The 144,179-nt window shown below is 38.7% G+C and overlaps 1 protein-coding gene and 2 long non-coding RNA genes across 3 annotated transcripts; all 3 read right to left on the bottom strand.

Moving 5' to 3' along the window:
- Positions 1-3,536: 3,536 nt before the first annotated feature.
- Positions 3,537-4,566, bottom strand: LOC124167503. The gene is made up of 3 exons (XR_006866700.1): positions 4,510-4,566; positions 4,028-4,090; positions 3,537-3,631 (listed from the first exon to the last, which is right to left on the bottom strand). It is a non-coding gene; the product is annotated as an uncharacterized LOC124167503 (long non-coding RNA).
- A 14,542-nt stretch (positions 4,567-19,108) lies between these two features.
- On the bottom strand, positions 19,109-20,256 carry LOC124168544. Its single transcript, XR_006866969.1, has 3 exons — positions 19,677-20,256; positions 19,293-19,349; positions 19,109-19,186 (listed from the first exon to the last, which is right to left on the bottom strand). It is a non-coding gene; the product is annotated as an uncharacterized LOC124168544 (long non-coding RNA).
- A 6,045-nt stretch (positions 20,257-26,301) lies between these two features.
- Positions 26,302-90,245, bottom strand: LOC124168165 (transcription factor SOX-1-like). The gene is made up of 5 exons (XM_046546288.1): positions 89,858-90,245; positions 67,449-67,643; positions 37,303-37,553; positions 33,694-34,288; positions 26,302-30,755 (listed from the first exon to the last, which is right to left on the bottom strand). The coding sequence occupies exons 1-5, from the start codon at positions 90,120-90,122 to the stop codon at positions 30,520-30,522; spliced, it is 1,542 nt and encodes a 513-aa protein (XP_046402244.1). The 5' UTR covers positions 90,123-90,245; the 3' UTR covers positions 26,302-30,519.
- Positions 90,246-144,179: the final 53,934 nt, after the last annotated feature.

Consider the following 144,179-nt stretch of genomic DNA (forward strand, 5'->3'; position numbering starts at 1 on the left):
CAAATGTTTACGTGGTACCGGTAAGGACCCACTTCCTCCAAGTCGTCTATGGAAACTGAAAACAGAAAAGGAAGTTCATGATTAGAATGCGCGAATATTAAATCCATTTCTTTTCACTTTGACGTTACCAAAAACTAATAATCTAATGAAATCTCTAATGATTTGTCTCTGATAATTTCTATTAAGGATGTCGAAGCAAGTTTTATGCTCAATTTGTAGTGCCTTTATTTTATTTCGACTTACTTAATACATTCGCTGGACCCACGTTTTGAGTTTAAATCACAGGCATTTATTTTATTTTTCACTCTTAAAGCATCAATATGATGTCCGCTAGTCTCGTTTATGTTAAACTTATTTACTTCGCTTGAAAGTATATTCTACTTACATAAAATCTTCCCCATCGTCCTCGGATGAATATATCACGGTAGTTTCCTGGAAAATTTTTAGGCCACACTCAAGCAGATATCTGCTGTCACACAATCTGTCACACTGGTGATGATATGGTAGACGTACTCAGGAAGATATCCCTATCACAGCCAGGAAGATATTCCAGCCTTTATTTGGAGGCTATCCAAATCCTACCCGGGAAGATATCCCGTTAAAACTCAGGAAGACATCCAAGTCTCAGTTCGCAGCGTTTTCAGCGGTGTATCCTTGTTTCTTTCTTGAGAATTCAGTGAAGCAGGGGTTAGTCGTCAAGTAGACTTAGCAGTATATCTGATTGCACCTCAAAATCACAAGATTTCACTAAAAAATCCTCGCAGTAATTCGCAACGCGTCAATTCTCTAGATCAAGAGCTAACTCTTTCGATGTAAGTGCACCCATGACAACGACAACAATGAGTCTGAGCGAGCCGCGCAAATGAATATCTAAAATCAGTGCTGAAATGATATACCCACGAGTTTGGACTAGATTATCATAATATCGCAAAGTGACTTAGGAAACTAATCACCGAATAATTGTCCTTGTTTAATTAAGTATTATTTTTGATGATATGATTGATTTAGAAACGCATTCCACCCATTTTCGCCCACCGTAGCTGTAAGGTAACATCCTGCAATTCTAATAATAAGCGGCTCTTGAAGTAAACCCGCACTTCATGTTGCTACCGATTGTCAAAAATACCTTTTTGAAGCATGCAGAAACATAAATTAAGCAAATAGTTTATATTTGTATGCGGTAGAATTAAACTCACTCACGGTAATAGAAACGATAAATCAACCTCGACGCATACTTTTCTGTAAGTGTCATTAGAGAAAACAGGATGTGACGTTGCCTAGATTTCTGCAACTTTAGTTCATTAGAATAATATGTTGGCCCTTAATATTCAGCCTTTCTATAAAGGTCTCTCGTATAAAATTAATGATATTCTCAAACACAGTACTAGTGTTTATGGGGCTGTATTTTCGAGCGAAGTGCCAACTTGGGTAACCTAAAACTCGTATCTCTCATTTCTTGGAACAAATTTTTGTAATTATTCAGATCGACATATTTGCCATAGATGCTACATTTTTTTATTTACCAGGTATCTTTATTTCAAAACAGTGGTTATTTACTGAGTCAAATATTGGTGTAGTGTAAATACGGTGGCGTTGTAATATGTATCCTCAGAATTTTAGATTCTAAGGCTTCATTGAATTAGAAGGCAGCAAGTCATTTAAACCCATTATAACCCAATGTTGTTTCTAAGAAAAATAAAAAAATGTTTATTTCCAACTCTATTTATCAGGAGAGATTAAACTACGAGTCATTTTTTGTGCTGTAAAGTTTAGTGGCGAAATATTAGCTGCTACCTTAATTATGAATCGTAGAAAATTTCTACATTTTTAAATGAGAAGAATTGAAATTTAATTTCTCCTAGAAGCTTCTCTTCGTTAATTATGGTTAATTTGAGTCAATTGATATCCATTCTGGCCGAAGGAAGCGTTTTCGGCAGGCCCGCCTTGACTAGAAGTGAGAATAATCCTCGTAGTGATTTCGACTTTCCCCGCTCCTAGTTTTCTGTGGTGGTGCAATCTGCAACGACCGTGGCAAACGCTGATATGATATACCCAGAATTTACAGTTAATTAAAGAGGTTTGTCGGATGAATAAACTCACTGCGGTCAGTATAACTGTCAGACGGTAAGAATAAAATACACATGTTCACTTTAAAAGTTAGGCTGCCGCGGTAAAAACTAATCACTGCACTATCTCGGCTTCAGAGTGAAGCTACGTCGAGATGTCACAACTGCCATACCTGGCCGACGTTTCGGAGGCGGTGCAGCGCTCCACCCTAAGGGCACACAAAGCGATCAACTGATTATACATTTGCGACAAGTGATACCGGAAGATGGTGCGCTGCATCACCTCCGAAACGAGGGCAAGGATTGTGAACAGTGAAAACTGGACGCGGGTTCACCTCGATGACTGAGACAATGCAGTGGCACATGTTGACGTTATGAACAAAATCATTTTAATGTGCTGGGGGAAAATGAATTACAATGCCGGCGAAAAAATCATGGATGTGACCTCTCACTTTTGTTTAGCTCGCATGGGAATGTTAGCGCCAAATTGAATCGTCACACAGCCATCCATGCATTATCCATATATGGTTTAGTAAGTACAGTATTTACGGGAGAAGTGCGAGTTGAAAGGTCTTTCGTATTTACTAACTCTTTTCTTTTTTGGTTTTGCAGTAATATCTGTACCCACTTAACAGCCATCTTTAACCTTACCCTCGCCCACAATTCAGTCCCTCATCGCAATTTTTCCAGGTTTTTTCCCGCCATAATGTTAAAATGTGTCTATTTCAGCATATCGCGTATCCCAAGCGTGATAGGCGATATGGAAAAAATAATATTTTCTCACTGGTACAGCTGTATTAATCGGAATGAATACGCCATTCTAACGCGAATAGTTTTAGAACAAATTTAGGGCTCTTAAATATTTTTCTTGACTTTTAAAATACCTGTGTGTTTAAAATGCCCTCGAAAACCGTAACTTCTATTACAAAAAGAAATTAAATAAAACACAATGAATTGAATTTTAACTCTCCAAAGAGACTAAATGTTCAGTATTTAATGAATTTGAGCACAGCTGTCTCTCCGCTGTCAAGTTACGAAGAATTAAAACATGTACATAAAAGTTACAAATTTGCACATGTCCACTCATACACGTATCTCCGCATTTTAAATGCGTGTTCTGATGTTAGACAACAGTAACATTTTTGACAAAAAAATTAAATGAATCACAATGAATTTGAACTCTCTAAAGAGCTTGAACTAATGTTTAAGACCATTATATACATCTCCAACTATCAATTTAAGCACAGCAGTCTCTTCGCTGTCAAGCTATGAAAAATTTAAAATGTGAACATATAATTTACAAAATTACACATCTCCACTCATTCAAACGTATGCAAATGTTAAATTCGTATCACGATCCTCTGCAAAGATTCAATTTAACATGTTGAGGTATCTCCTTCATAGATGAATTCCGATGGTGTCATATCAGAGGTACAGTTGTCATTCAGCTCTGTAGACGATCCCAAGACGTCTGCTCTGTAATATAGTTGTCATTCAGCTTCGTCACACGAAGGGCTCGGCTGAACTCTATACAGATGTTTCCTTGCCAATCGGTATGACGTCCCCTGAAAATGCAAAAATATAAATTTTAAGTATTGAGTGGGAGATATCTCTGGAATAATTTGCATTCAACTTCACAATGTTAATGAAAATAAGTTGGAAATATTTGAATTTTAGATTTATGTTGCATGAACGTGAAAATATGTATGAGAAAATCTCCTGAAATTGCAAGAATACATTTTTTTAGGTATGAGAGGGAGATAATTCTCTGATAAATTGCATAAAACTTCTAACTGTAACTGTCAGCAAGTTGGGAATTGGAATTCTAGATTCATTCAATGGATGAGTAGTGATGACGGACGGATTTATGAAAAAAATTTCTAATATTTAAACTTAACAATTATTGATTAGCATGAATAAAATCAGTAATTATCTTACGTATAATGAGAAAGAATAATTACGTGAAATTTCCGGCCATGTCCCAAAACTACTTGCACTGTGCTTCAGAATGGAGCGGAGAGGCACTGTGAATAAAGAAAGATATCGTGGATAAGCTTCAATGTTATCTCTCTGATGAATCAGATGGTACAAGTGTACAATAAAACTCACACTACTCGATAACCAATTAATTTTTGAAATACGAATTTTCATCATAATCATATTTTTTTAATGCACGTATTACGTCTAAATAGCAAAACATATTTCTGTAAGAAGAGTCACTAATAATAATGCAAAAACATCTAATATACGAGAACAGGTATAATCAAGTGAGCGGACCATAATGCGTTGCGTAGAGAAAATTGAAAATATCAAATACGTTTGACAACTAAATGGAAAATCTCAGAACCAAGAAAGAATAAACGTTATATTTAAAAGAAACATTATGAAAGGGGTATCCTACAGGACGTATTTTCAAAGTTTTGAACGTTGAATAAGGCTTTACCTGCTGGCTTCACTTCTATCACTTCAGGCTCTCTTCTGTGGAGAAAACAGAATGCCGATCGCATCCAGGCCATCAGTCTCCAACTTGAACTTTGATGTGCCCTATTCAGGTGAAAAATAGTAAAAGACGGGAATTAGGAATCGTCAAAAAGAATTACATAATATACTTTGGCATTTCATGCTCAAGCATAGAACTTCCGTATTGATTTAATGCTTTAATATTACTACTGAGGTAAAGAAGATATTCTTTTGGTAATATTGTTTTTTGTCGAATTATTCAGTTCTATTTTTACGAACTCTTGCTATAAGCCTTTATTCAGTACACTAAGCAAGGTTTCAAGGTCGCCCTAAGCTTCGATTCATCCACGTGCCGCTTCAGGTTTGAAGTTTAATTCACTTCCAACCTGTGGTTGCCAAAAGCAACACCGGCCTAAAAGCCGTCATGAATATGAATCGATGCGGAGGAAAACCCGGAAACATTTCTACGCCTTCTACACCACTTCGCGGAAGCTTTCATCGAAGAGGGTTTATTTAAAAAATATTACATAGGTAATTGCTCGACGATGTAAAGTAAACGATGCACTTACTTTTTATCAACATTTCTAGGCACTGCTATGGGTTGTTCCTTTCGTTCGCCTGTGAAAAAGATAGTTTCGCTCATTAGCTATTTTAGGATTTGGTGTTGTGGGTGATTTTCTAAAGAGGCTTTTGTTAATGAATTTTATCAAGAAGCTTTACTTACGCCAAATGTTTACGTGGTACCGGTAAGGACCCACTTCCTCCAAGTCGTCTATGGAAACTGAAAACAGAAAAGGAAGTTCATGATTAGAATGCGCGAATATTAAATCCATTTCTTTTCACTTTGACGTTACCAAAAACTAATAATCTAATGAAATCTCTAATGATTTGTCTCTGATAATTTCTATTAAGGATGTCGAAGCAAGTTTTATGCTCAATTTGTAGTGCCTTTATTTTATTTCGACTTACTTAATACATTCGCTGGACCCACGTTTTGAGTTTAAATCACAGGCATTTATTTTATTTTTCACTCTTAAAGCATCAATATGATGTCCGCTAGTCTCGTTTATGTTAAACTTATTTACTTCGCTTGAAAGTATATTCTACTTACATAAAATCTTCCCCATCGTCCTCGGATGAATATATCACGGTAGTTTCCTGGAAAATTTTTAGGCCACACTCAAGCAGATATCTGCTGTCACACAATCTGTCACACTGGTGATGATATGGTAGACGTACTCAGGAAGATATCCCTATCACAGCCAGGAAGATATTCCAGCCTTTATTTGGAGGCTATCCAAATCCTACCCGGGAAGATATCCCGTTAAAACTCAGGAAGACATCCAAGTCTCAGTTCGCAGCGTTTTCAGCGGTGTATCCTTGTTTCTTTCTTGAGAATTCAGTGAAGCAGGGGTTAGTCGTCAAGTAGACTTAGCAGTATATCTGATTGCACCTCAAAATCACAAGATTTCACTAAAAAATCCTCGCAGTAATTCGCAACGCGTCAATTCTCTAGATCAAGAGCTAACTCTTTCGATGTAAGTGCACCCATGACAACGACAACAATGAGTCTGAGCGAGCCGCGCAAATGAATATCTAAAATCAGTGCTGAAATGATATACCCACGAGTTTGGACTAGATTATCATAATATCGCAAAGTGACTTAGGAAACTAATCACCGAATAATTGTCCTTGTTTAATTAAGTATTATTTTTGATGATATGATTGATTTAGAAACGCATTCCACCCATTTTCGCCCACCGTAGCTGTAAGGTAACATCCTGCAATTCTAATAATAAGAGGCTCTTGAAGTAAACCCGCACTTCATGTTGCTACCGATTGTCAAAAATACCTTTTTGAAGCATGCAGAAACATAAATTAAGCAAATAGTTTATATTTGTATGCGGTAGAATTAAACTCACTCACGGTAATAGAAACGATAAATCAACCTCGACGCATACTTTTCTGTAAGTGTCATTAGAGAAAACAGGATGTGACGTTGCCTAGATTTCTGCAACTTTAGTTCATTAGAATAATATGTTGGCCCTTAATATTCAGCCTTTCTATAAAGGTCTCTCGTATAAAATTAATGATATTCTCAAACACAGTACTAGTGTTTATGGGGCTGTATTTTCGAGCGAAGTGCCAACTTGGGTAACCTAAAACTCGTATCTCTCATTTCTTGGAACAAATTTTTGTAATTATTCAGATCGACATATTTGCCATAGATGCTACATTTTTTTATTTACCAGGTATCTTTATTTCAAAACAGTGGTTATTTACTGAGTCAAATATTGGTGTAGTGTAAATACGGTGGCGTTGTAATATGTATCCTCAGAATTTTAGATTCTAAGGCTTCATTGAATTAGAAGGCAGCAAGTCATTTAAACCCATTATAACCCAATGTTGTTTCTAAGAAAAATAAAAAAATGTTTATTTCCAACTCTATTTATCAGGAGAGATTAAACTACGAGTCATTTTTTGTGCTGTAAAGTTTAGTGGCGAAATATTAGCTGCTACCTTAATTATGAATCGTAGAAAATTTCTACATTTTTAAATGAGAAGAATTGAAATTTAATTTCTCCTAGAAGCTTCTCTTCGTTAATTATGGTTAATTTGAGTCAATTGATATCCATTCTGGCCGAAGGAAGCGTTTTCGGCAGGCCCGCCTTGACTAGAAGTGAGAATAATCCTCGTAGTGATTTCGACTTTCCCCGCTCCTAGTTTTCTGTGGTGGTGCAATCTGCAACGACCGTGGCAAACGCTGATATGATATACCCAGAATTTACAGTTAATTAAAGAGGTTTGTCGGATGAATAAACTCACTGCGGTCAGTATAACTGTCAGACGGTAAGAATAAAATACACATGTTCACTTTAAAAGTTAGGCTGCCGCGGTAAAAACTAATCACTGCACTATCTCGGCTTCAGAGTGAAGCTACGTCGAGATGTCACAACTGCCATACCTGGCCGATGTTTCGGAGGCGGTGCGGCGCTCCACCCTAGGGGCACTCAAAGCAATCAACTGATTATACATTTGCGACAAGTGATACCGGAAGATGGTGCGCTGCATCGCCTCCGAAACGAGGGCAAGGATTGTGAACAGTGAAAACTGGACGCGGGTTCACCTCGATGACTGAGATAGTGCAGTGGCACATGTGATGTTATGAACATAATCATTTTAGTATTGCTGGGGGAAAATGAATTACAATGCCGGCGAAAAAATCATGGATGTGACTTCTCACTTTTGTTTAGCTCGCATGGGAATGTTAGCGCCAAATTGAATCGTCACACAGCCATCCATGCATTATCCATATATGGTTTAGTAAGTACAGTATTTACGGGAGAAGTGCGAGTTGAAAGGTCTTTCGTATTTACTAACTCTTTTCTTTTTTGGTTTTGCAGTAATATCTGTACCCACGGAACAGCCATCTTTAACCTTACCCTCGCCCACAATTCAGTCCCTAATCGCAATTTTTCCAGGTTTTTTTCCCGCCATAATGTTAAAATGTTTCTATTTCAGCATATCGCGTATCCCAAGCGTGATAGGCGATATGGAAAAAATAATATTTTCTCACTGGTACAGTTGTATTAATCGTAATGAATACGCCATTTTAACGAGATTAGTTTTAGAATAAATTTAGGGCTCTTAAATATTTTTCTAGACTTTTAAAATACTCTCGAAAACCGTAACTTCTTTAGCAAAAAGGAATTAAATAAAACACAATGAATTGAATTTTAACTCTCCAAAGAGACTAAATGTTCAGTATTTAATGAATTTGAGCACAGCTCTCTCTCCGCTGTCAAGCTAAAAAAACATTTAAAATGTGAACATAAAATTTACAAATTTACACATCTCCACTCATTCAAACGTATGCAAATGTTAAATTCGTATCACGATCCTCTGCAAGGATTCAATTTAACATGTTGAGGTATCTCCTTCATAGATGAATTCCGATGGTGTCATATCAGAGGTAAAGTTGTCATTCAGCTCTGTAGACGATTCCCAAGACGTCTGATCTGTAATATAGTTGTCATTCAGCTTCGTCACACGAAGGCCTCGGCTTAACTCTATACAGATGTTTCCTTGCCAATCGGTATGACGTCCCCTGAAAGTGCAAAAATATAAATTTTAAGTATTGAGTGGGAGATATCTCTGGAATAATTTGCATTAAAATTCACAATGTTAATGAAAATAAGTTGGGAATATTTGAATTCTAGATTTATGTTTTAAGAACGTGAAAATATGTATGAGAAAATCTGCTGAAATTGCAAGAATTAATTTTTTTTAGATATGAGAGGGAGATAATTCTCTGATAAAATGCATAAAACTTCCTACTGTAACCGTCAGCAAGTTGGGAATTGGAATTCCAGATTCATTCAATGGATGAGTGGTGATGACGGATAGATATTTATGAAAAAATTTTCAGTATTTATCTTACGTATATTGAGAAAGAATAATTACGTGAAATTTCCGGCCATGTCCCGAAACTACTTGCACTGTGCTTTAGAATGGAGCGGAGAGGCACTGTGAATAAAGAAAGGTATCGTTGATAAGCTTCAATGTTTTCTCTCTGGTGAATCAGAAGGTACAAGTATACAAAAAAACTCACACTACTCGATAACCAATTAAAATTTGAAATGCGAATTTTCATCATAAACATATTTTTTTAATGCACGTATTACTTCTAAATAGCAAAGCATATTTCTGTAAGGAGGGTCACTAATAATAATGCAAAAACATGTAATACACGAGAACAGGTACAATCACGTGAACGGACCATAATGCATTGCGTAGAGAAAATTGAAAATGATCAAATACGTTTGGCAACTAAATGGGAAATCTCAGAACCAAGAAAGAATAAACATCAAATTTAAAAGAAACATTATGAAAGGGGTATCCTACAGGACGTATTTTCAAAGTTTTGAACATTGAATAAGGCTTTACCTGCTGGCTTCACTTCTATCACTTCAGATTCTCTTCTGTTGAGAAAACAGAATGCCGATCGCATCCAGGCCATCAGTCTCCAACTTGAACTTTGATGCGCCCTATTCAGGTGAAAAATAGTAAAAGATGGTAATTAGGAATCGTCAAAAAGAATTACATAATATACTTAGGCATTTCATGCTCAAGTGTAGACCTTCCTTTTTGATTTAATGCTTTAATAGTACTACTAAGATAAAGAAGATATTCTTTTGGTAATATTGTTTTTTGTCGAAATATTTAGTTCTATTTTTACGAAGTCTTACTATAAGCCTTTATTCAGTACACTCAGCAAGGTTTCAAGGTCGCCCTAAGTTACGATTCATCCACGTGCCGCTTCAGGTTTGAAGTTTAATTCACTTCCAACCGGTGGTCGCCAAAAGCAACACCGGCCTAACAGTCGTCATGAAGATGAATCGATGCGGAGGAAAACCCGGAAACCTTTCTCCGCCTACTACACCACTTCGCGGAAGCTTTCATCGACAAGGGTTTATTTAAAAAATTACACATGGATAACTGCTCGACGATGTGAAGTAAATGATGCACTTACTTTTTATCAAGATTTATAGGCACCGCTTCGGGTTGTTCCTTTCGTTCGCCTGTGAAAAAGAGAGTTTCGCTCATTAGCTAGTTTAGGAGTTGGTGTTGTGGGCGATTTTCTAAAGAGGCTTTTGTTATTGAATGATATCAAGAAGCTTTACTTACGCCAAATGTTTACGTGGTATCGGTAAGGACCCACTTCCTCCAAGTCGTCAATGGAAACTAAAAACAGAAAAGGAAGATCATGATTAGAATGCGCGAATATTAAATCCATTTCTTTTCTCTTTGACGTTACCAAAACTATTAATCTAATGAACTCTCTAATGGTTTATCTCTGATCTTTTCTAATAAGGATGTAGAGGCAAGTTTTATGTGCAATTTGTGGTGCCTTTATTTTATTTCTACTCACTCGACATTCACTCGACCCACATTTTGAGTTTAAATCACAAGAATTGATTTTATCATTCACACTTAATGTATCATTTTGATTTCCTACAGTCTCGTTTATGTTAAACTTATTTACTTCGCTTGAAAGTATATTCTACTTACATAAAATCTTTCCCATCGTTTTCAGCTGAAGATATCCCAGTAGTTTCCTAGAGAATGTTAAGGGCACACTCAAGCAGATGTCTGCTGTCACCCAATCTGTCACACTGGGGATGATATGGTAGACGTACTCGGGAAGATAACCCTGTCTCAGCCAGGAAGATATTCAGCCCTTAATTTGGAGGATATACCAATCCTACTCGGGATGATATCCAGTCAAACTCAGGTAGGCCGCCAAGTCACAGCGTTTTCAGCGGCGAATCCCGGTCTCTGTCTTGGAACTTCAGTGAAGAAGTCGTTATTCTTCGAGTAGACTTCGAATTATATCTGATTGCACCTCAAAATCGCTTAATTTAACTCAAAAATACTAGTAGAAATTCGCAAATCGTCTTCAGATGAAGGTATCCCAGTAATTTCCTGGAGAATGTTGATGAGAAAACTCAAGCAGATATCTGCTGTCTCACAGTCAGTCACACTGAGGAGGATAATATGCTCTGCGTTCTTAGATATCCCTGCCTCAGCTGGAAGATGTCCCAGCACTTCCCGGGAAGATATCCCGTTAAAACTCAGGAAGACATCCAAGTCTCAGTTCGCAGCGTTTTCAGCGGCGTATCCTTGTTTCTTTCTTTAGAAGTCAGTGAAGCAGGCGTTATTCTTCAAGTATACTTAGCAGTATATCTGATTGCAACTCAAAATCGCTAGATTTCAATCAAAAACCCACGCAGCAATTCGCAAACGCGTCAATTCTCTCGATCAAGAGCTAACTCTTTCCGTTCAAGTGCACCCATGACAACGACAACAATGGGTCTGTGCGAGCCGCGCATATGAATAAGTAAAATCAGTGCTGAAATTATATGCCTACGAGTTTGGACTAGATTATAATAATATCGAAATAGGACTTAGGAAAACTAATCACGGAATAATTGTTCTTTTTTAATTAAGAGTTATTTTTAATAACATGATTGATTTAGAAACGCATTCAACCCATTTTTCTCACCGTAGCATTAGGGTCGGATTCTATCATTCGGAGTATAAGAGGCTCTTGAAGTAAAACCACGCTCCATTTTTTGTCAAATGTCAAAACTACGGTTTTGAAGCATCCAGAAACTTAAATTAAGTAAATATTTTATATTTGTATATGGTAGAAATAAACCCACTCATGGAAATAGAAACAAAAAAAACAGTATCGACGCATAATTTCTGTAAATTATATGTAAGTATCATGAGAGAAAACAGGAAGTGACGCTGCCTAGATTTCTGCAACTTTACTTCATTAGAATAATATGTTTGCCCTTAACATTAAGCCTTTCTGTATAAGTCTCTCGTATAGAATGATACTAGATTCTGCTCAAACACAGTACCAGTGTTTATGGTGCTGTTGGAGCGAAGTGCCAACTTGGTTAACCTAAAACTCGGATCTCTTAATTGTTGGAACAAAGTTTTATAATTATGCAGATCGACATATTTGCTATAGATTCTATATTTTTTTATTAACCAGGTATCTTTATCTCAGAACAGTTGTTATTTACTGAGTCAGTTATTGGTTTAGTGTAAATAAGGTGGCCGTGTAATATGTTTCCTCAGAATTTTATATTCTAATACTTTATTGGATATGAAGGCATCAAGCGATTTAAACCCATTATAACCTAATATTGCTTCTAATATAATAAAAAAAATTGTGTATTTCCAACTCAATCTATCAGGAGATATTAATAACGACTCTATTTTCATACTTTGTCATTACATCTCCGTTTATAGCGTACTTTAGGAGGGTTCAAGACTAAGGTGTTAGCGATATTCAATAGTTATTAGATAACTACTATGGTAAGAATAAGCATAGAAATTTGCAACGTTACTTCATCCGAATACATATATGCTTTCCCTGTAGATCCATCGTTTGTATAAAAGGTCATTCGTTGAAATAGAATACTATTAGATTATAACATTGTAACCACCCAGATGGTTGCGGGTCTGACTGAAGAAACTCGTTGAATTATGATCAGCTTATTTCACTGGATAACAGTGACCATAGGAGCAGGGAAACTAAATGTCTTCATAATAGTAAGCAGGATGTATTGTGAGTGGAAGTGGGGTTGAAGAGTTTACGGTTCTAACGAAAAAAGTACCGGTGTTTTTGTGGATGCTGGAGCGAAGTGCCAACTTTGATAAACCTTAGCTTGGATCTCTAAATTATGGAAACCAATTTTTATTTCCATCCAAATGAACATCTTTGCTATAAAAACTACCTTCTTCATTTACCAAGTATCTTTTGCTCCAAAGAGTGGTTATCAATTGAGTCAAATAGAATTTAGTATAGTAGAACTGATGTGTAGAATAAGCCTTTCTTACAGTCTTTATTAATGGCGTTGCTAATTCATGTAGCATTACATTTTAACATAGTTCTAATATACATAGTTTTTGGGTTCATGACGGGTCATTTTGTCTCAATTGAAGGATATGGATTATAACACCAAGGTAATATATTTTTGTTTATGAATTGATGAAATGCGTACTCAATCTCAACTTAATTAATTAATAGTAATGATCGAGGGTATTTCTATGCAAGCCTAAATTTTGCATCAGTTGTAAAAAAAAGTTGGCTCTCGAATGCTTCCTGGCATCAAAAATAAAATTATTTTGTCTTCTTATTTTCATGTTTTAGCGTAAGAGACCAAACCGGTAGTAATTTTTAAATAAATTGTGGAAGTAAGGAAATGTCTTTCATTTCTAATATTTCTCCTTTCGTTTCAAAATCACACCTTGTAAATGAGCTAGTATTATTTATTCATCCCGCGCAACGACGAAGGCAATGGTTCTGGTTTAGTTATACCAAGAATGGAGCAATTTTTGAGGTTATAAATTAAGAGGGAAAGCTTTCAGGATTGCTTTACCATTTTGGAATAAAAAATATCTCCCAAAATTAGCGGAGATTATGTTTGAGGAGTTATTGAATGAAAATTCAGAGAAAGAGTAAGAGAGCGCGTAGCTTGTTTTAAACGTAATAATACCAACTCCAACTTCGCAAAAATTCCTGATAGACTAAGGCCACATTCGCGATTTTTCTTTGGAAATCTTAAATCTTTTCTTGGAAATAGGTAAAGGCCCCCAGGCTGGATGCTCTGGAGCAAGTTGAAATTTTAAAATATGTTAAATCAAATAGGGTGGTTTCCTATTATTTTTTTATTTGCCGAAATTGAAAGATTATTACTCCTGGAGTACGTATTTCACGCTTTTAGATTTTTAAATGACGATATCTATTTTTCGCGATTAAATGAAAAGTGAAAAATTTCAAGCGCGCGAAAACGCGACGCGTAAGTAGGAATGGTGGGAAAAAGTCCGTGCGACGCATTTCTGGTTCCCCCTCCCGCCTTGTGAGGTGACCTTGATCGAGGCTCTGAGCGCTGATAGGACGCAGGCCGCTGGCGGGTAGCTGAGTACCTTGCTGGCTGGTAGCGCTTGGCTTAAAAAAGGTTTATTAATACCTTATCAAACGAAGAAAACTTTCCGACCTTAGCCAGTTTTAATAGGTGATTATTAAGACATGTTTCCCTGAGCTCTGTGCCTCATGCATGCATTGGTAACCTCAGACGATGTATAACTCCTATCCTCTCGTGTAGAAACTAGGTCCCTGTGACGTCATGTGGAGTGGAATCGCATGGGCGCCAATCTGGCCTTTTTCAAATGAGGATAAAATTTGACCCTTGCCATTCGTCTAAACCGGTATTTCAAAAACCAAATAATTTGTGCATTATGAATACACTAATGGTGGGTAACGAATCGCAATCAATGCCTTTCGTTTTCTTTGATGAAGGACTCTACTCTATTGTGATATTGTTAATGACCTTCTGTATACCTGCCGCTCCCCACTCCTCAATCTCTCACTTTTCCATTAACCCCATACCTTCGCACATTAGAGGTTTCCCTTTCCCCTTTTCCTTCAACCGTCACCCACCTCCACTTATGCTCTTAAACATGGAAAATTTTGTACTCAGTTAATGTCCTATTGTATTATTCCCGCTCTCCCCTGCCTCTCACTCTTTTCCCACCTTTCACTGTAGTTAGTCAGCTCGGGTGCATCGACCATACCTACCTCCCCATCCTCTCAAATCCCCTTGGCTTTTACAACCAGTGGAAAACCCAACCCCTCCACCTCCTCCCTCCCAACCGCCCCTACCTATACAGTTTCCACCCCCCACTCCTTCTGATTTATAGGTTCAGGTATTAAAGACGATCCTTCAAAGTGCTCCTCGCCTGAGTATGACGCAGTGCATCGAAACCGCGGTCGAATGGTCGAATAAATATTTACGTGGATAATCAAAGTTTCATTTTCATTCGATATGAATAAATTCTACAAAGTAATGCCTCAAACCATCACCTTGAGGAGTTATGTTTCAGAGAAACATGGAATTTCGTAAACAAAGTATACTATAAGAAATGGAAATAAATAATGGCGATAAATACTTTTTCTGAAGATTTTATGAAACTTTTAGTAGTATATTAAGTTGGTTTTTTTGTATTTGTCTAATCACAAATACGAATGTTATGAAATTATTCCCAGTTGACTTAAATGCGGAACTAAGGTAATATTTCTCTGTGATACGTTGAAGAACATTAAGAAGCTAATAAAAAATTGGACTATTGTAAGTAAAATTCAATAAAATCTGGAATTAAAATTTAACAAGAGTTTAATTAGAACCTAGCCAGTTATAGTCAAATCTATGTAGTTTTTTTTTGAAAAATATAACATTTAAGTATTTCGTTGAACACTCAACCAACTTACACCTCTTCCAAAAACTAATTTGGCCGCCGAAAAATTTCAAACCAAGAATGTTTTCATGTTGTCTTATGTTTCTCGTTCTTTCATCCGTACTTGGATACCAGAATTAATACATCAGAAAACTTATAAGGCATTATTTATTTTAGTATTATATTCTACTGAGTTTTAAATTTGTTCGTTTCTTTTGCATTGAATTAAATTCGTATTCGTCAATGACCGACTAGTTTAATTCATTTGCATATTTCAATATCAATTTAATTTAAATATGAGCCGTCAATTTTTATATTCTCATTAGCATAGTTTTGAAGTTGAATGAGGGAGAAAAATGGTGTAAGTGCGAAAAATCGGGAATCAAGTGTAAAGGTGCACCAATATTTCCTCGATTTTAGGCCAATGATTGTTTTTTCTTGTGGTATGCTTCCATTTTTTTATTTCTCATTTTTTCTTACGTAATTGGTTATCACAATTATATCAGAAAACTTAGATAGCGTTATTTATTTTAGTATTTACTTTATTAAGTTTTAAATTTCTGCGATTCTTTTTCTTTGAATAAAGTTCGTATTTTTCACCTACCAACTAGTTTCGTTAATTTGCATATTTCGATATCTATTTAATATAAATACGAGTCGTTAATTTTGTTCCGTGCTCATTAGCATTTAATTAACCTTAAATAATTGAGAGACTTTGTATGTGAACAAATAATTTGGATTTGGAGAAATATTCCCATTTTCTCAAATCTCGGAGTGCACCAAAATTTCCTCGATTTTCTGGTTGCTACTAGTGAACGTATAAAATGGTTCAGGCTTGGCGTGTTGGAAATGCGATATTTCCTTGGTAAAATATGAAACAAATGGCAATTTTTTCTCTATAATTTATAACTCTACCTACTGTAATCGAAACTCTATTTCATGGTTTTTAGGTTGAAAACGACCCAGAGTGTGGAAACCATAGTCGGTGGTGGAGTAACATATTAAATCGTGGAAATTTACCATTTGTTGTTTATATTTTATATTGGCAATTAATAAAGTTCACAAGTACATGAGAACTTCAAATATTCGATGAAAGTTGCTTTGATTTCGGGGAATTGGATTATTTTCCATGACCTTATCATATACTAAATGGCACCGGAGTGGGATACCCGATATGGAAAAATTAATATTATCTATTTTGTACAGTTGTTGGATTAATCGGAATGAATTCGCCCTTCTCGCGGGAATAGGTTTTTGCATAAAGTTAAAACCTATTTCCTTTAATTTACAAAACGTAAATTTAACTACATGTCGTATATTTTTCCTTTTCTTAAGCAATAAGTTTGTGGTGTCTTAGACAAGCATGAAATTTTTAATGAAAAGAAGTGAAATGAAACACAATGAATTTTATGTAACTCTCCGAAGAGACTAAATGTTCAGTATTTAATCAATTTCTGCACAGCTGTTTCTTAGCTGTCAAGTAATGAAGAATCAAATTTTTTAGATATAAGTTACAATTTTATACGTGTCCACTCATTCATACATCCCCGCATTAAAATGCGTGTTCTAATGTTAGAACACCTTAACATTTTTGACATAAAGAAATTAAATGAATCACAATGAATTTGAACTCTCTGAAGAGTTTAAACAATGTTTCAGATTTTAATCTCCAACTGTCAATTTGCGCGCAGCTCTCTTTCCGCCTTCATATTATGAAGAATTTAAAAAGTCAACATAATATTTATACAGTTACACATCTTCACTCGTATGCAAATGTTAAATTCACATAACAATCCTCGGCAAGGACTCAATTTTACATGTCATATATTGAGCCATCTCCTTCATAGATGAATTGCGAGGGTGTCATATCGGTAGTTGTCATTGAGCTTTGTAGATGATTCCCAGGTCGTCTCGTCCGTAATATAGTCGTGATTCAGCTGCGTTAAACAAAGCCCTCAGCTGAACTCTAAACGGACGTTTCCTTGGCAATCGGTTTGACGTCCCCTGGAATTGCAAAAGTATAAATTTAAATTATTTTGAGGGAGATATCTTTGGGATAACTTGCATTAAACTTCACAGTTTTAATGACAATAAGTTGGGAATTTGAATTCTAGATTCATAAAGTGATAACATGCAAATATTTATGAGAAAATCATCTGAATTTTACGCACAGTAATTATTGATAGCTATTAATCATTTGAATATTAATCAAATGTATGAAAAAAGAGCTTAATTACGTGAAATTTCCTGCCATGTTGCATATCTGCTTCGGCTATGCTTCAGGATGGAGCGGAGAGGCACTGTGAATAGAGAAAGGAATCCTTGATAAGACTCAATGTTATCTAAGGGTTGAATTGGTCATTATTCAACATTATTTTTTATAATTCATTGTATTGAGGACAGCGACTCTTACATGATGCATGGAAGGAAATCTGTAAAAGTTGGCTATGACTTTCTTATTTCAAATTTATTTCAAAGTGTGAGTATTGAGAAACCATATCGATGGCTAAGTTCTAACAACACGTATCTCAAAAATAGCAACTTTTCAGGAGAGCAAAAGAAACGATTTTTATTTTCAATGGTACACAGAAAACCAAAAATTTATAAAACTGAAGAAGAAACATACATTTGCAAACAAGGAGTTGTTTTTTGCTTGAATTTTAAATTTTAAATATCATTACACTTTGTTTAAGATACCTGTCTCAAAACGGCCTAATTTTGAGATACGTGTTGTTAGAACTTAGCCATTATTATTAAAAATGTTTAAAACGCCCTTATACAGCGGCCTTTAAATTTGAATAGCCCTTAAAGCCTTACAATTTTAGCTTTTTTTGCGGGGAAGGTACCATATGCAATGTACAAGTATGCTATTGTACTCACACTTTTAGAGAACTAGAGAATTTTTTAAATGCATATTTTTATTATATAAATATATAATATTGATCCAAAGTTTTCGTCCATATAGTTCAATATGCTACCTGCTTAAAATAATGCCAAAGCATGTAAAGATACGAGACCGCACCAATGCTGTAGGATGCGGGAACACGTACTTTTATGTGAGCATGCCATAATGTGTCACGTAGAGAAAATTAAAAATGATCAAATGCGATTGGAAAGTCAATGAAAAACCGCAGAAAAAGAATGAATAAACGTTATAATATAAGAAACATTAGGAAAAAGTTATAGTAGTAGACTTATTTTCAAGAGTTTGAACATTGGATAGGGCTTTACCTGCTGGCTTCACTTCTATCACTTCAGGTTCTCTTCTCTGGTGAAGACAGAATGCCGATCGCATCCAGGCCATCAGACTCCAACTTAATCTCTTAGGTTTCCTACTCAAATGAAAAATAGTAAAAGATGGGAATTAGAAATCGTTAAAAAGATTCATATAATATGATTAGTCAATTCATGCTCAAGTTTAGCCCTTCTATATTGAATTAATGCTTGAATATTACTACTAAGCTTAAGAATACTTTATTTGGTAATTTTTTTGTTGAGTAATTTAATATTATTTTTACGAAGTCTTACTACAAGACTTTCTTCAGTAGGCTCAGCAAGGTTTCCGAGTTGCCGATTCGTCCACTTGACACATTAGATTTGAAGTGAAGTTCAAACCTGAGGTCGCCTAATGGATCTCCGACGAATCTGTCGTCATGAAGATGATTCGACGCGGAGGTCACTCGGAAACCTAGCAATGCCTATTGAACCACTCCGCAGAAACCTCCATCTACAAGGGTTTATTTAATATTATTACGTAGGTTGTTGCACGGCGATGTGAAGTAAATGATGCACTTACTTTTTATCCAGATTTCTAGGCAGTGCTTCGGGTTGTTCCTTTCGTTCGCCTGTGAAAAAGAGGGTTTCGCTCATTAGCTGGTTTATGATTTGGTGTTGTGGGTGATTTTCTGAAGGGGCTTTAATTATTGTATTATTACAAAAAGCTTTACTTACGCCAAATGTTTACATGGTACCGGTAAGGTCCCACTTCCTCCAAATCGTCTATGGAAACTGGAAATAGAAAAGGAGGTTTATGATTAGAATGCTTGAATTTTGAACCCATTTTTTTCACTTGAACGTTACCATTAACTAGTAATGCAACTAACTCTTCCGTTGATTTATTTCGTGGGCTAATTTTTAAAGATGTACTTATTAGTATTATGCTTCATGAGTGGTGGTTTAGTATTTTTTCCAATTAATACATTAGTTTGACCCACATTTTGAGTTTAAATCACAAGAATTGATTTTTATTTTTAACTCTTAATGTATCAATATGATGTCTGCTAGTCTCGTTTATGTTTAACGTATTTACTTCATATGAAAGTATATTCTACTTACATAAAATCTTTCCCATCGTCCTCAGATGAAGATATCCCAGTGGTTTCCTGGAGAATGTTTAGGGCACACTTAAGCAGATAACTGCTGTCTCACAGTCAGTCACACTGGTGATGATATGGTAGACGTACTCAGGAAGATATCCCTGTCTCAGCCAGGAAGATATTCTGGCCTTAATTTGGAGGATATACCAATCCTACCCGGGAAGATATCCCAGTCAAACTCAGGAAGGCAGCCAAGTCTCAAGTCACAGCGTTTTCAGCGACGAATACCGGTCTCTGTCTTGAAACTCCAGTGAAGTAGGCGTTAGTCTTCAAGTAGGCTTGGAATTATATCTGATTGCACCTCAAAATCGCTTAATTTAACTCAAAAAGACTCTGGAAAATTGGCAAATCGTCTTCAAATGAAGATATCCCTGTAGTTTCTAGGAGAATGTTGATGAGAAAACTCAAGCAGATATCTGCTGTCTCACAGTCAGTCACACTGAGGAGGATAATATGCTCTGCGTTCTTAGATATCCCTGCCTCAGCTGGAAGATGTCCCAGCACTTCCGGGAAGGTATCCCGTTAAAATTCAGGGAGATATCCAAGTCTAAGTTCGCAGCGTTTTCAGCGGCGTATTCTTGTTTTTTTCTTGAGAATTCAGTGAAGCAGGTGTTAGTCTTCAAGTAGACTTAGCAGTATATATGATTGCACCTCAAAATCGCTAGATTTCACTCAAAACTCCTTGCAGTAATTCGCAAACGCGTCAATACTCTCGATCAAGAGCTAACTCTTTCCGTGCGGGTGCACCCATGGTAACGACAACAATGGGTCTGAGCGAGCTGCGCTTATGAATATCTGAAATCAGTGCTGAAATTATGTACCCACGAGTTTGGACAAGATTTTCATAAAATGGAAAAGGGACTTAGGAAAACTAATCATGGAATTATTTTCCTTTTTCAATTAAAAATTATTTTTAATAAAATGATTGATTTAGAAACGCATTCAACCCATTCAACGCATTCATTTAGTTATTGAAACCAACTATTACTTCCATCCAGATGTTGGTCTTTGGTTGGACTTTGCTACAAATACTACCTCCTTCATTTACAAAGTATTTTTTTTCAAAAGACAGCTTATCATTTGAGCCACGTACTGGTATTGTAGAATTGATGTGTGGAAGAGGTCTTCCCCTGAGGCTTTTTTGGTGGCGCTTATAATTAATGCAACATTTCATTCACCATAGTTCTAATTGATATGGTATTTGAGTCCACGGGGTGACATACTGTCTCAACTTAAGCGTATTGGCTGTAACAATAAGAAAATATATTTATGTTTATGAATGGATGAAATGCGTACTCTACCTCAACTTAATCAATCCATCCTAAAGACCGAGGGTATTTATATGCATGGCTTAATGGTATATCAGTTTTCCAAAAAAGTAGCTGCTGCGTTGTTACTGGTTTGAAGTTTCAAAAAAAAAAATTTTGTCTTAATTTTTCACGTTTTATCGGAAAATATTAGCGGTAAATTGTTCCTCAATAATTTTTTTGCACTCAAAAAACACTGAAATTAAATTACCTGTTCCTGTTTTTATCTAATAATTATCATAAGTTGGACACCTCAGTCGCAAAATTTGTCATCTAAGTCAGTAAATTTGATAGTCGCATCCGCGAGGTCTGTCATCTTGATATCCTTTACGTTTACAACTGCTGCATTATTAATGCTAATATTTAAGGCATTTCTGAGCCATTTTCCAACATCTCTATACGTAAAGCAGCATTTCAATGCTAAGGTCACATATGATGAGGAGAAGCTAGTAATTGCAGGCTAAGGTAGAGCTAAATGTGCCTGCAGTTAAGTTGATGGACCGCGATATTTCGTAGCGAACTTTGCTATGCCAGTTATTTGGTTCTAATTGTAATTGGGAACTCTGCTGTAATAAATTGGTGATAAATAGAATAAATACATGTAAGTAGAGTACTTTAATGCATCTGCTAATTTTAACTCTCAATATTTTGTAATGTATTTACCTATAATTATGTGAGATCACATTAACGAAAACGCAACACGCGTTTCATTTTCCTTTGCAGAAAGAAACGTTTTCACGAAATGTCCAGCAAAAAACGTTCAATCGAAGTAATACATTTATAACTTTAAAACACCAGAGATGAAAGCATGGTCTACAGTTTACAGGACTAAAGCTATGATTTTTATGTTGAAATACTATTTGCAATGTTTTGCGAAGGCCGTCGACAACGAAATCGCTGAGAGAAGCTATTGCGCTTTTTGCACTCATGACTTAAAAAGCTCCTTTGTAAATAAGAAATTAATTTAAGAACCCACACAGGCGCTGTGGCTTTCATGGCAGAACAGTATTTTCTGAATGCATTGTTACTATTTCTTCTGTCGTTTCAAAATCATAACTGGAAAATGAGCTAAAAATTCGTATAACCTCGCAACTAAAGATGAAATGGTCCTATAACAGTTAACCCGTAAATGGATTAATATTTAAGGCTATAACATAAGAACGAAAGCTCAGGAATGCTTTACTCTTTTGGAATAAAAAATAATTGCTCTCAACTCAATCCTCCCTGGTGGAGATTATATGCGGGGAGATATGTGTTAAGAATATTGGATTTCGTCAACAAAGAACTCTCTAATAATAACTGTTTCTGGTGAGTAAGGGCGATAATTACTTCTCCTTGACCTTTGATAAAAATTTGAAAGAAGCTTTATCTACATACCTAATTACAACTTTAAGCAAATTGATGAAATTTTACTTTGTTCAATTCAATACTAAACTAAGGTATTAATTCTTTTTGCTGCTTAGATAAAAATAAAAAAAAAAGCTTTTTCAATACATCTAATTACAACACTATCCAATATTATGAGATTTTGCGTTTTTGACTTAGATACTAAACTAAGACTGTAGTTCTCTTTATTGCGTTGATGAACCTTTAGATGTTGGTGAGGAAATTGGACTAATGAACGTTATATTAAATAAATTCTGAAACTGAATTTTTGAGTTTCATTCGAAACAGGCAAGTATTTGTTTTGCTCGACTCCACCTAATTTTTTGCGCAAATTTAATAATATTTTACTTAAACTCTCTATCAGCTTTTGTTTCTTGCAAAGAGTAATTTACGAGACGATGATTTTATGGCAATGAATATTTTATATTGTCGTATATTCAAATTTTTATTTCTCTCGTTTTTTTCATCCTTGATTGGATATCAGTATTAAGTATTAAGTTATATTTTGCTCTACTGAGCTTTACATTTTTGCGTTTCTTTAGGTTGAATAAGGCCTGATTAATTTCAATTATTTACTTACATCAAAATCATTTTCATTTGAATATAAGTCGTCAATTTTGTTTTGAGCTCATTCGCATAATATTGAATTTGCTTGAATATTGAATTTGTAGAAAGAAGGAAATTGGTATTAGAGCAAATTATATTTTTGCATTTCTAGCAGATGTCATAAAAATTGGCAAGGAAACATCCGTATAGAGTTCAGCTGAGGGCTTCGAAAACTATGAGAACGGCGAAACGGTCGTCTTCTTAATCTTTTCACGCGCAAAATATTTGATTGGTGCATTTCAATGTATTTTTTTTAGAGAGAATAACTTCTTAGCATTACAAATAGCTTTTAAAAATAAAATTTTACCCATTCTCAATTCAGCCTTACCTTTTCCTATCCAAGTTCAGACCGAGTTGAATTATTTAAATTTTGACCTACTAACTCTTTGGCAGTTCATTATTTAGCAGAAAATGACGTGGTATTTGTTTGTATATTTTAACATGCTGCGTATTTATTTGCATCCCCGTAGAATCTCAACGGGTACCCACGTAAGTATACAATTAAGTACCGCTGTTTCAACCTTGCACTGTACCATATTATTAATTGATATATTAGTATTTGATCTCATGAGGCGTGATTTTATCTCAACTGAAGGATTTGGGCCTTATTATATTTATGTATATAAATAGATAAAATGCATGCTCACCTTCGACCTGAAGTAGAATTCTTGAAATACAAACGAAATTGCAAATCTCTGTATGGAATTCTTTACTTATTTCATCAGATTTAAAATTGTGTCATTCAAATTGATTTTTTTCCATTTCGAGACAAAATATATCTATAAGCCGCCTGCTGTTTGTTAAAGAAAGAATGAAAGTTTTGTTGCGATTTTTTTATTATTCTTTTCCGGCTCTCGCGAACTACGGAAACCTCTATCCTTTCAGATTACAGGATTCACGGGCGAGCCTGTTGGTTTCAATTACGGTGGTAGTAGGTGCTGGTACTGGAAATGCGCCTTTACCACTGAAACGGAATATCATATGAATATCCATTTGTAATCGTAATACGTTTTCAATCGTTTCATGGCCACTAATCGCTCTTATCTTTCTCGACAGAATGTTTTAAAAATTAACGAGAATTTATAATTCATTACTTGGCCCTTTTTAAACACGTTTTGCATGCATATTTAACCCAGCCATCCAGGGTAGAGGAGGCTGCACCCGCATTCCGCATATTTATGACCGCCAAAACGGATGTTTTTCCGAGCGGGTATGAAGGCTGTGCGTGGGATATTCCTCCTAGGTGCAAGGTGTGCCAGGTGTTAGGTGTATGACATGGTGCGAAGTCGTGATTTTGTAGTATTGCTGTTCTACTGCTGTACTAAACTTCACTGAAACATGGCAGTGAAATTTAATTTAGGTTTTTGGTTTGGTCAGCAAAGTCCATTGTATGCCTCGAACAGCTAACAAACAATTTTTTTTGCAAAATTTTCTAGATATTTTCTGCCAATAGGTACCAGAGTCCCGGACATATAATATCTATGTACTTACCTTGGATACGAGAGACGATCTTTTGTCGTTGGCATAACAGCAACGTGAGAAGTTTGGTTGCTCGCGATCAGGACAGTTGGGTTAGGGGTAGTATGCGGAATTCGGACAGTCACGGTAGAAGCAGCTTTGGGCACTGTGCGGAAAAGGGACCAATTCTCTCTCTTTACTTTACTTCGAATTACTCTCTTTTTATTTTTAATTATTGCTTATCTGAATTTAAAAACCTAGAATATTTATTTAGCCCTCCCTACCAGGGAATTAGTGTTTCATGCAAAAGAAACTGCTCTCAGGCTATAAATCTCAAATTTACTTTACTTATGACATAATATTTTTAGGAAAAATAATTTTTATCATAAAATATTTATTTTCAACCTAAATTGTACCATGGTTTTCATTTAATGGGCTCAAAATCTGAACTTATGGTTATCCTATACGATTCCGATGCAAAGCTGATACATCATGGTTGCCAGGGAAATTTGCTTTTGTTGATAAACAATAAATTGCATTACGTAGAGTGCTATTTCCACGAAATTTGGTGAAAATAATTGTGTATAGTTAAATCGTAAAGATTTGTAGTGCGGCCGTAGTTTTCGTCATGTTGGAGAAAGTATTAACTCTCGACCGCAATGGAAGCTGTCAAAATGATCAATGTTGCGAGCCTCAGAATACATTCGATGCTTTATGATTGATAATCAAATAATACTTTCTTTCAATTCAAGCAACTCTTATTCTGAGTGATAATGTATCTATCTATGGACCATGTGATGCATGCTTAGAAACAAGGGTGAAAATAATTTGCTTGCAATCCATTAAATTATTTTTTCGGGTTTGGCTAGCATAGAAAACCTCTTTCCAGACGGATTTTAATCCTATCATGCTATTTATAGACATAAATAGCATGATAGGATTAAAATATTCTTGATCTTTCTGGGTAAGCTCCATCATCGTGTTCTTGAATCGGGTATGGCGTGGGCGCAATAGGATGGGCCTATAAGTAGGATTAAAGACATGCTTCCTGAGCATCTTCGCGCTTAATAGAATTTATGAAGACAGCTGGTCTTCTAAACAAGGTCTAAGTATACATGCCGCCATGCATAAATTTTTCTTTTATATATTTCCATGTTGATTAAATCAAGAATATCCGGATTTCTCGAGTTTAATCGATCTTCACAAAATTTTAACATAAGTGACGGTGCGGTGCAAAGTGACCTCAAATGCCGATACACCCTTAAAAAAATACTACTACTCGTGTATGTGTCAAATGTATTGGCAAGCACACAAAATGAACGATTAGAGTTCAAAATTATCATCTTTAAATTGGAAATAAAAGCTCATCGCACATAATCATTGGTTAATCTCGTATAAATATCGTTCAGCAAACAAAATCCTTCTCTAGAAATTAGTTTGACCACCCAATGGATAGCTTAAATGACAAATATAGAAATAAAAAAAATAATTTTATATTTTATTAATTGGCATCAATTATTACAACATCAAATTTCATATGTTCTCTTTACGCCTCGGTTGATTGGCATACTTTGTGAGGGCTCAAGACCAATAGCCGTAAAGACTAAGTAAATACAATCATCCGTTTAAAAGTGATTTTGATTGCGCAGTTTTTTCTCTTAGGTTAGTTAAGATACTTACCAGTAGGTAACCGTTCCATTCTCCAATTTCCGTGACCTTATCACCATAGTATAATATAAAAATTTCCATGTGACTCTGTGTTTACTAGAGATAGGTTCTTAGTTATGATAGATATAAGGGAAGGAAAATAATGATAAGCCACAGGGGTTAATGTTATTAAATTTTTATTGAAAACCAATGCCAACATGAGCATTCGTACCTAAGGAATAGCATTTACTGAAGGAACTCGAAGGCAAAATATAGAAATATATTATTTTAGAAATGGAGATAAACAACAGAACGAAGTAACACTACTATCTCTTTTTGATCCGCATAACACTACTTGAAAACTACGTGATAGGAACGTAAACGTAATATTTGGGTGGGTCATGGCCAATGCAATGAAAATTTTCGTAAGAATTCATAGTTTCACAACATTCCGGAGTGAAATGAGGTGCTAATAAAGTGACGTCATCAGCTTTTTAGAGACGTCAGGCACGCCGATGAACGAGTCCTTGTTATAATGTTGGTCCATTGAATAAATTTGGACGTGATGGATGCTATGACGACGACGGTATTTGTGCAGATTAAATCCCTTTAACAATAAAAGCCGTTATGGCCAACGAGAGCAATAAGTGTTTTTTATATAAAACCTCTTATTATTCTGCCACAATTGCTCAAGGCATTTAATGCTACGAAAAGAAATTGGATATTTCCTCCTTCAAATGTTTCTGGTATTGGAAGGAGCTCGCTGATGGTTAAGTATTACTAATTTTGGAAGCAGTCGGTAATCTGAGTGAGTTTATTTTTACCATTGAAGCCCCGATTCACTAAAAGGTCAAAATAATTTTCCAAATTCATTCGTAGCTCAAACCGTGTCGTCTCAGCATCTTTTGTTTAGTATTTCTCCATCAACTCACTTCTGAGAACGCTTTATCGCATGATAGATTTCACAAAGGTGGGTGTGGGGAATTATACATGGGATACACAATACTCAGATATCTTGCTTAAATTTATGGATGAGTGTTCGCTGATTTGCTTTCACGTTGATCGGTATTTACAATTTTACATTTATATTTATACATGAATAAGCCATGCCTTTTAAATTTATTACAACATTTCTCTTCGAAGATAATAGTTACTTATGAAGCCAGAATCAGCATTCAGTACTTCAATTTCCGTATCTTGCTAGTGACACGGTTATGGGTGGGATAAAATGGCGGCAATTGCGAAGAACAGTCGCTAAGCAATGGGAAAAAATAATATTATTCCTAACTTGCATCGAAAACAACTCAAGTATTATTTGAGGTCAATGGAATGCAACACGTGAATAAACAAGTTCAACTCCTATAAAATGCATGGGGACAGTTGAATCACAACAGCTGCATTTTAGTTCGGCACGGACTTAACCATCACTACATTAACGTAGTACCTACTTACATGTACATCTTATACACCACCTCACGTTACGTTCGTACAAAAGGGTGGATATTTCACACGAGAAAACAAACTGCTTTGCGTCTTTGATCCATCAGCAAATTGAGGAGAACTTTCGTTCGCACGTCTTTTACTGAAGACGTAAATATATCACTTCATTTTTTAAACTTGAACGTCAAATAGCTTGCGTGTCTATGAGTTCATGTAGGTCTCCTTTTAGGAGGATTTTTATGGAATTCGTCACTCATCTGCACACTTTTATACACTCTCTCTTGAAGAGTGTTCAATTCACGAAGTGGTTAATACTATGATACCACTACTCTTCAATTGCCTGTTACCGTAGCAGCCCCAAATTTTTTTTCTTGTGTTCGGGGACTTTACATGCTCTTTCCGAGTTTTTAATGTTTTCATTCCAAATATATAGTTGTTCCGAGGGGACTCTGGCATAGATTTTCTTGTAGTATCTTCCTACACATCAAGAAAATTCTGTAAATATGAGTCTTGTGATGAAGATGAGGTCACGTTATGCCGGGCCGGAAATGGGCGGTTGTTTTAATAATGCAGTAACTTGTGTAACGAAAATTAAAATACGATTTTGATGTCATTCGAAAGTACTCGAAAGTAAATTTAAATTTTTGCTTCCTTTTCCGAGTGTAAAGTGGATGTCAATTTATTTGTTGATAGTTTTGGGAATTTCTAGGTTTTATCATTCGCAAAATATGTCATCTTATTGCAAATAATATATTTAATAAATGAATTTTCGCTGTTATACTCGAATTTGATGATTTACGATTGAGGGGGAAACTTAAATTCGAATGAAGTTTTTTACGTCAGTTGCAAACTATAAAAACAGTTGTCTTATGGTCGCAATAGCTACATTTTTTCAGGAGAATCGCTCAGAAAATTCCTACGTTATGTAATGACAGAAAAAGTGAAGAGTTCACTGCAAATTAAAAAAAAAAACTTTTGCTTTAACTTTTCGGCTGTATGAATCCTACCCGGTCATGAATGAGTCAATGAAGCCTTGCCGTAGCAGAAGATTTGCAACGCCCGCAGTTTAACATTTCCATTGGTGGGTGGAATTAATATTTTTTCCTTCAGTATTATCGCTGCCCTTAACCGCTCCTTTAAATTCTGTGGGATACACTTTCAGGGTATAATATCTGCTCATTTTAAAAAAGTATTTGTATTTTAACCACCCACATGGCATTATCATTTTCTTATACATGATGAACGACAAGTCAAATTTCAGTATGCATGATATTTCACTTTTATATCTGTGAATCTAACCTAGAGTGCCATGTCTTTTACGATAGCTTACATACTATCGTCAATGCGTTTATGAATTGGTCGCATTAACTTGTGCATTGTTTCTGGATCTTAACTAAATCAGAAATGATCAGATTCGCGCAAGCCTTTTCGTTAGGTATTACTATTTATATACGCTGCCAGATTGGTAATTTAAGCATTTGGTTTCCGGAAGTGTATCTGAAGACGAAGTTTCAATGCTTGAATTATGCTTGATATTGCGAAGCTTTCGTCAGTCAACATCTGTTTTTGACAATCTTAATTAAGTCGAATATCTTTTTCCAACCATACCTCTGCCCGGGTCTTCAACGCAACCAATAATCTCGCCTCTGTAATTTCTTATTACTTTTCTCCAGCCTTTAGTTGTGGAACGCTCTGTATATAATCCCGCATAAGCCTTCGAGGATACAGACACACCTACCACTGTGCGAGGAAGTTGGGAAAAAACGGAAAGAACCTTCCTTGGGTCGCAGTTTTGTTCTTCCTCACTGGAGTATGGCGAGCTTATTCCTATTTTAACGTTCAAGGACCGGAAAAGGTACCTGTCATAAAGTGTATAACTTAGGTAAGTGTAGTCAGTGGAGAAGATATTGTTTACGTAAGTATTACCTTGTCACGATAGTGTGGTGAGTTTATCTCAGTTTCAACTTTACGTAACATCTACAAACCCGCCAGTCCCAATGCCTAAGAGAAGAGAAATCAATGGGAGAACGTAGTCCAATGTTTGCCTCCTCTCACAGATGAGTAACAACTTATGTTAGCGTGGGTGAAACAAGTCCCTTCTTATGCATTTCGCAGCGGTTCACAGACGTCGCTGTCACTTGGTGTCAGCTTTTTTTCATCTCACAGGAGTGTGGCAATTATATCCCCACGTCAACATTCACGAGCCGAAATATCCAGAGAGAAGCGGAGTCAGAGGCCAGAATGTTGCTTAGGTGATGGACCCAAACGTTTACTGGCGTCATCGGTGAACTATATTCAGCAACCGCTCCGAATCACCTTGCATCTCACAAGAAGCGAGCGGCCCACTTTCTTCGTACCCTAAATTTGAGGTCCCAGCAGCTGTCGTCGTTCCAACGTTCACGATTCGAAAAATCCATCTTATCTAAAACTTATAGAGTGATCGAATCAATGGAGGAACGATACTCTGATCTCATTTTGTCCCACGTCGCTGCTACGCCACTGTTTCACGTAGTGGTATCGGCTTGACTGAGCCAGAACGACACAAGCCCTCAGCCTTCTAGCTTCTGGTCCTCTCCTCTGAGTCTCACGAGAATCTCAGCGCGAGCCACTGTCATCACTTTTCACATGCGGTCCCTGTAGTTTCAACGTTCAAGAACAGAAAATTCCACCTCATTCGAAACTCAAAAAGTAGCTAGATCATTGAATCTTATTTTTGTTCCACGTCGCAGATGCGCCACTATTTCAGGTATTTCACCCTGAGTGAGCCATCTTGAGTCGACACAAGCCGCCAGTCTTCTTGCTTCAGGTCCTCTCACGAGAATCTCAGCGCGCGGGCCACTGTCGCCTTCACCAATTTCACTTGTGGTCCCTGTTATCGTCTTCGGGCGTCGCCTCCTCCTCGTCGTCGGCCTGGGGAGGCCTCGGGGAGGCGACCCTCGGGACTCAGTCCCTGTCGGGTCAGAAGATGACGGTGAGCGGGCGTCGGAACTCGGCGCCTCCGCCGCCGCTCCCGCCTCCGGCCACGCCTCCGGTCGCCCCGGCACCGGCGCCCCCCGAGACGCCCCCGACGTCCCCTCCGCCGCCACCGCTGCCCCCGCCGCCTCCGCTCCCGCCTCCGGAGAGCTGGTGGTGGTGCAGGTGGGAATAGGCCGCCGCGGCGGCCGCGTATTGCGACATCAGAGCGCTTCCTCCGCCTGTGAATGAAAAATGGGTTTTTAGGTAATTATTAATCTATATCTAATTCCTAACCCACAAGCCGCATAAATAAGGCATTGGCGTGTGGGATGTTATTCAACTCAACAATCGTTTATTCCAAGAGTAACAACAGATATAAAATATAACTCACTGTAACAAAGTTACAAAATTTATGTACTTGTGGAGCTGTTTAGCATAGCGCCACATCAGCATTACCGGGGTTAAACACTGGTGGGGGAGTGGTATTGGCCCGGCATTCGCAGAAGGACGGCGGAAAACCCCTGAAAGCACCGTCAGACCACCGCGGTGCAATAAACTATATGTACAACAACTCTTTATACATACAAAGCAAAATATTGAACGAAATTACCACCAGCAATTATTAACTTCCTTTATTGTTCTTCAAAAAAAACCAATTGCCGTACTAATCCGTTCAGCAAAATTTCTCTCTTAACACGCTGACTGCCATGTTGTTTCAATACGTATATCCAGTGACGCCATCAGTCTTTTTTCATCAGTTACGAATTTTTGATTCATCTCACGTAGAAGTATCATTATAATGAATGTGAAATGAATTTCGCTCTATTTCGAAGTAATTTTGGCCATAGTGACCACTTCAATTACGGTTCCTGCCAAAACAATCCCTCCCGTTACCCCTTAGCTAAAGGAATACCCTGGGATTCAGTCACTTTGTGACCAGTCACCATGACCGTCACGGCGGTTAATGTGTTAATAGATCCTTTCAATATATTCTATGGAAATATATTGGGGTTCTGATGAGATGTTTTTAGTACTGCTCTTAAATATATCTATTCTTAATTGCTCAAGCAATCAAAGCCCAGCGCTATTAAATGATAACGTGACGGGAATACTTTAGTGGCACATTTTATGATGCTGGTAAAAATGCGTTTGGTTTCGCGGTCATGTTGTTAAGGTCCTCACTCTTTGCGAATGACGAACGAGCATATAATATTATCTCATTTCACGATATAGAGAAAAATTTTGGACAATCACTTCAAAATAATTTTTGTTTCCATAGGATCATTTAATCTCTTGGTACGTTATTCATACCTTATTAGTTATTTATTATCATGGACATTAATGAAATTACTATCTCACTATTACCGAGTCTAATCCAAGAAAGGCCTTGCCGCTTGCGGTTATATGACCACACTGTCAGAAAATTTCATGCTGGAAATTTCATTGCCCTTTTTGTATAGTTCCTAAATTTTATCTCAATTATGTTTCATTAAAAGTTGCACTTATCTATTGCAAAATTTTAAGCAGTGAAATTCGCCTTTTTATTCGATGCTGTCGTATTGCAATGGTTTTTCCCTTGTTAGACCACTCTAGCAACTATTAGGTTGAATTAAGTTCATCCAGTATAATTATTTATTATGAGACTACGAAGGTTTGCATGATATTAACATTCCAATTTCTTCATTTCCCAGTGACAACCGCGTCGGTTACTTTGTGGGGACATCAGTTACCCTGGCACTATCGCAAGCGTATTCAGGTCGAAGGTGATCAGGATGAAGACGCTAGCTATAGTGCCAGTGAATCGGTTATCGTCACATTGCAACCGATGTAGTAGTAACCGGAAGATGGAGAATTTAGTTATAATTTTACTGTGCATTATACTTTTGGATATTCTTTTCTTTGGAGCGAAAGATCTGTTAAAAAGCGAAATATAGGCGTTTCATATGGTGTTACGGGAGAATCTGATAGACTTCAGGAGGTGGTAGGGGGGACATTTTTCAGCACTTTTGGTCCACAAATAGGCAGTTATAATCGCACATTTGCGTCCAATCTTAATTATTTAATGCCCTTAAAAATCCAGAGTAATATATAAAATATCGCAAAGGCTGGATAAACAAGAAAAACCATTTTCATCGTAACTGCAAAGTAGAGGTGCACCCAACAAAGTTTTTACGTTACGGTACCAAGGATTGCGATCTCATGTTTAGGGCAAATAATGCATAGAAATGTCTCCCCTACGACCTCTTAGAGTGCTGCAGATTCCTCCTGAAACGTTCTGTATAGGTGTGATCTTAGGTTTTCCCGGCAGAAAGGTGCAAATTTTTTTTCGGGTTTTCCACCGGTTAATTTTTTCCGTGTCTCCCGACGTTTCGAGCAGTGACTTGCTGTTCTTGCTCAGAAGATCACCTGAAGATGAACAGCAAGTCGTTCCTCGAAACGTCGGGAGACATGGAGAACATTAAACCTTCGTAAGTCACGTCACATTTTGGAACGCAATTTGTCGCGCGGCGTCTCACACTATTTAGTAATGGTTAAAAAGAATACATGCCAGTAGAAATAACTGTTTTAACTACAAAAAATCATTCATATAATATTCAATTTCATGCATGGGCATCACATATATGAATAATCATGATGGAGATATTCATATTAATTAAATAATTAATACACTTTTTTACAGCAATGATATTTTCATTCATGTGATATATTGAATAGAATCATAAATGTGTCGCAAAAGGTTGCGTGCCCCAAATTAAATGCTTTAAATTTTAAAATTTAAAAATTAAAATAAAATTTAAAAAATAGTTGTTAATAATGTATGTTTAAATTAGCCGACGCATTTAAAACTTTGCAATGAATATCGCGAAGGAATTAGTATGTAACGTATTGTACCTCAAGTTGTCGCGAGGCGTCTATCAGACGCTAAAAGCAAAACAAAATATTCTCATTAATTCTAGAAATGCGACGAAATATGAAATCATATTGGTGACTAATTCAGAAGCATAAAATAATGACATACCAATAAGGACAGTTTTAGAACTTTGAAAACACGATATGGGTAAAGAAAAGAAAATGGACGGAGGGTTAGCCGGTGGAAAACCCGGGAAACCTTTCTCTCCTGTACATGTGTTATTGATATAACACGTAATTTCTGCGTTCGATCCGGGACAAACTCACCTGAGGCTCCCCCGGGGGTCACGCCACCCCCACCGCCGCCGACCGCCTGCTGCAGGGCCGCCACCGCCGCCGGATAATAGCCGGCGAGCCCCTGTCCTCCGTCCGAGGCCTTCTGCTCGGCCCCCGGCGAGGGCGACCTCGCTGACGAGGGATGGTGCAGGTCCAGACCCGCGTATCCTCCGCCGTACGCCTTCGTGTCGAAGTAGGCCTTGGTGATGGCCGGGTCCAGGTAGCTCGTCCTGCCCTGGTGGTGGTGGTGGTGGTCCAGGTGGTGGGTGGCCGCGTGGTGGTGCGCCAGGGAAGGGGGCGGCGGGGGCAGGTGGTGCGGAGGCTGGTGGTAGGATGGCGTGGAGGCGGTGGAGGTCTGCCCCTTGAGTCCGGTCGGGGACGCCGGCGAAGCGGAGGAGGAGGATGGCGAGGCGGAGGAGGAGGCGGAGGAGTGGTGGTCGCCCGAGGAGGAGTGGTGGGGGCCGATGGAGGTGGTGTAGGGCGTGGAGGAGGACGTGGAGGTGTGCGGAGTGACGGAGGAGGGCGTGGTGGAGGTGGGGGGCAGGGGGGCGTACGGCGAGCGATAGTCCATCGAGTGGCCCACGACCTGCAATGCAAAGGAGGAACATCTTCTTAGTGTTTTAGTAAAGACCTTCCTCAATATCACATGGCAGAGAGCAATCCATAGAGAAATATGAGTTGATGCTTTCCCAGCGAATAATGTGGGTAAAATCTTCTCGGGATTCCCACCGGGTTAATTTTTTTATATTAGCCAACGTTTCAAGCTCCAACTCGGGACTCATCCTCAGGCTAAGATCATGAGTTTAACTTAACGTTCATCGGAAGTAATTTGCTTTTCCATGCCTTTCAGATATCCTCAAGTTAAGGTTACAACGATATTATATTGCGGTTAACGCTAAACTTACATTATAAAACCAGTCCTTTGAATTAACATTGGATAATGAGGATAAATTAACTGTTGTGGGTATCCCGAGAAGGTTTTACCCACAATTCATAGTTTTTTCCTTGCTGATAGCTTTAGTTCACCTGGACACTCACGTGGACAGACCGATCATCAGACCCATAGGACCGGTTTAATGATGTACAGTTAACATATTTCGTATAATGAAAATTATAGCAAATGAATTACTCCCTTCAAGATCCTGAGTTTAACTCATTCATCGGAAGTAATTTGCTTTTCCATGCCTTTCAGATATCCTCAAGTTAAGTTTACAATGATATTATATTGCGGTTAACGCTAAACTTACATTATAAAACCAGTCCTTTGAATTAACGTTGGATAATGAGGATAAATTAACTGTAGTGGGTATCCCGAGAAGGTTTTACCCACAATTCATAGTTTTTTCCTTGCTGATAGCTTTAGTTCACCTGGACACTCACGTGGACAGACCGATCTTCAGACCCATAGGACCGGTTTTATGATGTACAGTTAACATATTTCGTATAATGAAAATTATAGCAAATGAATTACTCCCTTCCAGATCCTGAGTTTAACTCATTCATCGGAAATAATTTGCTTTTCCAAGTCTTTCAAATATCCTCAAGTTAAGGTAACAGCTGTATTATATTACGGTTAATGCTTATCCGACATTATAACACCGGCCCATATAGTGAATTGATGTCGGAGATAAAGCGAGTATACCAAGGGAGTCCGGATCAGAATTATTTACTCTGTCTAAGAATCCCAGGAATACTAACAGCATTGCACAGCGCGCCGTCCTGGCACTGGTTAACAAAAGACATAACAGTAAAATAACACTGTTATTAATTTTGCTGCCTCAAAATTCTTAATATTTACATTCGTTACCAAAACAAAAAATGTTATAAAATATAAACAATTACTTGTGATAAAACAACACACAGACTAATATTTCACTTCTAATAAGAGTTTTTTATTTATTTTTATTTTATTATATTCTCAAACCACCGGATACAGCTCTTATTGGCCATTTTATACCGGGGTATTCAACTAATGTAACAAGTAAACGTACACAAACAACAATACCCTGGACCGGGGAACCCTACCCAGGCGGGACTCGAACCCGCGACCTCTTGTTTGGCAGGCGAGAACGTTACCCCGCCGCCACCGTTAAGGAAAGAGTGTTCCAGCACTGTTAATTTTGCCATGACGTCACTGCAAACATTCTCACAAGTGTTCATTCACGCGTTCATGCATTTTCATTTAAACATTAACTGGTACGGATTAGTGCATCATGTGATCAGGCCGTTAGATCACTGAATCTTATGGAAAAACGGGAGAGCTCTAGTTAGTTAGCTGTAAACGTTGAAACCAGTTGAACGAATAAAATTACTACTGCTGTTTGTATCTTATTACGCACAATGAATTTCCAGAAAGTGAACTCGTCAAGAATCGATCTGCAGGGCTATTCAGAAACTGTTCACGCGGTCGCGAAGTCGAAAGGTCTCGCGACTTTGATGCGAATATCACATTGTTGCTATTCTCTGAGACATGTCGAGTTATATGCTTCAGTTTACGTGCCGAAGGTAGGCAACGAAAATTCAGTTTCGGCCACCTGAACAGCAGACGAAGATGTCACATAGTGTAATATATGTTATACGAGGCGTGTTTTTAAAGTAAGTACCGTTTTGACATAAAAATCAACAAGTAAATTTTTTCCAAAAAAAATTTATTCACGTGAAAGGCCATACTTTACTCTACTTTTCTACATAATTCCCATTACTATTGAGGAATTTATCGTATTTTGGAACCAGCTTTTGTATGCCATCGTCAAAGAAGCTTGCCGCCTGATTAGACAACCACTGCTTCACATTCATCACCAAATCAGTGAAGTGTATGGTGAAAACATTATGAGTGATGGAATGGTGCGGAAATGGGTTAGGGCCTTTAAAGATGGCCGCACAAACATTCATGACGAGGAACGAAGTGGGAGACCTTCAGTCATTACCGATGAACTGATTCAAAAAGTGGACTGTAAAGTGAAAGAGAACAGACGATTCACCATTTCGTCCTTCGCTGAAAAGTTTCCTGCTGTCACAAGAAGTGTTCTTTACGAAATTGTGTCCGAACGGTTAAATTATCGGAAATTGTGTTCACGCTGAGTGCCAAAAATGACGAAGTGAAAACGACCGTGACCGTACTTGTTGTTTTTTTTATGTCAAAACGGAACTTACTTTAAAAACACGCCTCGTATATTTCCACTGCGGTGTAAACACTGGTGTTCATTGATTAAAAATAACTCACATTCGGGTGTACGCCGCGTGTCGTAGTGGAGATTGCCCCGACGTTTCGCGACCGACCTCTCGTCACTTTTTCAAGGGAATAATCTTTTAATTTTAATCGTTTATTCCCTTGAAAAAGTGACCAGCAGTCGGTCGCGAAACGTCGGGGCAATCTCCACTACGACACGCGGCGTACACCCGAATGTGAGTTATTTTTAATCATCATGAGCCGCGAAAGATTCAATGAAGAAACTGGTGCTCATTGTAGTTGTGGACATATTTTCATTTCATGTAAGTAATATTGATGCATACTAAGCCGTTTATTTCATGTGATTTACACATCGTCTCATAAATGCTTCTCATACTCATATTTCGGAATATTCCCAAAATTCCTCTCACCTGGTGGTGGTTGTTGAGCTGGTGGGCCGCAGCGGCTGCGGCGGCTGCGGCTGCAGCCATGCTAGCCGCGCTGAGGGATCCGTAGGCGTAGTAACCTCCCATGCCGCTCCCGAGACCGGCGGCCGCACCCACGCCACCCGCTCCCATGCCAGCCGCACCCAGGCCGCCCATCCCGCCCATGCTCGCCATTTGGTGGTGCGAGTGGTGCGGGGAGTGGTGGTGCTGCGCGTGGTGCATGCTGCTGGCCATTCCTGCGAGGAAAATGTAGAACGCAAGCCATGAGTATGATGCAAATTTAAGTAGTCGCGTCGGGTCTATATGATTATATGATGGTTTTTTATCCATTTAAGCCTTAGTATTTGTTCATTTGCGCCGGTTTCATAGTTCTTTTAAATTTACATGTAAATTTATTTTTATGGGTTTTCGGGGGATTCTTTTCCTTAATTGACCCGTGACGTAGTTTAAAGTACTTGAGCGACTTCATATGCCGCCATACTCCCTGACATAAATAATGGAAACCGTTCGATACCTCCACTGCAAAACGCTCAACAATCGCCCATCGAATCAAATCCGCTCAGCAGCCAACAATACGAATCCGCTCAGCGGGCAATAGCAGAAGCATAAACGCTCACCTCCGATTCCCAAAGCTTTCGAGGTGAGCCTTTATGCTCCGGATACTGCCCTGGTAAAAATCTAACGCTTGCCTGAGCGTAGAGGTAGCGTCAACGGAGAGTTCCACACGTTCCGTGTGGCTTCATTGACTCCCGGTTCACTCTCCGAGACTACTCAAAACGCTCATCTCCGACGCTTGGAGAATTGGAGGTGAGCGTTTATGCTCCGGACACTGCCAGCTGAGTGGATTCGTATTGTTGGTCTACTATATGAGCTGATTTGATTCGGTGGGCGGTTGTTGAGCGTTTGTGCAGTGAAGTTATCGCGTTGTAATTGGCATATTGCTCCATAACATGTTGATCGAGGTATTATAAGCGCATTAATTTCGTGAAGTAATTGAGAAAACCTACAGTTTTACACCACCCTGTAATTAAGTACTCTCTCTTCTCATACACTGTGATGCCTTATACGAGGCGATGGCTCTGTGAGCCGAAACACGTCGTATATAATGAAATGATTGTGGATAAGTGCAATGACCTTTTATTTCAATGTATCAAACTTCCACTACATCTCGCTTGAATTGGTTGAATTTAAACTTCATTTAATCGTTCTTAGTAGGAGGTTCTTTGAGAGCACTACAGTCGACAAAATGCCATCTCACTGTAAAGATGCGTTTTTACTAACGCGTGTGGCTATTGGTCGAAGAGCTACATATCTTGCAACCATGAAAATGAGCAATGAGTGATGATTTAGCTCCATTCCTTCTAGAGTTAGTTCACCGATACGCAATTTTTTGGGGAAAATAAAAGGAGGTAACTGTTGCAATATTTCCGAGTGGAAATAAATTCAAACTCCTTATCTCATAAATTGCTGGGCGTGGAAAATTTCGGGAGAAACATAAATGTATGTTATTTACTAGTACTATGGAGGTAGTAGTTTCAGTCAATCATTCTTGTCCGTATAGAACATGTTAGTTTTTAATTGTTGCTACTAATGCTGTTGGGTGAGATATTTGTTCAGAGTTCTACTCTGCCATGTGTTCAAGGTACTAACTGAATACTGACTGACCTAAAACGACCCATTGCCATTTGCTGGTGGATTTATGGTGAGGAGGAAATAGCCTAGTGGAACCTTATTACAAGGCTAGTTTACCTTTGTAAATTTGCATATCTAATCTCATCTAGCTTCTCCCACTGTTAACCATCACTTTCCTAGCCAATAATGAAGTCCAATACTCTTCAATCTCTGGCTCACATTTTCAGGGCATGTATTAGCGAGGAATATAAAAATTGCCTAGGTGACAATATTTTTGGCAAGAGAAAAATGCGTTACCATTCCATCACCTTCCTGTACGCCATGTGGGCGAGTGATAGTAGAATTTGGGATGCTTTTCTTTAAGTTTTCTTACGAATAGTGAGCGAAATTCACCTTCTCCTCCTCCAGAACTTACACGATTTATTTTGGAAAAAGAGACAATATTTCTTTTTTTCATAGCTAAACATAAGAGGCCAACTTGCAGATATCTGTGTATAGATTGGTGTAATGAATGCTCTCCAACAGGATAAAACTCCCGAGATTTTGTTAGTAAAAAGATGTAACTGTTGCTATTATGCCGCGTGGAAATAAATCCCTCCTCCTTTTTTCTTAACATGGATGACGTGAAAAAGTCCGGGAGTCCGAGAAATGCATGCTATTTACCAGTGGCGTAACTATGGGGGGGATGAGGGGATATATTCCCCCCCTAAAGCCTCAGAGAAATAAAACAATTATTTAAAACTTTTGCCTAGTTTTGACTCTTAACAAATGCAACTGCTTAAAGTTAAATTTTTAGTGCCAAAATTGTGTAAAATGTATTTCCAGGTATGTCATTTTTCAAAAATTTTCCCGGACCCCCCAACTTTTCCGTGGGGAGGGCCCACCCCTGGCCATTCCATCCCCCCAAAGCATCTCCTTAGTTACGCCACTGCTGTTTATTTACACTGAGGCTTGGTCGTACCCAGCGAGGGACAGAAGGGGGAAGCTGCCCCCCCCCAGAAGCTAAAATCGCAAATATCTTTAAAGAAAATAATACTTTTTCAAGCAAATTATTTTAAAAACTAATAAAGAGCCGTTACAGTTTCCTTAAAATGTTGACTTCATTCACCTTTTCCATGCTTAAATTTAACTTACAACTTGAACTATCATGGCTTGCCTCACCCCCCTAGTTTTGATCCTGGGTACGCCCTTGCACTGAGGAGGTAGTAGTTTCAGTTAACCATTCTTGTCCGTAGTGAGCAGGCTAGCTTTTAAGACTTGCTACTGTTGGACGAGGAGCTATCATTATGCGTCACTATTTTAAAATTTGGTATTCCACTCTATTATTTCCTCACCTTCCCGTTGGCCACGTGGGCGAGCGGTAGTAAGGATTTGGGATGCTTCTCATTCAGAGGGACCGGTTTAGGAGAGGAAAATTCAGATTTTGTCATGTTTATTAGGAATTCCAGCCGTCGGAGGCCGCCGCTTGGCGGGTTCCAGTAGCACCCGGGACATATCCCCTATGATCACCCGGCGTAATCAAAAAAACAAAAGACACGAACCGCGCTATTCCTAGTGATTTATTTCAATGGGAGAATAGGCTCGTTAGGCCAGCTGCACGTGGTGGGTCAACCCAAGTTGAAGGGTGGGTGGATATATATTTAGGAAAAAAAGGAAAGAAATCCGACGACATATCTACGCTCGCAACGGAAGAAAAAAAGCTGTCGTTAGGCATACTCGGAGTCGGAGTCCGGATGTCAGACGGTTGAGAGATACCGCCTTTTCGATACCGCATGAACAACCCTTCTCCGTCGACCGCGGGACATGGTGGTGGTGGTTTAGCTCCTATCCTCGCCGCCACACCTTTCACAAGCCCTACCTCACCTGAAGAAAACCCCACCCCCGACCCATCTCATCTTTCTTACGTTCCCCAAGAGACCCCTCCCTGCTTCGTGGTAACCCCTCCACCTCTTTTTAGGCCGTAGACTTATTACTTAATTTATGCCCTCTTCTGATTTACGCCGCCGCGACGCTCCGTGCTGCCCTCCCCCGCTGTGAGATGGAAGCTCCACTTCTTCCCTCTCGCACACGAACCGGCCCGACACTACAACAAACCCCTTTTTCATAGTCTTCTTATTCGTATTCCTCCGCTCCTCTTTCCGCTAGGAGACATTCAGACTCGACCTCCTAGTCTGCAGGACGCCGATCTCGGAATTTCTCACCGTTTTCGTCGCCGAAAGAATTTTCGGCGTGAGACGAGGAGTGTTTGGAAGCAGACATATGTATTCGAGAATCCAGCCAAGAGATACGCCAACTATCGGACGAATCCGGAAGTAACGCTCCGAGAATACCAAGCAAAGAGAAATAAGATACGGAAGAATAACCAATGACAGCAATGTCAAAATTCAATTCGTACCAAATCGATGCTTAGAATATGTTGTTTCATAAAAAATACAATAACAATTGTTATAATTGTGAAAAACGCATTCAACTTAAGATTAATGCTATAAGAGAATTGCTCAACATCATATATAATTTTGGCAGAGTTATTATTCGGCGTTTGCCGTTGGCCAATGTTTAAAATTGATATTTACTTGAAAAGGCTTAATAAACCGGTACTTTTTTAGTTTATGCTCTAATACCTGTATTTATCTAGTAAAACATTTTCAACGATATTTATCGACACGAAATATAACAAGAAAAGAAAAGGTACCAAAATCAAAAAAATATCTTTTGCTATTAAGCAATCACAACGTCGCAAGTAATATATTTTATGCATGCATATTTATATATGTAGCCTTTCAGTTGTCATTCATTGCTACAATCCATTATTTACTGTGAAGGTGGTTTTTAGATTGATGGCGTTTAAGGTAACCAGCTTATGACACTTTTTCTTTTCCACCCTGCTAAGAATAGTGTTTATAGTTGAATTAACAATTTATGGTCATGAGTAATCGCCGTGAGCAAGTATTAGATATTTCAGCTATAAGTTAATAATCCCTGAATCTTTGTTGCTATTTGTCGTTGTCCCTAAGTATCTAAATACCTCCTCAAAACCAGGAAAAATATTCCTTGACATTTTTACTTTATTTTTCGAAGTGGCTCGACGATTCATCTCTTTTTATCTATCCCAGAAACACATGTACAAGGAGATGGTATGCTGGGCCTGCGAAGAATTTGGTAATGCCATTATTCCTTGTGATCGCTGGAAGAGTATCCTAAAAACGGAAAAATAATTAATAAAAAGAGATCAAACATATCGATTTAGTTTTTGTGTTCGGGAATTGCATTGTTTAAAAGTGGAATTTATTTTGTTCTAATTCAAAGTTAAAATAAGACAGAATTGGTACAATCGTCAACCAAGTCCATAAATGTGCGTTCTTGTAATCGCAGGAAGAATATCCCAAAAAAGGGATGCTATTTATTAAGAGAACAAACATTTCGATTCATTTTTTTGTGTGCGGGATTGTATTGTTTAAAGGCGGAATTTATTTATTCGAATTCAACGGTAAAATGTTCTAAATAGTACAACCATCAACCAAGGTTTGAATATGCGTCGAAATATAAGTTTTTAATAGGACGGTGTGACGTGCGAATGTTAAAAGATAGTGAAAAGGAAGGAAGATTTCAAGGAAGCTATTTTCGGCACCACCGCTATCTGCATTCCATCGGAAAACGCCTACGGTTGGGCTCGCGAAGAATTTAGTAATGCCATCAGTCACGTCGTAAATAGTTTGGACTTTTTCATTAATGACTACAGTGGGGGGGGACCACAAATGACCCTTAAAGCGGGTGCCACGCAATTAATCGTGCGAGGAGGCATCTTTTCTTTCTGCCTGTCGGGCTTCCAACTCTAGCGCTTGATTAAAATTTGTTTTGTCTCTCGATTCGCCTACATGAGAGAGGATTGGAAGGCGCCATTATTTTTGCGGGCCGTCTCTCTCACTCACATTCATTCCCTTATCTTTTCGACTTTCTTCGTCCCCATCCTCTCATTCTCCCTTCTTCAATAATATGTATTGTTGCAGGGAGGTCTTTTTCTTTCATTCCGTGTATGCTCCGTTAATACAGCACCTATAGTGATAAATGAGGCATCATTTTAAACGTCAAATCACCAGCTTTTGACGAAAAATACAATCTCAATCTCATATTTTACTATTTACCCATTAATTTTTGACTTAAAAGTTTCGATTTTTCCATATCGATTGCCTACTCACTCGAGGTACATCGATTTCATGCATTTTTTTATTCTTAACTTCAAAAAAAGGTTTAAAAATCCGTTAAATCCTTAACTAAACCAGGCAGAATACCGGGTGTTTCTTAATGAATATCGGGGTTTTCATGCTTTATAATATTTATTACAGTAACTTAAAGCTATAAAGTATACATCAAATAAAAGAACAACTCAAACGGTATTGTTTGTTAGCAACAATGTGCATGTGCACTCAGTTTTTCTGTCGCCCTCTGCTAGAAAGCGCCAGTGGCGAAGATGGCGACTCATGAACAGTAAGATTTTTGGGTGTTACAGTTTGCAAAGATGGAATCTTTAGTTATTGTGTGGCGAGAGTTCCATACTAAGTTTGGTTATGATTCTCCAGGTGATAATAAAATCCGTGCCTCCACTGCAAGCTGACCATTCGGTATTCATGCAACATGATTGAAGGAGCTGTTGCAATAATTACTGGAGAGACGTTTGGGAGGAACTCGCATTTCGTCTTGATGTGTGCCATATGACGAATAGAGCACACATTAAACATTCGTTAGCTATCATAGAAAACTTTTTGAGTAGGTCTTTCATTTGATGTATGATTTGTGGCTGTAAGTTAAGTTTAAAAATTGTTAGAAAACGTGAAAATCACGATATTCATTTAGAAACACCCGGTATTATAACTAGAATCTTAGAAGTGTGGGAAAAAAGTATATAGAAAGTACTTTATGATACACCTCCTTCTCCATTAAAAACCCAATTACACCGTTACCTTAATATACTTATTCCCTTGATAGCTTGAAAGTGCGAAATTTTCGCATAATAGGTTACCAAGTCTTTCTTATTCTCCCTTAACCTCCATCCCATTTCTTCACTCCTTTTCTCTGGACATTCGGCTTAACCCTACTAATATTTTTGCGTCCCGTCTCTCTCACTCACATTCATTCCCTTATCTTTTCGACTTTCTTCGTCCTCATCTTCCTCGGTCAGTATCCACGCCTTTCACGCAGGAGACTGGTGTTCGACTCCCGAGGAGAACTTTTTCAATATCCCTAGGTTTTTACCACGTTTATTCACATCTTTTAACACTTGGTAAATGTAACTTTGAATTTTGTTTGTTGATTCTTAAAAGCGTACTTCCATTTCTCTCTGTAATTTCTCTGCATGTAATTTCATGAGCAACTTGACAATGTATTTAACTGCATATATTTCATGTTTGACGAGGGGTTAGATGGCAGATGGGACTTTCTAGTCCCAATCTCGCCCAATAAAGATGTTTATTATTATTATTACCATAGTTGACTTCATGTAATTTCAAGAGTAACTTGGCTACGTATTAAACTGCAAATATTTAATGTATGACGATAGGTTAGATGGAAGATGGGACATTTTTAGTCCTATGTCACCCTATAAAGTCGAGTTAAGTTATTATAATGAATATTAACTCCCCGCTTCTGAATCTCCCTTCTTCCATCTTCCCTATTCTCCCACACACTATATCCTCTGTCCTCCCTTTCTCTTTAAATTCGTCTTAATCCCTCTATTATTTGTACAGCCTGTATCTCCCACTTACATTTATTCGCTTATATTTACGACTTTTTCATCTCCTCTTTCTTCTTTCTCCATTCTTTCCTATTTTCCCACACACTACATCCTCTGTCCTCCCTTTCTCTTTACATTCGTCTCAACTGTTGTCCCGGGTTGGTTTCAAGGATAGAAATTAATGAATAACTTGAACCTAAAAAGCACATGTATTGTATATTAAAAGATACGAAAAACTGAAACTTATATTTTTTTAAATCAGAAACAACAATGCACATGGTAACTCAGAGAAATAAACATTGAAATTGCATTCACATATATTCCAACATTAACCCCTTTATTATTTTTACTGCCCGTCTCTCCCACTCACATTTACTCGCTTATATTTACTAATTTCTTCATCCTCATCTTCCCTTTTTTCTTTCTTCAATCTTTCCTATTTTCCTACACACTACATCCTCTGTCATCCTTTTCTCTTGACAGTCGTTTTAACCACGCTTTTATTTTTGCGTCCCTTCTTTCTCTCACACATTTATTCCCTTATTTTTAGACATTCTTTGCCCTCATCTTCTCTTTCTCCCTTCTTCAATCTTTCTTATTTTCTATCCATTTTCCTCCCTTTCTCTTGACAGCCGTCTTAACTTCGCAATTATTTTGAGGCCGGTCTCTCTCATAACATTTATTCGCTTATGGTATGCTATTTGGAGGAGGCGACCGACAGCTGAGGTCATTTTCACCATGAAAGAAGGACGTAGGGAAACCCGGCGCCTGCATTAGTCTGCTCTTAAGGAAAGGCTTCAAGGGGACCACGGCTTAACGTCCCATCCGACGGACGGAGTGTTGCGCTTGAAATATTCTCCACACAAAATTCAAGCAGGGATCGGGCAGTCTCTGAAAATTCTCCTCCACCACCGGGATTTCAACCCAAGCCTACGATATGTAAAGCCAACACTCTGGCCATCACACCTTCCCGATCCCCATTATACGCCTACCTTTTCGACTTTCTTCTTCTTCACCTTTTCTTTCTCCCTTCCTCAATCTTTCTTATTCTCTCTCTCACACTCCTTCTCTTTCTCCTGACAGTCCTCTTAACCCTTTCCTCAGCGACTCCCTCTCTCTTCCTGACGTTCGTTTTATGAGACTCGAATGAATAGTCGGTCGCCCCCACCCTTCCCACCCCCAACTTCCCCCGACACCCGCGTGATGGCAGCACCTGGTGCGGGAGGTAGGTCTCGGGTGACGTCACCGTCACGCCGCGCGGTCCGCGGTGCGTGGTTGTTTGCCGCAGCCATTACTCATGCGATAGAGACAGCCGAAAAGAAATGGGAAGTGCGGTTTGGAGGGAAGGGGAAGCAGGGAGAAGAGTTAGCCGTAATGTATTGGTTGAGGTTTCTCCGAGAGAGACTATGAGACGTAAAGACAAACGACTTTATTTCAGGGTGAAATTATGGACTTAAAGTCCTCTCTCCGTCACTCACCTTCACACATCGCATATTAGGGAACGACCACAGTTACTCTCACACTTTGTCCCACGGATAGATAAGTCCTTCCGCAAATAATGGCATCAATAAATTTGATGAAAGCCTGGCTCGAGATTAATCGGGCTTAGTGACGGACAATTTTCGTCGCCGAATAAATCCAAATGACTTACAAAGAGTATATCAATGGCTACGTTCTAACAACACGTATCACAAAATTTGGCTGGTCTGAGTCAACGCTGCTAATACTGTTAATAAAAAATAAAATGCAAGCAAAAAACAACTCTTTGTTGAAAAATGTATGCTTCTTTTTCAGTTTAATGTATTTTTGGTTGTTAATTTTAATTAAAATTATATACAATTAATAAATAGAAGTCTAGAAGTTCTCTAGAAGTGTGAGTTCAATTGTGCACCTGTACCTTCCCCGCTAAAATGCAAAAAATGTAAGGCTTCAAGGGCTATTCAAATTTAAAGGGCGCTGTACCAAGACGTTTTAAAAACCTACTATATCGATGGTTAAGTTCTAACGACCCGTGTCTCAAAATCAGGCCGGTTTGAGACAGGTATCTCAAACGAAGTGTACTGACATTTAAAAAAATAAAATTCAAGCAAAAAATATCTCTTTGATGGCAAATGCATGTTTCTTTTTCAGCTTTATGAATTTTTGGTTTTTAGCACGAATACAAGGATCAAGAACTTTGCTATTTCCACATAATATTTTATTAGCACCGACCATGGTTTCGTTACAGAGTAACATTATCAAGGTGAAGATTTAGGTAAATTGACGGTATATATATAGCAGGAGTCGTTGGTTAGGAGGAGGTAAGGGTTGGGGTTGGAGCTGGGTTTGGCGTCACCGTAGGTGGGGTGGGTGGAGGGGTGGATGAGTAAGGGGGAAAGTGGAGGAGGGGGGAGCGAGAAGGGTAAAGGTGGTTTTGGTTTTTAATTTCTGTGTACCATTGAAAATAAAAATCGTTTCTTCTGCTAACCTAACTAAATTTTCTATTTTTGAGATACGTGTTGTTAGAACTTAGCCATCGATATAGCAATTGGCCGAAATTTTTTTTCGGGTCGAGTGTTTGAATGGTTCAAAGTAAATCTCTTATTTCTGTGCGTCCACCATGATGGCCATTTAGAAATGACAGTGATGTGTTTGTAGTATCGAGCTGAGAAGAAATTTCACCCGTAATTACATGTAGAAATAAAATTATCATTCGATAGTACGCATTGGTACAATTAATCTTTGGAGAATCATGGCCCCCTAAAATACTCAAGTTTAATATAAAAAAATAATTTTTTTAGTTATTTAAATTTGTGCTCCAATATTATGGAACGACCACAGTTATTCCCAAAATTTGTACCACGGATAGGTAAGTCCTTCCGCAAATAATGTCATCTATAAATTTGATGAAAACCAGGCTAAATATTAATCTGGCTTAGTGACGGACAATTGTCGACGTCGAATAAATGCACATGACTTACAAAGAGTATATAGCAATTGGCAGAATTTTTTTTGGTGTGAAGTCTTTGAATGGTTTAAAAGTAAATCTCTTATCCCCATGCATCCACACTTGCCCGCTTAGAACTGACATTGATGTGTTTTAAGTATTGAGTTGAGAAGAAATTTCATGTGCGAATAAAATTATCAATTGATAGTACGTAGAGGCTTTCTCAATCGTTAGAGAATGTTGGAGCGCTTAAGTACCCGGATTTAATGGGCGTATTTTTCCACTTTTTTAAGTTCACTGTTTTTTTAACTCAACTTTTCTTTCGATACCAATTACCCATACCCCAGCAATCAGCATGACGAGAAATCGAATTTCCAACTAATGGATCCATCTTTGAGAAATAGTTCAAAGATATCTCAGTGAAATAGGCTTAGCGTACGCTAGTTGCTTTGACTTGATGAATACTAGAAAGAGCGTTTAGCAAAAATGGAGACTCGAAGGATCAACAATGGTGATTGTTAGGAGAAAATGACTTTTTGGTGGGTCCGTGGCAGAAAAATGTTTTTCAAAAATCATTATATGCAAATTTTCTCGATAAATTAAAATATGCCGGCATACTTTCTCTATCCCTCGCAGTATTTCTGTAATTTCATTTTTTAAGACTATCTTTCGCGGAACTGTATTATTGTGGCGGAAAATAAAAAGTGGCATGCTGGCCATCAATGACGGACAATTGTCGCCGCCGAATAAATCCACATGACTTACAAAGAGAGAATTTTTTTTTTGCTTTTGTTTTTTTTCATTTGTTTTTTTTAGAGGTTTATCTTTTTGTTAAAAAAGGCCAAAGAGCGATTTTTCAAAAGACGGATAGCGCTATTTCAAAAATCGAAGGATTTCACGCGGCGTGATAATAATCCCAAAGCAAAGTGTTAAAAAATTCTGGGGTAGTTGGAAAATATTGGATTGTTTTGAATTGAGCACATTAGGTTACTTTACGAAAGCGATAAACCTGTACATGTTCCACTATCGTTTTTATCAGTGAACTAATCAGATTATGTAGCCGAGGATAGTGCATGTATGCTAATGTCGAACAGAGTTTAAAACCGCCATTCATTTGGCATCTCTCGTTCGCAGCAGGTCAAAAACGCTGACGGCAGATATTCTCCACTCCTTCCCCTTATACTTTACACTTCCTTCTCGCCCTGGTCTGAAGCGCCGATTCGTGCGGAACAGCCTGGAATTAAATTGATGAAGCCGAATGGAAAACCCGCCATCTGAAGGACCGATGGTCGTCCGGTGGATACTTAGTATACAAGAGAAAAAAAAGTTCCTCCTATTTTTATCTACCCCGACCGGTTTGAAAAATGCCCGTCCCAATCAGCGTCCTCCCCAAAAGTGCCCCTCCCAAAAAAAAAAGAAAAATAAAAGCATCTGGAACGCAGGGAGGAATCGGAAAATAGTGAATTGTGTTCCGATGTTTGAGAGTGGTCAAGGGGAGAGAAGAGGAAGCTAAGTGAGTGAGAGAATTGAGAAGAGATGGGTCATGCTATGATCCAGTGGCGTAATTATGGGGGGAATGAGGGGATAGATTCCCCCTCAGAGCCTCTGAGAAATAAATATTATTTCTCAGAGGCTCTGAGGTATAGAGGCTCTTATAAGTTATCAATAATTATTGTCTGATTTTTAACTTCAATTACAGCATGTGGTTAAAGCTAAATTTCTAGTGCCAAAATTATGTAAAACAGTGGCGTAACTAGAAAAATGTTTTGGGGGGGGGGATGAAGGGGCTTTGGGAGGGGGGACGAGTGGGGTATACCTCTCAGGAAACGTATTAAAGTTCAGGAAATATTTTGAAAAATAACATGTATTTTGAAAATGCATTTTGCATCATTTTGGCACTCTAAATTTAACGTTAAGCAGATGCAGTTATTATACATCAAGTCCAGACAAGAATTTAAAATAATTTTTTGATTTCTCTGAGGTTTTGGGGGAGAATACATCCCATACCCACATATTTACACCCCCAAACTGTGACTTTTTGAGGACTTAAAATAATTAAGGTTGGAAGTAATTGTGCGATTATGATTGTCTTTTTGGAATGAATTCCTGATTTAATGAAAAACTGCCATCATCTCTCGTTATCATTAAATTCATTTGCCTTATGAGTTCATTAAATATCGGGAATTGTGAGAAAATTTTACAGAAAAAATTCATTCCCTTTGACCTGAATTCGAACCCGATTCTCCTGATTTCCGACCCTGTGCTTTATCCAGTGAAGCTACTGAGGCTTCATTATCCTTTGTGTAACTTTTTGGAATATACCGGACAAGATGGTGTGGACTGTTGCGCAATTACGTGACTAGCAGGCCAGGGCGTTGATTCTCGTTCTCCCTTCGCCCGGGTCTTCGCTTCGCCAAGGCAACTCGAATCAAAGCGAAAATTTTCTCCGCGATTATTCTCGTTATTTGAGCACGTAGATGTAAACGCTGGGTTCAAATGTCTCGCCGGTGAAGCTAATGGGTTAGTATTTTAAATTTTAACCTAACCCAGATGGCACAAATTAAGGGAGTTATCTATTTCTTATGGTTTTCTTGCGGAAGAAAATAATAAGTAGCTTATCGTAAGCTCAGGAACTTATTTAAGGCAAGGATGAGATTTTAGGGAAGACTAGGTACGGAGTGCAGTTAAATATTCTCATATTATCATAATTTACTTGTGTTGGATGAACGCTAAAGGCGGCAGAACAGCGTACCGCACATCCTATGCTGCCTAGAGCCTTGCCAAACATGAATTTAAGGCCTACTGGTGAAATTCAGTGAGGCTTTATAAGAGCTGAACAACTGATTAGAGATTTTCCTGTAAGTATAAAATATTTTGACAACTTCAGGTGACACATCTTTTCGACAAATCGCATTGGCTATAGCCAGAAAGAACCAGAATTAGGCCCCAGGTCGTGCGAAGAGCAAAGCCCAAACTTTGAACCCTGGAGGTGTTCACTCTATTCATATTCTATTGGCAAAAAATCTTTAATACACTCCCCCTTACCACCTCCTACAATATTTAAAATGATTCCTGGAAGATCCTCTACAAATGAAATTTGATATAATTGTGCCTGTGATGGGTTATTTCTATTGAAAGCATTCTGGATTGCTGAGCGTATTGCGACCCTGATTTAATTTTAATCACGGAGATTACTTTACGGAGTCACTTGCAATGCATAAATTGTGCGATGATTCCGCAGAGAAATATATCATTTACCTTGACCAGGATTCGATTCCGGATTCCCTATGCCATGGCCATAAAGCTCCACATCTCAGATACCGTCACTGCGCTGGTTAACCCTTTCTAACCCAGAGCTGTTTCTTGGAGTAATAAAATTTCAAGATTTTTCATTTTGAAAACTAGAAAATTTTACACTCAATGATAATTATCCTAGCAGATAAATATTTCGTCATTAATATTTACACTACAAAATAATATTTAGTTTAGATACCTCCTAAATATAGCTGAAAGTTTAAACATTTTTGATGTTGCTTAGAGGCAACATTGGGTTATAAAGGGTTAAAAGTTATCATGTTAAGAGAGCTAGCAGTGGGCCAAAAGGCATAGGCGGTAGAGTTAGAGCGATAGAGAATTGTAAGTTTAGAAGTGAATGGGAGAATGAAGTGTTGGCGTGGTGGCAAGGGAGAGATTCGATATGAAGGACCCCACCGCCGCCGACGATGCGTTGTTAGCGGTCGCATTGTTGCTGGATGGCTGTCGGTTAGGGTTGGGGGAAGGGCAAGAGGAGAGGGGGGTGGGGAAACGTAAATAATTATCGACTTCTCTCTCTCTTCCTCCAAACCAGGCATCTGCCACTTGTGGGCGTGGAGGTTTGGAGGTAGGGTAGGGTGGTTATCGGGACGTCTTGTGTCGATTCACCGCCTCTGGTTCGGTGGGAATGGAAGGCAGGAATGGGCCTTTTGCAGTCTTTGAGCCGAAGAGGATAGGAATCAACCTGATTATTCGGTTAAGCATGAAGCGAACTGCGTGAAGAGTTCTTTGAATCGCCACTGGGACATGAAATGCATTTCTGCCGACGTTTCGATGTCCGATTCGGCCATCGTCCTCAGGGCTAAGAGTATCGAGTATTCGTGCGTTAGTCTACGAATAAGATGCCATTGGGATCATTAAAATATATCGGTGGATAATTTATAACAACTCGTATCTCAAAATTTGGCCGGTATGCGTTAACACTACTAATACTGTGAATAAAAAATAAAATTCATTAAAAAAAACCACTCTTTGTTTGCAATTGTGTGCTTCTTTTTTCAATTTAATGTATTTTTTGTTTTTAATTTAAATTAAAATTATATACTATTAAAAAAATAAATCATTTTCTTTTGCTCTCCTGAAATGTTGCTATTTTTGAGATACGTGTTGTTAGATGTATGATCTTAGGTTTTCCCGGCGTATCAGTTACAGAAAAGTTTCTCGGGTTTTCCACCGGTTGATGTCGTCCATGTCTCCCGACGTTTCGATCCGCGAATTGCTGATAATCCTCAGGGGATCTTAAGAAAATTAGTTTTTTTTTCGGAAGTTTTCGGAAGATCCCCTGAGGATGATCAGCAAGTCGCGGATCGAAACGTCGGGAGACATGGACGACATCAACCGGTGGAAAACCCGAGAAACTTTTCTGCGTGTCGTTAGAACTTAGCCATCGATATACTGAGCAATGGTTCAGCTGTCCGTGAGTATATAAACTACCTCTTCATCGGTTTTGATTGTGCTTTTAATGAACAGAAAGGCGACAATGACCTAAGAAGTTAAAGGTACCAGAATTCCCTTTCCTGCTTAAGTGAAGGATATGGGTTTAAAGTAAGAATTTTTGACCTGCTCACAGAGAGTCTACGGTGGTCAGGTGACTCTTGATTGGCCACGGTCAACGGCGCGCTCCGACTTTCTGTCGTAATGCTCCGACTTTGTTACGATGCCATGACGACGTTTTTTACCTTTCACGCGGTCTATTCGCCGGGAAAGCACCAAATATTTCTTCATGAAGCGAACTACCTTTGTAACTGAAGGGGTTGGGAGAGAGTTTGAAGGAGGTTTGGATTGAGGATCATTGGCCACCCACTTCGTTGGTCCGAGTTCAGATATCGGCGGTGGCTGATAAATTTCAGTGATAGCTTTATTTATTTTATTTAATTTTATTCTCAAACCACCGGATACAGCTCATATTGGCCATTTTACACCGGGGTGTTCAACAAATTTAACAAGTAAACGTACACAAACAACCATGCCCTGGACCGGGGTAACTTACCCAGGCGGGACTCGAACCCGCGACCTCTTGTTTGGCAGGCGAGAACGTTACCCCGCCGCCACCGAGGCCGGCAAATATCCGTGCTTAAATTGCTTTCGTGAGACCAGTCCACACCGTTCACCGGGTTGATAACCCGGGAAAGGGCGCGCGGGGTTTTTGACACACCAAGGTTTTTTCATCCAATTTTACGTACATCGTAGTGTCTACAGTGTTTTAGTCTCGGCTTCCGGGCGTTCCTACGCGTTGAGTTGTCTATAGGTGACGACAGTTTCCTTAGCCAACCTGCTGGCGTCTTAAGGTCAGATGTAGCGATGCATAAATTTGGCCGTCTTAAATAGGTGCTTTGGGGATCAGAGGTCGGTTCTGATTGGTAATTGATTTTGAAGACCCTTTTGCATGTGTTGGCTAATGTGTAGCCACCTGAGATCCAGCCAATCAGAACCAACAGCTGATCCCCAAAGAACCTCTATAGGACGGCCAAATTTATGCATCGCTACTTCTGGCCTGATAGCAGGATGGCTGGAGAAACTGTCGTCACCTATGGACAACTCAACGCGGAGGAACGCCCGGATGCCGAGACTCATATGAAGAAACGCCGCGGAAACCTCAGATCAAACTTGTCTACAGTGTTGTAAGTTCTTATACCATAAAGTCTCATACATTTTGACAAAATCAGCGAGCATCCCATAAAATTTTCATTCCGCTTCGGGATCGGAACGAGTTAAAGTGTCCTGAGGTGCCACCTACACCCCACGCGACCTTCCTCGTTCCTCCTCCGAGCCATCAAAACCTCCCCCGAGCTTTTTTCTTTCATTGGAGCTAATTATTATTTTTTCTCTTTTAGCATGTAGAACATTACATTCAGCATTTAAAAAAATATATTTCACGCCTTTAAACCAAAAGTTATAAAGTAAAATCAGATATGTTACCGAATATCAAATAACCTACGTACAAAAACTTCAGTTGAATATTTTTCTCCCTTTATCAATTATATGGTAATAATGCAAAAGTAAATAGTTTGTATCAATTTAGTTCTTGTGGACCTATTCAAAAAATAAGAAGGCATAATTATATCATTACAAGGAAAGAGAAAAAAAATTCTTTGCGGTGTCGATGACACACCACGCGCCTTCTAACATTACATTTTGCCGTGCGCCATCTCCCGGGTTAAGCCGTCCCTTGTCGTTTGGTGCCTTATGCTGAGGCCACGGTAATGCCGACGCCGGGTTTCTCTCCACCCTTCCTTCTCTTCCCTACGGCGTGAATGATACGATTGGTCGGTCGTCTCCTCCAAATACCTACCTACCTTGCGGGGTGGAGTAATTTCCGTTTGAATCCGCAGTTTAGGGAAGCATAACATGTTACTCTCGCGAAGAAATAACTGCTTATTTTCGTAGGTGATCAGATAGGTGAGAAGGTAGTTCAGATAGTTGATGATAGAGCGCGCCCCGGAAGCTACAGGCGGATGAAGATCAAGCTGGTTAGGATAGCCAATTTCTTTCCCTTCGGGGCTGCGCTCGACATTTTTCGGAATTGTTGTGATCTGTTATAATTCCGAACGGTTGGTTCCGGTTGGAATTAATTGTCCTTGAAAATTTTTATTCCCACAACTGAGTGGGAGGACTCATTCCGACGTTGAATTGAAACTTATGAAGAAAAAAAATCCGTTCGCGTTGCAGACCAATCGGAATCAACCAATCGGAATGAGAAGCTATCGGAAGAATTCCGAACAATGTAAAGCACACCTCACGAGAGGGCCATTCGAAAATTTGGTTCACCTCGTACATCGAATATTTTATTTTGGTGTCCGAAGGTCTTGCCCGTGGCTCTTCGATTAGTAGTCAAACACTCTATCCAATTATTGACCATGCTTACCTTGTTGATTAAGCAATAATTATATGATTACTTATGGAATTATCAGGTTTTAAGCATTTTCTCTTGTTAAATATGCTCTGGAAATAATCTCCTGCGGAAAGATTTATATTTTTCGACAACGGCCGGTAATGCTCCATAAGGTAGTTTTAGCAATTCAATGAAATGTCAAACATTTATACCTAATAATTTCTCCAAGTATTCGCTCAAAAATAGAAGTAGGTTATAACTGCACTTATGGGATTACCGGCTCAAATTCATGTGTCCATTTACACCAAGTTTGCTTCAAAAATCGAGTACGATACAGTGAAAAGAATCTTGTCGTCTCCAACATTATCACATCAATAAAATAACGTAAATCAACGATAAAATAGCAACTGCATCTTATATTCGTAATTTATGTTTTGATAGGAGAGCATTAAGCCTTTATATTTGCAAAATGTCATGACGGGTTGATTTCTCCGCGCAAGGTTTTCATTTTCCCGGCCTATTTTAATGTAAGACCAGTGGTGTCATGATTCCGGAACGCGCAAGAACGCTGTTCCGGCACTGGTAAACAAAAGACATAATAGCCAAATAACACTTTTATTAATTTTGTTGCCTCAAAATTTCTAATAATCAAATCCATAACCAAAACAAAAAACTTGTAATAAAATGTCAATAATAACTTGTAATAAAAAAAACACGCAGAGTATTATTTCACTTCATAAAAAGTTAATTTTTTTAGAAGTGAAATAATACTCTGCGTGTTTTTTTTTATTACAAGTTATGAGAGTAATTTTGCTATGACGTCACTGTGGAAGACCCTTCGAGAAAGTCCATTCCTGATCACAATTAGGTTTCCCTAATCATATCCTCTTACAGTCCTTTGATTAGCGCTTCATTTTTTTTCTCCTATATTCCTTTGAATCCTTACCCTCCAACTCCTAACCATGCTGCCTACACTTCTGCTCCCTTCCCGCTTGTTTTCCTGTGTGACACAAATACCAAAGGGTTTTCCACAATAGAATAACTCTTAATTACGCTCCACGTATTAGCATGATACCCGTCACTATTGAATAAAAGGATTGCACTCTCGCCGCCTTAAAAATAATGAAAGGGAAAAAAATAAATAAAATACGGGCATCGGAGCTTTCTATCCTTTTACCAAGAGGGCACGGCACAGAACCTGATGGGGAGGAAGAAATATGTGTACTCACTCTCTCACACAAAACAGTACGCGTTCGTGCACACAAGCTCGCGGGGCGCATCTATAAATAAAAATTTAAAAAAACTGAAGGAAGCAGCGCGCCGCGCTCGCTTCAGTCTCTTTGCTGGCTGGAGAGTCGAGGACATAAAAGAACAGTTGGGGATGCGGAGGAGGGGGGTGAGGGGAGAAGGGGGGGTGTATGTAGAAGTGGGATGGGGGGTCTGGATGGAGTGGAAGTCGGACAAAAGGAGGAAGAAATAGTTGCCACTCTGGCCAGGTGTGGTGGGCCTTTGAATTCTTCTTCTCCACACTCCTCCTCCTCTAAGCCTCACACCACTTCGATGTTACAGCAGAGAGCGAAGACGATGGATAAGGGGGGTAGAGGTTTCCACCTCTCCTTCACGTTCGCGGCGGCCTTCGACGTTTTGTACTGCGTGTGGGCCGCCTCCTTCGAGGTATAAGTAAGAGTTCGAGCCGTGTACGAGGGGGTAAAGGTGTGGGAAGGTCTCCCTGTGAGCGGCAGGATGGGGTTGAAGTTCCAGGGGCTTTTTTTTCCATGTGGTGTGGGGGGTTTCTGTCATATCCATCCTCAAGCTGTCCCTCGTTATTGTTCCTTCCCGCCTATTCTTCCTTCATCGCCTTACGACGTCTCGTTTCCCGCCTATCTCTTTATCCTTTCTCATTTCCAGGTCTTCGAAGTGTTTATCTTTGATTGTGACTGATAAGTTAAGATTGTGTGGTGCGTTCATTCTTGAGGCTATCCTAAGTACTTTGGCGGCTCTAGAAGACATATCCTCTCTGGTCAGTTAGGTTCTCGATCGTTCTAATGCAAAGTCTAAGATCACATGTTTAGCATTATATATGAGGGTAATGTAGGAAATACATAAGGCCATTTTATGTACTATAACCTAAGAAGAAAGCGTCTACGAATGTTCAATCAAGTGATTTGATTGCCGACATGTTGATTGAATATTTAAGTCACAGAAGTACTTTAGAATGCATTTAAATGTTTAGTGTTTGGATGTTTGCGTTTAGGCTGCTTACGAAATACATAATATTTTCAGAGGTCGTTACCCTAATAACAAATTAATTGATTGGCATGACATTAATGAGCCGGTTTCTGTGATGTCATCATATTATTTTGAACTGTTCCCAAAAGACAATATAGCATCAAGAATATAAGATATTTCCTCGAGGTTATCCTATCGATATTATGTTATATTACACATTCATAGGTCTAATTACGTCAGAATGTTAAACATTTAAATGTGTAATGCTTGCCTATTTCTGTTGGGCTGCATACCGTATGCTTAATCTTTTCTGAGGTTGTTACCATAATTAATAATAAATTATTCAATGTAAAATTAAATGAACCGATTTCTGTAATTTCATTATGTGATAACGAACTGTTCCCCAATTACAATATAACTAGAAACATTATAGAAGATACGCAGTTGCATGTTCCACCAAAGTTTAATTGACCGACCCAGGTTTCGGCATGTACACTAAGTCATTCTCAAAGATCTTTGAAAATGACAGTGTACATGTCGAAATCTGGATCGGTCATTTCAACTTTTGTGAAACATACAACTCAGTGTATCTTTTTTATCTGTCCTGTCACCAGGTTCCACCAAATATCGCCATCCAGCATTTACTTGAAAGACATGGCTTTGAATGGAGAAAATCATCCTGTTAGGTAAACGAGGGGGAAGTAGGAAAATAACAGGATTTTTAGAAAGAATGAACGGGAGTAGGGCTGATTGTGAATCGAAGAGGAATGCGCATGCAAGGGGAGGCTCCCGGAATTCTTCTTAAGTACTTACTCCATGGAAACCTACCTTGATCGGTAAAATACTTGTTTGTTAGCGGGAGGTTGTTTGTTATGTGAGTGCAGGAATAAACGTTGAATGCAATAAATTTCATTATATTTTAACTTCAATAACGCCAATATTCTACATGATGGCACCTTTTTTACTTGTTTTTTTCATAGCATATTAGCCAATGTACAGTTACAATAGCAAAATATAAACGATTCCAGCCATTTCGCACAAAATCAATATAAAAACCTAAATGTTGCCTACAATGTATTTCAAAATTATGCAAAACAAGATATAATATCATTTAAAAAATATCCACGGTGCTGAATCACAGGGAAGACTAAAACACCGCATATAATTTATGAATTATAAATGGGGTACCTGAGATACCGCATAGATTCGTTCGCGTAAGTTTTCTAGGCACAGTCACGGAAGGGTTAAGGGATGTGGGGGTTGACACAGAGAAAGGATAGAGAGAGGGAGGGAAAGGGGATGTTCTCTTCTCCTCTTTTTTTAAGGGGTGAGTCGAGGCTGTGGCAGACATGGTGTCGGAGGCGACGGCACGGAGCACGGTGGGAATTTGTGCGGGTTTGTAGTTGGGCGATGAAGAAGGATTGCCAACTGAGGGAAATTTATACTTGATTTCTTCCCTGTGAGCTTGGAAGTTCTGATATTTGTAAACGACTGCTGAAATCTGTGAATACCATCAATATTCATTTTTCTCATAAATTAGCAGCACTAGAATCAGCGTTCGAGATGTGTGCTTGGCGAAGAATGGAGAAGATGAAGTGGACGGAGAGGATGAGGAACGACGAAGTGCTGGACATGGTGGGCGAGGAAAGGTAGCTTCTAGATGAGATACGGAGGAGACAGATGGTATGGATAGGGCGGGGAGGGAATAATGAAAACAGTGGTAGTGGGTAGAATGTTGGGTAAACGAAGGAGAGGAAGTAAGAGAAAGTTTTTTTTTTATAGAATGAAAGAGAGTAGGCCTTATTGTGAATAGAATAGGGAAGTCAATGAAGGAATGGGCGACTGACAGTGTGCTTCTTAAGTACTCCAAGTGAAAATCAAAAGTAATAAAATAGTTGAAAGTGGATTGTATTGAGTTCCTGGGGGACCTAGATTAATCCACCTTAGGATCCTCTACACTTCCAAACACATTCTCGCTGAGCACGAACCTTTTAGTGTACTATTGAAAGAAAGTTATGTTTCATGAATTCACGCAGTGAACAAGTGCACTTCATCTGATAAATTATGTGCACGTGGAGAGTGCCACCCTCATACAACTTTTTATTTACCATGGATGACTTCAAGACCTCCTATTCATCTTATTAATATTTATTTAGTATTTTTTGATAGAATTTGCGATTTTGAAGTGCTGAAATTAAAATTTTCATTTTGAATGTGTTTTTCCCTTGGCCCTGTTAACTTAATTTAAAAAATCATGTATATAATAGATGAAATTCGGAATGTCAGTTTACGCATAAGCTTCATGACCGTGACTGGCGAATGAAACACGGCCATGGTTTTTCCTTGAATTTTGAAGGAAATGTTCCAAATCGCAATCCGCGTATGCCCCACGGAATGGAATATCTAATTAAAACTTCATGCTAGGGATGTGCGAATAATCGAAAATTCGAGTTGAGTCGAGTAGTTGGTACTCGAGTCGAATGTTTCGAGTAGTATTACGAATGTCGAGTCGAGTAGTTTCTGTTATATAGCTGTCGAGGCCAGTGTGCCAGGGATTAACTTACTTGTACAACCTTTTTATACTATTGTGCAAAAGCCTTTGCTCAGGGCTCTTCCAAGCCGTTTGGATACATATATTAATTAAATTTTGGACGTATTATTAGGGATAATTCATTTAAACTATGCTTCAACTGTTTAAGATACATTTATTTCTATTCATCTCCTAATACTGACACAATAGGGTGGTTTCCTATTATTTTTTTATTGCTTTAATCGAAAGATTATTACTCATGGAGTACGTATTTCACGCTTTTAGATTTTTAAATGACAACATCTATTTTTCGCGATTAAATGAAAAGTGAAAATTTTCAAGCGCGCGAAAACGCGACGATTAAGTATGAATGCCGGGAAATATCTCCGTACGTCGTATTTCTGGTTCCCCCTCCCGCCCGGTGAGGTGACCTTGAGGCGAGGCTTAGCGCTGATAAGTCGCAGGATGCTAGCGGATAGCTGAGTACCTTGCTGGATGGTAGCGCTTGGCTTAAAAAAGGTTTATTAACACCTTATCAAACGAAGAAAACTTTCCGAACTTAGCCAGTTTTAATAGGTGATTATTAAGACATGTTTCCCTGAGCTCTGTGCCTCATGCATGCATTGGTAACCTCAGACGATGTATAACTCCTATCCTCTCGTGTAGAAACTAGGTCCCTGTGACGTCATGCGGAGTGGAATCGCATGGGCGCCAATCTGGCCTTTTTCAAATGAGGATAAAATTTGACCCTTGCCATTCGTCTAAACCGGTATTTCAAAAACCAAATAATTTGTGTATTACGAATACACTATTGGTGGGTAACGAATCGCAATCAATGCCTTTCGTTTTCTTTGATGAAGGGAACTACCCTATTATCATCAACGTCCCTTTTTATTTTTCCTTTTTACATTAGGATAAGGATTCAGAATAGAAAATGTAGTAGAGGATTGGATAAAAGATAATTTGTTGGAACTTGCATGGTTGTATTGCCTGGTCCAGAAATTAACATACTCGACTTGACTCGATACTCGCGAGTAGTTTACAACTCGACTCGAGATCATAAAGTACTACTCGCACATCCCTATTGCATGATCACGCCCGTTAAATCCACGAATAAACTGACTAAGTGTGTGAGTATCTTCTGGAGTTAAGGCATTTTTTCAAATGAATCAACATCACTGGTCAAAAATCCTAAGATTGGTTTGACGCAGCCATTGGCGTAGCCAGGAATTTCGTTCGGGGGGGGGGGGGGGGGGGGGGGGGTTAAAGACCAGGGGGGGAAATTTTTGAAAAACAGTTTACCAATTAATGGGTTTTAAACTATTTTAAACACTTTTCATAATCGAAAAAACTTCATTTGTCAATGAAATATTTTTTGATTCATGATTTTTCAATATTTTGTTTTCTTTTACGAAGGAAAAAAATTGTGTTTTAATATTTCGGGGGAGAGGGGGTCCGGACCCCACGGACTCTTTCTCCTCTTTCACTTATATTTTTCTTCTCTTATTTTTATATTCTTCTATTATTTTTCTTCTATTATTCTTCTTCTTCTATTTTTCTACTCATTCACATCCTTCTTTACCTGTTCCATTTATTATTTTCGAGGTCTTCGTTATGCGTTCTTGCCATCTACTTGTCCCTTGACAATTGTCTTCATTAGGCCATCATTTTTTTCGAATTACCTGCGTTAAAAAAATATTAACGCTCGGTCTTTAAATTCAGGTGAAAAACATGCTTACATCCTTCCCTCTGCGTGTTCGGCATATCATGAGAAGCACCCGCTAATAGCTTATTTACCGTAGTGGTGCTCATTTCCAAGGTATACAACATTTCGAAAGCGCAATGTCACGGTGTTGTGAACACCTTTAAGCCGTAGCAGCAGGCCGGCAGAAGCAGTTTGTCCCAAAATGTTACCCTTCAGGAAAAAGTACGCTCAATTTCTTGCGGTGCCACTTGGTTCATTTTTTATCCACCGATTTTCACACCGGGTAACTTTAATTGCTGAGCTAAAATGGTCGAGAACGAAGGGATGAGATTGGGGTGCAATAAAGATAAAAAAATAATATTTTTTCACTCTGTTAACTGCGGTGGAATGCCGCTTCGGCCTTTTACCCTACCTCGGTAGCGGCAGTGAGTCCATGAAATATTTGCCAGTGTTCCTTTGTGAGACTATAAGAGAACGAAATGATAAATGCAACAGGGTGTAATGGCGATCAGATGTGGAAGTATTGGAGAAGTAGAAAATTATAGTAAAAGGCAAGTTAACCAATTTCTTAAACCCCACATAAAATTAAATGCTGACGTCATGAGCTTATGCGGAACTGGTCACCAGGTGTAAAAAAATTATAGCATAAGGCAGGCTTACCAATTTTTTGAACCCCATCGAAGATAAGTTGCTGACGTCATGAGCTAATGCAGAACTGGTCACCAGGTGTAGAAAATTATAGCAAAGGGCGAGTTTACCAATTTTTTTTAACCTAATCGAAGGTAAGACGCTGACCTCATGAGCTTATGTGGAAACGGTCACCAGGTGTAGAACAAAGGGCAATTTTACAAATTTTATTAGAACCTATCGAAGATAATTTGCTGAGCTAAAATATTGGAGAACGAAGGGATGTGATTAGGGTGTAACAGAGATTTAAGAAATGATTTTTGTCGTTCTGTTAACTGCGTTGGAATGCCGCTTCAGCCTTTTACCCTACCTCGGTAGCGGCGGTGAGCCCATGAAATATTTGCCAGTGTTCCTTAGTGAGACTATAAGAGAGCGAAATGAAAATTGCAACAGGGTGTGATGGCGATCAGAAGTGAAAGTATTGGTGAACTATTTGTAGAAAATTAAGGCAAAAGGCAAGTTTACCAATTTTTAAACTCCATCGAAAATTAGTTGCTTACGTCACGAGCTTATGCAGAACTGGTCACCAGGTGCAGAAAATTATAGTAAATGGAAGATTTAACATTTTTTTCATTAAATAACTGTGGGAAAGATCAACTACCCATTATTTGAATCCCTCAGTGAAGGTTAATCCCTGAAAAAAAAAAACAGAAATCGTTACCATCTCCTGAAGAGTAAGAGCTTACTTTCGAGTTTTCTTATTTTAAGTTGCGGCAGAATGGCTGAATCGGGAGATTTTTTTCTCGTTGTTACTCATCATTTACTTCCGAACTACTTACTTTCGAGTCATTTACTTTCTGCCGAATTCTCTCACTGAATTACGGTTTCGGGACTGAGTTAATGGCTCCATCATTCTGCGATTTTGTGCAGATAAAAGTGGAACTACGCTCTAAAACCTTCTATTAATTGGACTTAGTTGACTCAATGGGCGATTAAAATTACTTGCTCGGGTTAAGGCACGCAGGTGCAGCATTTGAGGGGGTAATAGTTAATTGATACCTGGCAGTGAATCGCTGCAGATATTTCTTAATTACAATGAACAAGTTGTCGAATTAATGCATAGAAATATGAAGCACATCCAGTCATTCGATTGTAGGTATTTCTTGAGCAAGAAATCTGACAATGAGTGTAACTTTGGCGTACCTGCAAGTTTTTCCTAGCGTGTCTGAAACCTGGTGAAATGCCCTTTTAGGCATCCTACAAGACATATAGAGCAGTAGATAAAAGTGCCCAATAATGTTTATACTAATTATGACATATATACATAGCTGAATCCCGGAGTCCATTCCTTCCAATGAGGTCCTCTGAATTCTATTAAAATTCCCTCATTAGATGTAGCTACAATTCAGCGGCCAATTGATACTGATGCTACATTATTACTAGGATGAGCCTATGACGTAAACTGTAACTTGATATTTTAGGTTTGGTTTAATTCTCGATAATGTATTTTTGAGTCACTTCAAAATTTTAAAAATCGAGGTTGTCTCAGGAATTTTTTGGTAGAATTTGCCATTCATATTGAAAATGAAAAGCGTGCACTTAGTAATTTCACATACATTTATAAAAATCAATAGGGGTTTATTGAATTTATTATGAAGTCCTGGCTTTTAATTTTCAACAAAAAATTAAAATAGGTGAAACGCATGCCAAAGATTATAATTTTTGAAGGAATATAATGTTTTGGTCTACAGAAATATGATCAATTCTCCTAACCATGGAGTACCTAACTCTATGTTCTAACATGTGACTTTATGCGCCATTAGCATTGCATATCTTAAGCTTTCGCTTTGCTAATGGAACACAAAACCTTAGAATGGACTTTGAGTTGAATGTATGCTTCCTTGTTCCTTTCGATTGCATCCCGTTATGGGTTAGCAAATGACCGTACCATTACTTCACAATGCCCTTCCACGTTCCTTCGCAGTTCTATTCATAACTTGTCAGCCGCAATACTTAGAGCGCGCAGATGTTCACATCTCCCGCTATGATTAATCGACCTGGGCGACGTTCGTAATATTAACTATTATTAATATGAAAATATTTTGCTTGTTCTCTTTGAATGACCTTTTGAGAGTAATGTTATTTTGCATCATATTTTTTTATTTTTCAGGTAAAGTTAAAGGTTCAGTTTTTGTGCATGAAGAAATATGTATTGCCAATGATTAAGAGCTTAATTTCATCTAATTTACGCTCAGTTACCTACGAAATAATGCATTTGTACTAAGTAAGGGTAGAAGATTTCATTCAATTCACTTTAACATTGCCATGGGGATTGTTCACTTGACATTCTGATGCCTAGCAGTAAAAATTAAATTCAAGATTTGTCAATCCGTTTACAATATCACATTGGTTATTGATTCCAGAATCTCGGAAAATATATGGAATTTTGATGTCACAATACGATGAAAATATAGATATACGTTGCTTTAACGAGATCACTAGTGAAATTTTTAGTTTCGTCTCAAGCATTTGAAAGCACTGAATATACTTTCACGTTGTCACGGTGATTTATTGCATTCAGTCAGAATTCAACATGATATTATTGATCTTTGTTGACTTCAGAGAGGAATGTTTATTTTCTGACCACTGAAATGAACATTTGAATAAAGCCCTAAATATGCTGCCAAGTTGTTACGGAGCCTTGTTACAACGAGTCGAAATATTATTGATCTTTGTAGACTTCGTAGTGGATTGTTATTTTTCTGATCACTGAAATAATTATTAAACCCAATAGAAAATTTATCGCCCGGCCCTTTCGGCCGTCATGTGCGCGTAGAATATCCTCTGGCTCAGAACGAAAATGGTATCCATAAAGGTGCGACGTCTTCCTAAGTCGTAACCTTTTAACTGCCGACCCATGAATGGCACGTATTTTGATTTTTGAGAAATTCTCCGGGTGGCTGGGATCCATAAAATAGTCACTTTGAGCAGGTAGAAAAAAGGTTGGATGGGATTCTGCGGTATGGAGAGGAGAGAAAATGTAGTAGCTGGCATCTGAGAGGAAAAAGAGATGCTATGTAGGATCTTTACGACCCAGGGATAAGAATCTTTCCTCCTCCCATCTCCTCGGGTGGGCTAGAACAAAAGGTGCCGAACCATTATCAATCATTATCCGTCCTTGCTTGACATCGGATGGGACCAAGATATTCCCTCGCGTCGGCGTGCACGGGCCGGAGAGCTTCCTAGACGGTCTCAAGCGCCTTAAACGTGTTGGCCACAAACCGATTACAGTGTGATAATGTCGGTGGTCGTAAAAACGAGCCCTTGAAGATATTTTTCACCCGCTAAGAAATACGAGGGTGACAGACGCTCGAATGGTTGTGGAAAATAGGGGATGACTGATGCTTCAAGATGTTTTCACGGGTAGACCATCGGGTCAGGGCGTCCATTCATGCAGACGTTTCGAACATCGACTCGAAATCTCCTTAATTTTGCCTAGAAAATGACACTTTCGATTGCATAAATAATCCGAACCATCCAACGCTGAAAACAAAGTCATCGCTATAGTTTTTGATTGTAACGATAGAGAAATTCCTAACTCCTTGTCTTTCAATCCAGAATAGTTCCAACGCTTTTGAAGAGTGCCATCACTAAGTGAGGAGTGGCTTATAAAATTTGTGTGCTGTAATATCTCTGGTACAAAACCTTTCGAATGTTTGCAGTTATAATTCGTAGTCAGGTCTTGCACTAAATCTCAACAAAGAAATAGAGCTAGCTCTAAACCTTCAGAGGGAATAGTAAAGAGCCCTATTTTCGGGTAAAATGTGAAGTTAGTGCTGCGTATAAAATCCGATGAAAGCAACTAATTTTTAATTTTTGTCATTGATCTTGGTACGTCGGCAAATCTTGTATGTAGCTTACATTACGATATTGCAGAGTTAAACATAACACTTGTGGTAGCCGCTTCTGTTTCTAAAATAGTCTCATGTCTTGTTTGCGAAAGATAGAAGAAGCTACTGCGAATGAGAATGGGAACATATATGGCCATTTATTCATATAGTATGATTTATTGGATATTTAGAAATTGGATATATTTGATATTTAGAAAAAAATCTGAAACAAAATACATGGTCGCTCCTTTATAAAAAACAAAGTCTTAAATACTCAGGACCGTGAGCCTAAATTATGATGTTCATAGCGTAAGACGATGAGTAGTCATCAACCATATTTGATTCTCGTGGCGAAAGGAGATAAGCTATAATCCACCATGCTCACGTTTGATGAGATGATAATTCTGTGTACCCGCTTTAAAAATTTCTATATCATAACATAATTTTTAGAAGAGTTATATCTCGCTAAAAAAAATGCCATCGACCGAGCAGGAATGATGCAACCCATTACAGTAGAACCTAGATAATTCGAACTTCTTAAATTCGAAATATTCTTTTAATTCGAATATTTCTCTTGGTTCCTAGCATTATGTACTCAAATAATGCAAAAAAATTGTGGATAATTCGAATTTTTGGTGTGTCAAACAAAGGTATAAATTATCTTTTATAACAACCGAGAGACTTAATTCGAGGAAACAGGCAAAAATATCACCCTTTTTTGAAAAGCAATAGGCTTTGTTTTATGGTTGCCATTCGAGGAGCTTTATGTTTATTTTTCAATATTCTGTTAGTCAATAAAGTACGTATTCAATGCTTTTAATCTCGTTGGTTATTATGATTCTATTTTAGTGCATTATGCTATGACATCTTGCATAAACGTATACGATGACGAGATAAGTTGGTAGTGCGCAGCAGTTCAGATGTTGCTGAGGATATTTTAAGGTTAGGATAAAAATAATTCTTTACTTCGTAGTTTGTTGAAATAAATATCCCTGTTTTGAGGTTACTTTAATCTTATTAATGGGCGTTAATCAAAGTAAGTTCAACAGATTCAGGCTTCAATTGATGGAAGTTAGACATATTTAAATAAATACAAGATTGTAGCACTTTTCCAAAACTTTTTTTACTGCGTTTCGGCTCACAGAGCCATCATCTGGGTCCTGTACCAGATGTTGGCTCTTTGAGCTGAAACGTGTTGCTCGAAGTAAAAACATTTTGTGGAAGAGTGCTACAAATTTTTATTTATTTAAATAGTTAATCAAAGTATTTATATTTCAAGATTGTCAATTTAATATTCATATTTATTTAAGTATATTTAAGTATTTATATAACACACGGTCTCCGGCGTTACTTTATGGAACTGCTTCATCATACAATAAAAATACCTTGTTCCATTCCACACTTTATTTTAAATATTACGACTCGAGTTTCTACATATCATGCTAACATCAGGATCGTACTATTTTTAAATAAAGTGTGGAATAGACCAAAGTATTTTTATTTTATGGTTAAGTATTTATATTTAATAAATATAAAGTTTCTTATTTTGGACCTATTTATCAAGGACTTCTTTAATTCGAAGTTTTTAAATGATCTCTTGATGTTCGAATTATCCAAGTTCCACTGAAATAATATTTTGTGAGAAAGCACTGAGTCCAGCTTATGAACATAACCCCGAACCCTGAATTCCTGGATATTTAGCCTTTAGAGGCAAGCTCACCTGCCCTGAGTGCGTCCATGGGTACCGATGGGTAGGGTATGGAGTAAGGGTATCCCTCTTTCCTCAGCGTCTTGGGCTTCCGCCTGGGTCTGTACTTGTAGTCCGGGTGCTCTTTCATGTGCATCGCCCGCAGTCTCTTGGCCTCGTCGATGAACGGCCTCTTCTCGTCCTCCGTTAACAGCTTCCACTCCGCACCTGGAATACATTAACGAAACATGCTAACACGTTGCATACCGGGATATTTAAATAGGGTAGTTTCCTACGTCAGAGAAAACGAAAGGCATTGATTGCGATTCGTTTCTCACCATTAGTGTATTCATAATTTTCAAATTATTTGGTTTTATAATTCCCAGTTTAGACGAATGATAATGGTCAATTTTAACCGCATTTGAAAAAGGCCAGATTGGCGCCCATGCGATGCCACTCCACGTGACGTCAAAGGGACCTTGTTTCTATAAGTTTTACATCATCTGAGATTACCAATGCATGCACGAGGCACTGAGCTCAGGGAAACATGTCTTAATAATCACTTATTAAAATTGCCTATGGCCGGAAAGTTTCCTTCGTTTGATGGGGTAATAATAATCCTTATTTAAGCCAAGCGCAACGTGCTAGCTGGGTACTTTGCTACCTGCTAGCAGCCTGCATCGTAGCGGCTCTCAAAGCCTCGCCCCAAGGTAACCTCACACGACGGCAGCGAGAACCATAATGATCGAATTAGGCAATAAAAAATAATAGGAAACCACCCTATTCCTTTTAGCGGTATGTTCTGGCGGTTTTTTTAATCTCCGTCACCAAGCAAACCTCGCGTCAGGAAAAAAATGACAAAACTTCGACCTCCTGCTTAATATGTGTGTGCCAAAATATGTAACAATTTGGGCAAACTGCCTTTGGTTTAAACATAAGTTGATGTTTAAAATATATAACTTTACCTAATCAAAAATTACGATACGTCCATTCACAATAAGTAATGGACAACAAATGGAAACGTAATACCAAATGCCTATAGTACGCTTTAAAATGTTTTAAAAGTTGAAGCGCCCGAATGACGAGAATCTTCGTCAGCCGTCCCGAACGCTCGGGAAAAAAATACGATAAATCTAGCCATCCATACGCAGCGTGTTAATTGCTCATGCATATTTGATACCAACTCAAACTATCCCTTATTTTATATAATTTTTATTTTCGGGCGTAACTTCATGGACGTATTGAATAGCAAAGCTTTATAACTCCACATAAATTCAATACTGTACAACCTATGTTTCAACTTGGCACCTTGTCATCTGGTACATTAATGAGACGAGCAAAATCGTAAACGCAGCAGCGATCAGACGCGGAAGCCTATATAAGCAATTAGCCCATGAAATATTTGCGAGTGTTTCTTTGTGAGACGATAGGAGAGGAAAATGATAAATGTAGAAGCAATCAGAGGTGAAAGTATGAGAACTTAGTATGGGAAAATACACCAGAGGGAAAGTTTACCATTTTTTAATACCCTAACGAAGATAAGTTGCCGACGTAACAAGATTATGCGGAACTGGTTACCACTTCTCATCAACAATTTTTTTCCCCGCATCGGCCTCACGTGGTCCGTAGCTCTTTACAATTTTCTAAGCGTTCCCTCCCCACAATGAAGTTCAACCGATTCAGGCGTGATGTGCAGGAAGTTCGTAAAATTTAAATAATAGGTAGCTATTTTTTCAATAATTATTGTAATGCATACGACGCGTTACGGTTCACATAGCCATCATCTGGTACAATAACAGAATCGCTTTCTGTAGTGAAAAGAGCTACAAACAACGCGAAGCCGATATGCGAAAGAAAGATGTTGATGAGGAGTGGTAATTGGTTCCGCATAATCTCATGACGTCAGCAACTTATCTTCGATACAGCATACAACTTTGGTAAAACATGCCTATGTTGGGTTTAAAAAGATAAAGTTCTCCATTCCTTCCACGATTTATATCAGTACGGCACCTTGTCATCTGGTACATTTGCATTGCAGACGGAGAATGAATTATCACACCCAAATTCATTTCAAATGTTTTTTTATTAAAAAAATTGAATTTGTGTGTGACTGTTTATTCGATGTCTTTGATGCAAATGTAGGTACCAGGTGACAAGGTGTCATGTCGAAATTTATGTTTTACAGTATTATATTTATGTGGAATCATAGAGTTTTTGCATTTCATTACGCCATTTTCCTATCTACAACATATCGTCAGCCTAGGAAGTGTTCCGGAGCTCAGAGCGTTAGAGGAGTCCTGCAAAGGCAAACTGAATTATTTGATGGACACGAGAGAAATATTTTGCGCTTTTGAAAGCCCTGTGACGCTACCAACGATTCGACTCATGAAAAGGACAATACCTCCTTGGAAAATCTTACATCTACGTCTACGAAGAAACCTGCCAGCCACCACCAGGGTATATGGCATGGAGTGACTCCAATACCAGGCATGCAGCACTCATCGTAGCCTTAATCAGAAACGCGCTCGCTTTCCGGACACTAGACAAGCATCTTAGACAATAATCGCAACGAGACGGGACTGCCCCCGCAAGATTATCGCCAGCCTATTTACTATCAAATACGATTAAATCTTACCATTAAAATATCCTCGCCAAAATATCATCCTGCAGAAATATAAATGCAATGTAGGGAGTACTGTTTACCATTCAACCAACCTTAACCAGTAGACAACCACTATTAAGAAAATAATTTCTAGCTGCACAGCACAAGAAAAGCAAAAACTCATGCTAGGAGGACATTAAGGCTCAAAATAAAATATGCATCTGTCGAATCATGAGCAGATGAGCACCAGTCAACGTTTCCTAGGTGCATCGAACCCTTCATCAATGAAGCTGAAACATTAGTATCATAATTTAAGTGAGTAGAATGGGAACTACAAGAAATATGAAAGAATAATTAACAAAGAATTGAGGAGGTCTTATTTTGAAAAAATCTTTGGATGTGTTGTGAATTTTTGGTGCCCGTCCAAAATTGATGTAGGAGGTGATTCTGCGAGAGTGATCATGTGATTGATACAACGAAAATAAAATAATGTAAACTTACGGAGCAATTGAGAAGACATTCTGGAAAACCAAGAATGTAAATTGGGTTCAGACCAACTAATTAGAGAAAAGATTGTCTCAAAGACATTACAGCTTTCCCTCATTACCATGATGATTTGAAATTTGAATGTGGCTCCATGTATAAGAGCTGTGATGGCGACAAGATATGAAGTGATTTTATCCTAGAAGAAATGCCTTTTATTTCCCTTGATCCAGGAAAAGAAACTTGTAAACTTGTTCTCTTCCTGCCAAAACTGCTACGAACGAAAAGCGATCGTTACTCAATTTCTGCATGGATTAGATTCGGGGCTACTCAAGGTTGAGAGGCTACATGCTAAGCTTACATACTTTATGCAATTGAGAGCAGATCAGATAGAGTTTCTCGCGTTTTCCACCGGTTAATGTTCTTCATGTCTCCTGACGTTTCGAGCAGCAACTTGCTGTTCATTCTCAGGGGATCTTCTGAATGAAGGATGAACAGCAAGTCGCTGCTCGATCATCATCAGGCCTTCATTCAGACGTTATCATGAGGAATAACAGCAAGCCGCTGCTCGAAACATCGGGAACATGAAGAGAATTAACCGGTTAAAAACCCGAGAAACTATTTGGTGCTGATACGCGTGGAAAACCTAAGATCATACAAGACCAGATCAATTTCAGAATATCGTGGAGAAAATCACCGTTGGATCGCATTATATATCCAGGTCGAAAAAAAAGATAATACAACATAGACACCTGCCGGACAGATAAATATGGTTATTGGTAATTTCCCTAAAACATAAAAACACAATTATTTTCCTTCTTAAAAGAAATTAAAATATTGAAAAATCATGAATTTACAAAGTATTTCTTTAACAAATGAAGTTTTTTCGATTATGAAAAGTCTTAAAATTAGTTTAAAACCATGTACCTAGTATCCTGTTTTAGAAAAATTTTCACTTGGTTTTGGACCACCCCCCCCAAAACCGAACGAAATTCTTGGCTACGCCACTGCCCTTGAGGGTACGCGACGATTTAGTCGGGAGTACGCCGAAAATAATCGGTAATGGTAGACGCCAGGAAATATGAATCTCTTAACCAGGAAATAAGTATATATATTATATGGGGTGATTAAGTTTATATCCATACAAATAATTGTAACTAAAAGTGTCACCTACCCGTTGTGAAATTATGTAATAAAATGTGCTCGTAAAATTTTTGGAGGCACAATATTAGTATTAAACATATAGAGGGGTACGGGAGGAAAAATAGGTTGGAACCGCTGAGGGAGTGGCGCGTAGCGAGGGGTGGGGGTTTGGGGGATAAAACCCCCCTCAGAGCTCAGAGAAATTTTTAAGTTTAATCCATTGTACTTAATTGGATTGATATTACTAATAGAATAATAAAATATCCCTCACAAAGCCGTAAAACTCACCATTTTGAACTATTTATCTTAAAATTCCGCAAATTAATAGTCTTATCCTGGTGGGTATTACATACCCCACACACGCCGGAATTAGTTGCACCTAAACCCCCTCCAGCCTTAATTCCTAGCTGCGCCCCGCGCTGTGGTATACCTATGCGTCACTATAGCACGTAAATGAGAAACTTTCAAGAGCACTTTCGAACGAGTCAAGGAGACGCTACGAGTTGTTAGGCTCATCCCCGCTTTCTTCCCCCCCCAGTCATGCCAAAGTTCTGGTGAGGAAGATTAGAGGGGGGATAAGGGAGTGGATATAAGAAGAGGAGAGATAGAAGGATGAAAAATGGAAAAATTCCTCGAGACACTTCACCGCCATTGGCTTTCTTCACTGGCCAATCCGGATACTCCATCTCCCCTCCTCCCCCCTCTCCACTTTAACACACTCACTCACTCCACCTCTCCCCCTCCCCCTTTCTCGTTCCTCCGCCCACTATCCCCCCTCCCCCTCCGTTCCACCCCACCCCAGGGTCCTCCTGTTTTTGTGCGTGTCGGCTTCAGTGGAGTGGCTTCCTCTCGTGTGTCGTGGGAGGGAGCCTAAGTGGCTTGTGGTAGAGGGGTAGGGGACTTGGCCTTGCTCTCTCACGCGCAGTGTGTGTTCGCCTGCTGCCGTAACTTCCAGCGCTCACAAGGCACACACTCGCCTATGATATCTTCTCGTCTCTCATCACGAATGTTATTTTTCAAAATTTGTACTGAACTCCCCGTTTCCTGGGAATAAAGCTAAAACAAGGAGGGAATACATGCAGTGGCGTAGCCAGGGGGGTGGGGGGGTTCGGGGGGTCCGGACCCTCTCCGAAATATAAAAACACAATAATTTTCCTTCATAAAAGACAAAAAATATTGAAAATTCATGAATTTAAAAATATTTCTTTAACAAATGAAGTTTTTTCGGTTATCATAAATAAGTTTCAAACCCATTACTTAGTACCCTGTTTTTCAAAAATTCCCCCTCCCTGGTTTTGGACCCCCCCCGAACGAGATTCCTGGCTCCGCCACTGAATATATGCTTGCCTCCTTTTTATTTAAACTTTTCAATTGTAAACAGCCTGAATATATCATGCAATTTTTTCAGTCTAAAGAAGAAAATCGAAATGTTACAACTCGAATGTCACCAGATTTTTTAATTGTTCCACAACATCGAACCGCTGCATTTAATAAATCCTTTTCTGTTGTTGTGGAAAGGATATGGAATAGTTCTCCAAAACTAATTAAAAAATCCAAATCATTGATGTCTTTCAAAAATATACTTTTCAATAAAATGCTAATATTTGACAAAAATTAATTTTAACAATATGCTAGTATTTTCTGTTACCATCATTATATCAATTATTGCTTTATCCAATTTCTCTGTGTAATCGAGCTCTGATACCAGTGTATACTTTTTTATGTTCTTAGTGGACCAAGAGTCCAAGAACAATGAACATTTCTTTATCTTTATCACCCGAACCACGAATGTGACAATAGAGGATTCCTCAGTACGCCATAAAATTATATTCATTCATTTGTTTAACACCAAAAATGCGCACAAGGCTTGTATATTGGATTACCTCAATAAATAAATAACAACTTAAAGATAAAAAAGTAAATATTATACAAAATATCTAGAGGAAACATAAGAAGGGGATTATGGGTTAGAGAAGTGGCGTACCTAAGGGGTGATGGGATGTGTCCCCCCTAAAATCTCAGAGAAATCAAAAATTTTTTTTTAAATCGTCTGGATTTGATATATAATAACTGCATCTGCTTAATTTTAAATTTTAAGGACCAAAATGATGTAAAAGGCATTTTCAGGCATGCTATTTTTCTAAATGTTTACTGAACTCCCGGTCCACTGGGGGGGGGGGAGGTAGCCCCCACTAATATTCCTCATTCCGCCTCCAAAGCCCCCTCATCTCCCACAAAGCACATATGTACCTAGTTACGCCACTGGGTTAGAGAGTGGTGAATTGTACAGGTGACATTCTAAGGAGGATAGTGAATGAGGAAAAGAGACCTAGGGAAGGATATTTTGAAGCCAGAGATTTAAAAAAAAGAGAGGTTTCGATGGAAAAGTGAGGGATGCAAAGACCGATTCGGGAAATGTAGAGCAGAGATTTATTACGTAAAGGACGAGGAGGAACATGGAAACGGGTAAGAGTGAGAATTTCGTTGATTCGGAGAAAACCATTGATGATTCTGTGCAGGAACTGAAGATAATACACGGCGGTGACTTACGAAGGAAATCCGAAGGAGGAAAGGATGTTGAATATAATGTTTGAGTGTATACATTGGATAAATGTTTTTCTACCCATCTCGTATTTAAATGGGTTTAAAAAAAGTCGGCACTCAGGTGGCTGACAGACTTATCCGAATTTGGCAGAGAAATAAGCTATATATAGGCGGCAGACCGTCATATGTATACGTGATGTTGTGATAAATCAATTCAATAATTTTTTGTGTTTTTTATTAAACTTTAACTTAAAATTAAAATTCTTTTCTTCCTTCACTTTTAATTTGTTATTTTATTTCTTGAAGTAATACATTCAAATTTTAAGAAGTAATGAAGTAATAACGTTAATCTCTAATGCCTCCAAAAGGTTAAAGCAGTTGGCCACATTGTCATACGTAGAAAATAGAAAATTTATTGTTTCGACAGTTTTTCGAAGGTGCTGCGGACGATTTTTGAGGGGGTCGATTCTATGACTTTTTGACGTATCTCGTCTCGTCCACCACAAAGATTTGTATGAGTGAGTTAGTGATCGGAAGTGGCTTTTATTGTATAGAGAGGAGTTTTCAGGTCCTTATTCATGTATGAATAAAGCAACGGTATTATGCGTACCTATTCCCAAATACAAGGACATTAGGCTGGCAATCGGGAAGAATTTACGCCAAGAAAGGCTTTTCATTATTTAATTCTTACTGATTTCGGTGGGAGAACCATCACAGTTGGTTTTGAAATGAACAATTAGGGAAAGCAAGGCTTTAAGGGAAATAGATATAAAAGGAGAGGAAAAAATCGCTGAAGTAATGCTACAGCTTGTTCAACCCGGTGAGTTGGCAACCCTAGAATTGCGCAACACCTATTATAATATTGCGTTATAATAGATTTGCTTTCTTCAATAGCAGTGATGTTTCTGTATTAAATGACTTAAATTTGTTTCTTTCTCTCACTATTTCAGACTCTATTGGAACCTGCGAAAACTAACTCAGTGCCTTAAAATGAAGACCCATCATCAGCCTGGCAATTGCAACCGTTGGAAATTCCTTGCAGTTTTCACTGACGATTGGAGGCCAAATGATACCAAGGTAATTGTAATTCAAATCAAGTACTACAAGCAGTTTAAATTCCTTGAAGGGAAGTGGAAAATGAGAGGGGAAAAATAGTCTGTACTTATTAGGTGTCAAGCGAATTTGAAGTGCATTGGATGAAGTTACGTTACCCATACGGGATGCGTCACCTAGATTCTTTTTTTGCCATTCTCACCACAAAGAGAACTGGCGGAAGCTATGAAAGAAGAAATGAAATAATAAGCTGCGAGAGAAATGGGTAACTTATGCTGAAATCATTGTCTCAAAACAGCATCAAAAAGCCTGATTTCGCTAATTCCTAAACCCGTGTTATTATAACAGTGGATTGCCTATGCTTGAAAGACAGCCGATGACTAATTAAAGAAATAGCCCATCAAAATTTTGACATCCGCAACCGTGTTGTAGAAAAAGAATTGGAACACGCCTTGACGGTTTATTAATTACTAAATTACTATATTCAATAATATTGTCATTAGGTTATTTGGTACAAACTGATGGTTGTTGGTCGAATTAAAATCTAAATTCTACTGATTACAAGCTATTTTGTCAATTAAGATACGCACTGGAAGAGCAAGCTTTTCACATCCAGGGGCTAATTGCATGTCTTTTTTCCACCAGTCATCTTAATTAAGAGTTTGTTATTATGGAACAGCTGAAATACTCTTCTGAAGCGATTGACCGTGTCACAACTGGCTTTCGTCTCCATATCATCAGTGATATTAAGATGAGATATTATTCACATTGAGCCTTATACTGAGATAAGATCTCATAGAAATAAAAACCATGCCATACGTATTTGCTAGCAAGTTCTGAGCAAGATTGCAATTTATCTCTTTTCCCTCATTAAAGTGGGTTTTTAAATTGACTTACAACGACCTTCTCTAAAAAAAATCCTTTCGTTTTCACCAAATGAAAATTTTGAAGGCTACATTGTAATATATTTTTTTAAATCTCAAGAATTATGCTGGATATTACATTAAACTAGCTGTATTCCTTTTCCCGCCGGTAAAGTAGATGAATTATATATAATTCCCAGTGTTCTATTACTTGATATAAAATTTCTTTGGAACATGCGCAAAAACTTATCTTGTGAACTTTAACCCATTTAACTTCTAAGTACGTCAATATGAGAGAACCCTTGATCCTTACTCTAATCGTGGAAAATTAAACACGTGTACGAGTACGCTGTACGAGTTCTGATACATAACAAGCATTACCTTATGATTACATAGATAGAGCAAAGTTAGCGTCATATTAAAGAAAGCGTTGAGCAGAAGTTGTCAAATCTGGTTTTCCTCATCGCTCAGTGAATATAGCAACCTAAGTCGATAATATTCGACAGAGTATGGAGTATACTATTATAGTTTACGAATGTAGTACTGGAGTAATATTTTAGTGACATAGCTTCTGGCAATAGCTATGTGGATGAATTGTAATAGATACGACTTAAATGTGGCTAGTCATGGTCCTTTGATTACAGATCAGAGAAAAAAATTGGGCTGTAGTTTGGGCGAAATGATACCTTTACGGCCATTATTAATGTTTATATCATTTTCGAAACTAATTGTAAGCATATTGTTTCTCTGCTTAATTCTATCAATTTATATTTTTGATATTTTGCCAATAGGAATTCAATGTTAGTACCTTAAAATCCTGATTTTACCTTAACTTCCTGATTTTCACTCGAAACGTGAAAGTCATCATGCATCGGCGCCGTGATTTGCGTACAATTAAAAAAAATAAAGATGTGCAGACATCTTCAAATATGTAGTTCATTACTTGCTTAACCTGGGAACTGTCAAAAAACGATAAATGCACAGTAAATATTTTGACAAAAAACTTGAAATAAAAAGAAATGATTTCCTGGCTGGGTAATTAATCACTTTCCGACGTACAGATCGAGGGATTTTGTCCCGCATGGATAGGTAATTCCAATCCACGGCGCGGGTGTTTGTAGTCCCTGTAGTAAGCCCTGCTTAAACTAGCAACAATGCACGTAAGGTGCTCTATTGCTCTTTTCATGGAGAATAAAATATACAAAACAAGGCGTGAGCCTTCGCGACAGAAGAAATCGCTGGCGAGGTGTGAATGGATAGTAACTGGCATGTAGAGGGCCCTCTATTTCTTTGATAGCGCTGCAGGATTGATAGGTTGCTTGACCAATTAAGAACAAACACCTTACGCAGCGACACGGAGAACATCACCTTTTCAAAGGTCATTTTACACGGGGCACGTAATTGCGCAAGTTAGAACTGCATTATGGCGTGCAATTCAGCGAATGTACGAATGAAATTAGAACGGGCTATTTTGCCATCTCACGTCTATACATTCTCGCATGTCTCCTAGTAATTTATTTACTTTTTATTTATTTATTTAAGGAATCGCTCACATACAGCATTTCTGCCAATTTATAGTGACGCAGTAACAAACATAGAATTTTAACATAAAAAAATTGAACAGAGAGCAGTGGCTTAAGATAGTAAAGAACAAAATAGAAGGCACGAGGAAAAAATTCACCTCTTTACACGATGTAATTTTGTCTGTGCTTTCTAGCATCCATCTGATTGTACGATTACGTTCCCCGTTTAAAACAGCCTATGTGTATAACCTCATAATGGGTATATCCGGGTGTGACAAAATCTATAAAATTGGAGAAATGTTTTGCGGAACGGATAGAGGAACTCATTTTTCCCACAACTGGTGGAGGTGGATTAATTCTGTTATTTGGGAAGCAGGATCACTAGTAACAGGGGAAGCAAGAAAGAAATTTTCAGCAGAATAGCCCAGGCGAAGAGAGCATTCCACGAAAAGAGAGACCTGCTTACAGCGGGAAATTTAAATATAGAAGTAAAAAGAAACAATTTATAAGAACCTACATTTGGAGTATGCTCATATACGGAAGTGAGGCGTGGACAATGACCGCAGCGGAGAAAGCAAGGATAGAGGCCTTCGAAATGTGGTGATACAGAAGAATGATGAAAATCAAATGGATCGACCGAGTTAGTAATGAGGAAGTCCTAAGAAGTGTAGGAGATAAGAGAAGCCTCATGAAAACCTTAATAAGAAGACGGAACAACCTTATAGGCCACATCTTGAGACATGATGGCCTGATGAAGACAATCGTCGAGGGACGAGTGGAAGGCAAGAACGGAAAAGGAAGACCTCGAAAAAAATATATGGAACAGGTAAAGAAAGATGTGAAAGAGAAGAAATACGTAGGCGTGAAAAGATAAGCTGAGAGGAGAATTTAGCGGAGAGCTACGACAAAAAAATATCTGGCTTGTTGACCAGTGATGATGATGATGTATAGAGGACATAGGTAAAAGGTAGTTGAGACTCGCTAGTCTTATCACTCCAAAACGTGCATTTTAGTTCACGGCTGAGGTCCCAACATCCCCCGCCACACACCTAATAAAGCAGCTTAGGGGTTAGAACGTAGGTGTAGATGAGGATGTGGGAATTGCGAATTCCTGAACAAATCGTCCTCGTGGTGTCGGATGGGAGAGGATCGCCAATTTGCGTCAATTTCGCTCCATTTGTCTCAAGAGTCATGCGAAGGTAATTGGGGTCTTGTACCCTCCCTCGGAATGACCCTTCCGAAGGATCATCCAAATTCTCTCCATCAGGGAAGGAGGAATTTCCGGCGCCCCTTTACGATTCTGAGCGACCCATCCGACGCTCTCCACTCCATTACGGCGCAAGAGCTCTATCCGCCTTCCTCCCTTGACATTTGAGTTGCATAACTAGGTGTTTCGGGTGAGGGGGGATATTTGGAGTGGGCGTGGGACTGGGATTGATGATATAAACCGGTCTCCGGGATCGTATAATCGCTCCCGTGTATCGCGGGGTGGGACGGGCGAAGGAGGATCATGGGAAAGGAGGTTGGTGTCATGGAGCATCGAGATTCTTCGGCGTAAAGTGATCTATAGGGTCTTTTATTCTCTTATTATTCTGTATACTTCCTTATTTCTTACTCTATCCGGCCATTTTATCCTCAGAGTTCTCCTCCATCACCAATTTTGCAGGCCTATATTATTCTCTGCTAAAATTTTCCGATGGTACAAGCTTCTGAAACATAAGTGCCATTTGCCACACGAATTATTTTACCCACACTTTCCTGGTCTCCAGTATCATACTTTTGGAGCATAGTAACGGTCTCTTTACCATGTCTTTTCACCACGGTAGGTGAATTACCCCACTTGCTCCAATCTCTCTCTTTTCTCAGCTGACTATCCATCACCACCAAGTTTTGGTCACTGTTTATGTCTGCCTCCAGTTAAGTCTTGCATCTATTCACCTGGTTCTTGCACCTACCTTCGCCTTACTATAATGTTATCAATCTGGTATCAGGCGCTCTCTTCTGGCATCCATATATGAGTGGGTTGGAAGTCAAGGGGTACAAGTGATTTTTTTCTCAACAGAGTTAGATTAAGTTAATTGTTAGAATAAATACACAAAAACCTGGTTGCCAAGGGAAACGAGTGAGTCTCTGTTCTGTGCTGACATCGAGTGGTAGAAACCTAGACCACTAACGAATTCTAGGTCGAAAACACACCATTTTTAAACAACAGAAACTCTGAACCGAGCGCTCCGATTGCCCGTGAGTTTTCCCTGTTGCCAATGTCTGATCTTGGCAAAGGAAAATGTAGACAATGCATTCGAAGTCATGAGTTGTCCAGAGCATTCGGCAACACGGCAAGTCGCGGCCAATCGGAGGGATTGGCTTAAAGTTGCTGCAGTTTATAAATGGTTTTTGACCTAAACATCATGAATAATTTTGGTTCCTACTGCCGTTAGCTCTCGAGGGTTAAAATTTCGTGACATAATATTTCTCCACCCTGTGTAACTCTATTCCTGTGACTCCAGACGTCGTCTACTCGTCCACTTGTTTTCGCTCACCCCCATACAATGTCCAAGTCTAGCCTCCTCATCTCCATCTTCATGTACTCCAGTTCCCCGCTTACCCCATTGTAATGGGTGGGCAAGCATATAAGGGGAGGGTTTTGGTTAGTGGGAAAAGGGGAAGGTTGATGGGAGGAGCTCGAGAGAGGAGGATAGCTTTTGTGATCAAGGAAGGAGGGGATACATGTGTCTGATAGCTGTGACTTGACGCGTGTAGCGTAACCCCTCACCCTCACATAACTCTGCCCTTCTCCAGCATCCAAGAAGGGGGAGATATATTTCTTCAATAAAATCCTTATGGCATCCTTACATTACCCTTCCCCCTTTGCGGGGATCTGCTTTGGGTGGTGTCGTGAGTGTTGGCTTCCCAACCTATGGGCTTGGGTTCAAATCCCGGTGATGGCAGAACATTTTCAGATCCCTGCTTGAATGCTGTGTAGAGGGCAATTCGAGCGCAACACTCTGTACAACGGATGGGACGTTAATCCGTGGTCCTCTTGGCGCCTTTCGTTAAGAGCTGGAAAAAAGTCCGACGCCATTTTCTCTCCACCCTCCTTTACCTTCCCTTCCCTCATGGTTTAAATGACATCAGCTATCGATGGCGTCTTCCAAATACCATACCAAATTCACGTGTGATACTTAATGTAATGGCCCTGTTAGTTAATGAGTATACTAGAAGTAGACTCAATAACTAACATAGGATCGTTCCTAGAATGGGATAGTTCAATGTCAACGATTGACCTCTGGTTGGCTTTTTGCTTTTGCGTATTGCTCATCTTCAAAGGCTTTCAATTCCCTCTACCCTTTTTGGTAACTAATCTCTACTTCTGCATTGATGTTAGTCTGGAAGGGTCAAAACACGTCATCTCCATTTCCTCACATGCATAATATCCTCGGTTACAAAATACTTTGATATCACTCACATTTATAATCTCACATTTGAAAGCACCCCGCGTGTCTTTTCAGAGATAATTCTGATATTTAAGTAATCTTTACTTAAGGTAAAAATAACTGTGATAATTTGAATAATTTAATAATTTAGATAAAAATCGCTGTGAGAATTGTTGATAAATGAATTCAAATATAAATAATTCAGTCCGGCCCCGACGAGTCCATGATGGATAATACATGATCTGCTTCAAATCATAGAATGTTAAAAACATCGTTACCTACTTCAAGCGTCGCGTAGAAACAAGTGATATAGTAAAATTCATAACGTAAAATCTATTAACAGTCCATATTGAGTAATAATATTTTCGTTATTGGCAAACTAAGGTAAGATGTAATTTAAGAAATAATGTCTACCTGACGTCGAGTCAGCATTTCGTCTAGCTTATTGAGGTCGAGGTAAAGACTACCTTTTGGTTGCAGTAAAAGTAGGCAAACACTCTTCGCAGTGGACCAATGGGCTCTCTAGCTATTATAATGGGATTTATTAACATTCCGGCCAACAAAATAAGTAACAATAGAACAGATAAGGTGAGCTCTACGGCCTCAGTCGTGAAAAAGAAAATATTCCCTGATGGCCGTAACGTAGGGATCAAGTTTTGTACCTCCGACGTGATCCCTAGGTAGGTAACGGTCATAGGAGACGATTTTCTGTTTCAAAAAGTTAACATATTATAATTGCCATAGTGTCGTCACAATTCCGCCAAGAAAATCCATCGACAGTTGATTTTGTTCAGACATATTCTGTGAGCAGGCAAAGACACTTCTCAATAGACCAATAGGCTCTTTAGCTATGATAATGGGGTTAATTAACATTTCAGCCAGGAAAAAAGATCACTATTTCATGAAAGAGGCAGTGTTTTTTCCCCAGTACCCTCTCCATTTTCCTTCTCAGCTAGCCCTCTTTGTTGGAAAAGAATTTTCCTTGGGGACATAAGGGGAGGGGAAGTCCTTCAAGGCGATCAATCCTTTCGCCAGCAGCTCCCCATTGTGACTCGTCCTTTACCCTTCTTCCACCCCCCAACAATGGACCCTACCCTGTACCTCGTCTTACGCTGCGTCGCATCGTTCAATTTTCTTCCCACATTAAGCGATAACCATATCAACCCTTCTACTGTGCTTGAAGTGAAGGTTTGGACACTAACTGTTTTCTTACTCAGCTAATTTTTGCCAATTTCCGCTCGGATTTTTCTGCGACGCACCACTTGTTTCATGACCATCTTAAGTCAACACTGCTAATGTCGGTATGACGCAGCTCTCCATACCGCTTTCTTATCCTCTAGCCTTTTCATACCGACATATTTCTTCTTTTACATCCTTTATAACCTGTCCTATGCAACTCATTCAGGGCTCTCATATGACACATCTTCCGAATTTAAATAGTTTATAAATTAGGCCACAGGTAATGCGGATACTTCCGTTCTTATATTTTTAAGTTAAGACTTATTCCAGCTATTTGAGACGACTGTAACCCATTTTCACTAAACTAACGTGATTTGAACTGAATTTGAGCATTTATTTACTAATTAAGCAAAAAATGGGTACGGTGTCGAGAATACATTTTCTTTTATTATTGCGATAAATATAATTTTCCCTACGGTAAAGCGAGCGTCATATCAGTTTATGTACAAATTACCTCCGAACTCTGGCATCAATGAGCATTTTTCGTGTGCTCAGACAAGTATTGCCATGAGAATCAGGGTAAAAATGAAGATTTCATAATGCAATCTCCAGAAAATGTAGCACGGGAAGCAAATATGTTGTGGCCGCCTGCCGATGACGTTCAGAGTTGGTATTTTCCGCCATTTTTATGATGGGATTCCAGATGTTCCGGATGGGCCAAATTACTTAGTCAGCAGTCACCCAACATTCCATTGACCTCGGTCATGCCATAACATGGGCTGAAAAATATTGGTCCATAAAAAAATATATTCTGCTCCATCAATACGTTTTAGCAAAACAGCTTCCCGATGAGCCATCAATTGGATGGTTTGCTATTTCTTTTTTATTGCCTAAAAATCGAAAATTTATTACTCCTGGAGTAAGAATTTCACGCTTTTAGATTTTTCGAATGACAATACATATATTTCGCGATTTAATGAAAAGTGAAAATTTTCAAGCGCGCGAAAACGTGATGGCTAAGTATGAATGCTGGGTAAAGCCCGTGTGACGTCAGTCTGGTTCCGGCTGCCGCCATGTGAGGCCACCTTGGTGCGAAGCTGAGTGCCGATACGATGCAGGCTTGGCTTAAATAAGGATTATTAATACCCTATCAAACGAAGGAAAATTTCCGACCATAGGCAATTTTAATAAGTGATTATTAAGAAATGTTTCTCTATGCTCTGAGCCACATTCATGCATTGATAATCTCAGACGATGTAAAACTCCTATCTACTCGTATAGAAACAAGGTCCCTTTGACGTCACGTGGAGTGGCATCGCATGGGCGCCAATCTGGCCTTTTTCAAATGGGGTTAAAATTGACCATAAACATTCGTCTAAACTGGGATTTCTAAAACAAAATAATTTGTATATTATGAACACACTATTGGTGGGTAACGAATCGCAATCAATGCCTTTCATTTTTTTTGATGAAGGAAAATACCCCAATTTTAAGTACCAAAATAGCCCAAAATGCTATTTCTAGGGATGAAAATGTACACATTTTCCCAGAGATATGCTCCAACTTCCTTATCTCCCCACAACACGTCGTCCTAGCTACGCCCCTGACCATACATATTATTAATATGAGGGAACAGGAAAGAATAATGGGGGCAAAATCATGCACAATTTATTTAAGAAAATGTATGTGAAATTTCAACTTCCTTGCTAAAAAAAATAGCTTTTGCGGTTTTACCCGGCTTTTTTTCGATTTCATCCCACCCGTTCCCAAAACCTTCTCCCGATTTTACGCCTGGAGCTGCGCTTGGCGGGGAGCTTCTATTGGTCTCAAGATCGATTCTTTAGAGGGAAGTTTGCCCTCATTCACTCCCTTAGCTCTTTCCTTTTCTTATCCCACCCCACCTACAGGGTTTGCTGAGACGAAAAAGGTCATCCCCGGGAGAGCAGCTTCTGTTCCAGCCGAATGGAGAGCGCGGAACTCACCATAGCCGCAAGGGAGGATGGTGCATTAGGGACAGATCTTTGTTTCAACAATTCCTCCCAACCTAACCAGTTGGATAGCTTCCGTTGGTTGGTTCCTCATGGTAGAGCGTGAAAATTTTGGAGGGACTCCCAAAATTATCCGTCACCGTCACATGCTGGCCTAAGCTTAGCCGCGTGCATGGACAAAAAATCGACGTTCTAGCATCAATTTTCTTAAATACACGGTGCAAGTAGCCTTTGAAACGTCGGTAACTGTACTACTGATACAGACATAGGCGGATTTAGGGGGATGGATCCCCTTCGCCCCCACCCAAGACGCTTAAAAGACTAGACTAAATAGGCAAGATTTTTAATGAAGCTATAATTACTGCATTTCTCCAGGGTTTTCTTCCGCGTCAGATTGTTGGTTGACAACAGTTTCGCTGGCTATCCTGCCAGCGTCTTCAGGTCGAAGGTGGCCAGTGGCTTCAGGTCACCTTCGACCTGAAGACGCTGGCAGGATAGCCAGCGAAACTGTTGTCAACCAACAATCTGACGCGGAAGAAAACCCTGGAGAAATGCAGAGATCAAACCATCGCCGCGGAAACCTACGCTCTAACAAGCTATAATTACGTTCGTTTTATTTTGTGTATTACAGAGCCTCAATAATTTCATTTAATACTTATTACTTTCATATCAAAATAATGAGAATATTTTCTACAGTAATTATTGTATTTTGTTTTTAGCCTCAAATATGTCAATACTTTTCAGACAATTGTGCCTCGCCAGGAAAAATCCCACATCTTCCCCTGGTTACAGATGGATGCTCTCAAAGAATTTAATGCCATCAACAAAACTTAATTTGTTGGTAGTCCATGGTAAAATATGAACAAACCAATAGGAATTTCCACAATTTTATTCACAGGTATCGAAAGGTTCTCAAGGTATCGAAAATACTTAATGGTAAATGGTTATCCTAATAATGTCGTAATCGTGGTAGTTAGTAGCCATAAAATTTACCATCTAAATTACCTGGAATCCAAATAATTACGCAGCTGTGGTGTCAAGTACTTTATTTTCGCAGCCAAAAGGGAAGAGCCTCATGTTTAGGAACCTGAGTATTAGTTTATGAGATAGCATTTTTTCTAGAACGTGTTACATACTCTCACTTAATGATTCCTAATCACTTTGTTGGAATATTGAAATTAAAGGCTCTTTTCCTAATAATTGTGCAAAATCGCAACCTCCTTTTATTTCAAAATGTCGAACTTTCTCTTTATCACCCCCTGAATTTGTTGAACTTTGTTGCAATTCTAAGTTTCTTCAACGATTATTTTGTGATTTTCGGTTAAGATTAACTTTGGGTCTAGTTATAATCAGCACATTACGTACCATAGTATTGTGTTCTTGATCGCATTTCGCTACAGGCCTAGTTACTACATTCGTTTTCTTATCCTCAAGTCAATATATGCCGCATAGTCAAGTTTGGGTATGAGTGAAACATTGGCTCTGTAGACCCAGAATGGTCTTCAATGCACATTAGCTCCACCCAACCGAAAGGATGCATTAATATCCTAAATGCTTCCCATGATACCTCTGAGCAGCAATTTCCATTGTTGCGTAAAGGAAGTGCGGCCATTTTCCCTTTCAAAATCGCTCCGTTTCGCTTTCCGCGCGGGAAAGGAGGGAATAAAAAAAACGGGCGTCTTCGTCGCGAGCGATCGAATTAGAAGGCATCAGGACCCTTGAGAAGGGTTCTCTCTATCGAATGGAAACGAAGAGGGGATGGTTCGATGGGCGAACGAACGGATAAGAGACAAGTCACCGTGCCGTCGCTAAAAGACTTCTCTCCTCTTCGGGAAAAAGGTTCTCAATTGGCGCTCTTGTCTGACGCAACGCTCGAATGCTATTGGAAGTTGAAAGAGGGAAGAACAGATGTGGAAGGAGGAGAGATTGAAGATGATGAGAAGAGAGGTAATTCGATGGGGTTTTTGAGAATGGAGTGAAGTGTGTCCAGGTGACATGAAAAAGGGACGAGGCATGAAAGAACCTTGAGGAAGAACTGGAAAGAATCAGCTTTTCTTGCCGTTTTCCAGATCCACCATTCTCTTCGTTGTAATCTTCCAGCCTCCATTCTCGTTTTGTTTTGGTCTGAAAGAGGAAGGAATGGTTGCACCGAGGAGTTAATCAACTGTGTAGCAGTAAAAACAGCTTATTATTTTTTTAATCGCTCTCTTTTTTCGCTTCGGCTAGCTTCTTTAAGGCTTTGTCCAATGGTGTATAGTTCCAGACGGTTGAAAACATTCAAATTTTTCGCTTTGAAAGAAGTTATGTCACAAAAAAACTGCCAGAAGGAATAAAAATTCATGCCTTAGCGTCCTGTAGTACAAGTTGTATCCCTCTAATTTGTCATGAATGATGGAATCGTATTTTTATCATGAACGTTTTCACCCTTCAAGAGACTATGTAAGAGAAAGAAGAAAAATTGCAATATAGTAAATAAAATTGTCTAATGAGCTCGTCTTCATCATGCGGCGTTTCGTAAGTTTTAACGATATATTTACCACAAGTGAGGGGTAATTGCTGGAATAATGCTTTCTACTCGTGATTTTTGTTTTTTTTAGGGAGAGAACATTTTATTCCAAACAACTTTAGGGCACTTCTTTTTTCTCGCGATTTTGCGTAAAATTTTATCATTCAAGCATTGGTTTTTGGAGTGGCGTAACTGTAGGATGTATTAAGGGATAGATCTCCCTCAAAGCCTCAGAGAAATAAACAAATTTCTAAAAACTAGTGTCTAGTTTTGACGTGTAATAACTGTATCTGTTTGAAGTTAAAAATCATTTATTAATGATGCAAAATGTATTTCCAGGCATGTTGTTTTTCATAAATTTCCCCGGAGCCGTCCCCCAGGACACCCCATCCCCCTCAAAGCCTATTCCTAGTTACGCCACTGGGTTTTTGATTCTGTTTCTGACAAACGCACGCAATACTAATGGGCTAAATCAGTCTTTAATATGGTTAATAGGGGGTATGGAGGCTATATCAGCTATCTTGGCATTTAGACATTTTTCGGTCCATTGCTCCAGCCTCATTTTAATCCTGCCACCCACTTGAAGGTTGTAGACACGAATATTACTAAAGAGGATGGTCAATTCTACCTCTATATTAGTTGTCAACCAACGCGCTTTAAATGTTGTTTACAAATGTCGCCGCTTTCGTCGCTGACGGACAAATTGATCCGAGTTTCACGGGGAAATAGGGTATAGTTAGCGGTTTAAATAGAAATTTATATGCATGATGATGTGATCTATCAAATTCATAAAGGCTCAATGCTATTCCTCGCAATTGCAAAAAATATACTGCAAAAAATTGGAGAAAAAGTGGATCGTATTGCACTCATCACCGCGGTGCGGACATTTTTGAAAACCGATTAAAATGCGACCAAAGTGGCAATAGAACTTACCCATCCATGGGATGAAGTTAGGCTTTTTCTATGCAGTTCCTTTGGTTGTAGACCAGTGACAAGTGTTTGACTTGAGTGATCGCCCTTCAACCTATGCGCAGGCCCAACATCGCTTAACTTCGTTGACCTTACGGGAACCGGTGTGTCAACATAGCTAGGGCCTTGCTAGGTTAGTTCCAAGGAATGATCGCGAATCAGTGTTTACCTTACATTAGTCTTTATGACAAAAATTTACCAAAGATAAAGTTAGCTGAGTTACTGAGGAAATTTTCCAAAACCTCCACAGACATTTGCCAAAACAGAAAAAAAATCATCTTCTGGAACGAATGCATCTTAAAATAACTTTTTTTTTGATAAAAAGATACAGCCTCACGAACTTTCAGATTTCGTCTCACGAACGTTCAGTGTGGAAGCTGCGTCATTATAATTCGTTTGCGTGATGGTGCAGTAACCGAGAGGTGCTCATCAAAGGACAAGAGGATCTTCGGTTTAATTCCTGTTGATGCCTCATCTGATGCTTCCTGCTGAACTCGAAGTCCGTGAGATTTTTCGGCCCCCAGAAATTCGTCAGGAACAGCAGGTGGCCCAGAGAATTAATTGCTTCGCCCCCCCCCAACCCGTTCAAATTTCTCAGTTCAATCAAGCTTGAAGGAACCAACTTTACTGCTACCAAACTTTCTGGCCCATAAAATGTCGTTTTAGGTATTGTCCGCCAAGCATAGCTTTTCTACCCACTTTTTCTCTCAATCCGGGAATCATACATATATGTAGTAGCGGTGACGGTGATGCGAGTCTAATGGTTTGTATCCCTCTACAAGTACTGTATATATAGCGAGTATACTGTGTATATACAGAATATACATAATTATACGTAATATAGTATTTCTTGGAGTTTAGGTCATTTATAAAATAAGTTAACATCAAAATTAATGGAACCTAGGTTGTGGCAATACCTTAGAAACAAAACATCAATAAATATGTTCAAAGTTTAGAGGTATGTAAAAAATTTTTGTACATTCCATTCTGTTCTTATATATATATATGTTTATATTTATATATGTTTCTTTAAATTATATTGTATAAAAAACCCGATTGTACCGTTTCAGTGGGACCCCCCCTATTCTCAATCATAGTTCTATTCTCTCTCTTATTGAGAATAGTAGGTTATCCCCTCTGAAACGTCCGGCAAAAAATGTTGTAAGTATCCTTTTTTCTGTGCCTATAAGATTTAAAATTTATTTATTGTTAATTAAAATTTATTACATTAATAATAAATAAAGTACCGGCGGCAGGTACCATGAAAACCCCTAAATACAAGAGAAATCGGTAATAAAGAGAATTTTGGTGACGGAAAAAGTTTGCTTTTTTTGGCCCTTAAATACGTGATTTCAGGAGAAAAAGGCTTAAGCAGTCAAAATAGACATTTTTAGGCAAAATATTGCCTTGATTTAGGCGTAGATAATACAAAATGAACTTAAAACTTCTTAAATTGATTTTCTGAGTAAAAGAAAAAATAGGCATTTTAGGCAATGTCCTCAGCTACCTGTAAGCTACCTAGAAGCATATTCTTCAAGATATTATACCTAAATTTGATCTACCATTTAGTAATTGATCTACTGTATCCATAGTGAATGTTAGCTTGTTTTGAAAGACTTTTTTTCCAAAGTATTACTTGTTTTTAGTCGACTCTGTCCCCAAAATTTAGGACTTTCTTTTAGCTCATTAAAGTGTCAGCACTTAGTTTTAGTTTAACGATCAGTTTCTTTGAAAACAATTCCATTGTCACTTTTCACTCACCTGACCGCTTGGTTTTATCTAACAATATCATTATCATCAGTGTCATCACTAGAAGTATTTTCTTCATGATAAAAAAAAAAGATTTGATTCCCCATTCGGCAATCGATCTACTGTATCTACAGTGAATCTTACTTTAGGCATTTTAGGCTATGTCCTCATATAAGTCATCACTAGAATCATACTCTTCAAGATTTTATTCATAAATTTGGTTCACCATTTAGTAATTGATCTACTGTATCCATAGTGAATTTTGATTTGTTTTGAAAATGTTTTTTCAAAAACATTAGCTGCTATACAGTCGACTTTTGGGACTTCTTTCAGTGCAGTACAGGGTCAGCGCTAAGTTTTACCATCAGTTTCTCTAAAAAAAATTCGGTTGACATTCTTCACTCACCTAACCGCTTGGATATCTCCGAGTTGTGCATCTTGGGATTCTCCTGCGCGATCTTCCTCCTCTGCAACCTCGACCACACCATGAAGGCGTTCATGGGCCTCTTGATGTGGTCTTCCTGGGCCTTCTTACCGCCAGGGGTCCCTCCGCCGCCTCCAGGGCCGCCTCCGGGACCTCCCCCGCCCATCCCCACGAGGCCCAGCCCCATGGCGGCACCGCCGCCCCCGGGCGCGTGCCCGGGGCCGACCATCCCGCCCCCGGTCATCATGCCCCCGCCGGCGAAGGCAGCAATGGCGGCGGCGGCAGCAGCGGCCGCCGAGGGCGAAGCGAAGGAGTGGTGGGAAGCGGAGGTGGGCGTGGAGGAGGCGGAGTGCGGCGTGGAGGTGAAGGGCGAGGTGGAGGCGGAGGAGGTGAAGGAGGAGTAGGAGGAGGGCGTGGAGGAGAGGGGGGGGAGGGGGAGGGGGGGGAGAGGAGAAGGAAAAGTCGGACGTGGTGGAGGAGGGGGGGAGATGGTCGGAGGAAGATGAGGGTGGCGGGGCGTGGGCGGGAAGCGAACCCACGATCCCCGAGGCGGACGAAGGGAAACTGTCGCACAAGCCGCCGACTGCCCTGCAATGACACAGAGGGAGAAAAGAACATATTATAGTAATAATAATAATAATGTCGTCTTTATTTCACAAGCGAATTTAGGACTACATAGTCCTCTCTTACAATTAACTTGCTTGACAATTACATACATTCATGCCCTGGATGGTGGTCAAACCACCCAGGCGGGATTTGAACCCGCGACCTCTAGGTTAGCAGCCGGGGACTTTACGGTAAAGTCTTTACCCCGGCGCCACCTAGTCTGTCCAAACAGGGAATCGAAATACAATTTTTTTCAATCACTAATTGTAAGTGTTACATAACTAATTGACATAACTCTGTCATATTTGGACTCTTTTTCATGAAATTACACGTAGAAATAAGAACTGTAATAAAAATCTCAAGCTACGCTTACTTAATATGTCTTAATTTTTCAGAGTGGAGTGCGATTCCTGACTCATTACTGCGTACGCGGTCGATCAGAACTCGGCTATTGCTGGGCTCTAAAGCGGTGCTTTAATCTCTTACACCCATTTCCTGTTTTTACAGACAACAATATTACGGTGAAACTTGCATTGACTATATCGATGGCTAGTTCTAACTACACGTACCTCAAAAATAGCAACTTTTCAGGAGAGCAAAAAAAGATTTATTTTTTTTAATTGTACATAATTTTAATTGAAATTAAAAACAAAAAAAAAACATAAAACTGTAACAGCATACATTTGCAAACAATGATTCGTTTTTTGCTCGAATTTTATTTTTTATTAACAGTATTAGCAGTAATAACTCAGTACAACCAAATTTTGAGATACGTGTCGTTAGAACTTAGCCATCGATTTATGAAAAATTATATAGGTATGTTTTATGCGTTTTTCTTCTTTCCTTACGTATGATACTTCTGAAATCTCCTTGAATTTTCCACCGGGTGCAGTGGCGCCGCCGACTCCATGGGGCCCTAGGGGGCCCAAGCCTCCTCAAAAATTCGTTATGGGTGTGAGGAAAAAATGTGTCAGACTTGTCGATTTTCCCCGGTTTGTCCAGATATGGAGATTCGAGTTATCAGGTTTCTAATGTTCATCATAGGACTCTTCTAAAATGCTAAAAAAATTTAAAACTCACCACTCATAAAATTTCCCGGGGCAAGATCCCCGGTTTGGGCCCCACCAATATTTTTTTTGTAATTCGCCTGTATAATATTGTATTGTATCCCTGACCGGGTGAGTTGCTTGTACGCCGACGTTTCGACGGTTGCCTCTGCCATCGTACTCAGGGCATAAGGACGATGGCAGAGGCATCATTGGAAACGCGGCATACAAGCAACTCACCCGGTGGAAAACTCCAGAAAGATTTCACCACCATTTATTTTATTCGTTCGCGTACAGCAATACTGCCGTTTTACAGCGGTTATGTTATGAATCAATAAGTGAAGAAATTAAAAAAAAACTTAAATTCAGGAAGAATACACAGTGACAGCATCAAAATAGATACGTAACAGGTGGAAGAGCGCCAATTAAAAAATTAGATGAAATGTAAGATGATTTGAATTCATATTGCACCTTAAAGGGTGCAGGGTTAATGCTAGAACTGAAAAACTATACTCCCAAGTGTAAAAGATATAATGCTCGTAACATCATCCTTCAAAATTACTCACTTGTCCTCTAACACGAAGATAGATTTTCTCTCCCCCCACCAGATTCTCAATCCTCTATCCGACACTACTCTCAAAAGAGAAATATTTGGAGCCTTTTGTAATATTACTAGGTTTAAAACTATAATGGTAATAAAATAGTATACTTTTAATTGAATCATAAGAAGTGAGATTCACAATTATACTCGGGAAAAATTTCCTCACTGTGTTTCCTTTCGGGTTCGAATGTACGAATGGGTGACCTAGGTTAAAATCATCTCATGGGATCGTTCACCCGGAAAATTTTTCGAGGTCAATGGCAGGCTTCTTGGAATCGTAGGCGCTCATTAATACCTTCACCAGTGAGAAAATCTGATACTGTTCTGTAACATTATTCGACAGAAAACTTTTAAATTTTTTGACTCTCAAATTCTCTTAAATTACACAAATGAACACATAAGCAGTGTTTATATATTCTACAACGATGATATTATTTAAACCACAGCTTTCCGCCGATTCAAAGTTATGTTTGAGGTAAAACATTTTTGATTATGTTATTACCACTATGGCGCTATTACCACTCATGTTCCTGATCTATTATCATGGTAAAGAGACGAACACTTAGTTTGTCTCCTTTTTACTTGAGTTCGTTTCAAGTGATAATATTTCTTTCTCTTTTGTAAAATATCGCCCTTCAAACAAAGAAATCGTAGATAGTCCTCACATAAAAACCTTTTTCATGAGGAGTCATGATAAGCTCCCCTGTGCTATTATCATTTCACACCTGATGAATGAAAATTGAATTTTGTTTTTCCACATACATATTTATTCAATCACGACCGCGGTTTCGAATAGATATTTATGTGGAAAAACAAGGTTCAATTTTCATTCATTATGAGTAAATTCCACAAATTGACACCTCAAATCATCAATCTCACACCTCTATTAGTCGTGCAACAATTTCAAAGTGCCTCTCCAAAATGCATCAATTTGGCAATTTGCCATATCCCACCGTTATTTACCGCGACCACTTCATTGTCTGGCATCGAGGGTTTGAAAAGTTAATTTGCTCCCCGCGAAGTGAGTGTGGGAAATCGGCATGGAAAATGATTCATGACGTTCCCTTTTGAAATCGATTCCGGACGCAAAAGAGCATTAACGGCGAAAAGGGCAGCGGACTGCCACCAACAAATCATTCCTCTTTCACACCCGCGCTGTTTTTCCCGCCCGTGACACTGGCGAACGGTCCACTTCCGACTCGTTTGGGGGAATCGGAAAATATTTTGCTTCCATATCAACCCCCATTGGAAAGCACGCTCCGAAGAGGGGAGGTCCGTTCATTCGGAAAAAGGATAGCAACTGGTCCATTTTCGCTCAGGGATGATGCCGCTGAATCATTCCGCTTTCTCCCCTTCCCCTAGCCTTCCGGCTAGTGAATTTATCACCCCTGGTGGTCCCCGTTTCTCAGGGTTCGGGCCGGCAAACACCCTCATCATCACGGGCCAGTTTGCCCGCGTGTCCCACCATCGCAAATCCACAGGATATGGGGATGGAGAAGTGAGGATTTTGAGGGGTCGATTGGCGGATCAACCGGTGTCCCGATTGTTGCGAGGATAGATTGTGTGAGAGAGAGAGACGCCAGACATATGGTCGTGTCCATAACGACCCATGACCTCCGTGCATCCCAACCCTCCCTGCCTCGGTATATATCTCCAGCATAATCCGAAAACGAGAGTGAAAACCACGGGGGCAGAAGTGTCTCATGGGAACCGGAGGTGAAGTTGGTCCCTCGTGATTAGCCCTCTCCCACGAGTCAGCTATTCTTTTGTGTGAAGTGGATATGCAACATCTTATTCCCGCTCTGTGGTACTTGAAAATGTTCCAAAACTTACTCGGATTTGTGTGTGTTCGGATTGGTTATAATGGGAATACGAATAAAGCCCACTTTTTTCCGGAGAGATACCGTGGAACAGCAAATGAAATCAGTGGCGTAATTATGTAGGGGGATGAGGGGATAGATCCCCCCCTCCAAAGCCTCAGAAAAATAAAAAAATTATTTAAAACTATAGTATAATTTTGACATTAACTGCATCTGCGTAAAGTTAACTTTTAAGCGCCAAAATGATGTATTTCCAGGCATGTCGTTTTTCAAAATTTTCCCAGATTCCTGTTGCCTGGGGGAGGGATCGCCACCCCAGGCCATGACATCCCCCCCAAAGCATGTTGTGTAGTTAGGCCACTGTATCAAATGATACAATATGACATCGCATTGCCCACTTAATTTTATTCATTCTACTACACGTGCTCCGATTGGCTTGCAATGTTCATCAGAGATTAACATAACAGAGTCAGAGGGTCATCAGTTAAATAAATAAAATTATGTGGACAGGACAAAATGATTTTTTATCATTTCATGTAGAAATTTGATTGAATGAAAGACAGCTATGCCCATGTTCGCATTGGGGCCGTTCGGTCCGACCTGAAATCTCAGTACACGAAAAGATTTCGGTCGACGGAAAGGAAAAACAAGGTTGACGATAAAATATCTTACTTAATTTTCTAATCTCCCACAAGTTTTCAATTACAATAACGCAAAATTTCTACACCTTTTTTTATTAATTGGTACCATATTCCTGTCTGACTTAATAAGCCATTGTCCCATGTTTTTTTATTACAATAACATACTAAGTTTCTGCCCTTTCTTCATTAATCGGCGACCAACTCATGCAAAAAAGGGCAGAATATTTACGCTATTGTAAATATAATTTTTGGGGAAAACGGCTAATTAAGTGAGATACTTTAAAGTCCAAACTTTTCCCTTTCATTATTGTAACAATTTATCTATTTTTTCAGTGAAGGCATTTGTCACTAGAGTGTAAGTGGCAACGAACCATGTGATGCCGATGCGAGGAGGAGAGGAGTAACTGATAACCGATTACCTGTTCAGCAAAAGCGCGCCGTGTCTTAAATTTTTCTGCGAAAGAGTAAGCTGACGATTGTTTATCTCTAATAGCTCGCGAGAAGGTCAGGAATCGGAAAACGGAAAAATACGGGTCCCTCTATATACAGAACTATGTCATAATCGAGTTCTACAATTTATTTTTAGACTTAAGGGAGATCCGGCTTTGAAACCAGGCTAAGTCAAATGCATTTTCAGGGCGAACTTCATCCTTGGTGTATAAAAATTTACACCCGTACGCATGACTGCGTACAAAGCCACTTGTTTCATGCAGTGCTTTGAAATATTTAATACCCTGGCTACTAATAAAAACGTCAGGAAGAGAAGTGCGCTAGCGAAGGAGGCGTTCATGAACAGGAAGGAGGTTATTAGAGAATCGTTATGTAAGAGTTTAAAGAGAAGGTTAGAGAAGAGTTTGATCTGGAGAGTAGCGCTTTACGGTGCGGAAATATGGACACTTAGGAAGGAGGACGAGAGAAGACAGGAGGCGTTAAGGCCTGTTTACACGATACATTAACGCGTACGGGTTATGTCTAAATGTATGAACGCGAGAATGAACGCCAAAATGCACCATGTAACCACCCGACTTGTGCGAATGCAAGCACAGACAATAGAACCTGTTCTAATTTGGTTCATGCATTCGTACATGTTCCGTTCCGGTCCACAAAAATCATTCATGCAAACAGACATTAACTCGTACGTGTTAATGCATCGTGTAAACAGGCCTTCAGAGATGTGGATCTGGAGAAAAATGGAGAAGGTGAAGTGGACGGAAAGGAGGAGGAATGACTAAGTGCGTGACATAATGGGTGAGGAGAAACAGCTTCTATGTGAGATACGGAAGAGACAGAAAGTATGGTTGGAGTGAGTTCTCAGCGGGGAGGGGATGTTGAAAAGAGTGTTAGAGGGTAGAATTTTCCATTCAAAATATTTTATTCCTCGTAGTATTACGATTTCTTTCCCAATTTGTTTAAAATGACACATACCATACCTACAGATTTCGCTTAGGAAGTGTTCAAAGTAATTATAAGTACATACCTACCTACACTCTTAAGAGTAAGAAATTTTTTTAACACCTTCACATATTTTACTCCTTTTAGTATTACTATTGCTACTCCAATATGTATAAAATAACGCATAAGATACCTTTAGATGGCGTTTAGAAAGTATTCAGAGGCTTCAAGAGTACCTTTTTTGTGAAATTAAGTGAAATATTTTTTAACACCTACACCTATTTTGCTCCTATTAGTATTACTATTGCTTTCCCAAGATATTTAAAATAACGCACCCGCAGATAGCGCTCAGACAAGTGTTCAAAGACTTCAAAAGAACATTCCGACACTTTTAAGTGCAATACATTTTCTTTAACACCTTCACATATTTTACTCATTGCATTATTACTATTGCTGCTCCAAGTTGTTTAAAATAAGGCATAGGATACCGGTAGGTAGCGTTTAGAAAAGTGCTCAGAGGCTTAAAAAGTGCATTCCTACACTTTTAAGTGAGGTAATTATTTCTAACACCTTCACCTATTTTGCCCCTTATAGCATCACTATAACTTCCCCAAGGTATTTAAAATAACACACTTGTAGATGGCGTTCAGAAAAGTGTTCAGAGACATCATAAGTGCATTCCTACACTTTTAAGTGCAATAATAATAATAAATAAAGTGAATTTTTTTTAACACCTACACCCACTTCACTCCTTTCAATACCGCTATTGCTTCTCCAAGTTGTTTAAAATAACACATAGAATACCTGTAGATAACGCATAGAAAGTGTTCGTAGGATTCAAAAGTACATACCTACATACACTTTTGAGTGTAACACATTTTTTTTAACACCTTCACATATTTTACTCCTTTTAGTATTGCTCTTGTTACTCCAAGTTGTTTAATATAACGCCTAGGATACCATTAGATGGCGTATAGAAAAGTGTTCAGAGGCTTCAAAAGTAAATTCCTGCACTTTTGAGTGCAATAATTTTTTTAAGACATCATCGGGGTCATAGCAGTGTGTTCAACTTGCGTGAGGAATTTAAAGGAAACTATTTGCCAAAATTTGAAATAATTATCTTTTTTCACAATTTTTATTCCTTTAGACTCGGGCGCAGTTATACTTTCCACGTCTCCGTTGCCGATGCTATCTCCTCCCTTTACCGCGCTCATAAAGCCAAATGGAAAAACGAGCGATACGCTTCACCGTCGCGGAAACGCTTCGATCGCTATCGACGTAATTTCCCTATAACCCGTCTGAAACCCTCAAAAAAAAAAACATTTCTCGAGCCAATTTAGATTGAAATTTTACAGTTTTATGAGAGGTCTTAACTAATTACGACAGCCATTACCCAGCTTCGAACGTTACTGTTACATTACGGTAAAAGCTTTTCCCTTTTTTTCTTCTAAGTTGGTGTTTACTTGGCATATGTACGCAAATCAACTGCCCAGTGGCAACAATTGAACTGCAATTATTGTAATTTCTCTAGATATTAAATGAAGCTGCAAATCATTTCAAATGGGAATGATATTATTACCAAATGCTATAATCCCATAACGTACTTTCAAATGTGGTGATTTTATGATGCAAGATGCCAGAAGTTGACATTTAGTGCTGGTAGGACTGAAGGAATAATTAAATAAGTTTCCGTGGTGTAATATACAGACATTTCTTGTACAAGATTGAAACCGTTTATCACATCAGTTGGATATTGTAAGGAGATAATTACTTTCGTAAACGGTTGCACCTAGAATTTCGATTACCTTCATTCAAATTCGTCTTGGATGCTCTTGGTCGGGTGCTGGGTTAATTTGATATTAGGAATATTTCGCTTGCATCCTAACGAAAAAACAGGCTTATTTTTCAAGTACTGAGTAATTACCACAGAATATTCTAGCGCCATCAATTTTTCATTTAGCCACCTTTGCAGGTGAAAATACGTTCGACTCCATATTGCTTTCAAAGGTGCATAATAAATCCATCTAAACACCTGTTTTAAATACAAGTATATAAAAAGATAAAATCAGTGTGAATCGGGAAGCAAAGTACCTCGGTGGCGGCGGGGTAAAGTCCTCGCCTGCCATACCGAAGGTCGCGGGTTCGAATCCCGCCTGGGTAAGTTACCCTTATCCAGGGCATGGATGTTTGTGATACATAAATGTTATCAACCCCGATGTAAAGGTCGAATACCTGTTTTCGGTGGTGTGTGAAATAAATAAATAATACGTAGGCCATTCAGTAATATTAATATGACTTATCTATTTTGATTAGTCATTCTACCTGCGTGAGTAGATAATTTCTTTGTACTTCATATCTTGATAGCTCCTCAATATTCCATGTTTGCACTGTGTAATTTTAAATAATTTCGGTCTCTGATAAGTTGTATCAAGGGAATGTACGTGCTACATTACATAATATTTGAGATTAAGCTTTATGTACTCAGAGAATCGAAAGCCGTTTCGAATCGGCGAGAATTATTACTTTTTTCATATCTCAATTATTTCCTATTTTTTCCCAAGTAATCGTCTAATATAGACATTAAGAGAGTATCATTTTTCCATTACGTGCATATTCAACGCTTATGAGTTTGCAAAAAAACAGTTCTAAGTTTGCGTGCTTCCAGGTCCTTATACTCTGTGTATCAAACGTTCACATTCTGTATATTTTTCTGCATCGATTCTTGAAAATTTTATGGCCCTATCCTTTCGATGAGGAGTGCCATATATATTTTTTTAAACTCTTGAAACCTAAAAACTAACGAGAATCAATAAAAATACATTAGCAACTTATATATTTTTTTCTCCAAAGAAAGGAAAAATGATACTTTATTCATTTCCAAAATGCAAATAAAATTCATATCAGAATGATTCTCATTCCATTCAGCGAAACAATAACGACGTATCTGTTTCCCGAAACAATATTATTCCCCCTTTTCTGAATTTTGAGCTATTCCATTTCCGTTATCGCGATGGCGAGGCACGCTGAAGCCAACTTACCACGACGACCGGGACAGCTATTAAAATTCTGGTTTAGCGCTGAGGCCAAGTGTATAAACAGATTATTCTGCACTCAATTATTATCGGACATAGTTGTAATTGGCCCCAAAAAAAATGGGAGTGACGTTACGGGGAGGCCGTTTTTATAACCTGCGACGGTAGCTAATTTCCTCATAATTTGGTCGATGAAATGAATTATCAAGTCGCTTCTTTGTCATGTATAGAGTGTAACAAAATGGATGGATAATGTGAATCAATTAATGGCGGGATTCGAGGCGTAAAGGTGTTCGGGATTACCCGCTTTATTCCGCTTTTAATTGAAAATTATACAATTAAAACTGTTCACCCAGGCATTATATGGTTTTAAGTCGGAAGTTGACCTTGAAAATATGGTCAAGAGAGGGGTGCTGACCTTAAAAGGGTGATACGTCAGAGTAAGAACTATTTTTTTGGCACGAAAAATACGCATTTGAGTTGAGAATCGTGAATTCACTACCATTACTACGACGATAAGTACAGGCACCGTAGATTCCTTATTTGATGTTGGATTACGTCATTATAGCAGGATTTTTGTGCAAAATGTGTAAAATAATGGTGTATTTTAGCATAACACATTTCTCAAACGTCTTATATTCATTAGCAAATTTTATTAAAAACACTTCTATCCTACTAAATGCAACGCATAGTTATATACAAATTGTTGCATATAAACTGTATACTTTTGGACTGATAATAAACTAAAAAAGTAGTATTTAATGAATTGTGAGAATAAAAATGTAGAGTTCTTACCAATCAGCTTCATAAAGCATGAGAATATTTCTTTTACTTATATTCAATGTAATATACGTTCCCGATTTCGCCTAAGTAACTCTCATAAGTGGACCTATGTATTATTAGATCATTTTGTAAGTATATGGATGTGAACTATGGCACTTCTACGCGGGTCACTATTTCCTCCTTCTCTAGAGTTTTGGAAAATGTATAATCCATTATTTTCAGGGTATTATAATTGTGTTGAAGATTTTGACGCGGATGAATATTCAAGATTACAGCACAAATACATGCATGGCCGTCTAATTAATCGTTCATCCGTCATCAGTTTCGTCGAAATATTTTCTTAAATAATACATTAGATCCTAAAGTATAGAGGTCTCAAAAAGACGCATTACCGTGGACGTGTGAAGAATCCCACCCAGTGGACTCGGGTTCAAGTCCCGGCTGTGACTTAGAATTTAAAGAGACTGCCCGATCCCTGCTAAATTGTTGTGCAGAGGGCAATTCAAGCTCAACACTCCGTCCACGAATATTATAAAAGTGGAACCTCAAGGTTGCCTCTAAATGTGTTGTCACCCATCGCGCATTTTAACGGGCTTACAAAAGTCGCCACGCGCGTCGCTGATGGACAAATTGATCCGAGTTTCATGGGGAAATAACGTATAAATAGGGGTAGATTTATGGTTTTTTTTGGGAATATCCCGCGTCAGGTTATTAAAATAGCCGACGTTTCTTCTCCTATGCCGGAGACATCATCAGGGCAAATGACCGTGTTGTCTTTATTTCGCACCCACCACCTATAAATTGATCCGGCATAGGAGAAGAAACGTCGGCCATTTTAATTACCTGACGCGGGATATTCCCAAAAAAAACCATAAATCTACAAACATGGACCGCGAAACCTTTAGTAATTTATAAAGAGGGGTGTTTACTGAAATTTATATTCATGATGATTTTATCTATCAAAATCATTTCTTTTTAATGCCATTCCTCGCAATAATAAACATTATAATGCAAAACATTGTATAAAAGTGGATCGCATTGCATTCATCACCACGCCGCGGACATTTTTGAAAACCGATTGAAATGCGTCCGAAGTGGCAACAGAAATAAACCTTTTATGGGATGGAATTGGGCCTCCTCTATGCAATCCCCTTGACTCCGTCCGTCGGATGGGACGTTAAGCCGTGGCCCTTTTGGCACCTTTCGTTAAGAGCGGGCTAATGCCGACGCCGGGTTTCTCTTCACCCTTCCTTCCATACCCTTCTCCATGGCGTTAATGATCTCAGATGTCGGTGGACATAACGGCCTGCATGAATTCTCAATATTTCAGGTCAAATATATCCTTGGGCGTATAATGTCGTTATGCGTATAATGTCGTATAATGTCGTTATGCGTCATGCGTTATGCGTTTCGTCGTCATATTTTCTGAAACAATAATTTAGAATGCAAAGTATAAGAGGCATGGGTGTATCCAACGAGGGGCAGAAGAGCAGCTGGCCCCTTCCCCCTAGAAGCAAAAATCGCAAATGTCTTTGAGGAAAATAATATTTTTTCAAGCAAATAATTTTAAAGACTAATAAAGAGCTATTGCAGTTTCCTTAAAATGTTGATTTCAATCACCTTTTCCATGCTTATATCTTACCTACAACTTGAAAAACCATGGCTTGCTCCCCCCCACTAGTTTTGATCCTGGGTACGCCCTTGGCAAAAAAACGAATTATCATGGACCTGTAGCGCATGACCATTATCATCGCCAAGGATCGGAATATGCTCGCGCTTAATATACCTGTATATCCCAACTGACGTGAGTGATGCCGAAGCAGAAAAAAAGGAATAAAAAACTTGACAAAACCTAAGAGGAGCAGAAGTGGGCCTCGCCTTCCTGGATCCATTCCACCCTAATTTGTGGAAAGAACGTCTCTATCCGACTCGAACCGATGTTTCCGCGTGGCTCATTTTTTATTTTTATTCGTTCATTTTTTTATTTTTAGATCGAGAGAGCCTCAAGACAGGATAAACAATGGTGAAGCGGTTGGGATGGTAGGATGGGGAATGAAAAACCCGAGTTTTTATCACATTCCCACGCACCGGTTTCTTTTGGACTGCCGCAAGGAGGAAGGGTTGTGCTCGCGAAGTTACACGGGTAAAAGGAACATGACGCGGGTGTCATTCTCTCTGAGAGGGGGAGAAAGAGGGTTCCATCCCTCACTAACTTATCCTTTTTATTGTAAAAAAAATAAATATACGAGAGGAAAAATGGTGTGTAGAAGTAAATTCGGAACGGTTGGGAGGAGGGAAGAATAACGTGTGCATTCGGTAAGAAGAAAAAAAAATAAAGGGATGGTTGGAAGAAGGAGAAAGCTTCGGCTGTTGTCCGTCTCGAATTCGTTTATGGCTCGTAAAGTCAATATTTTTATGCCGCGCGCGGCGATTTTTTTCTGAAAGGGGACAATGAGGCTTAAACGCGTGCATTAAGGGCCGCTTTTGGTGGAGGGAGGGGTTAGGAGCGTTCGGGGAGAACGAGGAGGGGGTAGGAGTGTATAAGAGCTGTTGGACAGGTGGGATGGCGGTTAGAAATGTGGGGAGAGTGGGGAAAGAAGATTTGATGAAGGCAGGTTAGGAGGAGGCTTAGGCCGGCTCAATACAGCGTATTACTTATTAAAAGGGATGGCAGTAGAATCTAAACGAAAGTCGAAACCAGTAAAATTTCAATAGTTTTGTTCCCGGGAGCGAAATACAGAAACTAAACGAAATGGATTTTTACCCGGGGAGCTAAACTCAGGGCCGAAACGAAATCGGAGTCAAAACTACATCGGGTCAAAACTAATGTATAACTCTGGGACGAAACGAAACGTAAATAATGTTTCACACCCGAGGGACCACGTCCTTCACCTTCGAACGGTTTAGTTTCGAGCCACACACCGAGAACGAAGTATGGTTGAATGAAGTAGAGGTTCGGCCTACCGCCAAGAGGCACGCAAACGTTTAACGCAAACCGGCCATTCGATTTTCAAGCTCAATGATTTTACCTCTTTCCACGCATGTCAAATGTAAAGGGTCTAAACTATTCCATATTTTCCCCCTCCACTCAACTTGTGGGATCGAAACTCAAGTATGAGCAGCGGAGTTTCGATTCATTTAGTTTCATCCCCGGGAGTAAAGTTGCGCCCCGGGTCAAAACTAAACTCCTTGGCGATTGTAATTTCGTGCAGGAACGAAACTAAACCTAGGCTCCGTATTTTCGTTTCCCTGCGGGTCGAAATGAAACATTTTCGTTTCGTTTCACTTGCCATCCCAGATTGTTAAGCCAGGTTTACAAGTGTGAGTATTTAAGAGTCCAGACAAGTGATAATATCGGCCGAATCCGGAAATATATAATACTTACGAGGATGCCAAGGTATACCTCAGGAAATACATATTGGGAAATAATTGGCTTTACTGAGTATTTTCTGCTTACTCTAGTTATTTTGTTGGCATTAAGCTTTCTCAGTGGCTTAACTAGGAATACGCTTTGGGGGTTAGGGGAGCCTGGGAGGGCAACCTCTCAGGCAACGTTGGGTCCGGGAAAATTAAAAAAAAATGACATGCCTGCAAATAAATTTTACATCATTTTGTAACTTAAAAATTTACTTATAGCAGATGCAGTTATTATATGTCAAAACTATAAAATTGCTTTCAATATTTTTTTTGTTCCTCTGAGGATTTAGGTGGGATATATCCTCCTCATCTCCTCATAATTCTGCCACTGAGCTATCTTAGCAAATTCAACGCAGGCCCGATTACGTCATAAGACACATATTTAAAGGAACATTTATGATTAACGACTTCATTGCAGTCTAATTTAGATGTCTATGACGTTTCCTAAAATTTATTAATTTCTTAATTAAAAGTTTTTACGGATGAAATAAGGCTACAGATGGTCTATCACGTCTTCGTAGACTGATATTCAAGAATCGAGACAAGTGATATCGCAACTATCGGCCGATTCCGGGAGTCGAGATCCTGCAATTCCAAGCAGTACCTCAGGAAACCACGTTAAGAAATCTTTGGGATTTTTAATTTTTCTGATTTCTCTTGTTATTTTCGTATTTGACTCGAGAGCGAACTGAAAGCATAATGCAAAAGGAACACATTCAGGAATTCAAACATGTGTTACGCTATCTATCGGCCGCATTTGGAAGTAGTGCCCCAAGGATACCCAGCAATACTTCAGGAAACCATGCTGAGATACCTTCGACATCGTTGGGTATTTTCTGATTTCCTTTGTTATTATGTTGGTATTCGGCTATCATAATATGATAAATTTAAATAAAAACTTACTTATATAACAAAATTATATATCATGTTATAACATTGTAACTTCCATACCCTTCCCTCATGGCGCAAATGACCTCAGCAAAGTTGCTTTGTTTATTAAACATCGTTTTAAAACTACGTTACATAGTTTAAATGCGGCTTAAGCTCCGTTTAATCGTGTAAGTAGACAGACATTCGAGAATCGAGTCAAGCGAGACATCTATGACTATCGGCCGATTTCGGAAGTAGAGCTTTCAGGATACCAGGCAATTACCTTTGGTAACTACGTTGAGAAACCTTTGGCATTGTTGGTTTTTTATTTCTTTAGTTTTTGTGCAGGCATTAAGCTATCATATCGTCGCTAGTAATATATTTTATGTTTTCATATTTATGTACACGGCCATTTAGTTGCCCTTCATCGTTACAATTTATCGTTTACTGTGACGCTGGTTTGTAGGTTGAAGGCGTTTAAGGTAACCAAGGTATTACAATTATTATTTACCACCTGTCGATGAATGCTGTGTTTTATCGGAGTCAAGCATTTATGGTCATGAGAAATCCTTTGAGTAATCGCTGTGAGCTAGCAGCAGATATTTCAGCAATAATTTATCATTCCCTAAATCTTTATTGCTATGTTGATTGAAGTGATGGGAAAAGGGATGTGCTTTCAATCTCTTTTTAACTTCCACTTGTACGTGTTAATGTATCGTATAACCAGGCCTTAAGGTAGAAGTAGTGTAAGGATATTCTCGTTAGGAGCATTTACGGGAATCCATCACCAACCGAAACCCGAAATAAGGCGCTATATCTGGGCGTCTTTATGATGAAAAAATGATCGTGAGATCTAGAGTTAACAGTCGACTGCTATAACAGTCAACATCGACGAGTAAAGCCAGCTTTAGAGGTGATTTGATCAACTCACCCAACTCTTAAGAGGAAACAATGTGGGAATCGGTCTGTACTCTCCTGTGATTATTCATAACACTCACCCATTACTTCAAACCGAGGGTTGGTTTGGATAGGTGAGGGTATATTTCGTTAAAATGTAATTGTGAGACACTATTATGTGAACACAATCTTCACGGGTTTTCCACTGGGAAAGGTTTTATTGATCAGATAAATGTTGACAAGTTCTCTTAATTGAAATTCATCGATAGCATGATTCAAACAGATGTTGTGTGAAAATTTTGGAAAATTACAACAGCTGTTAGAATAATTATTAAGGTTTTACAGGCTCTCCAACATTTCGACTCTTGACTTGAGTATCGTCTTTAGCACTAACGAATCAAAAGACGATGAACGAGTCATGTGTTGAGATGTCGATAAACCTGCCCTGAAAAAATCCCAATGAGAGGTCACTATCCCTTAGCGCCGGGATAGTACAAGATCTTATTTTGATAATTGTGTGAATTTCCCACGCATGGGCGAGGTGAGACGGTTCCTTCCCATGAGACATCTTGATAATTTCACGATGATAGCTTAAGTTTTAAGCAATTAATCCATCCATTCAAACTCGTTCAGCCCGACATTTAGACTATTATTAATGGATTATTTCAGACTAAGGAACTTCCCTGCGTTCCTTAGTCTAAAATAATCCATTGCCAAGCCGACGATGTTCATGTTACACTGCACAGTTTGGTGTTTCCCGGATGAATAAGTCATTACTCTGTATTTTGATATGGAAAAAGTCCTTTTTGGTTTTTTTTATCTTTGTCAATTATGATTTTTATGTACCAGTTCAACGTTTTCCACACGTTGTAAGCCCCCTTACCGCCATCGCCTTCATGATACATGAAAGTTGTACATCCCTTCGTTGACAGATTATACACACCAAAGACGTCAATAGTGAGCTGCCTGAGGTAATAGGTATCTTGGACGGGAATGTAAAGGATACAGGATACAAAATTTTTAAACTATAAGCTACTTATGAGCTAATTATAAGAAACTTTGAGCTACGTACTACGATTTTCCGCGAGTGCGCCCTGTTGCCGTATGCCTGAGATACATCGCTATCTTCGGCAGACAAACCATTTCAAGTTATGAGTTGTTCAAAGCATCCGGTAACGGGTAACTCGCGGCTAATCGGAGCGAATGACTCAAAGTTTCTGTAGATTAAAAATGGTGCGTTTTCGACCTAAATATCAATAGTAATTTTGCTTCCTACTGGCATTAGCTATCCAGGGTAAAAAGTTCGTGGCACAATTTTTCTCCAGTGTGTATAACATAGTTAAACTTTTGAAGCCTTCAGCTCTAATTTATGAATAGAATCAATGTAGACACCCTATATTTTTATCATGGTTCAGAACATTGATGTGACTATTTTTTCTTTCATATCCCATGCGGGTATCAGTTTTTCATTCCAACACATACTATGTACCATGATGATCATTTCCACTGATAACAGTCGGAGAGAAAATCACACGTTTATGATAAAAATTCACTTTCAAAAGAACGATTGTGCAGGTGATTGAGTATAGAAACTATTATATCGGAAAATCTATGGCTTTTAGCATAAATGCTATGAAAATTACTACCTTCTACCGTTCACCCTATATTAACCCCTTTTTTGTGCCTATTGGGAATTGTGATGGTAGGGGCTTTTAGCGGTATTTGTCGAGGTTCCATACCAGCGGATTTTTCCCCGGAATATTGCATGTATTCTCGATTGAATAACCCAATTTAAAGTGCCGGGAGCGCTATCGCCCTACTCCTATTTCTTGTGAAAAGTGCCAGGAGAGCGATAGCGTTCCTCCTGCAATGCCACTCTTAGATGCTTATGGTTCACTAAACTTTCAATATTCAACATTCATTTTATTTTAACATAAACAATTTTATAACTGATAACTTCAGGTTTGACTTTGTGAAACCTCTCCATTTTAAAAATAAAGGAATAAAACTTTGTAAGGGAATAAAGGAATAAAATTTTGTAAGGTTCACTATTATTTTAATATTGGCATAATATTTACTGTTATATGGGCATACTATTATTACTATTATATGGGCACACTATTATCTTAATATTTTGCCCATATTAAAATAATAGTGAACCTTACAAAGTTTTACTCCTTTATTTCCAGTATGGAGAGGTTTCACAAAGTAAAGCGTGAAGTTATCAGTTAAACTTTGTAAGGTTCACTGTTATATTAATATGGGGCCAGGTTTCGTGACGTAGATGTAACTACGTAACAAAATATTTAACTGAAGATGTAACTAAGATGTAACTGAAGATTGTTTTTGTTGTTTGCCGGCCTCGGTGGCGGTGGGGTAAAGTCCTCGCCTGCCAGTCCGTAGGTCGCGGGTTCGAATCCCGCCTGGGTAGGTGATCCCTAACCAGGGCATGGATGTTTGTGTTGTAAGTTGTTGATGTTGAAAAACCCGTTATAAAGGCCGCAAAGTGCTGTTTACGGGGAAATGGGAAATAAATAAATAAAAATGTAGATTTTCACAGCTTCTTTTATCAACATTATCTGCTCGACGTTTCACTCCTCGTACTGGGAGCGTTTTCAAGAGAATTTTTTTTTCTTGAAAACGCTCCTAGTTGGAGGAGTGGAACGTCGAACAGATAATGTTTCCTACGCAGCATTTCCCGAAAGCAACCACCAACATCAACTGAAGATGTATCTATCTTTAAGATGAAATTACGATACGAAAACCGGGTCGTGCCCATATTAATATAACAGTGTACCTTACAAAGTTTTATTCCTTTATCTCCAATTAAATATTTTCTTTAGAAAATAATTCAATTCTCCAAGAATTCGTCAAATAATACATTAAAAAGGTGAAACCACATATAATGAAGATTTGCTAAAGTTTTTGGCTATATACCTTTAATTCTTTTTGAGACCTATTTTTTCCTAACCTACTGCAAAATCAGCAAAAATACCTCGGAACTTTTAGCATAGAACCTAGAAAATCTGTTGGCACTCAAAAGGTTAAATAGAGGTGATGTGTTTAAAATTCTGACTCCAAGCAGATTAAGGCATTCCATTCGTTATTTAGTGCTATAACACTGCATTTGCTTCCCGCACATGAGATGAAAACGATAGGTGGAATACGGCTATGAAATTTATGAATTTTTAACAACTATGATAGTGGTACCTAAATTTGTGAAAAATGATTAAGAAGCGATCTTTAAAAACATATCTAACATCCGTGAGAATTCAAATAAAAATTTTCTTCCAGGAATAGTTTTCGGGTTTCCCACCGTGTGTAGAATTGGGTCACAGGTCCCAACGTTTCGATGACGCAATCTTCTTCGCCTTATTCTTCATCGCCTTCTTTTATGCTCCATATAATATGCATACATATTTCCTGGTTGGGCGATACATAGTTTCTGGCGACCGCCATTACTAATTATCTTCGGCGTAGCAACGAATGGTTCGTCGTACCGGTTGAGAATCGCTGCTTTTTCAAGTTCAAGAAAATAGGATATTTTCTTCTTTAGATGAATTACATCGAGAGTATAATACTGGGAAACATATTCAAAATGAAATTGTGATAACATTTTACCAGCAATAATCCGCTAATTCATAATTATTAATTCAAGTTTCGCCAAGTCCCGCCGTCAAAGAAAATATGTGGACTTATGTTTGGATACGAGCAAATAAATAGCTTAATGGGACACAGAAAAACTAATCACGAAACAATTATCCTGTTTCACTGTTCGATAAAACCCATACTGAAGTTCGCCCCTCTTAATGATAACTCGAGCGATCGCTTTTCGGGACCGGGAAAGTGATCGCTCTAGTGAGCATTTTTCTGAATCACACGGTCCCTCCCGCCGTCGCTTCTCGCATCATTTCCGATATCACAGCTCTATGCCGTTCCCACGATTGTCAAACGTTACGCCGCAATCGCTCCATGTGGGTAGTATGCGTTCTGATTGGCTGATATGGGGTTTCAGTGACGGTTTCAGCGACGGAAAAATCGACCAGACGAGTAATGAATAAAGTGATGGGAATGCTCATCATTGGAGTGATCGCGAAAAACAAATGCGCGCGACGATCATTTCCGAGTGATCATTCGAGTGATCATTCGAGTGATCGCTGGAGTGATCACTCAAAAATGACGAAAAAAATGATCGTGTGATTCGGGCTTAAGGGAGATCCGGGTTTGAAGCCAGGCTAAATCAAATACATATTCATGGCAAAATTTATCCTTGGTGTATAAAAATATGCACTCGCACGCGTGACTGCATACAAATCCGCTTGTTTCATGCAGTGCTTTGCAGGGGCGCAGCTAGGAATAAAGGCAAGGGGGGTTTCAGGCGCAACTAATACTTGGGGGCCCTGGGGTGTGGCATACCCGCCAGAGTAAGCGGGAGGTGCTGAGGCCTTCCACCACAAAAAATAAAGATTAATGGTTCAAAATGATGTGTTTTACGGCATTATGAGTTTAATCCATTTTACTTAATTTGATTAATATACTTATAAAAGAGTCTAAGGATTAATAAAATATCCCTCCGAAAGCGAAAAAAATCCACCATTTTGAACCATTTATCTCAAACATTTTCTGGGGTAGGGCCCCCGCATCACTAGCTTATCCTGGCGGGTATACCACACACCCTAGGTCTAGTTGCGTTTAAACCCCCCTAGCCTTATTTCCTAGCTGCGCCCCTGGCGAGGATGGGATGTTGAAAACAGTGTTAAAGGGTAGAATGTTAGGTAAACGAGGGAGAGGGAGGAAAAGAATAAGATTTTTTAAATAGAATGGACGGAAGTAGGTCTTATTGTGAATTGAAGATGAAGAGGGAAGTGCTTGAATGAAGGGGAGGCTCCCAGAATTCTTCTTAAGTACTCCATGGAAACGTACCTTAATCGGTAGAATACTTAAATAAGTAGTGTTGCTCCAACAACATGGTCACGCGAACAACATGTTTGGGTACGTGCATGTTGGCACCCCAGTCAAGAGATACGCGCGTACGTTCCTTGAGCACTTCGATGAGGCATCGGAGGCTCAAAGCAGTCTTTACAGTCTTTAGTCCCCCATCTCCATCGAATAACAAGTGAGAATCGATTTTCTCTCGTTCCCGACCCGCCCACTGGAGCCTCCGCCTCGCCATCCTGTGCCACGGGCGCCCGGATTTTAAGAAGCGATCGGCTTTCGAGCCCTCCGCCGATCCTTTTCCTCCCTCACGAAGAGATTACAACTTCCAAGGTCAACTCTTTGGTGTCCCATGTCTCCTGCCTCCCCGGTGGTCCTGCCACGAGAGGGCGGGGCTGCGTTATATGGGGGTCCAGTCACAAAGGGCTGTGCCGATAGCGGCTCAGTGGCTTAAATAACATCCCCTCTATACCTCATGAGCGCTTGCATTGGACAATCCACTCCGGAATGCAATGCACTTATCCGATCCTTTATCACAGCGGTTCCCAGCCTTTTTTTCCTCCCGTACACCACCATGTGTATTATTACTAATACTGTACCCCAAAAATGTAACGTGCACATTTTATTACATAATTTTGCTACGGGTAGGTGACACTTTTTGCCATAAAAAATTTTATAAATAGAAACTTTGTTTCACATACCCCATACGATATGTATACATATTTCCTGGTAATGAGTGACACAATTAGTATATCTCTAAAAAATAAAACGAGAAAAGAAACACAAATAAAATTTTAGACAGTGATGGCAGTCCCTAGTGTACTATACGGATCAGAATGTCGGGTACCAAAAAAGAATGTATTGAGGCAGATAAAATAGTAGGAAAGGGAATATTTAAGATCAGCGAAAGGCTGTAAAAGATTGGATAAATTAAGAAATACTCGAATAAGATATGAACTGGGTGTCCAGGCAGTAACTTGTAAATTGCAAGAATGCAAACACAGATGGAAGGAGTATATACTTCGAATTCCAAATGAAAGGATTCCTAAACAAGCGATGGAATGTCAACCAATTGGGAGAAGTGTTGGAAGACCAAGTGAAAGATGGTCACGTGGAGCCAGAATAGGCTTAGTAGCCTAATCCTGGCTAATCCTGGAAGGAAGAAGAAGAAGATTTCCTGGTTCAGAGATGCATTTTTCCTGGCGTTCGCCATTACCAATCATTTTCGGCGTAACACCGACTGGTTCGTCGCATACCCCCAAGAAGTACGCGGACCACCGGTTGAGAATCGTTGCTTTATCAAGTTCAGGAAAATTGGGCAATCATGGAATTTATGTTGCAAACAATCGCTTTTCTCATTTTTACTGTAAACCATTGCGTTCCCATGTAATTGCAACACTTAATATTGAGCTAAGGATGAGACCATGTTCCTTCTCCTGCTGAGTACACCACCAGATACGGCTCAGTGACTTACAATTAGATAACATCCCATCTCTCCCCCTTGAGAGTTTGTACTTTCTTATTCAATCCTTTATCGAATTCACGAAAAATAGGGTTATCTTGATATATAAGCTAATAACAATCACTTCTTATATTTTTATTTTAAATCTGTGCATTCCCCTGTAATTGCAGCGCTTAATTTAGAGCTAACAATGAGACCATGTGCTGATAAATACACTACCCAAAGGCAATACAGTCTCCTCAAATATCCTACCACCTTTCATAGCAAACTTTGGAATCTTATATACCTGTCATTTTAATTTTATTGCATAAATGAGTAAAAACTTTTGTCACAGCCCCTTGCACATATTTATACAGATACGCTTTCCATTGATTCAACGGTAATATTAAAATCATACCGAAATGTTAATAATGAAATTAAGGGAATGATCCTAACTGTGTGATATTTATATGCATCCTAAGACCTAATCATTTACATTTAAGTTAATTGTTTTTTTTTGAACGGAAAACAGAGCCCAGACATTGTGAGTGATTGGATATTTCATCACGCTTCAATTTGGCTTTCCTTGTGGCGAAATATGGCTCATTCATATGGCTAATTTGACTGCAAATGTTCATGTTCATGTGTTCACTACAAATGTTCAATGCGCTGTGAATGTTCATGGCTACATTCATGCTTTAGCTACTAAGGTTTAGCCATATATATGTGAAAAGATTCATAGCCCAAGTAAAAATTTCAAAGTTGTATGAAGCCTTATAAATGTTTGGACGTTGAAAAAACTATGGCTCAACTTATCGTGTGTAAGGGGTTGTTTAAATAGATGGTTATTCTGCTTAACTGTCTCCCTCGGCCTCCGTTTCCAATCCAAACCTCGATCTCAATCAGGTTTATGGCCTCAGCGTTTTGACCCTCAGTTTATTCCCAAATAAAGGCACTTATGTCGTCGAAATTAAGTCCTCGAAATCGGAGATATCAAAATTAGAGCTGTGTTTGGTCTAACCTTCGTGACGGCCGCCGACAAACTTTCCTTTTCTGCATTTCGTTTCATTCAAAATTTTGATCCCGGGAAGAGAGGAATAGTGCCAATAAAGCAACACCGGCCGGAGAACAATAATATTTCTTTTAAAAAATTTGGCGTCAGCAAAGATGGAGGAAATTGAATTATAAATAAACATTGATCGGGTCGTGAGTAATTTATTCAGGGTATTTCAGGAGGAATCTGCATGAATGCGCTAAATGGTTTAGGCCTTAACTTTGCAGAAATTCATTATAAAGTTAAGAAAAATGACAACTTTGCTTTTCTACAAGTACACTTATATTGGGTGCTTTCCATTCATGCTCACGGACTCACGGAAACTGGTTATAACTCTCCAATTCCTGCGCGTAATCGTTTGTTGACTTCTGTCACAACAGTCAACGACACACATCGAATGGAATACGATGACTGTGAAACAAGTCGACTTCCAAATGTCTGTCGCTGTTAGAAAAAATGGCGACTGGTGAATACAAAGAACAAACTGGTGAACTTTTGTTTTACTGTTTGCTAAGACGGAATCTGTAGTTATTGAGTAAAATGCGCTCCGAAATAAGTCCGATTTTTAATCCTTCAGGTTATAATAACATCCGTTCCTTCACTACCAACTGACCTTTCCGAATTTAGAAAAAGGATTGAAGGAGCTGTTGCAACAATTACACGAAAGACACTACTTTATCAACGATTGGCAAGAAGTCGTATATCGTCTTGCCGTGTGACGAATAATGCTCACTTTAAACACTTGTATACCTTTTTGTAAAACTTTTTCAGTTGCTCTTTCATTTGAGGGGGTGAGAAGCCAAGAGGTACAATTGTTTTTTTTTCTAAACAGAGTTAGTTACAGAAATTAGGTAAAGAAAAGAAACAAGACCAACTAGATATTTAATAATGCATTTGGTTTATCACTCGATGTCAGCACAGAACAGAGAGTCACTCTTATCCCTTGTTTACCAACTTTTTGTATATTACCGCTATCAATTTTTGTACCTAACTCGGTTTAGAAAAAAATCACTTGTGTGCCTTGGCTTCTCACCCCCCGCATTTCATGTATGATTTATAGCTGTCAATTTAGTGGAATAAATATTAGAAAGCGTTAAATTCAGGGATGGCAATCGAAACAAAACGAAAATCAAACTAATAAAATTCCAATAGTTTCTTTCTCGGGAGCGAAATGTAGAAACGAAATTAAATGGATTTAAACGCGGGGAGCTAAACTCAGGTTCGAAACGAAATCGAAGTCAAAACTACTTTAGATCGAAACTAAACTAAAACTCCGGGACGAAACGAAACGCAGATTATTTTTCGCACCCGAGGGACCACGTGCTTCATCTTCGAACGGTTTAGTTTCGACCCACACACCGAGTACTAGTAATGGTTGAACAAAATAGAGGTTCGGCATACCGCCATTAAATTCATGGGGAACTCATATTTTTACCTCTAATAGGAGTACGGTGAACGCCCGAGGGATCACGTGCTTCACCTTCGAACGGTTTAGTTTCGACCTACACACCTAGTACGAAGTATGGTTAAATGAAGTAGAGGTTCTTCCTGCCATTAGATACAGGAGGCTTAAGCCTGAAGTGGAAATGGGGCACCCAATGGGGCACTCATATTTTTACCGCTTAATATATGTACCACTTAATAAATTTTAAAAAATGCCCCCCGATGGGGCTCTCATGGTTTTGTTGTTTGTTGTTTTATCATTACTTTTTCATGAAATAATATTGAAAATGACCGACTTCGTCAAGGCTTTACAAAAATTCCCGAGCTTCTTCGTCCAAGCTGTGCATGATTATGTATTAAAAACAATAAGCATGCATAAGAACTTTTTTTCATGCATGCTTAAGAATTTAGTTTCACTTAGTATTTGGAGAATTATACAGGGAACATCAAATTCAAAATTCCTTTTTAATTAGTGAGAAAACTTAGCTGTAGCGGTGCTTTAATGTTTACTAAATTATGAGTTTGGGTCCTTAATAATATTTCCATTTCGTGCCTTTTAACTATGAATTTATAAAGTTAGATGATTTTCATATTAAGAAAGCGAATAATATATTTTGTATACTGCAGTCATTTACTTCAACCATTCAGAACCGTTTTCAGTTCGACTCGTTCCTTCATATATATACTATCTCATATTTTTGTTGTTTGTTGTTTGTTGGGGGGCACTCATATTATTTAATAGTACATATTTTAGGTATTTACATTTTAGTGGAAGTTATCTCGTGAGAAAACTTATTATGTTCCTATTGCTGAGGGGCATACATATTTTTACCAATAACTGGAGAAGGATGAATGCAAACTGGCCTATCGATTTTTAATCCCAATATTTTAACCTCTCTACACGTATGTCAAACGTAATGGGACGAAACTATTCCCTTTTATCCCTTCCACTCCACTTCTGGGATCGAAAGTTGAGCTATGAGCAGCGGAGTTTCGATTAATTTAGTTTCGTTCCCGGGAATAAAGTTTCGTCGCGGGTCGAAACTAAACTCCTTGGTGATTTTAATTTCGTGCAGGAACGAAACTAAACCTAGGCCTCGTATTTTCGTTTCCCTGCGGGTCGAAACGGAACATTTTCGTTTCGTTTCACGTGCCATCCTTGGTTAAAACTCCGCTATACATGTTGAAACACCCGGTATTAGCAAGGAAGCATCAGACCCTACTTGTGTTTGGTGCTTCTCATGTTTTACGGTGGTGGCCAATCCTCCTCGTCGTGCACCCATGACTTATTCCGCTTTTTTCATTTCCCGTTCACCTTCCGGGCCCTACAAGAGTCACCCCAAATGTATCCACCCCTGTTCTTCATCCTTTTATATCTCCCAGGGTTAATGGCGCGTTACGAATAATACGCGTACAGAGCCTGTTCTCGCCCATTTCTTTCCAAAAGCCTAGCACTCGGCAGTTCTCGACCCTTGACCTTGCGCAAACATTTCATTTCCCCCTTGTCGATTCTGTCCCACTTAGGCAGCCCATTTCCAACAGTGAAGCCGATGGTGTGAACGATTCTTCCATCCCTAAGGGGACATACGCTCCTCAGACAGTTTATGCCACTGCTGAGGGTTCCTATTCAAGGATGTGATTTATTGAAAAAAAGAAAACTGATTTATCCTTTGGTGTGTTTTTTTTCATCAGAACAATTTCTTACGCTTGATCGTATGGTATGGAGTTTCATTTTTAGCCCGTAGTTTTCGTGTTTCACATAACATGAAGGTAGTTGTTTGTAGGGGTAAGAAAAATTACTTACATATCTTATAGATTCTTGGATAAGTAATTTTGGGGGTGCCCAGTAGTACCTAGATAGCTACCAAAATGCAGAATCCACATCCAAGTAGCACTAGCCTGTTGAGTGATAGGGTGTAATCAAATCAGTTACATCAATTTAGTCCCGACTCCAAAAGCAGATTTTTGCATATAGGTAAAGGACACTTCTCATGGTCTTTGACCACTGATGTTTCATTTAATAATACAATTTTAGGTATTCAAATTTTAATGGAAGGTATCTCGTGAGAATACTAATGTTTTGTTCTCACTTTGTGAGAATTATTTTAACCCATATTTACCTAAATCAGCGAGGAAAATGGAGATTATCCTTACAATACGTGTACGATATGAATTCATGAAAGAATCAGCTAATTTGCGAAATTACTTTGAAGTCGCGGATTAATAAGACTAGTGCGACATTTTCCCATTCAGGATTTTTGAGCAGCCTTTTTCTTGGTGTCATGCTATCGGAAATTTCACATTGAACATAATTGAGCGACGCATTGAGAATTAAAAATTCTCTCGTTTATTGCGGGGATTCGACAAAAATAGATTTTTATTGAGAAGAAAGGAGCATAACGAGGCAAAGATTCTGTGGATATATTTGATACTTCAAGGAAAAAAGGGCTTGTATAGTCCTCTCGTCATTTCAGACGTGCATTCATTGCTGAGAAAGGAATTGATTTGGAAAAGGGTCCCTTAGAGTTGAGCGACTTGGTGCGTAGTACCATTTTTCCATTGAATAATTCCACGTCGAGATGTACTCCAGCTAACCGCGACGTATGCTGAATGCCTGAAGAGCGCACACAAAAAAAATCAACTCCTCTTTCCAAGACGCGATGATACAACGAAACTTTACGCTCAGCTGCAATGCGAAACATTTATCCAATTTATTTGAACGGCGACAATTCTCTTGAGAGTTCTTTATTGGAAACTCGACTTTGTATTTTTCCCATCATATCCCGAAAAGTAATGGCATGCATCTGTTTGCCGGTATTGATGAAGAGATGTATCTAAAATATAAAGAACAAAATCCGGAAAAAGAATGTTTTCAGGTGAATAGTCTTGATGGAAAATGGCTGAGGAGGAATGCGTCAAGATTGTTGGGGAATTATTAGGACTTTTGATTGAGTGGCTAGACTTTTATTGCTTAGATATGGGAATTTTTACAAATTCAACTGTAATGGTCATTAGATATTTATTTCTAATAAAAAACTGCAAGCCTCATTCAAATGCTATAATAAATATTAAATTATTGACGTTGTCATTCTTACCGTAATCCGTATTATACTCTTATAAATTCGGGATTAATTAAGGCCAGTTATTATTGCAGTTTAAATATTCATGATTACGTTTTCCTTAGATTTTCTTTTTCCTCTTATATTGATCTCATGTAATTAATGATAAAATAATTATTGGAGTATAGGTTATATATATACCTATACTCCAAGAATTATTATTTCATGAAAAAGTAATGATTTCATGATTTAATTTGTTTCATGCATGCTTAAGAATTTAGTTTCACTTAGTATTTGGAGAATTATACAGGGAACATCAAAGTCAAAAGTCAGTTCGCTAATTCCTTCTTAATTAGTGAGAAAACTTAGCTGTAGCAGTGTTATAATGTTTACTAAATTATGAGTTTGGGTTCTGAATAATATTTCGATTTCGTGCCTTTTAACTATGAATTCATAAATTTAGATGATTTTCATATTAAAAAAGCGAATAATATATTTTTTATGCTGCAGTCATTTACTTCAACTATTCAGAACCGTGTTCAGTTCGACTCGATCCTTTGTATATATATTATCTCAACCTCTTCTTTACTTTTTTATTGGACTTGCCGTGACAATTTTACTTCCGCTAAGCTGGTCGATAATGAAAATTCTTATTTAACGAGGATAATTATAGGCCGTAAAACAATGGTATTCCCCTCATTTGATTCTACACGCATTTATTCAACTTGTTTATCTGCTTTTGAATCCGGACTGGCATTAGGTTAGTAAAGCTCTAACCTTATGGAAACAGTTATTTTGACTCACTGCACATTATTGGTGCCAGACTTGGAGTTGGAAAAGAGTTGTGAGTCTGTGCCTTGTGACGGCGGTATAACCTCATAAGTACACTTGAAAGAACTCTACCCTGATAATAGCGTAGTTATTCCTATTTTTTTAAATCTCCTTACACCTCCTGGCTTTCAAGACCCGCGTGGGAAATATTTACTCATTTTTTATATATATGTTATCATTTCCATCGGATAAAAATTGTTTAGAACTGAAATTTTCATTATATAATTTGTAAAGTTCATTTTACCAACCAGTCCTCCCTCGTTTTACAACTCTACATTGCGTTGTTTTCCCCCATATTCTTTACGCATAATGAATTTAAAAAAATCTTTTTATGATTTTCTTAAAGAAATTGGGTTTGATAAATTTTTTATAGGATAATGCCTTTTCGACAGAAAAGGAAACTTTTCCAACCATGAGACTAATTCTACAGCGGCCAAATTTATTTATTGCACATTGCTACAAGTAGGCCATCACCTGGTAGTAGCATAAGATTTAAAATAACTGAAAAACCTATGTACCTATGAGCAAAATAAAATAACAATTAACTAAACAAATTAAAGGAATTAAACGAAAACTCAGCAGAATTTTTAAAGTTGGTGTTAGTCACTGTTTTCCTTTTTCACTCATGTACATAATTTCAACATGGTTACATCGCATCAGATACAACAACTATAAAAAAAATTTAGGGTACTGTTTAGATGGGTACCTGTGTAATGCATTGTAGCGAGAGCTCAGACTTCATTTGTTTTCCTACTCCTAACCACATCCTACTTTTATCGATCCATTTCACGGACAAGCACGCCGTTATCATCCCTCTGTCCTACCTCTCCTTCTCAAAATACGTTTCAGGAATTACGTTACGTGCCCCGCGCGGAAACTTTATTGCACACTGCCAGCCTGCTTAAAGGTTTTGGGTCGTCACGAGCCGCTTGGAGAGTGGGGGAGTATACTTCAAGCTTTGCGTGACACAAAAGCAAGTGGATAAGGGCGTAAAACGTGAAGGAATGGGAGGGAGGGATAAGGAGGAAAGAAAACATTGGGATGGGGGAAGAATACGCTGGAGAATGAAGGAGGGAAGACACGACCATTGAAGCTATGGCCCATCATCCGTCAGAATGATATAAAGCCCCGGATTAACTCCGGTAAGTTTATTCTCTCTCCCAGAGTCGATCCCAGTGGGATCTATTCTATTGCTATTACATATAATGTATCTCAAAAGCAATCTCGGCTGCTTATTAACACATCTGATAACTCTCACATTGTTCTCCCCGTAGCGTCACATTTAGTAAAAACCGCTTGGTTTTAAGTGCTAAATCTGCAGTAACAACGCGCACACAGTTTAACATCTACATTATAATTTCATGGAACATAGAGTTTTCTCATCCTCGTTAATCGACAATATATCTCGTGTAATTTCATGCCATATTCGTATGAAATCCATGGATTTAAACGCTGATTCCCAATCAATATATTTTCTATAATAGACGCAGAATAAGTACTCCACTGTGTCTACTAAGACTTTTTTGTTAAAATAATCGTTAGAAACACCAATAGATTTCGAAAAATTATGAGATGAAAATATATTTCAAGGTCGTTATCGTTCTCATTGTGATTTATTTGGTATGAAAGGGCCTTTCTAACCGCATTTGCATGTATTATTTTTAGTTTTTTTTTACTTTTATTATTTTTAGTCTTATTAGTATTTTTCAGATATTATCTCTTAATTTAGAACTTCCACTTGTATTCGAAGTGTATGCTTTAACTGACCAGGAGGTGAGTCTGTTCAGTTATTTAGTTTTCTGAGTGAGTTAGAAAGTTTTTTAAAAATAATTTAAGGAGAGTTTTCTTGGATATGACATTACTACTTATACCACTGCTTTTACATACGTAATGTTCAAGAAAACTTATAATGGAATACCGCAAAGTTAATAATGAGTTAGTGAATTTAAGAAAACTCGGAAACATATTTGACACTCTGCTCATGTATTCACATTTCATCCAGTTCTCCATATCCTTGTGTCGGTCATGACGCTCACCCCCAAAAGAATTGTACCGTTAGTAAAGTTTCTATTGCAGGAGCCCACTCCAGTGTAGGTTCTAAAGATTTTTGGCAGCATTTTTTTTCTTAAGATTGATTTACAGTTAGTTGAAATTAGATGAATGTGGAGACCGAATATGGAATAAATCTAGAATTACTAAGCACTCAGGCGACTCAAATGCTACTCCTTCTGCCAGCCTGTCCCTACTTCTGTATCCTTTTATTTATTTGGTACAATATAAAATGCTAATGTTATCAGAAAAAATGGTACATGGAATCACTAATCTGTGTATGACACTTATGCTCATATCGATATTTTTTACCGTCTCCGTGGAATTAATGGAATCTAACCCTATAAAAATGTATTTATACATTAACCAGATAATGAGGAAAACTATTTGACAAGCAATTATTTGTAACCAGTGAGTTTTAAGAAAAGAGTTCCGATAAAGGATTGAGACTGTTTAGCAAGTTTAATGCATAGGGCGTCATCATCAGGTACTCCGCCCCTTAGTCGAAACTGGTTGTACCGCGAGAATAAATTGGTGGATGAATACATAGTTTTGTTCTTTTCATTGAATGAACTTCCACAAATTTGAGCCTGAGTCTATAGAGATTATCTATGTGAATGCGTTTTTCAGAAGTCTATAAAGATATACTGTTCTGTTTCGTCCCCATGGTTCCTCGGTAATTATCCTCCTTTGAAGTTTCGGACTTTCTTGTTTTGGTTAACTCCTCATTTGATATGCATGCACAGCAGATACCCTCTATTTCCTCCCCAACAGATCTCTTCCATATGTTGAGTGCCTGAAATTCGAACACTCATGCTTCACCTTCAACGAAGACGAGTCCATGTTAGCGGCAGAATTTTTCAAATTAACTATATCTACTATAGAAAGTAATGTTGAGCGTCTTAAATAGCAAAATGTATGAATTATTTTGAGAGAGTCCTATTTGTCGATTGTATTGGAGTTAAAACTGTAGTTGTTTCGTAAATATGTTTTGAGGAGAAAGGCCTAATTACTTCCATTTTTCCAGCTGGTAAACCATAAGCTACTGCAGGTTTCTCTTACTTCCATCATTTTTATCTTCGCATTAGAACGACTTTCAAAAATTCTTTTCCACCAAAGGATCCTCGTTGACAGATCAGAGTGCATAAGAGAGGGTATTTTACGCGCTCTGCGTACTCCCGTTGAAGTCTCTCAATCAGCATAGCGAAGGAGATGGAAAAGTATAAGTGCTTTCGTATGTACTTCTTTTACTTTGTGTCTGTTGCCTTGCATTATATTTTTATAGGGCTTACTTTCACTCCTAATTTCATTTATATTGAAAATGCGTTTCTAAATCGTGGATGTTCAATAACGTATTGCATGTTGAATCCAGGCCTAATGTCTCGGTTACATTATCGGTAAATCGACTTGTCAAAGTAATGGTCTGAATTTGAAGATTATATATTATTTTAAAAACTTAGTTCATGATTACGTTCAAGATCTTAACACCAATATAAAGTGTGAATTTAATGGTCCAGCTTTTTCGTATTAATTTCACAGAAACCCCGTATCTTGATATCACTACTATTTACAGTTGTTGTGTTTTACATTTATTTCTGGGTAGACATTTACAGCATCAATTTTTAACACCGTGTATTTATTTCATTTTCCTGTGGTTTTTAAATATTCTCTATAGATAAAAATCTACTTTTTATAGGTGACACATTGCTATTGCATACGTATTGGTTCTATAATTGAGTCAGTAAATTGTATGACTTAGGATCTTAGTTTTGCCTCTATACTGTGAAGACTAATAAAAAAACTACTTGTAAAATGTATTATTGAGAAGTAAACTGTATGAACTATTTGCGTTGATGTTGTTAAATATTCTTCCCCATGATTGATATTGGGTAACCATTTGGGAGCAGGTACATCCGTTAGCAAAGGGATAGTTAGAATAGCCCAGGCATATATTAAGCCCAGGAATGTGTCTATCGATGGCTAAGTTCTAACAACACGTATCTCAAAAATAGCAACTTTTCAGGAGAGCAAAGAAACGATTTATTTTTTATAACTGTACACCAAAATTAAAAACCAAAAATTCATAAAACTGAAAAAGAAGCATACATTTGCTAACAGCAGTTGTTTTTTGCTTGAATTTTATTGTTTAATGTTACTACACTTTGTTAAAGATACCTGTGTCAAAACTGGCCAAATTTTAATATACGTGTTGTTGGAACTTAGCCATCGATATGTTGCATTGTTGAATACGGCCTCCTAGTTTGCAAGTATGGTCGACCAAATTCAGTGGAATGAAGTAGCTTATTTTGCACGAGCCGACGAATCTTTCGCGAGTAAATCCACTTCCCATAAGCGCCGGCCGCAAGACACTGCCTTCGCCAGGACTTCCTACGTCCCTTCCCGAGAAATCGGAAGGCCGAATCGCGGCTGCTGACTCGTATACGCAGCAGAATCGCATGATAAGTGGTTGCATCAGGCGTGAGAGTGAGCTGGGTTAAGTTTGCAGATCTAAAACCAGGAAAATAAATCCTACGGCAATAACATATTAGTGGTTTGGAAGTCAAGGGGTACAAGTGATTTTTTTTCTGTACACAGTTAGGTACAGAAAACAAACGAATTAATTTTTAGTTCCAAGGTTTAATTCGTCGTCGCAGACCAGCGACAAAATAAGGGTTTTTCACCCCGACAGTGGCTAAGTAAGCACGAACCTCGCCACATGTGCCACACTGTGGACTTGTGACGTCAACATCTTGTTCGGTAAAACCCATCCCGAAGTTCGCTCTGAGAAAATGGCTTGGGTGGTGGAACTAGTTAACACGCCTGACCGACAATCGGGAGATCCAGGTTCGATTCCCGGCTAAGTTAAATATTTTTTCATGGCGAACTTCATCCGTTGGTGTATTAAGTATTTTTGACTTCATTTTTCAGAGGAGCAGAATGAATATTACTTAGGTGCAGCTAGGTTTTCGGGTTGTCCACTACGTCGGTTCATGTTCGTGACGACAGTTTCTCCGGTGCTGCGGCAGTTGTCAGGAAATGAATCGACGGAAACCTAGCTTCATCTCCTGCACCACTCAGCGGAAGTCTCCATCAACATATAAATATCACTCAATGAATTTTAGTAAAATTTCGTGAATAAGTAGTGGATCCAACTTCAGTTCTTGGGTGTTTATCCCGTCTTTTTGTCGCTAAGGGTTAGCTGGCCACAAGAAGATAATGCAATGATCGTTGTAGCAGTTACTGATTTCATCGCTAACTTGAGTTTGTGGCTACTAATAGGAATCAGAATTAGCGACCATGATGGACGATTTCCCTCTCACTATTTTTTGGGTAGACGTACATTTATAGGCAAATTCACCTGAATACAATTCTGGATAGCCCGTAGTTTTGCCTAATACCTGAAGCTAAATCTCAAAAAAATGTAGGCCATTAATAAATATTATACACACTCAATTTCATATTGCCAGCCTTACATTTGGTCTCCCCTCCAACGTTGACCTTAATTTTCCGTCGCAATACGTCAGTGTATAAGTGTCTAGTTCACCTATTTGTATCCCTAGACTAAGTATGAACTCTTTTTTTACATGCGATTTCGAATTTTTCAAATAGATTTGTATTCCTGTTCAACGTATACCTACCTTAAATTTTTCGCAATACCTCAGTAGAGAAGTGTCTAGTTCACCTTCTTTTATACCTAGGCTATGTCTGAACTCTTTTTTTATGTGCGAGTTCAAATTTTTCGTGGGAAAGTGCCATTTCTCAAACATAGCGCGGGAGAGCTGTCAGAAATCTTGGATGATAAATCGTTCCACAGCAAAAATATCGCCGTCTTCAATGTAAATACATCGAGGGAAATGCTTCCTTCAACCAATAATTGAGTTAAGAGGTTTTCCTCTCAAGGGGCAGCCGATGTTCTTATCTCGCTCCATCCTTTGCGAAAAATTGCCTTTTAAATCCTTCTCCCTCTTCGGCGGTGTACCCTTCTTATCTTCTCACAGGGATCTTGCCCCCAAGCGTGCTCAAAGTTCTTAACGACATCTTTGACGCCTGCAGAAAACGCTTGAGCCTTAAGCCTCATAAACTACGCAACCTCGGTCCATCATATTCCTTCCAGGAACCGGTCTTAATTCTCCTCGTGTAATGCCATCATATCGGCTTTTGATTCCATTCCTGAGACTCGGATACGGTCAAAAGAAGAGGCAAGTCCGTTTAGTCTCGTTGAAAGTGTGAAACAGAGTTTTGAAAGTAAGCTTATTCATTCCATATCCGATTACATTAATTGATCAATGGTTACTCTGCTCACATTCGACGACTGCTTAGAAAATTTAAAACGCATAAATTCAACAAGGCTGATCGTAATTGCGGTGCGAATTAAGATCTCTATATTAAAATATTTTTGTGGTGCTTTGCCATTAGTTAGACGCGGCGAATTACCCATTTACGATTAAAACAGAAAGGAGCAGCTTAAGTAAATAGTCTGAATGGATGGCTACTTTAATTCGCTTTCCCACTAATGAGATATATTATACCTACTCGTACATTTCACGATTATATTAAACGATACTTGAATAAAAATCGCACTTTGACTATGATTTGGCCGGAGGAAATATGCTCTGAAATATTTTTTTGGTGTCAGCTTCAAGCATGAAAGCATTTCCAAAGCATAACCATCCTCAATAAGACTTAATTTTACGCGCTCCTGTGGCTGAGTGCTTCCAATTGTAATCGATTTTCTGACATGAGCTTTACAGTTTGTTAGAACTATTGCATCGCATATAACATCATAATGATTACATGGCGCGTCATTAAAAATGTATTTTTTTTATTATTCTCACGAATGCACGATTTTCTTCTACAGTTTCTTAGTGCCTCATAGAATCACCTGTAAGCCTCTATTCCTATATTCACTTCACCAGGTGCTCCGATTCACATCCACTCCATAGCAAAAAATGAGAATAATGCCCTTGATTAAAATTAAGTAAGTAGTATGGATGATCCTTGAAATTGATGTTTTCTCTTACTAAGTTTTCTCTCCATTTAATTTTTACTCCATGTTGGTCCATCTGCTAAGAGCTCAATCATTCAATCTTGTATTAGCAGCATTGTTTTTCTGGCACGAGTCGTGATAATCTTATTCGGACCTTAAATAATTTTGAATTTTAACATTACCTACCTTAATAATAGATTCTTTGCTGAAATTCAATAGTTCATTAAAATTTTACATTTCCTATTTTATTTGTGGAGTTAATTTTTTTTAATTTTGCCTAGGTTTGATATAAATTACCTTCTATAATAAAGCGTCCTTATAAATCCGTAATTGAAAAGTACTTGATATGAGTAATTAAAATCTTACAGAGCAGCCTAGTTCGGGATAGCGGATATCAGCGACTCCTGCGTCTGGACCAGTAATAAGCCGATAATAAGCTTCGGAAATCCATTCTCTAGCATATATACCGAATAACCTAATTGTTATTGGCAACATATAATTCGTTAGCAGAGAGAGGTAGAAACTATTTATGCAATTTATGATATGATCTTTTTTTCAACTTTATGTTTACCTATCATAAATTAGCGTTTTATTTGAGTGCGACATTCAAAATTACTTGCTTTTAATGAAGTGCTATTCTAACTTTTGTGGAAAAATTTTCGCAGGTTTTTTAAATGTTCAGATCATCTGTGATCTTAGATATGCATGAATACCTTTTTTAATCATATTTCTACCACAACCTCGTAAGCACTTTTTACGGAAGTTTTTCCTTTCCGTGAGGTTATTATACCACCTCTTTGCTACATCCATGGAAGTGCTTTTACGTATACCATTCAACGTTAAATTAGCGCTCTATATATTCCCATTTACAATTCTAAACAGCGCCGGATGTAAAACAACATTTATGATGAAAATATCGTTATTCATGTCCTTGAATGGCTAGAGAGCTGGAAAGTATAGCCCACTAATGTTAAAAAAATATTTTATGCCGATAATTTACGCTCTTTCGGCTCACGCATGGTCGTAAAAATTGTTAGTAGGGCTTTTCATTTGCATTTGGACATATTATTGCAGCGAGGAATGTCAATAAGAGAACATGACTGACACTATTTTAATCTATCGAATTCCCCTCCTATCACACAGGGTCTAAGGGAAATAAAACGATTTCACATCACGATATAATATGCCGGTGATATAAAGGGCCCCCTATCTCTGCATCTTTTTTTTATCACGCAAGATATCATACCAAATTTATTTTTAACAGACCAATACCATCTCTAATATTTCCAATATTTGGTTGCCGTCCATGCGTTTCTGTGCAAAAAATCATTCTTTGTACACAATTATTTTTTTTATCAAGGCCAACCCAGCCAAGGAAAACTATATCCGGGCGTCTACTTCAAAGGAATTACAAGCAAAGCTTTGAGTTTGACTATTTATTTTTATTCCTTCATTTCTTGATTAAATTAATACATTTTTGATTTTTTCCCAAGACGTAGACACCACCATTTCTGCACCAATTGGATTTTTTTATAGTCTTACACGTATATCAAAACCATTCGGGTAAATAGACAGCTGTTCTCCGGCCTGTATCGATATTACTTCGGGTAAAGTGCAAGAAAACCACTGGTAGCGTAATTTCCGTTGAATTTAAAAAAATTATTTATGACTAATGAATAAATATAATGTTGAAAATAAATAGTATGTACGAAAAAGACTAAAATTATCGTATTGAAAATAAATATATCAATCTTGTCTTAAAATATTATACAATATATGGTATCATGCAAATGAAATCTTTAAAATAAATTAGAAAGGGATTTAGGTCCCATATTTCCGTGAAAAATCAAGAGGCGAATGGGTCAACTCAGTCTGAATTATTCTCGCATTATGAAATGCATTAAAATATCTCCATGGGTTTTAAGCGTGAATTACTTCGCCTCTACTATATATTTATTTGCATTTGAGTCAAGCGTCAATATAATGGCGGCGTAAGCAAATAAAGTCGGCGCTTCGTTACATGTTGATGTATTTCGTTAGTAAGGATATTTGGAGCAGCATCCTTTACTGAATTGAAGAAGTGAATACTCGTAGGTGCATTCCTCATTTTTTAACAATTTATGGTAATGGTGCGCGGATAAGTGTCAAATGATATCACCCTGTGTGCATAAAAAGAGGGCTCCAGGTAGTCAGGTGGCTAACACATGAGTAAGCTAGCACCGAAACTTCTAACCTTAATATTTTTATGGAAAATCGATACTTCCACTGCACAAGCGCTCAACTATCGCCCGCTGAATTAAATCCGCTAATCTAGGAGCCCAACTGTACGAATCCCCTCAGCTGGCAGTAGCCGGAGCATTAACGCTCACCTCCGATTCTCCAAGCTTTGGAGGCGAGTCTGTGCACCGGCTACTACCAGCTGAGCGGATTCGTATTGTTGGGCTACTAGATGAGCGGATTTGATTCGGCGGGTGATAGTTGAGCGCTTTTGCGGTGGAGGTATCGATATGTAAAAAGTATATGATTTTCTAAGCGATATACTTCACCAAAATAATAATTCCTCTCCTTTCCCCTGAGTGTAAAAATTAATGGTTATAATAATCATGATAATAGTAATGCCCAACGCCAACATGTTGCACCAATTTCTACACTAGTGTTAAGTATAATGCCGAGGAACACATAACACCCGTACTCTGGCGGGATCCAGGTGGGACCCGAACCCGCGACCTTTGCTTTGGCATCCGAGTATTAACCCCCGCATGTTACCGGGGCTGGTTAAACAATTCGATACCTCCTCCACTGCACAAACACTCAACAATCGCCCACTGAATCAAATCTGCTCATCTAGTAGCCCTAATTGTTGAGCGTTTGTGCAGTGGAGGTGTCGAATTAGTAAATTAAATGTCTAAATTAGCGATATTTAAAGATATGCGATCATCAGAGTTGGCCGATCATGGATCTTATCATATACGGAAAGATCAAGTGATCTAGGATTTCTCCATTTCAATCTTGGTCACATGCTCAGATAATAAAAATGTTGAAGTTAATAGTAATTGTTTTAACGAAATGTTAACTTGAATCAACAAGGGAAAGTGTTGAAGTTTATAAATAAGCAATGGGTTGTCAAGGATAAATAGTTGTTGACAAGTTACCAGAGCAGATGAATAAATAAGTTAAAAGAGACAACAGCATCGTGTATAATTAAGAAGAATAATTGAATTACATTAGAAAATCGCCCTTGTTTATGCTCACTTAGGCGAATCAATATCGTCCTCCCATTCCCTTTCCCTATTTCTAACCTCTCCTGCTTCCGGACCGCAGACGCGTGGTGTGCTTCGGAGACCACACGCCAACACGCTCTGTCGCACGCTTTTGTCTTCCGCTGCGAGTGTTTCCAGTCCGTGAGTAGGCGTGCGCTGAATAGGCGCCAACGACAGCGGGTGTCACAAGAACGCCGCGGCTCGAATCGCGAATTCTCTCCCGACGCGTAACAATTTCTCCACTGCGGACTTTGAGGTGACGAGGATAGTCCGCAGTTGTATTACCGACTGACGAGAACATAAAAAAATGCTTCAGAGGACGCATTACCTCGACAAGGCATTCAAAATCATCACCCTCGAGATGTAGTAGCCGAAAATTCGGCATCAGCGCTCTACGCAAACCTGATTTTATTTAATAAATACAAAACACTGAAGATGCTAACGCAACTATTGTGAAGGATTTGGTGCTTTCCCGGCGAATATTGTTGTTGAAGTCTTCTCGGGAAATCAGCCGGGTCAGGATGGACATTGGCAGCAATGCATAACCTGACCCGGCTATTTCCCGAGGAGACTTCATCAGCAACTCTTGTGCTCTGCTGATAACGCCGTCCAAAAATAATTGAAAATCTCGGAATATCCGTAAAGATTTTCAATAATGTAGCTTTTTATTCATAAATTAAGTAATGATTTCCGATATAATGGCCGATAAATGTCCGATATTTTCAGGTTTTACCTGATATTTCAGCGGTCGAAACTGCATGAATGTAAGTTGCACCTCTTTTTGTCATACGAAATTATCAGCAATAGAGTTCATTTTAACAGTATTAAATCTAACAAAAAGTGGCCATAGAAGAAGCAAAGATATTAGTGTAGTTTTCCTTATGCCTGGTAAGAACTATTTGATGATAAAATTTCCAATGCTATTCCCACGAATTAATCTCGGAGAATGTATTTCTCGTCATAATTGTTGGTGATAGCATTTTTTATGCACTAAGTTTTAGCCTCGGAACTGATGCTTCCCGATTTGAAGTTAAATACTTTTAATTGCATTTTTGATTCACTTGCGTCATAAATTGCACTCATTAAGAAGCCGTGTTAAGTCCTCTGTTCGTGTACCAAAATTTAATGAGTAGCTTGTAAATGAACCGTTAATCAATTAACGTGCAACATCAACGCGTATAACGAGCAAGGAGACTTGTCTTTTGAAGAAAACTGGTTAAAGAATTCACTTCGCCATCCATTTCTGTTTCAAATGACACTTACTTTTTTCTCTTTAATTTTTATTGACGTGTTCTTCGTCTTGAATTTTCTATCAATAATTTGATCTTTTAATGGTGAACTCCTTTGCTCTTTGCCTATTGCTACCTGCGCTAATAAAAAGCGGGTAATACATTATGGTTGCAATTGTCATTTCGTATATTTTGGAAGTTATTCTTAGCATAAGGACGGGACTTTAAAGTTAAGCGTTTATGGAATCATCTCGGTGTCTCTTTGGTGTAACTATGTTCTTCTGATCCATTCAACTACTTCCCTCTTGAGCTGAAAATTTCTTTTAAGGGTAAAAATATGCTGACCAACCTTGTTAAACACTAAAGCGAGGATATGGTGCTAGCTGAGAGCATTTTCCTAGTCCTTTTTTCACGATGAATTTTACAACTATTGCCTCGTCTTTAGCCTTCCACACTTGGCAGGATCCTTTGGAAAAGTTACATAGAGGAATATGGAACTCACTTTTTATCCCCTGAGTCATTAGCATCAATCCTGGCATGGTTTTCGTGATTACTCAATTAAATTACCCTAACTTTCAATTAGCAAAAGGTTTTGTCGTTAACCTCATTAAAACCGGCATCTGTGCACTATATAGTTATCGTCACAAGGACATCAGCTTTCGGAATCTATTTTATTTCCGTTAACTTCTTAACATTATTTTCTTAACTTCCTCATATTTATACTCTAATTCTCGAGAAAATTAAATTACTGGCACTGATTTTTTTAATTCCTTCGGCCCGCATAAACATGGGAAATATATAATGTGGTCCTTACATTGTAAAGTTTGGAGACTCCCGTTGTAGACGATTCCTAAAAATATGACGAAGTCCTTTTTTACGAGGAGTTATCTCAAATGAGGAGTTCTGAAAATAGTGTTTGTATGGCGTGGGTGACCGATCAAAAATGTGTGTCATCAGCCAACCAGGTGGACGACTCCAGGTGTCATCTCTAAACGTGCTACTCCGTAACCCTACGCGCTTGGAGCCAGTGACAACGCCGCCACGGACTTCCTTGCGATCTGCTCATTCTGCAATCGGGACTTTCTCAACTCATGCTCGTGTGAGAAGGCAAAGAAAAGAAAGGCTAGAGCGAAAATGTTTACGCGTCGTCATGAAAGAGGAGCGATCTCCATGCTAACGAACAAACAGTCGCGTCACGAGAGGCGAGAACGGATCCGTAGTAAGTGGAGGAGGGACAGCACTTCTTCGCTTTCCGTCTCCTCACACCAGCCTCGGCTTCCTCCACTTGGAGTGGCCAGAAAAAAATAAATATCACACGTCCTTTCTCGGCGGGAACTCACCGAAGCGATCTTCGTCGCCCTTGAACCGTAGGAGAGCCGCTGTTCGTGAAACAGTAGATATCTTGCCTTCTGTTTTACAAATGAAATGAAAATGTTACTATGTTTCCCTATCATAACCAGAGAACCCCACACACACATCAATACGGTAATGTGCAACACGATGACATAATAAGTAAAGGTCATCGAAGGACTCGCACTGCCGATAACGGGCATTTGCTTTTGCATATTAAGTTCGAGTCCCCCACTCTTGGCTCCACCAATTCGTTGTTTAAATCCAATGATAACATTTCATAGTCAGAGTGATCACAAATTTCACTATAGATGACAGCGTCTTCAGCAAATAAAATTATTTTGCTGTTAATCGGGAGAAGAGGTAATTTATGTATATAATAAACAAAATGGGACCGATGACACTTCATTGTGGGACACCTGATGTCACTTTAACTACGTTAGAGCTAATTTCGTCAAAAACTACTATTTGCTCACGATCACTCAGATAGTCACGTAGCAAGTTTGCTACGGTTTCTATAAATCCGCAAAGTAAGTGTATCAGCAAATATAAGTAAGTGGGTGAATTTAAAGGTTTTCACCGCGGCGACGCACTTGCTACATTAGATCGGAGAAAACATCTCCCTTTGATCGCGAAATCTCGAACATACATCAGGAATATATCGTGGTACCACGTATATTTCGAGTAGCTATCGATTTTCTACCTTTCTTATAGCTAAACCAAAAGATTTCAAGGATAACGGTGACGTAATCCATCACCATATCAATTTTTGGATTTTATCAATAGTATTTTGATGAGTTTCTATTCTTACTTCCGTTAAATTTGGAGAAAATTTCGTCCACATGACAAATAACAAAACTCGGGTGCCCTTGGCGATATAGCTGGAGGGGGTTTTACCCCACTATTGCTCTTGATTTCCAAATGGTCCTTCCTTTCCTATTAATAGCTCACATGACCTCAGTTTTCCGTCTCATTAGTATAAAATTCAACCATCGGTCTCACTCGCTGCCTTGATCAACTCTGCTTCACGCTACCTACTACCTAATCCGTCGCTTCAGTGAATTTCATCCAGATTTCCTCCATTACCTTTTTCTAACATTTTTGTTCATTTCCTAAAATACTCTCGGGATCGCCACCGAGTCAGGAGCTGCATGAGCGTCCTTAGGGCTGTGTCGGACTGTGCAGGACGATGGCTGAGTTGGACATCGAAACGTCGGCAGTTATGCACTTCCTGACCCGGTGGTGACCCCGAGAAAATTGTACGTAGTCTATTTGCCGGGAAAGCACTGAATCTTTCTTCACTATTGTTCATTCATCTTTTTCCCATTTCTCCCAGTATATGTTAGGTACATAGACCTGTACCAAAGAAGAATACTCTTTAGACGCACAGACATTTGATAAGTCTCATTTCACATGGTTTAGTTGAAATTATTCATTCATATGGTACCTCTGTACATGACGTCCACGAGGTACCGTATGAATCTACGAGGTTCCACCATCAGGGTGTGTGGACGTGTAAATGATGCGTGGAGAAAACGGAGAGAGAGGTGGTGGGGATTAGTAATGGAGGAGTCACAGGAAAAGTAGGTTATTTTCGGTTAACAAAATTTTTCCACGGAAACATTCTAACATCCACGTGGCGGTCTTCCTTTATGGTGGAGTTCGGGGGTGTTTTTGACCCCCACGACCCTCAATACCTAACCCCCACTACCTCTTTCTACGGGTTTTACAGGCATCATCTACCCCTCTTTTACTCTTATTTCGCTTCTGTTCACTTCCATCTTCAGGTTTTACCTTCTACTCCCCCCCATCCCTCCCCTTACTTTCTCCCACTACAATTAAAAATTGTATAAATGGAATGCATTAAACACTATTTGTACTTTGAAGATAATGCGGTCACATCGAAACCTAGGTCGGAAATATATTTTACAGCCGAAAATATATTCTATATATAATAAACACTGGCAATTTATTTAAAATTGCAAGTGTTTTTAAATGTGTTGAAATCAACAGTTTGAAGCGACGGATTGGCTAGTAGGTAGCATGAAGCAGAGTTGCTCAAGTCAAATTTGAGGTTTTTTAAAATAAACACTTGCAATTTTAAATAAATTGCAAGTGTTTATTCAGCACCTGAAATGATTTAAATAACCTGAGCAGGTAAAGCAAGTCAACTATATGGGCAGCGCATTAGAGGAAAGCGGATACAGCAAAAAGGACATCAGGAAGAAGATTGCGTTAGCAAAGGTGGCGTACATGAACAGGAAGGATCTCATGAGAGTATCGTTATGTATTTCAAAATGGAAAACTTGTACTTCACCACGATTGGATTTCATTTTAAACGTTACAGAAATTACGGGGGAAACGGCAGCCCCACACATGCTCCCTTAATCCGCCATTGCTGAATGAATACCTGCCAATTTCGCTGCCCCTCCCGCTTCCGGTACACAGCCGCCACTACTCACACCTTCAGTTCGCGCATGCTCATCTCATCTCACTCGCCAAAGAAGTCGGCACGACCTCCCGTCGCACGACCTATCCCCTTGCCGCTAAAGCTCTTCCTCCCTTCCTTCCCACTTGCGCCCGCACAGAGCACGTGGTGTCGTGGGAGAAATGTTGAGAAACGCCTCAAGTTATTAATGCGCCCTTATCTGGCGCTATGAAGAGATAGATAATACTATTATCTCTTCCACAAAACCAATCACTGACTACTATAGCCCCTTACCACAGTCTGCCTGAGGACCAGATTAGAGGGCGTACATTAATTACGCGAGCTTATATAGTCGATTTTTGGACCACCTTACTCCCCTATAAATAAATAAATTCATTTATTGTTCTAAGAGTATGAACTCCTTTAGAAAATAGTATAAAATTACAAGGTGTGCGTTGAAAATGAGCATAGGGGTAACGAAGGGATCGTACAATAATACGAAAAAACTTAATTTCTTCTTTTAACATTTAATGAAAATCAATCTTATTCATTTATAAAGAAATCAATTGACTGGATTTATTAAAAAAATAAACAGTTTTAAAATTATTTTTAAATACTATTATTTAAGACTAGCATTTAATGTTACTGAGATGGCAATTTTATGCTGTTTCTTGCGGAAAAAAATACGTGATACTTGCCAGGACCACGTAAAATTGGGTGCGAATCAGCTGGACCCCACCCTACTAAACGCCTCACGTTATTAATGCGCCCTTATCTGGCGCTATGAAGAGATAGATAATACTATTATCTCTTCCACAAAACCAATCACTGACTAAAAGATAAAGATAAAGATATTTATTTCACTGCCCCAAAATATTACAACATATGCATACATTAACAGTGAAATTAGACACCCCTTAAGATAAGTCTTGATTAGGGGTTGCCATTACATACAAATAAGGCAATGCTCGGCAGTTCATTTTATAATAACCTTTAAACAAAACAAAAGTGGCTCTTCTATGAGTCCTTCATAGATACATTTGTCCATGTGCATGTATACAATCTTGAAAACATACAAAATACGATTAGAATACAGTAAAAGGAAAATTAACATTAAATGAAATTATAATGAATTTTGTAACAAAATAAGTTTAAGCAATTAAACGAACTACTAAATTTCATGGATAAACGAAACTTTTTATTGACGATAGCATATCCATCCATTGAAAATCAGTGCTTCAAAACGCATTTAAACCCAAATTAAATAGTTATGCTCTCAGGTGAATCATTTATTTGAAAAAACTAAGAGATCCTGATTGTCAGCAGCCATGAAAAAACAGTACCGAAAGGGTAAATGGCCAGACACTTACAAATGGTCATAACCCTTTAATTCGTCTGCGTGGGCGGCGAAGACGCGAGAGTGAAAACCAGCGGAAACCTCTGACCATAGGGTAGGGCGCCCGGGTAAGCAGTTAGCGTCGCGTTTGAGTGAAGTCGGGGGCGTGAGGGATATAAACGGTATGTAGGGATTCGGAGAGGGGATTTCGCCCACAGTGGAAGACGGGGTTTGGAAGAGGAGTGAGTGAGATTGAAGTGGCCTGAAGGGTCGGCCCGTTTTAAGAGGTTTGCATTCGGCGAGAAGGGGCTCTCTTGCGGTTCCCAGGCAGACCGTGGAAAGGGGGGTTGTAGTAGGGGGATAGCCTACACATCTCCCACGCCCCCGACTTCACTCAAACGCGACGCTAACTGCTTATCCAGCCGCTCCACCCTTCAGTCAGGGGTTTCCGCAAGTTTTCCTTCTCACGTCTTTATTGCCCACGCAGATGAGTTAAAAGGATTATGAGTTTACTTGGATATTACACAATTACTTATACCACTTCTTTTTTAAAAAGCGCGACCCGGGTTTCGATGAATTATCATCATCTTCAGGCGCAAATTATGATCTGTTTATCTTATTATTGTTACCGAGTTACTTGATGAATTTTAAAACGGACGCCAAAATAGGGGAAAAGGATCGGAAACTCGGGTCGCGCTCTGTAAAAAAAGAAGTTGAATAAGTAACTGTGTAAATTCCAAGAAAACATAATGGAATACCACAAAGTTAATCATGAGTTAGTGAATTTTATTTTTAAAAGGATTATGACCATTTGCATGCACCTAACCATTTAACACTAGAAGGACGGCAGGGGTCATTTGACCCATTTTCAGAATTCAAATTTATTTTTCTCTTATTAAAATATTTTTTTAAATTTTGAAACTTTTTGACTTTGTTCATTTTGATCTATATTTTGATAAATTAGTGAAAATTCAACAATAATGTTTTGTTTTAAATTTTTATGACGTGTTATACCTAGAAGGACGGCTAGGGGTCATTTGACCCATAACTGGTTTTCGCGCTATTTTCATGCCCGTGGGCAATTTAGTGCCATCTATATCATATTATCGGCAAGAGGCTAGTGTGGTAGATGATTTGCTTCATTTTGAATCTGGAAGTACCCGGTTAAATGCCAGTTTCGTCCCAAGGGCTCCTATCTGTATTCGAAAACCTAGGCATAGCGACTTGTTGTGCACAATCTTTCGATATTTTTTGGGCAGCAAAGGGAAATAAAACCTTTTCAATCCTTGATTTGCGTAAATTCATGTAATTATGATATTTTAATTTTGTTTTATTTATTGTTCAATGATTATTGTATTACCCACACCGGAAAATCGTCACGTATCCCAAGAATTGTTATCCGTCTTCCAAGATTCAGAGCTCTTAGAGACATTATTTTCAATATCGACTCATCAGGTTTATGAATAACTTACATTTTTCTGGCGTGACGACACTGTCACTTGACCTAGCCTCTTTGCCGTGCGTCCAGCATTAGTACCGCCTGACCCCGTCGGGGTTTGGAGCGGGTTGACTGCACGCTGCGTCCTGGGGAAAAATCCTGTCTCTTTTTGAGAGAGCGGAAGAATGGGGTGGACTGTAAAATTCTACTGCAAATCCTACCCTTGGAATCCGCACGTAGGTCGGAGAAGAAGCATTAATGCAAGTTCCTGGAAGATACGAATCAGAATACGGTTGGCGGTTGAGTCCTTGCCTTTCGAACGGCAATTAGCGTTACTTCTGAAAATTTTGTCCTTTTGTATGAATTTCTAATGCTCTCCAGCTCTCTATGCCTCCAATGCAACTAGAGAAGATTCTACCATAATGCGCTTTCGTTTGTAGATTTTTTTGCATGCATATCAGTAGCGAGTTGAGGAAGAAAGTAAGAAGTCGAGAAATATATCAAGAGAAGAGAATCGTCGCGATTCAAATAGCTGTAGGGAATATTGAAGATCAGTCTGGAAGTGAATCGTAAACATCAGTTCAAGGACATTCTGACCAATCCATCAACATCTGCATGTGATGGAAGTGACGAAGTCCAAGATAGTGAATCCGATGGCGACTTGGGCGTGATCGCAAATGCACAGCTCTATCCAATAAAATGCAGCTGTCCTTTTTTGAGGTAAATTCGAAATAAACCAGACAGATTGGAATCGAGTACTGGGTTTTGACAGATGTGAAATGAAAATACAGCCTAAATGAATTTCCATATTGTGGCAAAGATGATGATTGGCCATCAAATCAAGCGTTGGGGAAATAGTGACCGTAACATACAAGAATTCAGGAAAAACTTGTAACAATTATTTTCCACCTATCCTGCTGGCAGGAAGTCATAAAAAATGGAAAACTTCTCTTGCATGGACGATCTGAAAAAAACAGGCGTGACGCACAAATATCCATGACCACTAAAATAGCCATGTAATCCATTCAACGCGAGTGTTCAAAAATACCTTAGGCCATACTCTTACGTAGAATCAGGCAAACTAGAACAATAATGTACTTTCACTCAGCAGCATGATCTCAGACGACACTATTTCCTAAACGAATAAAAGAATACCAGAGACCATCCTATTTCATAATAAAAACAAAGCGGGAGTAGATATGATGGATACCATGTATCAATTTATTTACACGTCTCCAAATCCAACAGCCATATCTCCACGGGCACAAAAAAGAAAAAGGTGCCAAATACCATCAAATTGAATCATTGCACCAATTTCCTTTCCATTTTCCAAATTCCTTTTCATGTGCAAATGGCTGGTGTCTTAACACCCTCTGCCACACGCTTTTAAGCGGCTTGCGGGTTGGTGTGTAGATTTAGATGTAGATGAATAAATCGCCCAATGAACGCATTCAGCGCAAAAAAATATTTTGTGGAAACAGCGCTGAAAAAATACTGTCTGTCTGAGATTTACAACAAAGTAATAAGTTTTAGAAATTTTAATACAAATTTTGTAAGCCCAGTACGCCTATTGTTTTAACATGTAACACAACTTTTGTATTGAGTGTATGAATTTTCATTATTTGATTTGCAATCGACTACTACATACGGTTTAATTCATGGTTCTTTAAAATAATTGTTATTAACTTTTGACGATGGAAATAATATTTAATAATGTTAAAAAGTGTTTTTAATGAACTGATTCGACAATTAATACGATTAAACTGAATATTGGTTGAAAATTAGGCGTTTTATTCCAAAATACATTTTAGGGGTCAAATGACCCCTAGCCGTCCTTCTAGGTAGCGCGAAACTCCCGTCCTCCTAGTGTTAAACCTTTCGGTAATGTTTTTTCATGGCTGCTGACGATAAGGATGTTTTAGTTTTTTCAAATAAGGATTAACCCTTAGCCACACGCTCCCGCAAGGATAGTGCCATTGCACGCTGGTGGCTTTTTTTGCCGGATTTTAATATTTTTGGTTTTTCTAAATATACATGAAAATTTAGGGTGCTTTAACTCATTTGGATGTCTTCTATTAATTAAAAGTGCTTTTAAGATTTTTCTATTTCATTTATGAACAAAAATAAAGCATATTAAAGCAAATGTATATTTCTTGATAAATACCTTGAATAATTTTTCTTAAGGAATTGCAGACTGTAACTGGATACTGTTCTTGGTCAAGGAAAACCTAGAGGAACACCAAAGTGTGACACTAGTGATCTATGCATAGTAAACGCACTATTTAGAAATTTTGAAAAATGCTGCAAATTCCCGGCTTAGGGTATAACTAAGGGTTAAGCTGTGAGCACAATTCTTTTGGTTGGATTTAACCCGTCCGTGACTTTGCCTAGAAAACTTACGCGGACGTCTTTGCAGGGTATCTCATGTACCCCATTTATAATTCATAAATTATATGCGGTGTTTTAGTCTCTCCTGCAATTCAAAACCATTGCTATTTTTTCAATGATATAATATCTTGTTTTGCATAATTTATAGTAAGCTACCGTCAACAAGAAGTTTATCCATGAAATTTAGTAGTAAGCGATTGGTTTTGTGGAGAAGATAGTAGTATTTTGGGACACTTAATAGCGACAGATAATATGGTCCTCTGGGTAATTTATTTTTTCAAAGAAATGATTCAACTCAGAGCATAATTGTTTCGGTTGTCTTTCATGGCTACTGACGCCCAGTATATTAAAAATTTTCAAATAAACGATTCAGCCGAGAGCATTTTTTAGTTGGGTTTAAATGCTTTTTGAAGTAGGTACTGATATGGATAGATGGGTAGATTGATATGCTATAATCAATAAGAAGTTTCGTTCATCCATGAAATTTAGAGGTAAGAGATTGGTTTTGTGGAGAAGATAGTAGTATTTTGGGGCACTTAACAGCGACAAATAATTTGGTCCTGTGGGTTATTTATTTTTTTTCAAAGGAACGATTCAGCTCAGTGCATAATTGTTTTGATTGTTTTTCATGACTCCTGACTCGCGGGGTATTAATTTTGTTTAAATAAATGATTCAGCTAAGAGCTTATTGTTTTAGTTGATATGTGATGGAACTATCTCATCTCAAAACAGACTGTTAAATTATGGCGAAATATGGGACATTAACATTAAAAAGCGTTTTGCACTGCTGATTCTCAACAGATGAATATGCTATAGTCAACAAGAGGTGCCATTTTATCCATGAAATTTAGTAGACAGCAATTGGTTTTGCGGAACAGATGATAGCTTTGTTAGGCCATTCATTGTGCCAGATAATCTTATTCTCTGGGTTAAAGGTCTACAGCATCTCCGCTCCATAATATATGATCCATCAGCACCCCTTTCCCCCTAAATATTAATCCTTAGCGTTAAGAGATCACTTCGATAAAAAACTATGGTCTTGTAATGCATATTAATTGCTTCAATTGTTTTCTTGCTTGCTTGAGCTTCCTAAAGCATATTCATTGCTTCAAGCGGACAGTTGTCTGATATTTCCGAGGACAATAATTTTTCACTCGCTCACAGCAATCCCTATTTATGTCTACCTACATGCATAATGAATGTTGCTAGGTAGTATGATTTAATCACAAGAATGTTGTTGAGATGTCATTGCTGGTATTATCCCTCAATTCTAATCAGCGTGTAACACTTCGTGAATAAGGTGATGGTCAAAGTTCTTGCACTTGATCATCCCGATTCTCAAGGCTTAATTATTTTTTCATTTAGAAATTCACGATTATTCCTCCACTAATTCATTCCCAACGAATCTAGAGTCAAATTTCTAAATGCCAACTACTAACATGGCTGAAAACAGTGAATCATAGCAAATAACCACTAACGGTCTTAATAAATCTTGTTAAATAAAACGGAAATAAAAGGCAAGGGAAATGTATTCAAGTAAGCGAAAAAAAAGACCACTGGCGGAATTGATTTGAGAATTAATAAGAGTAGTGGTGGCAATGTGCCAATTGGCGGGGCTAAGCGAGGAGGGATTGTTGTTGGTCAAAGTTCTTGTACAAGCTCTTCCTGATTCTCCAGTCTTAATTATTTTATCAATTTGAAAATCACGTATAGTTTTCACTAATTAATTGCGAACGAATCTGGAGCCCACTTTCAAAAATCTGCGTATCTGGCCGAAAATAGTGAAACATAGCAAATAACCACTGACGGGCTTAATGCATCCTGTTTAATAAAACGGAAATAAATACTGAGGGGAAAAATATTTAAGTAAGCGAAAAAAAATAAATAAAAACGATAGCTGGCGGAATTGCTTTGAGAGTTAAAAAGAGTAGTGGTGGTAATGTGCCAATTGGCGGGGCCAAGCGAGGAAAGATTGGCGAGTTTTTTTCAGCCCTCAACAGGGCGTTCATTAATTTGGAGAGGCGTAGTGTGAGGGGGTTTTCGGAGATTATCGAGAGTTGAAGGGAGCTGGTAGCCTGGGAGGGAAGGATTACTGGGAAGGGGGAATGGGAGCAAAACAGATTTTGGGAGGGTTGGCGTGAAGTGTTGGGTGGTTGTTAGGGTGAGAGGAGCATATTGCGGGAGCGGAGAGAGGGGGATTTGAATGTCATGGATGGTTGGTAAGGGTTATGTTTGGTGAGGGAGGTTTTCGAATCGGCTCCCCCGTCAGGGAAACTACGGCAGGAAGCAAAACGCCTGAAGGGGGTTCAGAGGGTTGGGGGATAGAGAAGTCGCACTAGAAACAGACTTTTCGTATCACTGAGGGGTGGGAAGGGGATGATGAAGGTATTGGGGAGGGTTGAACGAATGAGTCCAAGGGGTTGGATACGTATTTTTCCCCAGGAGCTAAAGAGGGGGAGATAGACAAGGGGTTAGGGGGGTAATGGATACTGACGTCATTCCGACAATAAAGTCGTGGCGACAAAAACGTATCTCGCTGTAGTGGAGCTTACGTCATTAGTGGGCAATCTTGTGGCCTGTCGCAGTGGGGCAATCGGTGGGCTAAATCATTCGCTTTTCGGGAGTGGTCGTACCTTAGCGATTGCCTTCTCCAGGACGTGTGGTAGAATTGTAGAACTTGACAACAATTTATTGTCGGCGTCAAAATGATATGCCCCTGTACTTTGCGACTTTGTATATGGGCTTTAGTGCATGCTATGATAATGAATAATAAGTCATTAAAAAATTTCAAATAAATTTAAAAGTGTTTATTTTTATTTTACTTTATTTTTATTTTAGTAAATTTATATTAGTTTTATTTTTTCGGAGTAAACTGTAGAACTAATTAATTTTTAAACATTTTCGTTAGTCAACAATAAAATATGCGTTTGAAAAATAAGTAATAGCCATTTTAGTAATCTGCATTAATGAATGCAACTATTGTGGAAGATGAATGTTGTAGAAGTAGTAGTTTTCCCTAGGTTGAGTTACTAAGTTCATGAAGTTGACAAAACGGCGAATTTTACGGTGCGCGGTTAGGGAATCATTTATTGCACTGGCGTGTCTGCATTTTTGAAATTTTCATAGACAGAAAATGCATTCGAATTAAGGATAAAATTTTCATTAAAATGACGCATTATTCATTATAATACCATGCACTAAAGCCTAGATATAAATTCGCAAAGTATAGCGGAACACCATTTTGACGCCGACAATATGCTACACAAGGCCAATGTGATGTGCGAACTCAAGGGTTAAAGAGTACACAGACGAATTCCGTGATTGGCAGCATCTTCTTGGGTTTCCCGCCGAGTTCGTTGATTTTAATGACAACAGTTCAGCCTGCGTTCCAGCACGCGTCTTCAGGTGGAAGTGGTGATGTTCCGGGCGGCCCGTCGTCTTTGTCTCGTTTGGCGCCTTTCTTCCGTCCTTCTGATTGGCTGGGGGTTTAAACAGGCTCTTCCATGCAGTGTGGAGCTTATATCCATCTTTTCGGTTGAAGTTCCTTGGATTTTTGGATATATTTCAATGGCCTCTTGAATATAACTCTCGGGAAATATCGAGATTGGAAAACTAAGAAGATGCTGTGAATCACTACGCAACGATGTGGAAGCCTTTGCTCCAACTTCAGATGAATTCCGTTGAGGAAGGGATTGTTGCAGGAGGTTTTACGCAAAAAGACAAAGGGAGAGATGGATCCAAGGCTCAGGGGGTAATGGATGCTAAAGGCACTCCGACTATAAAGTCGAGGCGACAAAAAAGTTTCTCGCTGTAGAGAAGATTACGTCATTAGTGGGCAATATTGTGGCCTGTCGCAGTGGGGCAATTGTTGACTCGGTAGGCCAAGTCATTGGTTTATCGCGAGTGGTCGTACCTTGGTGATTCCTCACTCCAAGACTTGTGGTCGAATTTTTGCTCATGACAACGGTTTAGGATATACCTGGCCGTTGTGGTGTGTGACCTTAAGGATGATGAAGCACAGAAATGAATTCCGTTAAGGATGAAATTGCTGTGGGATTGATTTTACGCTAAACTACTGCACCTTTGTGTTGGCAAGAAGTAGGTAACTTAAAACGCAAGGGAATCGCAAGCATTTTGTATAATATTAGGCAGTGTCTGATCCAGTGTGGTGCAAGGGTTCTATAGCTTCCCCTGGGTATCCAATGTACGCTAGATAAAATGGTAATTTTGATCGTTTCCCCACTAGTTCTGGCAGGCTACCCTCCAGCCCCCCCTTGTCCCTATCCTCGATCCAGCGCTGATATTATCAGGAAATTTGAAAGAAAACAGCGAATAAAATAATCTTTGAAACTTTGTTAAAAATATAGCCGAAACCTGCTGGTATTATCGTACTCTTCGGTTGAGGCTTTATTACCTTCCGGCATGAATTTTAATTAACATCCTTTGAAAAACAATAAGATTCAATGACAATTATTTTAGGGTGTATGATAAAGATGTTTGTGTGTTATCTCAAGGTGTATCATATATGTGTATTTGTTTTCTAGAGGTTATATATTTTTTCTCATGTAAAAGGATACTATAAAATTTAGCCCAATTTCAATATCTGATGCTGTTTTCAATTCTAGAACCGATAAATAATATGCTTAAAACAATCGTTGTGGTTTATCAAGCCAATCGCGCTTTAGAATTGAATATAAGTTTAATCGAAAAAACATCAAAATAGCAAAATAGTTATGTCCACCTCACCCTAGCTAAAATTAGGGGTAAAAAGGGAAAAATCTGACTTTACCCGCTAGACCTTGGTTGGATTGAGCAGGAAATACATCTTCGCGTACTTTTAAATAAAAGTTACTTGTAGTTTTACTTGCCTGATGGCCAACATGATAATGATTTATGCAATCTGCGAAAAGAGCATCGATCGAAAATTTTTAGGACGGTTTACAAAATATTTTTAAATTAGAAATTCACGTTAATTTAGATTTTACAATCTGAAACCTCTGGCTGTGAATATGATTAGTCATTATTCACAAAGGGTTAGCTAAAGGATGGTGCAGCAGGCGGTAACTATCATTCCTCACCCGATTTCTTCCGATATTCCGGTTTCCCTTCCTCTTCTACCTTGCATTACCCATGTGTATTATTATGTGACCATCTTCAAAGACAAATCGCAGGAACTGCTATTTCCCTTGTGCTAACACAATGTGGGAGCGTGGATACACTGTCATTTGCTAGGAAACGCAAGGCACTTAGCTGAGAACAAACTTTGTTCTTCACGGAAGGAATGATGGTACTCTCCTGCTACCCCAACAATGCCGAGTGGAAGAATGAACTCCTCCATGTGGCGTATCGATGGTCTGTCAACTGATACGCATGGGTAATATACCAGCGCTTATGCAGTGATAGGCGTTTATAACGCAACTAACTGCATTTTGGAGCTTTTATCTGCGGTTCAGTGCGTTTAGAGATTAGATAGATGATAATATGGGAGAAATGCAAGTTATTTATGCTCCATAAAACCCACTTCCGACAACTGACAGCCTGACTGACCGATTTATACAAATGCTTGGGGTGAGCGAGACGAGATACGACGAAAAGTCATAGAATCGAACCCATCTAAAATCGTCTGAAGCCTAGGAAAAATTGTCGAAGCACTAAATTTTCTATCTATTACAGTGTTACCAACTGCCACTATGCTTTTACTTCGAATTTGGGGTAAAAAAATCGATTTTTCAAGAATTTCATTTTTCGAATCTAGACCACGTGATGCGTCGAGAAACTAACTTTTCAGACCTTCAGAGAGGTATTCTTACATTTATGGGTTTATCACATAACCTATGTCGAAGGAAATCATTTCCGTTTAATCTTGATTATTACAAATTTGAACAAATTTTAATGAAAATATTTTTTGTCGTTCACTTCTTTTTGCAATTCCTTTTCGATTTTCGGAAATATATTTGATGAAACGATCCAG

This window comes from Ischnura elegans, chromosome 11 (genome assembly GCF_921293095.1).
Source record: "Ischnura elegans chromosome 11, ioIscEleg1.1, whole genome shotgun sequence".
Classification (NCBI taxonomy): Eukaryota; Metazoa; Arthropoda; class Insecta; order Odonata; family Coenagrionidae; genus Ischnura; species Ischnura elegans.

What these genes read in the sequence shown, in the direction of transcription:
- LOC124168165 (XM_046546288.1), bottom strand. Translation starts at nt 90,122, where the DNA reads ATGATGACCGGGGGCGGGATGGTCGGCCCCGGGCACGCGCCCGGGGGC. An exon ending in CATGGACGCACTCAGGGCAG is followed by an intron (nt 37,554 to 67,448) that starts GTGAGCTTGCCT and finishes TTTTCCTCGCAG; the next exon opens with GAATGGCCAGCAGCATGCAC. An exon ending in GACCCCCGGGGGAGCCTCAG is followed by an intron (nt 30,756 to 33,693) that starts GTGAGTTTGTCC and finishes TTTCATTCACAG; the next exon opens with GCGGAGGAAGCGCTCTGATG.